General features: G+C 44.8%; 6 protein-coding genes across 17 annotated transcripts; 2 read left to right on the forward strand and 4 right to left on the reverse strand.

The window, feature by feature from the left end:
• Positions 1–1,251: 1,251 nt before the first annotated feature.
• Positions 1,252–6,278, reverse strand: gpib (glucose-6-phosphate isomerase b). The gene is made up of 18 exons (XM_084682093.1): positions 6,101–6,278; positions 5,773–5,863; positions 5,525–5,593; positions 5,257–5,376; positions 5,082–5,165; positions 4,851–4,997; positions 4,534–4,605; positions 4,387–4,431; positions 4,236–4,289; positions 3,609–3,669; positions 3,430–3,473; positions 3,154–3,306; positions 2,863–2,992; positions 2,694–2,770; positions 2,411–2,539; positions 2,117–2,192; positions 1,949–2,015; positions 1,252–1,792 (listed from the first exon to the last, which is right to left on the reverse strand). The coding sequence occupies exons 1-18, from the start codon at positions 6,217–6,219 to the stop codon at positions 1,672–1,674; spliced, it is 1,659 nt and encodes a 552-aa protein (XP_084538219.1). The 5' UTR covers positions 6,220–6,278; the 3' UTR covers positions 1,252–1,671.
• A 711-nt stretch (positions 6,279–6,989) lies between these two features.
• Positions 6,990–30,677, forward strand: garre1 (granule associated Rac and RHOG effector 1). 6 transcript variants are annotated; one of them, XM_084682011.1, is made up of 14 exons: positions 6,990–7,035; positions 14,788–16,313; positions 20,817–21,029; positions 21,868–22,008; positions 22,124–22,219; positions 22,392–22,553; positions 23,041–23,199; positions 24,686–24,783; positions 25,079–25,204; positions 25,460–26,565; positions 27,555–27,720; positions 28,039–28,176; positions 28,433–28,511; positions 28,671–30,677. In XM_084682011.1, exons 2-14 carry the CDS (start codon positions 15,813–15,815, stop codon positions 28,989–28,991), a joined length of 3,306 nt encoding a protein of 1,101 aa, XP_084538137.1. In that variant the 5' UTR covers positions 6,990–7,035; positions 14,788–15,812; the 3' UTR covers positions 28,992–30,677. The 6 variants fall into 6 exon arrangements, with proteins under 6 accessions (XP_084538137.1, XP_084538139.1, XP_084538141.1 ...); XM_084682013.1 differs by lacking the exon at positions 6,990–7,035 and adding an exon at positions 11,762–11,967; XM_084682015.1 differs by lacking the exon at positions 6,990–7,035 and adding an exon at positions 12,772–13,022.
• On the reverse strand, positions 30,559–32,052 carry ss18l2 (ss18, like 2). The gene is made up of 4 exons (XM_084682019.1): positions 31,690–32,052; positions 31,469–31,545; positions 31,259–31,340; positions 30,559–31,171 (listed from the first exon to the last, which is right to left on the reverse strand). The coding sequence occupies exons 1-4, from the start codon at positions 31,756–31,758 to the stop codon at positions 31,085–31,087; spliced, it is 315 nt and encodes a 104-aa protein (XP_084538145.1). The 5' UTR covers positions 31,759–32,052; the 3' UTR covers positions 30,559–31,084.
• Positions 32,053–32,481: 429 nt separating this feature from the next.
• Positions 32,482–38,391, reverse strand: lsm14ab (LSM14A mRNA processing body assembly factor b). 3 transcript variants are annotated; one of them, XM_084682767.1, is made up of 10 exons: positions 38,060–38,391; positions 37,403–37,566; positions 36,966–37,113; positions 36,683–36,874; positions 36,497–36,577; positions 35,949–36,125; positions 35,559–35,730; positions 35,305–35,337; positions 34,967–35,207; positions 32,482–34,861 (listed from the first exon to the last, which is right to left on the reverse strand). In XM_084682767.1, exons 1-10 carry the CDS (start codon positions 38,178–38,180, stop codon positions 34,838–34,840), a joined length of 1,353 nt encoding a protein of 450 aa, XP_084538893.1. In that variant the 5' UTR covers positions 38,181–38,391; the 3' UTR covers positions 32,482–34,837. The 3 variants fall into 3 exon arrangements, with proteins under 3 accessions (XP_084538893.1, XP_084538891.1, XP_084538892.1); XM_084682765.1 differs by having other exon boundaries at positions 36,485–36,577; positions 38,060–38,388; XM_084682766.1 differs by having other exon boundaries at positions 32,482–34,858; positions 36,485–36,577; positions 38,060–38,386.
• A 493-nt stretch (positions 38,392–38,884) lies between these two features.
• LOC146246746 (transcription initiation factor TFIID subunit 4) lies at positions 38,885–89,135 on the forward strand. 3 transcript variants are annotated; one of them, XM_084682392.1, is made up of 14 exons: positions 38,885–40,510; positions 41,588–41,742; positions 44,449–44,598; positions 45,369–45,491; positions 45,858–45,947; positions 46,728–46,922; positions 48,574–48,640; positions 49,451–49,565; positions 54,153–54,322; positions 56,910–57,040; positions 58,110–58,235; positions 60,501–60,557; positions 70,252–70,374; positions 88,556–89,135. In XM_084682392.1, the coding sequence occupies exons 1-14, from the start codon at positions 39,193–39,195 to the stop codon at positions 88,727–88,729; spliced, it is 2,994 nt and encodes a 997-aa protein (XP_084538518.1). In that variant the 5' UTR covers positions 38,885–39,192; the 3' UTR covers positions 88,730–89,135. The 3 variants fall into 3 exon arrangements, with proteins under 3 accessions (XP_084538518.1, XP_084538520.1, XP_084538519.1); XM_084682394.1 differs by lacking the exon at positions 88,556–89,135 and adding an exon at positions 74,624–75,226; XM_084682393.1 differs by lacking the exon at positions 88,556–89,135 and adding an exon at positions 70,862–71,439.
• A 3,108-nt stretch (positions 89,136–92,243) lies between these two features.
• kctd15b (potassium channel tetramerization domain containing 15b) lies at positions 92,244–113,520 on the reverse strand. Of its 3 annotated transcripts, none has more exons than XM_084683103.1 (5): positions 113,183–113,520; positions 110,299–110,474; positions 105,669–105,813; positions 101,261–101,566; positions 92,244–95,899 (listed from the first exon to the last, which is right to left on the reverse strand). In XM_084683103.1, exons 1-5 carry the CDS (start codon positions 113,189–113,191, stop codon positions 95,741–95,743), a joined length of 795 nt encoding a protein of 264 aa, XP_084539229.1. In that variant the 5' UTR covers positions 113,192–113,520; the 3' UTR covers positions 92,244–95,740. The 3 variants fall into 3 exon arrangements, with proteins under 3 accessions (XP_084539229.1, XP_084539228.1, XP_084539227.1); XM_084683102.1 differs by lacking the exon at positions 113,183–113,520 and adding an exon at positions 112,858–113,032; XM_084683101.1 differs by lacking the exon at positions 113,183–113,520 and having other exon boundaries at positions 110,299–110,501.
• Between the last annotated feature and the right edge of the window lie 9,789 nt (positions 113,521–123,309).

Genomic DNA, 123,309 nt, shown 5'->3' on the forward strand with positions numbered 1-123,309 from the left:
AGTCTGGGAAACTGTCCTAAATAGTCCGCAAGGAGAATGACTGACAAGTCCGCCAATAAAGCATAGAGTGGAATGTGAGGGTATGCGGTGGCATTGTTCTAGAAACATTTCAGGAACGTGTCCTCAACCAAACACCTTCTTGATGTTCCAAACATTCTCAAGCTCCAAACTCTTTCTCTTTCTCTATTACATCAAAGGGGTCGTTTGTGTAGAAGAGCAGAAGCTAACACTTTGTTTCTTTTATGTCCTTTAACAATCTTGGACAGTTTATCCTGTAATACAGGAGGGCGCATGAGCTTTCATTAGATCATACAGAAGATCATTCACCTATAATTAATTAAACTGTACTGAACTGGAAGCTAACGTGTTCTGTTTGTTTGTTTTTTAACCTTTGAATAAATACCAATAAAGCTGTCCCATTACCTTAGTGGCAAAACATCAATTACAGGTTGACTCTGTGTTCAGAATGAAACTAAAAACCTCTTGTCACTGAGCCCAAAAATACAACTAAAAGTCCCAAGTTACAGTATGTTTGAAGAAAAGTATTGTTGCCAGGCAACTGGATTGCATAGTTCATCACTAGTGGCTGGGGTCTCTGAGTTTCTTTCAATTTGCGCTTGCAGGAGATGGTAATCAACAGCTATTTGGTGTCAAAACAATACATTATCATGTTCTGGGAGTTCAGTACAAAATTCCAAAATGGGGTGAAATATGACTCTACCCAGGAAAAAGGTGCTACAAGTTAGGTCTTATTGAAACGCTTAGATTTCACCAGCTACACATATTTTGCAATACACTGGTAAGACATATTCGTGATTCTCATGTCACATGATGTAAAAGAGAATTAATATATCAATTAAAGGAAACATTTTGTGTTAACTCGCATATTACCACATATATTTGGATCACATTTTAGCGCTGACAGTGTAATTTCTCTAATGGAGCTTAAACATACAGCAAGAAGTTTTATGAGCAAGAAACTGTTTTGTACTGAGGGATGGTGAATCACATGATGTTTGCCAGATGTTATTTTTTTGCCTGCTGTTTGTTTTTCCTCTGTAAATGAATGCTACTTAACTGCTTGTGATGTCTAGGGATTTGTGGTAGATGGAAAACCCAGAAGATCTTTGGCCCTGTGTTCCAGAAATAAATATAGCATTGGTTGCTGGGAGGCTGGATCATGTCATGGTGAAACTAGGAACTCAGCGCCATCTAGTGATCAGAGGAGGAAAAAAAACTCAAAACAGATCATGAAGAGGCAAGGTAATAGACCCCATGGTGAATCACTTAAGGGCATTAACATTTATTTTGAGTAATGATGTCTCTTTCAAAACCCTCAGCCCTTTCAATGGGGGTACTTTCAAGGATAGTGTAAGGTGTCATACCATCTCATCCATGAAGAAACATCTCTCCCCTTATAATAGTAAACTCTCAACATTTAGGTAGCATACCGTCTGACGACAACACACAAACAGTCAAGACGTAGACTGACAATAACAATACAGACAAAGATAGTGCTTTCAATCCTCTGTGTGGAGGGGACAGTCATTGCTGTGGCTTAACAACGTGTGTTAACAGTGACCTCAGCACAAACATCCCCCATCAGCAGGGTTCAGTTGGAGAGCATAGTGGAGGTGAGGGATGTGGTGGATTGGGGAGTTTAGATTTTCTTTAGAAGTTTTTCTTGAGGAAGTTAATGAGCCCGTTGGTTGAGGAGTCGTGCGACTTGACTTCAGTCTTGTCTTGCAGTTCGGGCTCAATCTGCTTCGCCAGCTGTTTGCCCAGCTCCACTCTGAGGTGAGATCAGAGAGAGAGAGACGGAGAGAGGGAGGGAGAGAGAGAGAGAGAGAGAGAGAGAGAGAGAGAGCTCAGAAGGAGGACTAGAGGGGGGAATGAATTTCAATGCTGAATATCTGATCAATTGGATAGACTATTCTACAACACTTACCCCCACTGGTCAAAACTGTTGATCTCCCACATAGTGCCCTGGACGAAGATCTTGTGTTCGTACATGGCTGAGGTAAATACAAAAGGCATGCAAAATCATTAAAATTGTTTTCACATCAAGAAATATTGAAAATCTCATCCCAACAAACCATCCATATCAAGATCTTACCAATAAGTGCCCCCAGTGTGTATGGATTAAGTTTCTTGAAGATAATTGAATTGGTTGGCCTGTTTCCTTGGAATACCTTAAGATCAAATCCATAATGAAAAATGCTTAAATCCCTGATTTAAAATCAAAGTGTTCACTTGGCCAAACATTATAATGATAAAATATTAAATTAAATTAAATTATAAAAGCAACTGGTCATAAAATATCTGGTCTTATAAATATCAACCAGTTTAATTCCTTAATAAGAACTATTCATTATTCCAGAAGTGCACACGATGCTGGTGTCACACTGACTTTGTGTGGCAGCAGCTTGTCCAGGGCCTCTCCTGTCAGGCCAGCAGCCTCCAGCTCCTTCTTAGCCTCCTCTGTGCTCTTCCCCTTCATCAGAGCCTCAGTCTGAGCCAGGAAGTTAGCCAGCAGAATCTACAAACCCACACCAGACAGGTTCAGTATTGAACGTGTGTCTTGGTGGAAAGCATTGCATTCAGTGACGCTTGCTTTTTAAATACTGGTATAAGCCTAATAGAGAATCAAACCAAATATTCTGATCTGGGATGTCCTGTTCTCCCGGAGGTACCTTGTGGTGAAGATTGTCTCTGATGGGGTGCTGTGATTGGGCAGGGATGAGGAAGTCAGCTGGCACCATGCGAGTACCTGTCAAGGACACAATTACATTGTTCTCAGTTTCAGTGGCTCATTAATAAACTGAAGTTACGTATATTGATTACCCAGTGATTAGACAGCACCTTGGTGGATAAGCTGGTAGAAAGCATGCTGCCCATTGGTTCCTGGCTCTCCCCAGACTATGGGCCCAGTGTGGTAGTCCACTCGTGCACCGTCTTTTGTAATGTACTTTCCATTGGACTCCATGTCACCCTGCAGAACCACAGTTTTATTTAACGCTCCTTGGTTCTTCCTATTTTATGTCCTTGTCAATATGTAAGTTCACAGCAAATCATAGATGTGCAGTTTTAATTGAAATGCACTTGATATAGTCAAAGTTAACCAAGAGATGGGGCGAGCAGACAGGACCGTGCCTGTTGGAAGTAGGCGGTGAAGCGATGCATGTACTGGTCGTAGGGCAGCATGACGTGAGTCTCGGCATGGAAGAAGTTGATATACCAGATGCCCAGCAGAGCAAGGAGAACGGGGGCGTTCTTGTCCAGAGGGGCTGTACGGAAATGGTTGTCCTATGGGAAAGGAGACAGGGGTCAATGCTTATTTAGTGAATCCAGATGGCGAAATATATAAAGGCTAATGGCTAGGTTCGGGGCTCTATCATACAACGTGAGCATGATTTTTCGTTTACATACCATCCAGTGAGCCCCAGAAAGAAGCTTCTCAAAGTTATCAAAGCCTACAGGTGTAAAACAGGAGGGAGGTTGTGAGTAATGTTTCAAAAACCCGGTCAATGTCTGTTAAAATCAAAAGAACGATGCAGAGTGTCATGGAATGGCAAAGTAATGCAATGCCGTTTAAATGTGTCACATACCTATGTGCAAGGCAATGGCCATCCCAATAGCAGACCACAAGGAGAAACGTCCACCGACCCACTAGAACACATAACAACATTAATCCTTTTCTACCATCCCCCCCAAAGAAAAGTAAACTTGCTCATCTATCAACAAATATATATAGGGGAGATTATGTTACTGACTAACTAACATACCTTAACTCAACTATGGGTATTGGGAAATATATTTACGTTTTTCCTTTGTTATTTCATCATCATGTGAATGACCTTATATGCTGCAGCCCATACTGTAAATTGTGTGCAGTCGTGTATCCCCCATCATAAAGGGCATGTTGGAGCTGTCCAGCCTCCAAATACCAACAATGTAACTAAATGTGGCACTCTGACCTTTGATGCCACCCAGCCTTTAGCGTAACCTCTGCAAGAGAAGGTCACCACCAATAATAATCATCCTCTTCAGGGCTGAGCTGCATGAAGGCTGGCTTCTGATTACTCAACAGCTGCCAGTTCAGTGCAGGCACCTACTTCACAGGTCAAAAGTGGAGTCTATTTTTAACCCTTTCCTAAGTCACTATCAAAGGCCCTGGCTGTGGGGAAAAGAAGAGTGGAGCAGGAAGTTTGTATGGTTGAATAGCAAATACTCACGTCCCAGAACTCAAACATGTTCTCTGTGTCAATGCCAAAGTCCTTAACTTTAGGCTAAGAAAGAGCAACAAAGAATAAATATAATGAATAGATCTAACTACAAATGCATTCATACACGTACAACTATTTTATACAATAGGTGGGAACTTACAGCATTTGTGGAGAGAGCCACAAAGTGTTTGGCAACTGCAGATTTCTGTTCAGGAAGGAGAACAAGGAGACAGTGTAGGAGACAGTGTTTTGAATGTCAAATAAACATGTAGACATACACACATTTAAATTTCTTTATGATACCTACATCTTTTGCTGCATTGAGGAACCATTCCTTAGCAGACTCGGCATTGGTGATTGTCTCTTGGGTAGTGAATGTCTGAAGAGGGTTGTACAGTTATAATGCTGCAAATAGATGCTACAATGGCTAAACATAGTTTTGCTTTGTCATCATCCTAAGCTCAACAGTTTACTTCCTTATTGCTTAGAGATAATCTTTTTCTTTTTGTCTGTGGAACATCTTGAAAGAAAATACTGTATTTGTTTCAAGGCTTTCTTCAGAAAAGTGAGAACAGGTAGGTCTCTTAACTACAACTGAGTTGGAAAGACAACCAAAACAGGCACCTTAGAGGCCACAATGAAGAGGGTGGTCTCAGCATTGAGCTGAGCTAGGGTCTTGGCAATGTGTGTGCCGTCGATGTTGGAAACAAACCACACACGGGGTCCATCCTTAGAGTAAGGTTTAAGAGCCTCTGTGACCATCAGAGGACCCTGAACAATGAACAGAAAACACACAATTATGTTTCGTCTGAGACTTCTAACAAAGTAGGCTATCACATTAAATGATGTGCTCACCAGGTCTGATCCACCAATGCCAACATTGACCACATCTGTGATGGCCTTTCCAGTGTAGCCCTTCCACTCACCACTACGAACTCTCTGCAAAATATGTAAAAGAGCAGGGACAGTTAGGTAAACCACTTATATGTCCACCAACATGAGTTCATTCAAAGAGAAACACAAGACTCACATGACAGAAGCCCTTCATCTTCTCAAGAACCTTGTTGACTTCAGGCATCACATCCTTCCCTCCCACATTGATGGGAGTGTTGGAGCGATTCCTTAGAGCCACGTGGAGCACTGCACGGCCCTAAACATGCAGGAGGACAGAGGCCATCGTGGAAGAGGTGAGGAGATCCTCTTGTGGCTTGGCTTTAAAGTATTGCTTTAAATGTTTTTTTTGTGAAGTTGCATCATTTCCCCCTGAACGGTACACTACAAAGCAGGTGAAATTGTACCTCTGTGAAGTTGATCTTCTCTCCAGAGAACATCTTCTCCCTGGCAGAATCCACTCCTCTTGACTTTGCCTAAAAAAGGAGAGACATCAAGCTGTAGAAACACTTAATTCCACAAACTGATAAGGGAAAATGTGTCTGAAGCTGATAAGATAAATATAATCCAACTAAATGGTTTATAGATCAACATTAAAATGCTGTTCAATTGCCTTTTCTCGAGTAAAGCAAGATCACTATTTAAAATAATTTACCAGTTCAACCAGCATCTTTAGGACATCTTCAGTGAGTAGATTCTTGGAGTAATCTAGAAGAATCTCTCCCTCGTCAGTTTTTAGTGTTGTGCTGTTACAAAATAAAAAAAGTAATGCAAGATTCTGTATTTAAAAGTTCAGAAGAAATGTTTATTGGCAATCATGGAGAACAGCAGCAGCTGTGCATTTTCCCACTTTATTACAGATACATATTGAGTGAAAGAATAGCTGAATGTTCATAATGTTTTGGATCTCGTATACCAAATCGTGATCATATAATTAAAACAATTATACTACTAATATTTTGAGTGAGGTAAAGAGTTTCTACCTGAGTTTGTTGAATCTTTCCTTGTCAGCTTCAAACATTTGCCTCATGTTGAGGCTCAAGGCATGGGCTTTGTACCATTCCTTCAGTTTCTGGAAGTTGGGGTCACTTGTGAGTCCCATAGTGTTGAGTGGGGCTTAATGTGGTCCTTGCTGCTCACCTACCCTGGCTGAGTGGGACTGACTGGGTAGAGGGGAAGGCTTTTGAAGGGCAACAGATTGCCCCTCCTCCAGTGAAACTATTCAGGGATCATGTGTACCCAACATACTGCAGGCTAGCAGCAACTTTACAGGACATTTTGATATAGTGACATTACACTGTCTTATTAGTTGAACGTAAGCATGCTTAGTTCAATTGTGTTAATATGCAAAATGACTACATTGCAAAAGCACTGTTTAGTTTTATTTGATAAAGAAACTGTATACAAATAAGAACAAACAGAAGACAAACTGCTGCATGATGCTGCAGGGCTGTCTACTGTAGCAGAGTATAATTGGTTACGGAATTCGTCATTGTATTTTAATGTAAATCATATCATAGAATGCATAAAACATATGTACCAGTGACTCTGTCTCTAACCAGTGTTTGAAGTACATTTGATAACAATTCGGTTTCAAGAGACCACTAGAGGGCGAATTACTCCACAAATTGATTGGCAAGCGTTTTTTGGGGGATGAAGCAAAAGGATCTAAATGTCTTTACAAAACACTCCCAGCAACTGCAGGAACATTTCATAAATCATGCACAGTAACAATTGTATTTTCAGGGTTGTGTGTGTTCCTTTGTAGCTTGGAATATAGTTTAGCTAAACTTGGCACTTTTAACATGAAATGTATCTCACGCGCGCTCAGAGGGCCCCCTTGATTACATGGAAAACGTCATATCCGATGTACACAGACAGGGATTCGCTGTCAAAGAGGGTGGATGCCTAGTAGCTGGTAAGCGATGCGGCGAACCACTGAGACTATCAAAATTATTATCTGTTTTTAGTTTAGATAACGTTACAAAAACGGTATATAAAGACAGAGTTTATTTATACTAATCTATAGAATTCACCCATGGCTGTTATATGTACAAAATGTATCTCTGTCAGGGTTGAACATCGTGTCGCAGAGCTTTGCTAGTAGTGACTGCTATCAAGTGCTTGCTAGCTAATGCTAATTGTAGTCGATTAGTACGCTAGTAGTTGGCTAGCTATCAGTAGCTTGGCTCAATTTTGTATGATTAGTCGAACTAGCTAGAAATGTTAACCCAACTGCTTGATTGGGTGCGTGTTAGTGTCAACCAGTGTGTGTAGGCTATGCACACGTCTGTGTTGTAACAACCATGGTTAAATATGAACCCATTTAATTTACTCTATTTATAGGGTAATACTGTAAGGTACCCAGCTAGCAAAATTATCCGGGAACATTTGTTACCGGCGTTAAAAGACCATATTCAAAGCTATCAGTTGTATGCGAAATAGTGTGCCAGTGCCATCCCGGGAGTTTTGGATTGCGGAGATGGTCGTATGTTTCGGCATGGTAGCTATCAAACGTTATTCTGTTGTCCTTTGGAAGTGTGAAACATAACATTCATTCCGTGTGTCCCGTTTCTTTGCTAGTCTTTGCTAGTGTAAAGTGTGCGGTATATGATTATCAAGAGAGTTTAACTGTTATTTGTGGGTCTGTATAACCTACATGTCAAGTGCTGTAACATAGGCTCATGGGTGTGGGCACTCTGGAACTTCCAGTGGAGTGCCCCTGAACCTTAATTTCCATAATCGTCGAGCATTGATTATTAGACGTATGTGCAGAAACGCTAAAATGTTCAGAATTAGGTTAGTTACCAAACGTATCCAAACTAAACATCAAAACAACCTCGGTAGATCAACTCAAACGATCTTTTCAGCTGCATGGAGTTTCGATGAAACTGGCAGACTGCGCTTGCGGGGATTCCTTTGCACCTTCCTGCTAAATAGTGATCGGATTCATAACTAAAGAGCCGCTAGCTCGCAAGCTGATAACCAAATGTTTCTTGTTCATCTGTGCATTCAGAATTCCCAATATACTGGCTATAGAGTCCAGGTAGGTTGTTCACCGGCTGCCTTTGATTTTATGGATTCATTGCACTTATGCAGTTGGTGTCTTGCATGTTGCCTAACGTAAATTCAACCTGGGGGATTCTGTACGCCCAGTTTCTGCTTGCAAAAATAATGAATGCCTCCGGGTCATTAGCTAGTAATCTATCCAGCTCGCTAATTTTACCCGTTGCATCGTTACTTGACTATGTTCTTGCCAGTAAATAGCAATTGGGACTGCATTAAATTGTATTTTTGAGCAGTAGGCTTGTATAAGGATTCATTTTGCCATCGGTATGTTTGCAAATCACTGCAACCTGTATGCTTCTTTCAAACCACAACGCACATCTTCAAGTAGCTGCTGCAGTACAAAAACAAAAAAGAGAGAAGAAAAAACACTTTATTGGAATGTATATCCTGTTTAGGCCTCTGCAGTCTGAAATTAAAGGGATACTTGGCCAAATGTTTTCGGATTTCTGTTTTGTAAGAGACAAGAGGGAAGGTGCCCACTTGACTAATTTCATCTTAATCTTGATCAGGACGTTTACAATGTTCCTTATATTTTGTGCTACAAGTGAGAAAAGCGAATGGTTGACGATACAACAGATTTCTTTCTGGTAGATTGATCCCTGTGTAGACTACTTTTGGTAAATGCACGCATGCATCTTTGGAAAATGTACTTGTATTGCTAAAGTTGCAGCTTATTTTTTAATGGCAGTTTCTTACTGGCATGGTGAGAATTAAATAAGCAGTTACAGTGTTAAAGTTTGATCACATTCTGAGTCTTTTTGGGGGTTCACAAAGCATATTTTCAGCCAAAGGATTATGTACAGCTGTTATAGAAGCTGGTATATCAACTTTTTGCCACAATGATTTGGGGTCTTTTTGGTTGTACGTTGCTCCAAGGAGCTAGTTTTGAAATACTTTATCTGTTGATTACAGTCACATATGCATTGCTATGGCTATTCATTCATCACTCCACCACCACCCTTCTTCAATGACCAGTTTTTATGGTGTCAGGCATTTTTACTGAGTCACCCTTTAATCAGCAGATGTAAAGTAACATAGGCTGTCTTTGTTTAGACTTACGATTAAGCTTGTTTTTTTTCTAGACTTTGTTTAGCTGCACTGCTTTGAAAAGGCTATTCCTTCTTCAGTTAAAATATAACAATGGAAACCTAGATGGAAGTGTAACAAAAACCAGATTAACACATTGAGTCTAGCATTTCAAAGGTTTGTTTTCAACCATCTCTAAGCAAATGCCACATGGAAAAGCGGTGCTCTTTGATTTCCTACACCTTATTGAGGAATGTTGCAGACGCTTTGTTTTTCTTTGTTGTTTTTTTCTAGAGTGATTGTCTGGTGTCCCTGGAGGGTTAGTGCCCCTCACTTCAGGTCCTGAGAAAGTAGGAGCAATCATCTCTTCCAATGATGTCATAGGAAAACAGGTGTAGCAGGAGGAAGGAAGCCTAATGTTACCTGTTGAGAGCCACCTGGAATCTAGTTTGCAGGATTGGCCTCTGTAAAATCAGATTAATCTCTGCTCCTCTATCTAAACCACTTTTTTTTTCTCACAAATTCTCCAGATGTAATAGGATAACCGTTGAGCACTGATGAACCATAAATCTTGCGTTGGGTACTGACGGTTCCCTTGTGAAGCTGAGGTGGACTTTTTAAGACTGTTAACTACCCTGTTGCTATTTGTCTTTAAAGATGGAATCTGAAATGACTGGTTCACCTCTAAGAGTAGTGGCTTTGCTCATGCATCCAAATTGGTTTGTGTGTGTGTGTGTGTTGTGTGATAGGATTTTCAGATGGATGCACAAGTTTGCCAAGTGTGTGTTTGTGTTGTTAGGTGTTGGTTAAGCGAATGCTGTCTGCTGGCTTTGATATTTTAAATTGCGTCTACGATTTAAAGTAGACAACGTGTGCAGAGAGACTTGTAGGTTGTTGGGTCATAGTCCCCTACGATTGCAACCTATGACGAATATATTCACCTTTTGCCTCCTTGGAAACCACTTAGGGTAGCTGAGCTATTGTCAAATAGAAACTCTGGGAGGCATGCAAGCAATAGGCAGTCAATGGGTTTTAGTTGCTATTTGCAGACTGATTTTGTTCTCTCAAGCTGCCATTGTGCTTAATGCCGATCAGATTTGCCACTGAAATTAACTATGGCTTAGGCCTATCTCTAGACTTTGGACTCTTTCTATTAGAACCCCATATCCTTTCCAAGCCTGTGGCTGAAAACAAAATTCAGACCTTTGTCCTAGCTAAAAATAAAGAAGCCCATTGGCAAGCAACTCTCAAAATCTGTGACCTCAGCACTTCGACTAGCCCAGCATTTTAATTGTCACTTTTAGCCACAAAGGTTCGCAAACAGTCCCGAACACAACTGATGTAAGATTAACTTTCATGCCCGGAAGTCCCATTTGGGGATTAAAGGTGGTAAAAGAAGAACATTTAGAGACTCTTATAGTATAAGTTAATTTTAGATGCTGTACATTGTCTAAAAGGCCTGTGCCTTGTCTGTGACTTTCACTTAATAAAACTGCAGCAATCACCCACCTAAGCTAGCAACCAGCCTTACCAGCAGTGCTTTCTGCGATTCTGGTGTGGAAATGTGAGCTGTGCTCGTTTTTAGTGTGTATTTGAATGGTGCTGTAGTCAAGAGACGCCAGGCTCTGAATAGGAGGTGGCCTGAGTCAGGAGGTCACTCAAGTCTTCCGGGCCATGCGGTGGGTTACAGACACTGAGAGAGTCCATGTGCTCCACTCATGACTAGCGGTGAGAATCCGATCTGCCACAGCCTGACTTTCTTCAGTTCTTTCTCAAGGTTTTGGTCTTGAAACTTGTATGCTCAGGGGGGAAGGGAGTCAGGTGGCTGAGCGGGTAGAGCATCGGGCTAGTATTCTGAAGGTTACCAGTTCGATTCCCCGCCGGTGCACATGACGTTGTGTCCTTGGGCAAGGCACTTCACGCTACTTGCCTCGGGGGAAAATGTCCCTGTAGTTACTTTAAGTCGCTTTGGATAAGAGCATCTGCTAAATGACTACATGTAAATGTAATGTAAATGAAAGGGATTCTACCTGTTGAACATGCATTGCATGTGTCCTTATTCTTTGTGTGTACGGTTAATAGATTCACGAGGACTTCATCAGCACGTCAACATTTTGTAAACCCATATATAATTGGCTATATTTTCTTTTCTTTCTCTCGGTTAGCCTTAGTGTCTGTCAAACAATAAGGGGCCAGGGTGACCTGAGGTGTGACAAATGAACCCCTAGGTTTCTGAGCAAGTGCATTGTTGGTGTTGGAATTTAGGCTTACCAAGGCGCCACTGACCTGTTTGCTCCCAGCATACTCTTTGTTTCAGCAGTCTGCTATTTATATGTGTCTGCTGCATAAGCTCCTTATGTCGTCTCCTGTGATACTACAGGTTAGGCCTTACATAGCAGTTTTATTTGTCGACGGTGTTTCAGACTCAGAAAAGACTCTGGCGATGATGAGGTTGTACAATAAATAAAAGCTCATATTCTGCCATTTCTGTCTGAGAATCATGCAGCTGCATGAGGGTATTTTTTTTTTTCTTTCTTTCAGTGTGTTGGTATGGAGGGGTTGGAGCCAGCCACAATGCCCTCCTTGTGTTCTGTGGGCAGGCAGAGCCTGGCTCGGCTCCTGTCAAACAGTTGCTGGCGGCACTTGTCCTGCCACTTGGCCTGACCCTCGACCCGTCTGCTGACTCCAGATCTCTCCATAACTTATCTTCTGATGGATTCGGAACTGAACCCGGATTTCTCTGTGACCGCAGACTGTAAATGAGAATTTGAATTAATCATTTGGTTGTTCTGAGGAGTTTCATGAGGATTTAGGCAGTTTATTTATGTGAAACTGCATCTGAAAGTTTATTGACCCCATACTTAGGTTCGGACTAGGCATACAAATAGGCCTAGTCTACAAAAGAGCAACAGATTGACATTTCCAAGGGTATGTTATTTTTATTTTTTATTTTTTTTAAAGGTTGGGCTTAGTTTACCTTCTCGGCTTGTTTTTGAAGTGTGCTCATTTTGAATCCACAGAAGTGCGATCTGGGGGAATGCATTCCTTTGCTTCATTGGCAACAGATGTAGAGAGGACATTTTTTTACTGAACCTTTGAGTGCTAAAAACAGTGCTGCGGAGCTCAGGGCAGCTGTTTGGCTGTGGAGGCTGAAATAGACTTCATGAGAAGGGTAATGCAGGGCCTGTGGTCGGGCCGGTCTTTGCTTCACAGTGGCAGACGGATAAGGAGCTGTCAGCATAACCAGCAGCTGTCCCATCCGGGGTAGCTTTACTTCGCTTGACGTTCAAGAGCAGCACACTCGCTCTGCTTAGGCTTGATAAGCAGGGAACCTTCCCCTGAATCACCTGTATTTTTGACAATACAGTTGTCCTTTTAAGTGCTGTCATGTTAACGCCTGGAGCTTTACGCAGGTAAATCATACTCGGTTCAGTCGTTTTGTCACTGGCGACAGAGAGCTCGCTCCAGGAAACCTAAACCTCTTTCCTGTCCAAGTGCAGCAGCTGAGATGCACAGTGAGTGGGGAGGCTGAGCTAACATTAGCCCTGAGTGCACTCTGGTCTGCACTGCTGAAGGAAGGACATTAAAACCAGGCTGGCGCTTGGCCAGACTAACTGGACTGGGGTACCATCCTATCACATGTGTTTGTTTGGGTGCAAGCTCTAATACGCTGTGCACTGGAACAAGAAGCTGGCAGGCCATCCAGGGGGTAGTGAGAAGCGGGTCACGTCAATATTGATACTGGACACGGTTGGCCACAGGCGGCAGTGGTTTTGGAGCATTGACGTTGTCACAAACTCCAGCTGTAAGGTATGTATGGAAAGCTTTCTTGGATGGTTGGACTGGATGAGAGTCAAGTCACCATGGGGTAGAACAGTGTGGACCAGTCTCCTTTTAATGCAGTTCTTGGCTACAGTGCACGGTTAAAATGATAAAGTACCACCGAGGCAGTTCTGCCTTTTAGTTAGTCATTCATCCAGAGTTTGGCTCCCCGTAATGTGATATGGAACCAGATCAGATACATATACTTTTTTGGGATTACTACTTGTTTTTTAGTTTGTTTTGTGACTCAGGACTGCTGGGTCAGACTGGGTTGTCAGACCCAGGTTTCCTGTTTACCACTCCATCTCTAATATCCCTATTTACTGGGTTAAGCAGCAGCCATTGTGGAGCATCTGGCAGCTCCCGCAGTCTCTGTAATCCAGGGGATTTACAGACCGGAGCACTGCTCAACCAGCGTCACTCACTATAGCCTCCACTGTCCCAAGTACCAGGTTTGAGGTGGACTGCATTGACATCCTCTCACAGAGGAACAATAAAGTTTACCCCCACCCCTTAGACAAAGGGTCAGGAAGTACGCAGACAGTTTAACAGTAAGTTGGAACCTTGTGTCTTAGAACTGCTTATTCTCTTTGGATAAGGGTTGACGGCAGGCTCCCTCCTCGAGGAGGCAGACCGCTGGGCTTGCTCGCATGTGAGAACCCCCTTCACGAGGGGGAGGCTGGTGTTCTGAGAGGCGGCGCACCCCTCTGTTTTTGAAAGGAAGTGGAGTTTGAAGGTCAGTGGAACATTGCCGATAAACAGGGTTGCAGTGTTGGAATGTTTGTGTGGTTGATAAAGCGCTGGCGTACAATGGCTGTCCTGTTGAAGCGCCCAGTGACAATGACAGGGGTGTATCCAGTGTTATCCTGAGGAAAAGATGAGCCTTGTTTTTATTTCCTGTGGCCATGGGATGGTCCTCATCAAAACACTGGCATTTAACATGGATCTGGTCAATAACAGTGTTTCACACAGTGGAGGGGGGAAACGTGATTGTGTCTACTTTGATAACTTTTTGGGGTTGACTTTGTGCATCTTATTCATTGTGTGGTATTGTCAGGGGGCTGCTTTGGAATATAGCCTTCACGCTGGTATTACCCAGGATGCCACGTGGCTCCATTTGTTTTCTAAGCTACCATTAGGCTAGGCATACGCACCATATTTTCTATTCAGTAAATGTAAAATCCCGGGATTTCTTTCCATTTATTTTTGTTGTCGTCATTGCTTACATGCAAAGTGGCGCTTGCTTAAACCATGCAAATAGGATTAAACTCATTTGCGTTAGTGACACAGAGCTACCAAAGCAGGGTAACAACATGGTATGGGCATCTCATACTTAAGTCTTGAATGGGAATAGTGTTACTCCTACTGCTTGTATTCCATCAGGACAGATAGCCATTGTTTACCAACTATGACTACTAGCTTGCAGAAAGATTTTTTTGCGGTCGGGTTCTCCTTAGCTCAGGAATCTGTGCGTGTTAGTGTGTATTCTTTTTCAGATATGGCTTTCCTACAGTGTACATTTTACCAGATCATTACTTTACTACAATTGTGTCTGTGACCTTCTTGTTGGATTTGGATTGATAAGAAATGAAAAGATTGATTTGTCCTGTTTAGTGCAATTGTTAAAGTGTAATTATTTGCAAGCTTAGAATTTTTGTATGATTTCAAAAGAGGGACAACTTTTCATGAAACAAAGCCCATCCTTCTGATGTCATGGTAACGTATCCTTCTGTCTCTCCTCTTCCTCTCTTAGGAAATGACCTAGAGGCCTTACAGATACATTTGTGCTTTGTCGCTCTCATCTGCGTCTGTGGAGAAAGCGAGACCTGGAAGCACATTTGTTTCCGCGGTGACTAATAACTACCTCAGCCAGCCGAAGGAAACGAGGAGGAGGCCCTCACCGTTTCCCAGCCCGAAACTATCAGCTGGCCTCCACAACGTGCCCCCCCCTCCCCCGCCCCTCCCCACACAAACACACACAGTCTCACTGAAGAGGACCTTTGACGGACCGGTTCTGTCGGCCCTCGACCTCACACACACTCTCACGCGGAGGGAAGCGCAAAGCCCCCGCAGTCCCTGGAGCCCATTAGTAGTTCATTTTATTTTACCTGCTGTTGAACAGTGTTGCATTTTTCCAAAACTTCATTTTGTTTTGCTTACAGCTTTTAAAAAAAGATTTTCTATTTTTATTAGTAGTGTGTGTGTGTGTGTGTGCTAGTAAACTTATTTATATATATATGTGTGAAGAAGAACTATATGTATATACTTGATCTCTTATACAAAGGAGGGTAAAATTGTTTTGCTTCCATTTGAAGGATAAGTAATGCACTTTGAAACTTCTGGGCTGCGGCTCTACTTTGAATGAGAGTCAGCTGAAGTGTCTATTTTTTCCCCTCTTGGTAGCTCATCGACCCTTGACTCCTTTGTGAAGCTGAAAAACCGGAACTTAAAGTTGCATCATATTTGCCGGTTTCGTTTGCTAGGACTGTTCCATCGTAAGCTGCAGCAGGGCTGCACGTCAACGAGCAGGTCTTGAAGCCGCCACCCTCCTTCCCTCCCTCCCTCCCTCCCTCCCAGTTGTCTCTCAGCCGCTCCTGTACAAGGCACAATGAGATGATCCTCTGGCAGATGGAAACCTTAAGCTGTCTTTTTACATAACTTGAAAAAGTTCCAGGACTGTAGGGTTGTATTGGTTTTTTTTTGTGGTGTGTTTTCTTTTTGAGAGTGCGAGCTTAGTGGCTGGCAAAAACAGGAGTTTCCTGAGGCAGCCCGCCACTTATGTATTGTTGCAGCGCACAGGAAAGTAAAATGGACTACAAGCGGCGCTTTTTGCTCGGCGGGTCCAAGCAGAAAGTGCAGCAGCACCAGCAGTACCAGATGCCTGAGCTGAGCCGGACCCTCAGCGCCCCCCTGGCCTCCACCTGCTCGGCCCCCTCTCCCATGCCCCCTGGGGTGGCCATGCCTGGCAGCTGCCACCCCGCTCCCAGTGCCACCACGGCTGTGGCCGACATCCAGCAGGGCATCTCCAAGTATCTGGATGCGCTCAATGTGTTCTGTCGGGCCAGCGCCTTCCTCACGGACCTGTTTAGCAGCGTGTTCAGAAACTCTCACTATTCCAAAGCAGCTATGCAACTGAAGGACGTGCAGGAACACGTCATGGAGGCGGCCAGCCGGCTGACTGCAGCAATAAAGCCCGAGATAGCCAAGATGCTGATGGAGCTGAGCGCCGGGGCCGCTAACTTCAAAGACCAGAACGACTTCAGCCTGCAGGATGTGGAGGTAAGGCTGGCCCCTGGATTGGCCGCAAGCACACACGCATCATGCATATACTCAGACACCTACAAATCTTGAAACAAGGTCACACTATTGCCTTGCCTGAAGAATACCACATTCTGTCTCTTTATATTTCTTCTTGACACTTGATGCTTATACACACTAGATGTATAATAATAATAATAATAATAATACATTTTATTTGGAGGCGCCTTTCAAGTTACCCAAGGTCACCTTACAATAAAAGAATACAGGAAAAAAGATAAAAGCATGAAAGATAGAAACAACATTAAAACAAAACATCAACATAAAAACAAGTGAAGTGCACAGGGTCCAGTTATAATGATATAATGATATGTATATGTATAATATAATAATAAGCCTAAGGTATATAGTTGGGCCTGAGAAGCAGTGTCTTGGTCACTAAACACTCTAATTCAAGATCTACCTTTTATCCTCGAAATCTCTTAGACTTTGTGTTGTGGGTTTCTGATGCATGAAAATGCCCATATTCTTTCAGGGTGCATGTCTTCTTAAAAAAAGGATCTCTTGGCTCAGACAAAGCCCTCACGCCCAATGTGGGGCTGGTGCTGAGATCTGAGGGAAAGGTGTGAGAAGGGGTGAGGAGAGGTGAGAAGCCGAGAGGAACTCTGGAGCCATCGTGAATCACCCCCGTGCTCCTCTATCGTTTCAGGACAGCATAGTTGCTGATCTGTTAAATATGGAGGGATGTTCTCCGAGCCAAATCTTTCTGCTCATACCATGTGGTGTTCAACTTTACCTGAATATTAACTGGCTAGCATCCCCTGGCACTGTTGCCCAGCTTTGTACATCTGCCACATCTGTGCCAAACCAAGTCAGGCAGATGAACAGAGATTTTCAGAGAAGTGCCACTCCCAAATTGTGCTCCAAAGAAATGCCTTCCTTCCCTATGATTAGGATAGCTGTTAAGCCATGGGGCAGTAATATCCTTTTGCATGGTGCGTTTTGTGGTTTCTTCTCCCTCTTCCCAGAGATGAAGAGTGGTTCCAAGCTGCTCTTCTAAGCTGTGAATGGGCTGGGTATTTAGTGATGGCGGTACCTCTGAATGTGGCTGTGCCCAAAACAGGAAAGACTTTTGCACCACAGTTCGTAATACTGACCGTCTGTGGTCTCGGGCGCACACACATGAATATTAAAGGAAGCCCAACTCTGTGAAAGTTCAGATTTCAGGGCTGGCCTGGCACTTGCTGTTCTCTCTCTCTCTTCCTCCCTCTCCCTGACTTCAACTGCTGTCTGGGTCGGGCATGAATAGTGGGTTTGTGGAAGGGGGGAAAGGTAGACTGTTGCTTTACCTGGCAGTCCATGCCAAGGTGTATGAAAAGATGAAACTGGATACAAAAGACACTCAGACACTTAGGATGGAATTGTCTTGGTTGAATGAAAGCACCCTTTGTTATCAAAGGGCTTGACTTGTTTGAAACTTTTAAAGCATCATCATTTGCTTGTTGTAAATATACATTGGCGAATTTGAATATATATACTAAATTGCCACATGCATACTTAAAGAGACAGTAGACCTACAATAATAATTTGATTAAATCAGGGACCTGGACATGAAGCTACCTTCTTCAGTGACTGAAAATGTCAGACAGATTGTAATATCCTTTAAGTCTCGAATACAAAAGTAGCCTGAGCCAAGTGTATTTATTGGCCTATGCCATTGTCATCTTAGTATTTCTCAATAAACCAGCATGGAGTTGCGACTGAACTGATGATGTCACCAGCATGATTTGTGTACGTGACCGATTACGTTTTTTCAATGTCAGTCTAAGAATGTGCTCTGGCAACTGTTCCCAAAAATACATAAATACATAGAAAAAAGTTGGTCTGTTTGACCAAAAAAAATAAAACTTTGGGAGTTTAGGGAAATCTGGAATGTAAGGCTGGATCATTTTTTTCTTCTTTTCCCTTTTCCCCCTCCACCAAGAAATCCAAAAAGTCCAGTCAGTGTGGAAAACAAAGTGTTTTTTTTTTTCTTATTTTATCTGAGCCGTGCTCCGGCTGCTTGAAGAGTTTCAGCTGCCAAATATGCATGAAAATGTCATGGTTTAGAGGACATCTACCAAGCTCATGAGCGAAACCACAGAGGAAGAAAACGTGGCCAGACAAGAGTCCTGAAACAGGAGGCCATCGTCACTGATCATGCAGATGACTGTACAAGCACCGGAAAACCTTGGAAAAAGAACCCAGTCCTGGTTTAGCAGCTGGCTTCTGCGGTCCTCTCTGTTGGATCAACTGATGGTTACTTGATCAGATGCGGTCCTATCATGTGTCTTATCAGGCCTACCTGGCCTGTTATGCACTTGGGTTACTGCCACTGTCTCATATCATTCCTGGTGCCTGTAGTCAGATTAGCTTAAACTCTCAGCAAGGCAGTGTCTTTCTTGTGACAAATTGCGGTCAGTATGATAGATGAGAAACATTAAGCTGTCTGAGGTGAATGTAGGCCGGGTCACCAGCATTACCTCTTGTGGTGTCTTCTTTGGAAATGGCCTCATTATGCTATAATAGATAGGATATACAGATTATTGAAGAGATTGAGCAATTTACAGACAGGCATTAGAAGACTGGGCATTGTGGCATGGGATTTTTTTTTCTTTTCTAAAGCTTCTCCAGGAACATTTCTTAACAGTTGAAAAGTTGCTTAAAACTTTGGCTACATTTGTTTCAGTATATCCATCAACTTTTCAGATCTGTATTATTCTCTGTAGTCTGTGTTTTGGGTTTAAATGAGACCAAAGGTCTTGGCTGTTCTGCAATCGTACTACTCATATTTTCCATGAGAATGTTGGACAGTGGAGCCTACCCCATGTGTGATTAATTATCTGTTGTTGTAGCCTCGTCTTCATTTCAGTCTCTTTTATCCTAGAAGCTCTGCAGCACAAGCTGATGCCTGCCTTGTGGTGACATGGGGGTGAAAGGGGGACTTTTATATTGTTGACAGTCCTGATCATTGAGTCAGTATCTGCTATGTGTCAGTCCTTTTTGAGAGTGACGTGTTACCACAGTTCCTACTGAGATTAGCGACGCAGCAATAGCTTCCCACATATCACACATCCTGCTAAGTCCTAGACGCCAACCAGTACTGCATGTTTGACCCATTCCCGTACATTCTGTTTTGGTCTGATGTCAATGAGGCACTGTTCCCTAACAGGCTTCAGCCCTGCATACTGTCAGCCACTTGTTTTCCATGATGTGTCGTTGAAGAATGAGGATGCCCTGGCCTTGATGTTCCTGGCTACTTTGAACCGGAGCGACATATTTCTGTCTTTACAACTCAGCCCAGAGATATTTTCAGCATGTACCTGAAAAAGACGGCCGTGTGACGACAGAGCTTTTTGCTTAGGTGTCCTGTTGCCCTCATTTATGCTAACTGGACCGCAACAAACGCTCCTCTCCTCAGTCCGGACGGTTCTCGCACCCTCTGGGCACTTTACGGGGGAGGCCCGATCCCTACAAGTCTGGCCTGCCGCCCTGTGGAAAAATGAGCTCAACAATGGACCAGTAATGTCTAGGATTGAAGGCGCACAGCCAGCTGTTTTGATTCTCATTTTATCACAAGCATTGATTTGAGCTCTTTAAACTGAGGGCTTGGCTCTGATTTATAGCAGGAGTGACATTCCCTAATAAGGAAGTAGCTGTTGTTTAAGCGTGTGGATGCTGAAGTTTATATTGTGGGTTGTTGTAGTATGTGGTGCTATTGAGAACAGCATAAAATGGCCTTAATACAGACCAGGTTACACAGCATCTAGTTGTCACTTATGTCCTAGAGAAGTAGCCATGTTGAAATGTCTGGAAAAGGTTTGCTTAAGAAAATGTGTGCTTGTTTATTTTCCTGGACTCATTGAAGGTTGTTTCTCATTTTCTATCTCACAATGTATTGACGTCTTTTTCTATTTTCATGGCTAATTTGTCAAATGTTGTACTGTCCCTTGTTTTTTCTATAAAGGGGAACTTCCCTAAGGCAGTGGATTTACGTGAAGCATGTGATCCTGGGTTAAACATCTTATTATGATGAATAGAAGAAATTGTAGGTGCAGAGTTGGGCTATTTTGGGACAAACGGCAAAGTCGCCAAAGCAGACCTTAATGGCGACAGCACCTCACTTATAAAAATTTGAAATTTCTGGGCTAAGTTGTCATCTCTTGGCTCACAGCCATGTGTTGTTGAGAAGTCAGAGCTCGCCATATTGAGACACATTGTGTCTACATACTTTCCAGTTTGTTGCAGAAAAAAATAATTCAAATTTCTTGAACGTTCAGTATGTGCCGTTGTTGGACATATTAATTACTACTTATATATTAATATCAATATATAAACTTAAATGTGAAAAGTATTTTCCTATCCTTTTCACAAGTCCCTTTGGAAATAGAATTTGAGAGTGTAATTGGACATTGATGCTACTTTTTTCCCCCTCTGATGATCATGATGAAGTTGTACTGATGGGTGGTGTTGAATGTTTTCCAGGTGCTGGGCCGCTGCTTCCTGACTGTGATGCAGGTTCATTTCCAGTTCCTGTCCCAGGCCCTGCAGAAGGTCCAGCCCGTGGCCCAGTCCTGCCTGGCAGAGGCTCTGGCCCAGGCCCAAGAGCGCCGCACCAACGCCCGCTCCCAGAGCACGGGCCCTGGGCCCCTCACTGAACTGGAGGAGGCCTCTCGCTCATGGAAGGGTGCAGCAGAGGTATGCAGAGGGGCAACTTACCCCCCTGGAGCCCCCATAGTTTCCTGGTCTGGCTGCTGGGGAAATGGGGTTTGGTGTCTTGGAGGTGAAAAGCCCTGTCTGTTCTACATTCCAGAGAAATGCCGTTGGCTGCAAATCTCACCCAGCCACAATTTCCTATTTCCTCTTAATAAAGCTTGTGTATATGGACTTGTAGTGCCATGCTACACGACCATCCTAAAATCCCAGCTCCTGGAATGGAGGCCATTTTGTGAAGGGAGCTAGCTAATCCCAGAGCTAGTCAGTCCCTCTGGCCCATTTTGAGCTTTGTTATGTACAGTGAGCCAGAATGGAGAATAGTGACCTGATTGATCTGCTAAGCTCTGGCATGTCGAGTGGTTGGGCCCTGGAGGGACAAGGGCTGGAGATCCTGATGGAATGTGCTGTGGTGTGGTGTGGTGTGGTATGGGCCTTGGCCTCTGCTGTGAGTTTCAGACAGGGAGGCAAGCTCTCTGCATACTCGGTTACAGTCAATGTTCTCTGGCCTCTTATTATATTAATCCCTGTGTGTCTCTTCATGTGGCTAAATGGACACAGAAATGACTTGTATAAAATACTTAACTATATCTGTAAATCTGTACCTGTGACTAAGTTCAAGTCTTTGTCAGACGCACAGAACAACACAGGGTCAGACTGGGCACTGAAGTTCTTAGGACAAGACAATGCAAAGCAAACTGGCATAACATAACGTATAAATACACAGAATATACATTACATCTATGATAAGCTAACCTGAAGGAACTGTGTTTCTTCACACTGTGTGTGTGTGTGTGTGTGTGTGCTCTCGTGGCTGCTCCAGGCGACAGGGCGGCTGAGGGAGAGGGGTCGGGACGGCTGCCTGGCAGGCCTGCAGGTGCAGCAGCTCTTCTGCTCCAACAACATCACCATCCCCGAACACCAACTGAAGGAGCTCAACATGAAGACAGACAGCGCCTTACAGGTGAGAGGCTGCTGCTTCAGCACTGCTTCAAGTCAATGTGTTTGGAGGTGTGACTCTGCGACCTAGTTACATTGCCCTGATGTGTTCCCTCCTGTCCCTACTGCTGCTCCTCCAGGCTTATAAAGCAGCGCTAGAAAGCCTTGGCCACAGTGAGTACGCACTGAAGGCTGGCTTTCACCTCAGTCCCAAATCTGTGGAGTCAGCTTTGCAGGTAGGTTGATTCTCCCAGCTTGACTTGACCCAACATGTAGAGCGGAGGTACATGACATGATCTGACTGACCATGATGGGGGTCTGCTTCAAATTGGTGTGTGCCTGTTTGTATTTTTGTGTGTCCATTGTCCATGCATTGGGTGTGTGTGTTACATTTGTGTGTGTGTGTAGGGCTGCTGCAGCGAGGCTGAGGCCCAGCAGGCCGGCAGGATGCAGACCACCTCCCAGCCCATTCAGTGTGAACTGCCCACCATCCCAGTTCAGATCGGTACCCACTTCCTGAAAGGAGTGTCCTTCAACGAGTCAGCAGCAGAGAACCTCAAACTGAAGATGGTACATCCTCCCCCCCAACACACACACACACACACACACACTTCAAAGCATCCTGACACAGACCAACCACAATGACGGGTGGTTTCCTCACATGTTGTTTTGTGTGACCTTCGCTCGTGCCAGAGTACTTTATTTTGCCCTGTCAGTTGCAAGGGGGCCGGTTGGGAGGTCATGTCTGTTTGGACCCTTGGTGAGTTATGTGCGTCTTGGCCTTGGCAAGGCCGCTGTTTATGAAAAAGGCTTCCTAGTATGCCCGAACAACTAATTGTGTAAACCGAACGTTGTGTATCCTGGATTTCACACATCCGGTCGTTCCTAGCAATCTTTCCAGCGTGTAGATTACACCGAAGCCAAGTGTTCATCCCAACAGGGCCTTGGGTCTCTGGAGCAAACAGGACAATGCGTCACTGTGTTACTGCGTGTGTTGCCGCGGCGGCGGCGGCGGCCTGCTAGCCCGTCTCACTGGCAGCCTCCTCTGTCTCCCCAGCACACCATGTTGCAGCTCATTAAGGAGGCGGTGGGCCAGAACGGCGTGACTCCCAGAGACGACTCCCCCGTCACCGAGGTCCTCAACCAGGTGTGCCCTTCCAGCTGGAGAGGGGCCTGCAAGACCGCCGTGCAGCTGCTGTTCGCCCAGGCGGGGCTGGTGAGTACAGGGCCGGGCCACACGGTACATTCACTGCACCACCATCACTGTTGATGTTACTGTTATTGGTGGGGGTGTTTATGGTCCAACCTACCAAGAAGAGAGAGGGGAGGGGGGGAAAATAATCTTTTCATAGGCTGGATAATATACAGGCAACAGACTTCACCTGTTAATCCGGTTAGACAATATTCATCATGTGATTGGTCCTCTACTTGGGATATGTGAGGCATACTGACTTGACACAAAACTCACAGGTCATGAGAATGTTATAGTTCAGTCAACAGTCAGCGTGCTGAACTGAGGGCAGGTTCTTCATTAACGTTAGTGTTATTTAACCCACACAGCATTGTAAAACAACCTTGTTTACGGCACATCCTCTCGTCTGTGGATGTACTAGTCTCTTTTGTAACATGTAGCCCTATTGTCTGTGAGGTGGGAAGCTATGTAGGACTCCTTTTGACTGGCTGAGGGGCGCAAACAAACCCTGGTGTTGACACACAAAGGAGGCTCACATTCCTGCTTCGTCTGGGTGAGGCACAGGGTCGCCCGGGTGGATCTCGCAAGCGGTCCTCTCGCTCTTCCCAGCGGCGGTAGTTCTTCCAGAGCTGCAGCTCCGGTGTTTATTCCCCCCGTGTGGTCTGCTTGGCTGGGGCTGTCTGTCAGCCCAGGCCAGGGTGTGTTCTCCTTCATCCATGCGGGCCAGCGCAGTCGAATGTAAAACAAAAACCTGGGTGATGGATGGTCCGGCTTTACATGAACTCCTTATCAGAGCATAGAAGCACGGGGAGTCACCATAACAACTCAGCTGCACAACAGTCCTGCTTCAAAACCATTACTCCCAGTTGACGCTTTCCAGGAAAAACACGTTATTTATTTATGTGTTTTGGTCATTGTCTATCGCCTTCCTTGTTGGACTCTTTTTTTTTTTTGTGTATGTGTGCGTGACGGGCCTTAGCTGAGCGATAGCCCCAGGTCTTGAGGATACACCTGCTCTATAAATAACAATAGGCTGGCCGACTTCCTGTAATACAGGAAAAGAGTCCTCCCTTATGGTGACCCAGTTGTGTGTGCGAGGGCCTGTAGGTAAAGCCTCTTTCAAAGAATTGGTAAATGTCAGGCTAGCTTGAGATACACGGGAGTTGGTTTTCAGTCTGCCTATTTTCTCACACAAGATCTTTTTCAATCTCTCAAATCTGCTTCCACTGATAGTCCCCACATGCTCTGCCTGGTCAAAAAGCATTGCACTTTTACTTCTTAAGTCATGTTGTGTTACTGTTATAGATAAGGAGACACTGTGTTTCACTGGGGGAAGATATCAGTGCTCTAGTTGCTTTGACTTACCGTCTTAAGATAAAAAAGACCAATGTACCCTCAAAGACTGCTTGCACAAGCGCAACACACGGTGTGGAAAATGCATTCTATTAGTAGCTATGCTGATACAGCTCTCCCTCTGTGTGTGTGTGTGTGTGTGTGCGCGTGTGCACAGGTGGTTGTTGACACAGCACAGATTGAGAACAAGGAAGCCTACGCTCCCCAGATCACTCTAGAGGGAACCAGGGTGGTGGTCCAAGTGCCCTCCACTTGGTAAGTGATTTACTTAAGTGGCTCACCTCCAAACCCGATACAAACACATAATACAGGCCCGCTTTCATAGACCTTGCCTAGACTTGCAGTCTACCCTCACCACCCAGTAACCGCTCACTGTGGTTGAATCATAAAACATTACACCCAAAACGTAGCTTAATGACACCGCACGAGGCAAGGCAACCTCTGGCCTAATTACTTTCTAAGAACAGTTCAAAGAGATTATCATCGTTCCCTGAACGCGGCGGCGTGTCTTAATTCCAAATAATCTATTAATTCCGGTCCGGCAATGCAGGTGCCTGAAGGAGGATCCGGCCACCATGTCCCTGCTGCAGCGAAGTCTGGACCCAGAGAAGACCCTGGGGCTGGTGGACGTCCTCTACACTGCTGTCTTCGACATCAACAGGTGGAAGGAGAGAAAGTGAGTGTGTGCTGCCCATCACACAACTACGCTTTCCATAACAAACGGGGACTCTGCTGAAGCAGATGTTTGCATATCCAGACAGAGATGTCAAGAAGTCGGGGTCGGACCAATTATGGGACTATAAAATTGTTGCTATCATTCTTATTACTCAAGGAAGGTTAGGCTCCGAGGATGATCCCTTTAGTTTCTTCCCGTCTCTTCATCTTTCCTGTGTTATTGAAGGGTGGTGTTGATCTTCCTCCCCTCCTGCAGGGAGCAGGCCCTGCCCACCATCCAGATGCAGCTCCAGCGGGAGATCCCAGACTACGGCGCGCAGGCTGACCTGCCTTCCGGCAACGGCTCGAAAGCCTCCAGCGGCCTGCCCAAGACCATCTCCAAACTCACTTCCAAGTTCACCAAAAAAGCCTCTTCCAGCTCGGCAGGGGGCGGGGGCAGCTACTCCATCCCCAGCACCCCGTCTCGCAGCTCGCTGGCGGCCGGCAGCGCCGAGGACAAGCATAAGAGTCTGGGCCAGGCTGACGGGAGGCTGCAGAGCATCCTGCAGATGGGCAGCCTGTCCGGGCCCCCCGACCCGGGCCAGCCCCAGCTGGCCAACGGCTCAGTGTCGGACGACCAGGGCATGAACCTGCCCACGGACCAGGAGATGCAGGACGTCATTGACTTTCTCTCAGGATTCAACATGGGCAAGTCCCAGCAGGCCTCCCCGCTGGTAAAGAGGAGGAACTCGGTGGCGTCGGCCAACGCCGCCGAGCTGAAGCCCCCCTGCGGAGCCGCTCCCACCGCCCAGGCCGTCTCCCACGGCGCCCTGCAGCCCCCCTCCCAGAGCCAGCCCCCGCCCCAGCAGCCTGTACAGAAGCAGCAGCAGCCCCAGCAGCAACAACAACAACAACAACAACAACAACAGCAGCAGCAGCAGCAGCAGCAGCAACAACAGCAGCCCCCTCCTCAGCAGCAGCCCTCCCAGCAGACCCTGCAGTACTATCAGCATCTCCTACAGCCCATGGTTCAGCAGCAGCAGCAGCAGCCTCCACCACAGCTGCCCAATCAGCAGCCCCAGCAGAGAGTGCCAAGCAAGTGGCTGGGCGGCTCCAGCCAGCAGCCCCCTCCTCCTGCTCCTCAGGGCCCCCCAGGAGGGCTGTCCCCTCTGGGGCCCATCGGCCAGTGGGGCTCCCCTGGCCTGCCAGACCTGAGCTCTGACCTCTACAGCCTGGGCTTGGTCAGCACCTACATGGACAGTGTCATGTCTGAGATGCTGGGCCAGAAGCCCCAGGGGCCCCGCAATAACACCTGGCCTAACAGGGACCAGAACGAGGGGGTGTTTGGAGTGTTGGGAGACACCCTGCCCTTTGACCCTGCAGGTGAGTCACTATTCAGTTTGATGCGACTGAGAGACACTTCACGTGACTCAGTGATTCCCTATAACATGGATGTGAACAGTTAACCAGAGTGTGTGCACAACCTGTTTGTGAGTGAGAGTTTGAGTGTGTTTATGAGTGAATATAACTCATCCTGTGTGAGAGTGAGACGATGTGTGTGAGATGGCAGAAAGCTTTTGGGAGCTCTTGGGATTCAGTGTAACAGAACTGTCAGCAGTGAAGACCTAGAGCCTTGCTGACTCTGCGGTTTTGTCCCAAAGACAGAGAAGAAGAGGGGAGAGACACTCCCGTTTCCTGTTTTAACACTGCAGTCATTAGTCAGGTAGTCATTAGCCTGGGGGAACAGTCTGCCTTTTTCTTTTTTCTATCCCTTTTTTCTAACACTGTCTCGCGGGTGAGGAGAGGTACCCAATAAGTGCTTCCTTATTCCCAGCAGCCACTGAGGCGTTTGGAATGGTGAGGCTGAGCTGACAGAAACTGGATGCTGCAGTTGAGTTGGGATCTATCCTGGGCTCAAGTAGTTATTGGGTGTTTTTTTTAAATAGCATCTCCTAAATGATATCTCGCATTGTTAGTGTTCCCTCAGGAGGTAATTGTAGTTCAGTAGTATCTGCTCATTTCTACTCGTTGATCTAGACGGATGACAGTAACTCTGAACTTTGGTCATCTGGTGTCCTCTCTAGAGGAAAAATGTAGGTCGGTGTAGCAGCTGTTTTCCCCTCCCAGCGGTTGTGATGAATTTGACAATTTGTGCTGAATTTAGAATGTGTCGCTGGCTATTTTTACAGTAGCAGCAGACTCTATTGACTCGGGCCGGTCTATTGTGTCGAGTTGACTTATGGCTATTGTGCCGTTTCTGCTATGGTAGACAGTCTGGATAAACGAATTGAGCTTTGGGGCACAAAACCAAAGAGAGGAAAAAGCTGATGGCGTCAGAATCCTCATGGTGGGTTTTCTCCTTTCACATGCAGTCGGGTCCGACCCAGAGTTTGCGCGCTACGTCGCCGGGGTCAACCAGGCCATGCAGCAGAAACGACAGGTGCAGCACATCCGTCGGCCAAGCAACGCCCGCGGAAACTGGCCCCTCCCCGACGAGCAGCACAGGACTTGGTCACACCCAGAGTACTACAGTGAAGGGTATGTCTGTCTGTCTGTCCTATCCTATTCCAATTGCCTGCTTGTCTTGCTGCCTCTCAGTCTGCCTCTGTCTGTATATGTCTTCCTGCTCATCTGTCCACAGACTATAGTGTTCTGTCCTTGCACTGTTTATGTCTAATATCATCTCATTCACACCACCAAATCCCTAGTTTGGGTGCTATGGTTGGTGCCCATATGCCTCTGAATCACACATGCCTTTTAGCAATCCCTCACTTGTGAAAGGGTGAGAACAAGATGGCAGAGAGTTGACTATGGCGCCTGTGAATATGTTCTGACAAACGCCATCTATGTGAATAGGGAGGCGGTCAACAGCAGCTGGTCAGCCAATCAGGGGGATTCCGCCAGCTCCAGTGATGAGACCTCCTCGGCCAATGGGGACAGCCTGTTCTCCATGTTTTCTGGGCCCGACCTTGTAGCAGCCGTTAAACAAAGAAGGTACAGTTCAGCCTCGCACACATCCTGTATTTTACATCAAGGCTTGTTAAAAAACGTAAAAGATCATAAGTACAAAAATTTACCACACGTGTAAATAGTTTTCAGTGTTTTAGATGCTTCAATATACTTAATTGACAGTGTTATGACAGGTCATCATGTTCCTTAAACAGTCACAAATTTGAATGTTATGGTTAATCAAATCAAAGCTCAGATACTGTGATGTTGGTTGAACTCATTGCGTGTGCTCCACCTGCAGAAAGCACAGCTGTGGGGAGCAGGAAGTGTGCACCCTCCCCTCGCCTCCCCTCCATCCCTTGGGAGATGAAAACAACCAGGTAACCAGTCTTTGTGTAGCAGTTAGACTTAGGATGTTAACAACCTGTGGCTTCTAGATTAATTTTAGAATTATTAAGTCTACCTTTACAAATACATGTACATACAATACATGGGTGTTGGAAAGTTGTTCCTCTAACCGGCCCTCTGCGACTCTACAGGACAGCAAGACAAAGACCTGGCCACCAAAGGCGCCCTGGCAACACTCGGCCCACACCAACACCATGCCCAATCCAAGCTCTTCCTTGTACCAGATGAACATCCCCTCCTCCCAGTGGGGCGACTCCATGCAGATGTTACAGTCTCCAGTGTGGTCCACTGCCGGCGACTGCTCCCCCTCCACAGGCATCTCCTCCGGCTTCCCCTACACCCAGCAGCAGCAGCAACAGCAACCGCAGCAACAGCACAAACCCATCAGCAAGGGCTTCAAATCCTTCCCCCTCAAACATGAGCACAGGCCCTCCTACCTGCACCAGTACTGATGTGACCCAACAACCCCCAAGGTGATGGTGCGGCGGGCTGGTAAAAATACCCGTGACTGCATTTGCTAAGCTAACATCAAAGCTGCGACCGTTGGTAACAAAAGCGCCTGTAAATCGGAGATGGTAATATTTGTTCTACTAAGGCTAAATTTAATTGTAATACTCAATGGCTTGACATTTTATAAGTATTTTTCAAGTTCAGAAGTTTCCATTTGAAAACGGACATGTTGTAAACTGCCATGTAAGCTGTGAGCAATGCATGTTTCATGCTGACAGTGTTTAGTCCAGCAGTCGTGTCTATTGCTGATCAGTTCCCTGCAGTGTTCTCCTCCGATGAGAGCTTGAGAGACACAGTCATCACCCACTTTGCTTCTGCAGCTGAAAAAATGTAAGGGGGAGGGTCATTGAGGTCAAGAGGGGGTGCTTCAGTTTAGCCCATAATTATATACTGTGTCTACTTAGTTGTAACTGCCAAATCTCATGTAAGATGACACGGACTACAGCTACTATACTGTTCCATAGCTTGTAAATTACTGAAGTTGAATTATAAATAATTTTCTTCTTTTTATTAAGAGGCTTTGAGCAGGCTCAGCATAAATATAATAATCATTGCAGAGGTGTGTAATTTGAGAGTACTACACTACTTTTTCAACAACTGACAGAGAAAAAGTTATAACTAACCATGTGCCATGTTGGTATTAATAGCACTTGCAGAATTATTTTTCAACCAAAGCGTTGTTCAGAAGATGAATGGTGCTTGAGAGATAACAAATGATCTAAGATTATTGATCACAAGGAAAGTGACGTGCCCTAGTGTAAAGTCTTTATGATCAGAAGCGCATTCATTTCCTTTTTTTCATTGATTGGCAGTTTGCTTCAGAATGACACTAACTCCAAAACCTTGCTAACTCTTGTTTCTTTGAAATACAATATTTTTCTTGTACAAATATTGACAGTATTAATCTTATTTTTGTATTTTCTTACACGTTATTACATACCATTACTGTATCTTAGTATAATATAGGCATATTACATAAAACATTATTTTTTTTCCCAAGATGTGAAAAGCACATTTTTCTTTACTACAGAGTTAATCTACACCATATATCTATAAAGGTTACCAAATATGCCATTATAAACACTAAAACATTGTGTGATTAGGGTATTTTGAGCCCATGTTTATTCAGTTTCTATGGCTATGGGCTGTATTTAAATGCCCAGAATGTTAACTTTTTGTGATGTTTGCGGATGCCAATGTTGCCTGTATTTATGAAATGACACCATGTTTTCTGAAAACTAACATACTTACCATGTTTACAGAGAATCGTTTGCTGTATATACATATAAATATATATCTTTTTATAGTTCTGTGCTTTGCACAATCAAAATATAGGGTTTGTTGCTTTTTGTCTGTGTTATCTCCCGAACTGTTGCAGGCTTTTTTTAAAGACATCTTTAAAGACCTTGGACTGTAACTGTTAGCATTTCTCAGCTGTGTCAAATGGTTTACTAGTGGCTTCTACAAAAAAAAAAAAAAAAAAAGTACCCTGATAGAAGATATGAAGGGGGATTGCTTGGCTTATGTTGCTTATTGTTCTCTTGAGCTGGCAACTGAATCTTTCCAAGTGTACCAGCAATGCAAAAACAAACAAACAAAAAAAGAATAAAAATGACTAGCAATTTAAATAGTGTTGTGTTTTCTTTACAATTGTGAATTTCACATGTAACTATTCCTTATAGATGATGGTGACCTAACGGTTGTTTTAAAAGGCGATGTTCTGCTAGATAATTTAGCTTGTTTTAGTTTGGTGTGGGGAAAACTACAACTGACAGGCATTTGATAATATAGCCAGTCTTACAATAGTATCAGAATCACACTTTTTCTCTCAATGTAGGATATTTTGCGGTTAAATATGTTTGAATACAAGTAACGTTTATTATACCAGCTCCCAAAAAAGGGATTCACAATGGTGAAAAACATTTTGCATGGTGACCTCAATAATTGTACATGAACATGGAATGGCACAGGTAGAAAATGACCACGTGAAAATAGTAGGATGTGGGAGATTGTTGACGGTGTCAATCATGCATCATCAAGGGATTAAGTCTTTGATGTCAACTGTCGCGTGCTGTCCATTCAAGGAGTTAGATTCTGATGGTTCTACGTTTGTGCCGGATGTCTGGAAATAAAATGTGGAATACATTCGGAATAAGTGAGTTGTTCAATGCAATAGTATTCAGTAGTAAGGATAGTTAAGGCAACATACGTTTGAGTTTGAAACCAAATCCGGACTGGCATCTGCAATTGTTCCCAAATAAACGATGTTACGATGCAATATTTGTTGATACCTGGATGAACAGAAATCATAGAATATATAAAGATAGATCATGCCGTGCCGGATTATGTTATAACTAGTGCTACACGAACAGGTTCCACAGAGTGGGTGTTTTTAGCAACCAGCCAAGTTGTGACTTACTGTACACATTCCATTGCTCTTCCTTTTTGCATGTATTCTGTTATACACCGCACCAGCTGGTCATTTTCGTCCAATAACTGTACGTTGTAAAAAAATAAAATAAAAAACAATAACAAGGGTCAGTAAATTGCATTTTATTCTTGATACTCCCACTGCAGGCAGGAAAGGTTTAGCTAACGTTAGCTAGTACTTATCAAGTTCAGCTTCCGAGTTTTACTTACTCTTTGTATTGTTTCCTGGTTGATTTTTGCTTTCCCTCTTAGTCTTTTTGGTACGAAGACTACAGACATTTTGACTAATAAATACTTGTGCTTAAAGACAACGCATACCGTAATTAATCTTCGCTAATGTTTGCTATTAGGCTACTAGCTAGCTCATGCTCCGAGACATACGCCACAGTGCAGTACCGTCTGAAAGCGCATGGCAAAACAAATTGCGCGCATGTAGACGGCAAAATAACTGGTATTTTATGTAGTTCTTATGACAAGCGTTCTCATCCGAAAGAGCAAAACACTGAAAATCAATAGACCTACTGTATGCAAATCCTCCGACTTTACAGCTTACTTACTTATATTTTTCAGAAGCAACGCCACCTAGAGCATGTAGAATAAATACAGGCCGAAACATGCCGAGTTCATGTTGTCCAAAATGTTTTAGGCACAGTCGCTCACTGTATTAAAATCCAACACTTTATTAATAGGTAAACTAAAAATGATTCCTGGCAAATGCGCTGGGTGTCTCTAGTGTATTTTTGTATTATGTATATGATGTGAGGTCCAACAGGTAGCAGTAATGGCTACTTTTTACTTGAGTATATGTCAGAGCTCACACTTCTTTACTTTAACTTGAGTGAAACAGTGTCAGAGTATGTCAAACCCATACAGTCAGCACTCTCTTGACTAATGCGTTATGGTGCTCCAAAGCCCTCATGTTTAGAAGTCTTGGTTCTGAATCTTAATTTATACATATATAAATCCTGACCAAATAAGATCACACAAAAAACACAGGAGCCATTTTTATTGAACAACTGTTTATTTTAATAGTCTGTAAAAACCCAGTTTGCTGAGGATAGCCCACTGAAAGTACACCATGCTTAGTTGTTAAGAAACAATATTTTGTTTACAAGTTCAAAGGTTGAGAGGGGTAACAAACATATGAAAACTTTTCAGCACTGCGTTATTGCAACAGCCCAAACTTAATACCTACTTTTCATGGATAAGACATGGTAATGATTAAGTGGCTGTCATGCAGTGTTCTGAGCTCTGAGAGTCTGTACAATTTCCAGTCAAACAGCAAATTTCTAACAGCATGTTACGTTTCATACCCCCCCATCAAGATCAAAGATATTAATCTTGTAGTGCTATCAAATAGTACATCTTACATGTGTCAACTGAAAAAGTTATTATAGGAGGAGACATAACTCCATCATTCTAGTAAGCCCCAAACATACAATTTTTCTTGGGGGGGGGGGGGGGGAGACAGAAAAACCTGATCAAATACATTGTACGCAATTTTGATCTCTTAATTCACTAAACTACTGCTCAGTCTAATTAACACCAGATGAGCAATTAAATAGACAATATGTCAAAATGTTGATGCTGAACAATTGACTGCAATAGAACCACAAGGACAAGGCAGGGAACATCTTCCGCGTGACACAAACACCAACACTATCAATTAGAAATGCTGGCATTTATAACGGGTAGAAAGAGTTCTGAGGTTTCCCAAATTATTAATAAGCTTAACTCTTGTCATGTTATGTATTCATTTAGCGGACACTTATCCAAAGCGACATTCAGATAGGGAATTGAACCCCTGACCTCTAGATCTGCAGTCAGATACTATTGAGCTACACCCACCCCTGGCACACTTTGTGCTTTCCTACATGAAAAAGGCACTGGCCTGATTCCCCCAAGTCTTATAAACCAAAACCATTATTCCATAGAAGTCTAGGCCAAAGCCAGACAAAAGGTATTTTTCAAATACAAGTTCCCAAAACTCTTAGTCTGCACTGGTATAACAAATAAAAATAATCAAACCACTGATCCGATTTTACCATCACTGGGGGGGGGGGGGTGGGAATTAAGTCAACAATTCTTAAGAGGGTCTTCCTTTTTAATGTATTGGTATGTCAAACGGACTGTTAAATTATACTTTCATGTCAAATACATAACTGTGGAAAAGATGAGACGGACAGGAAATCATGGTGACGCAGGGTACTCCAAAAGCAAGCCATAATTGGTGTAGAGTAGTCACCACTGCCTAAAAGTTCTATGACACCTACATGACATAATACAGACCCTGCAGGCACTACGTCTACGTTTAACAAAAAAACGAGTGAATTGTCAGCCCCATCACTGGATAAAAATAACTGCAGACATTGCTTAACCACCATTAGCAATGGTAGAAATGTAATCAATGCTATCGGCAATAGAAGAAACACACGTCTTCTCGATAACTAGATTACCAAATGCCCCGTCTAAAAACCAGAAATGTGTTAAAACCACTGTATTTGTGGTACAAATAAAAATGTAGCTAGAAATACATTCGATAATCAGTCCATTTACGAAATGATGGCATCCAACCAGCCATATTAGTGAAAACCCATCTTATTCTTAAGTTTTATTCAGGATGTTCTTCCGTTTCTTTCCATGTATATAATGTCACATTACAAGTATATCTGAATGATTTACTTCTTTTTGAGGCAGAATCTCTAAAACAAAAACCAAAGCCAAGTAAGCCCATGCAAGCCACAATCAACTTGATATACCCCAAGAACACTGAAACAAGAATTTTCCTCCGACTAAAAAAACTTGGCAAAAGTACAGCTGGATGTTTGAAATACTGGATAACTGGCTACCAAGATGTGTAGTAAGACTATATTTAAAAACTGTAACCAAACAGGAAATGCAAAGGATTTTAGTGCTCCTAAGATACCTTACAGGATAAATCCCAAAAATAAAGCTATTTTTAAGTGATCAAAGTACTCATCACAGTATCAGCGGGCTTCTGCATACATCTTTACACATAACAGAACAATTTCAAATACAATTTCAGTAAGAAAGGAACTCGAATAGATGCAAAAATACTGACTAATTCCACGGAAGTAAGGTATTTACATGTGTACTTGTCCCTCTGATTACTGTATGTCAAACAAAGCTTAACATTTTCTCCAAAAAAAACATTGATTTAAAAAAGGAACTGGGTAAAGAAGCTGCATTCACACCCGTTGAAGTCGGTCAACCCCAGTGCTGGTGACAAATTTACAGAGTACATCTTCATTCTTGTTGTCAGAAGTTGAGACAAAAACAAATAGCTGGACCTTGAAGGGCTACAATTCTTTTTGGATCCGATCTTGCCTGTGAAGTACTACGCAGCCACTTTGTTATCCTTCTGGAAGAAACCAAAACAAGTTTAGACAAAGCACCCCAATTGTAACATTCATATCACACAGTGCACTGGGTGATGGTGTAAAAAAGACGAACCCGAATGATTTACCCTGTATTCAAAGTCAGAGAACTGCTGGCCACCTCTGCCCCCTCTAAAGCCCCCTCTGAAGCCAGGAGGGGCTCCACGGGGCGGGGCAAAGGACCCCCGGCTTGCCGAACGTCCACGCCCACCACGGAAGCCCATACCCCCTCGGCCACGGAACCCTCCCCGGCCTCTGTTGTGCCTCAGTGGGATCCCAAATGTCTCAGAGTTCATCCTCCTCTCTTCTGCCCAAGTCTGCCGTCGCTCCCTATTACAAACAAGGACATTAAACACAGAATCCCACAGAGCCAATAGAGATTTTAAAGACACAAACAATGACATCCAGAGTCCATGTTCAGACTTACCTATTGAAGCCAGCGGCTCTTTCAGCTGCTTTCCTATGAAAGCAAATTTAAAAAAAAGTTACAACAAAACAGCCACTAACAAAAATATCCTTTCCATCAAGTTAACAGGCTGCTGTGTTTGCAAAATCAAGTTTAGGGCATTGAGAAGAATTATATTCAAAAACATCCAGCAACATGAGCTAGACCACCTCTGCCACTTGTGTAACACAGGTGGTACCTCAATGACCACTAACTACAACAGGATGAAATCAAACCTTGTATCGTCACAAGAGATGTTGTCAAAGAAGGACTTGGACTTGTCATAGTAACAGCTGGATGCTGGTGCCTCCTCTTCCTCAACATTGCCTTCACTGTTCTGGGTTTCCACTCCAGAGTCCACCTTCTCCTCCCCGTTGAGAGCCTTATCTACCTTTTCTGGTTTGTCATCTGTGTTTGCCAACATAACATCTAGCTTTAGAATAGTCTCTTACAAACTATGTTCATACAAGTGCTGTCAAAAATATAATGGCAATGTTCTGGCAATGGTTAAAATCATGTTGTTCTGGTAATCTTTCTCAGAAAGGCACGACAGCCCTGTCAAATGAGGACTTGGACGTTTAATAGTAACAGTTGGATGCAGTCAGATGAAATACCAGCCCTCATACCTTTCAGTTTGAGTTTGCTCTGGAACTCCTTGTCAATCTCCTCCTTGTTAAACTGAGCATTGGCACTCTCAAAGTCAAAGTCTTCCTCAAACTTCATGGGTCCGTCCCTGCGTACGGTGAAGCGTCCCCTGCCACGGTGACCTCCTCCGCGCCCACGCCGGGGAGGCTGGGGGCCAGCTGGGGGTGGGCACAGGCAGAGGATACTTAACGCCATAGTAACGCAATGTTTACGGAACATGCTGGCAAAATAATTCAAATGTGGACAAAAGACACTGATGCAAGACACCTATATGGTATATGACAGGTCTTCAACCCCTGTCCTGCTCGTTTTAGATGATTTCCCTGCTCCAACACACCTGATTCAAATGAATGGGTCATTATCTAGTTATGCAGAAGCCTGTTAACGACCATTCATTTGAATCAGGTGTGTTGGAGCAGGGAAACATCTAAAACATGTAGGGCAGGGGGTCCCTGAGGACCAGGGTTGAAGACCTCTGGTATATGACAATGAACAGGTCAACAAACAAGCCATTTACCCTGAAACCCACCGCCTTGACGTCTATTGACTTCACGGTTATCACCACCCCCTTGCTCAACATCTGGTCTGGACAGTTTTTGGACCTCAGGGCCTATAGATCAGAAAAAAACATCACTTTCTACATATCAACCATAGTTTATGAAGTAAAGTAAAATGTACAATGTGTAGGACCAGGCTGGCCATCCTCATTCCTCACCCCGCCTCTGCTCCAACAAGTCAGGGGGTCTTTGGCTTCCTGCAGTAGTAGGGGGCCTGGGTCCTGATGCTGCTGCTGGGATCCTTTGTCCCACTGGAACAGGTGGTGCTGAGACAACTGAAGGGGCAGTCTGCACAGCCTGCTCCAGGGTAGGGCTCTTCCTCAGAGGTTCACGCTGAGGGCTAGATCGCCCTGAGGGACCACAAAAAAAAACGCTTGAGTGATGGTGAAAGCACCAACAGCATGCAAAGGGAAGGTCTTTAAAAAGGAATGGTTCATCTACCTCCAACAACTGCTCCAAAAGGCTGGGGCACCAAAGGGGTGCAGCTGAACTGCTGGCTGTAGGGGGGAAGAGGTGCCCTGCTAAACGGAGCATATGACCCCGCTGGCTGGAATGATGCAGGTGGAGGATTGGTAGATCCGAGAGAGGACTGAGGAGGAAAATCACGCAGTGATAATTTAACTGACCACTACATTACATTTTCATTGTCATTTAGCAGACGCTCTTATCCAAAGCGACTTACAGTAAGTACAGGGACATTCCCCCGAGGCAAGAAAGGGTGAAGTGCCTTGCCCAAGGACACAACGTCATATAGCACAGGTAGGAATCAAACCAGCAACCTTCTGATTAATAGCAATGTAATTTGATTACAAACCTGATGTTTACATTCAAGTTCAATCATTCACAGCAGGAATAGTATTGTTTAAAGCATGTCTTACTTGAACAATGGCAGGGTCCTGTGGCAAAGAATTTGTGGCTTTGGGGGGCTCACAAACAGTAAGGTCCTTGATATCACTCCCTCTGAAGATGATGTACTCGAAGACTTCATCTCTTGGAGGAATGGGCCTGTCAGTGGGGCGGTCTTCAGTGCCAAAAGAACGGACTGAACAGGGAAATTGCAGAGTAATAATTACAATGAGTTTTAGACGTGGCAGTAACGTCATGTACTAAAATGAAAAGCCGCTACAATGCAGGACGTAAACAAAGCACAATACTACGAAGTGCGTGCGCATCACGCTAAATCGTTACTTAGCTGGCTAGCCAGTTCCGAGTGTGGCCAATGCCACGTAATTAAAAGTGATTAAGTCAGTTATGTTACAGGTAGTCTCGTACATCCAGTTACTTCCAAAATGATTAAACCAACATGTTTATGCTAGCAAGCTAGTCGGTAAGCTAATGCTTGAAGTGCACGCGCATCCAATTGTCGTGACAGCTAGGCTAGTTAGCAAGCTAGCTGACGTTAGCAAGTCGAGCTACAACATTGATACCAAGACAAAATGCGAACTGTGAATGTATTCGTAAATCGAGTTAAACTAAAATCGCAAGTTATAGCTAAATACTGACTTTGACTATATCCTTGTTGGCAATGCACCTACCTTTAGCAAGCGCTACAGTCGAATTTTCTGTATCAATAGTATACAAAATTCCTTCATAGCGAATCTCGGCCTTCGAGACGAGGCTAATTTTACTGCCTATGTAGGGAGTCCCTCCACTCATATTGCCCGCTGCTTAGTTTGTATGTTGACTATACGGGATAAAGTTTCTTGGCGTAAAATATCAGAAAGATGTTTTCTTTGTCTCCGTCAATCTATTTTTGCCAGTTCTTTCTTTCCACCAAGCTGCGCTACCACGACATGGCCGTTTTCATGTTTCTTGCACACGCACGCTGCAAAGAATGGTGGGTAATAGGTCTGTGTATGTTTAAGAGACCTTCGTTTCCCTCACCCGGGCGCCCGTGTTGCACCCGTGACAAGCTGTTATTCCATGACAAAAGCTACGCCCCGTTCAGACATGTGATATGTATTATTTCTTTCTTTCTAAAACGAGTAACACTATAAGGTATCGCGATCTTGCATGGGATGTTGTTTCAGCGGAATCGCCACTGACCACAGTTCTGTTTCCCATCCAAATACCACTCGGCCAAGGAATTACATTGTTGTACCGTTATTGCTTTTTTTCGTAACTGGTACACATACAAATCTCAATCTATCGTAGCATTCAACAACGATAAAACACAATATTTAGAATAGAGTAAATATATTCAAAATATATACAAAAATAGGGTTATTCGTTTTTTTTTCTCTCTCCCCCCCCCCCCTCTTCTATGAATTATACGACGATTATAGATTTGATTTTTATTCCCACAATGCCTAGTAACACGCATGCGTTTTGACCCACACCCAAAAAAATCGATGGCGATTGTGATAGAACTTTGAATCTACAAACGAAATTGAATCTTTCAGTTCAAATCTTCTAATCAGATTTGCTATGGATTTTTTGAGATACAGACAACTACTTAATGCTGTTGCTAAATGTCTGCTAATGTAATTGTGCGACAAGTTTTAAATGTAGACAGTAATTCCGCCATGCATATTGTATCTCCGTATTTTATCAGACAATGGTGATTCAAACACTTGGATCTTTAAGAAAAATAATTCAGTAGTCGGTTCATTGAGAAGATTCGAATCGTTCAAACTGTACATCACTAGACAGAGCTCTGTGATGAAACATGGCGGGCGCCTCCGACCCCCTGGAAGATATGCTGTTTTCAGAGGTGGACGAAAAAGCTGTGAGCGACCTGGTGGGTTCTCTGGAGTCGCAGCTTGTTGGCCAAAGCAACCCAGCAGGTTCCCATTCGGAGAAAAGAGGCGTTGGGTCTACAGGCAATGCAAACCACCACTTAGGAAAAACGCCACCTGCCCAAGTGGGCAGTACACTAGAACAGCAACAACAACAAGGACAACATAAATCTGAGATGCACCAGGAGACCAACTCTAAAGAAATCGGCGAGGAAACAACAATTACATCCTCATCATTAAGTTCCGTTCCGTCCTTTGGTGAGGCTTCCAGCACCTCAGGCACCGGTGAAGACGCTAGCTCGAGCGGTTTGCAATCACATGGAACATCCATCACAACACAGCCTGCATCTGGTGTGGCAACTTTGCCATCACCGCAAGTCAGCATCAGCACCGCCAGTTCTAGGGGATCTACTTTGGACTGCGATGAGACGTCAACAGACACCGATTCACCAAGAAAACGCATAACTGCCACACTAAGGAGTGCTTCTGCTCGAATACAGACTTTGAACGGTAACGCAGTAACGTCAAAGAGGAATAGCAATACAGCTAGAACGGAAAGTGTTAGCGCAGTGGCTAGCGGGGCAACTGGCGTTAACTCAAGTCGGACCGTTACAGCTTGTGTAAATACAACGACTTTCACTGTATCTCACTCCAGCATCACAGCAGGTCAAACAGCGATTGCTTTAGATAGAGGGACTCCTACTATTGCATTGCATAGACTCCCTAGTCACATTGTAGCTAGCATAGCACAGAATGGAAATGGCACGACCGTATCGGCCTTGGTCGAGCAAGGCGCACGGATAGGACCTATCGGCTCTGCAGCAACTTTCCAAGCGAATTACAATAAAGAGGGAACCGACACAGGTGCTTCGAAACAAGATTATCTTGCGCAGTCCAAAACTGTTGTGTCCAGTCAGTCTGGTGCTGTTAATTCTGTAATAAATGCTGTATCCACTCCGTCTCCTGTCTTCAACCCACCCACAAGCCAGACTACTGTTGCTACTCCTGTAACACTTACGGGGATGTCAAAAACTTCTACAAGTGTGGCAGGGCAAACTATCACGACATCCGCAGGAATGGTTAGGCCCACAACCCCCTCAGCGGCACCTGCAGTGGCTACCCCGACACAGCCCCAGCTTCGACCTGGACTCTCTGCGCCTCAAAGGATTGTAGCTCCCCAGCTGATTGTCAGGCCTCCTCAGCAGCAAACGACCATTCAGCTGCCCCCTGGGTTTACCATCCCACAGGGTAAGGCTTTAGGGGACTTTACGACTCACTCCTCGAATGGGTGACAAAAAATTGGTTCACACTAGTTTACTGTATTTATTTTATGTAAAAAAAAAAAATGTTTCAGAAGGAGACTAATGACAGTGTGATTGAAGTTATAGAACACACACCATTTTATATGAGCATACACCATTTTTGTTTTAAGAAAGTCTGGGGGAAAGTCAACTGCTCCCACTTGTCAACTGTCTACTTGTCTTCTTATCAAACAAAACTTTATACCCTTATCACAAACAGTAAATTACTTATTCAAGCACAAGAGAAGGTTATGAGAGCAATAACACACAAATACGCTCTTCAAGAGGGCCTCTTGACAACACAATTTTCTCTCTTTCTGTATTCTTGTCTCGAACCTGTTGCCAAGAGCTGCAGAAGGCACATGAAAGAGCCACCACAGTTCCTTACACAACGCTGCTGGCTTTGGGCAAAGAGAATACCCCTGCTACATTACCTTTGTACATACATTTGTCATGCTGCCTCATGAACTATCACTGTGTTGGAGCTCCTTTGCAATAACAAAACATCAGTTGACCAGAGTCTATGGTTTGACTTGAGCTTACACAAAGATAACAGTAATGGTCATAACAGTCAAACAATGTTTTGCATCACTTTGCACGCTAATCTTTTGAATATGATATAACATTTACCCCAGTGTTGTAAAATGGTTGGGGAGCTATATCCCGATGCATGGATATTATTGATGTTGCCTGGTCAGTCTCACAAATTATCTAGGCTGTTCATCAAGATGGCATATAGATAACTTGTGCTTTATTTCAGTTGGCTGACTTGCTGACTGATTCTAAAGAAAATGAGTTAATGAGCTTATTATTCAGTTACTCCAGTGGTGTAGTTGTCTTATGTTGATACAGTGTATTAGTACCAATATGACTTTCTAAATATTTCTCATATGTTTTGACACACAGGCCTACTCTTACAACGGGCAGTATTTTCTAATGAGTAATGAATAAAGTTTTTCTGTGGTGTTCACCAAATACAGTAATGTTGTGGTTCTGTGTGTTCTGTGTCTCCTCCATTGTGCAGGAATGGTGTTGGTGCGCACTGAGATGGGCCAGCTGGTCATGGTTCCCCAGCAAGCCCTAGCCCAGGCCCAGGCACAGGCCCAGGCCCAAAACAACATCTCCCCACGACCTGCCACCCCCACGGCGGGAACTACCTTCAGAGTGACCACCCCACAGGTAAGATCCACCTCCACCATTAATACCAGCACTACCACCTGTAGCATCCCTCACTCCACAGGAAGAGGAAGATGGAAATACACAGAAGATTAAGCCATTTAATTTGTTAAGGAGATTAATTGATGATAAATATTTTTGGGTCATTTATTGATCATTTTCTTTCAGTAATTCGAGCACTCAATAGTCAAACATGACAAAATAGCAAGGTGGAAGGATTGTGGTATGTGATGATAAGAGCTATGTGGTGGTTGGGATTTATTTAATAAGTTACTTTTCACTTTTTTAGTAGGTGAATAGGAATATAATGCTGTTAGTGTTAATAGGACTGGTATTTGAATAGCAACTTGAGCTAAAATTGGTGCTGTCTGCCCCCTAGCTGTCTTTTCTCATAACTAACATATCCTGGGAAGAGAAAGAAGAGCAGATACTAAGGTCTATTCTGCAGATGTCAGTGTAGTTTGGTGTGTTAAACTATATCAGGTTTTTAAAGACTTCGACTGGACTGTGGGTACAGTGTGGACTGATCTGGTCGACTGGACTGGTCTTGCTGAGTAATCTTATGATGCTTGTGTTATACATACAGAAGTTTGTATTATATACCAATGTATAAACAAATTAAATAAAGAGGGCTAATCATATAATAATTTATCTATGCTGTAAATATTTTTTTGAATTGAATACATCTTTCTAAATATTTAATCTATATATCCAAAAGTATTTGATATCCTGCTCCTCTAAATTACTCTACTGGGTCTTTGTTTAAAATGTAATGAGGTGTTGAATATTTAATAGTTTTTTTGCGGATAATCTCCTGAAAAAGTCAATCATTAGTAATTGTTACTGATAAACAAAGGAAAACTAGAATTGCTCTGTTTCTTATCATGATGTGGCTAGGCAGCTCCATTGGATGAATCATCTATCATGTTTCTTACAGGTTAGGATCCTCCAAAACCAATTAAATGAAATTAAATACAGTCGACTCTATTGTTTAATTAACTCTTTAATGCTTTCCCAGGACATTGGCTAAATTACTATGTAGCTTATTGTTTTATTTTAGCTTACTGTTTGTCATTTGAAGGGCAATTACCATTTTTTAAGGGTTAGTCAGTCAAGTACTTGTATGGACTTAACCAATACATCAGATTAAGTTCCGACGCTTTGACAAATCAGATCCAATTACTTTCAAATATGTTCATGTAATGTATCTCTGTGAGTCTGTACCACTATCTTTAACAACTACTAGTCACTAGCATGGAAAATGGGAATTTGATATATGGCTGTTAGTACCTGTGTAGTCAGTTACAAGGAAATAGCAGTAGGTGGCACCATTTCCTTCACAATGTTCAGAATACGCCCCACAATTGATTTGCTCAAGGTTATCCATTAAAACAGGGCAATTTGCAATAAAGTATTTGCCACCTATATGCTGTTATTTCAAATTCCCATGGTATCCATGAACAGAGTCATGGTTGAGTCTCCATCTAATATCTAGCTGACCTAAGATACATTTTTTTAGTTTTTTTGCTATAATTAGAATCTAATCAAACTCTGTGATCACTGTGTCTTTGTGCTACCCCTTAGCCAGAGAGGAACAGTGGTACAGTGCAAGTTGTGATTCGTGTTTAGAGAGAATCCGACACTGACACTCTTATCAGATCACTTAGACGCTCCATTGCCATCAACACAGGAAAAGCGGAGCCGAGATCTGAAAGCAAACTGGGGTGTATTCCCAGTGCTGCTCGATGCCGGGCTGTCACTCTCCTGTGACCGCGAGGGAGAACGGAAGGCTTCCCAAGCTTCCTTCCATGAGCGTTAAATCATTCATCATCCAACTGCCTGATTGTTTTAAAAAGCTAACAGTGCTTTAGCTTTCCTGCTTGAGCGACAGGGAAGGCTGGTGAGGGTGTTGCTCGCGGTGCAAAGCACCCTCAGGCTCTCCCCCCCCCCCCCCCCTCGTCGTCTCTTCCCTCCCCTACCTACCCTCCTGGGCCCCTCAGTGCACATTCTTTGAGCCCACAAAACTTTTGGCAAAGGAGAGACATCAAGAAGGGGCCCTCTTTATCCCTCCTCCTCTCCTGGTTGGGGCTCTGTGTGTCTGTAGCTGTGTGAATGTGAGGCTGAGAGCCAGCACCCTGGACCAATGTCCAGGCTGGCAGAATGGGCAATGTGCCCTCTGAGCCGAGGGGCACCAGTATGGTGCCAAGGTAGTTACCATACCCAACCCTCTCCCGCACACCAAACCCCTTCCTTCACCATGAATAATGCTGTAAGGAGAGACTTTAGATGGTAGCACATGATGATGTTAGGTTAACACTCACTGATCACCTTCCACCTTGTGAGCAAACACACGTAGGTGTAGTCTTTGTAGTCTTTTAGTGTCCTAGTGGGTGGCCTGTTCAACAGAGAGTTTGGGGGAAGGTCAGGGGTCAGTCCAAGGTGGGAATCCTAGCATGTGTATGTACTGGATATCATTTCAAAACTTTTCTCAGTCAGGTGAGGCTATTATTGGGAAGAGCTGTTCTGCCCCCACCCACCCCGCCCGCACCCCCCCCCCCCCCACTTCATCTCTGTTAAGCGATGTCCACTGAAGTCAGGACACCCGATGTGACAGGAACACCATGCCGCCTCCCTCTTGTTCTCTGTGGCCTTGCTGGAAGGGAGACGTCACGTCCTGTTTATCTCTCTGTCTGCTCCTTGCTTTTCCAGAAGGGCCCCGTGGCGCCTGCCGTGGCGGTGACGGCTCCTCAGCAGGCCCCTGCAGTCCTGCCCCCCCAGGCCCAGGCCGCCTCGCAGCCAGCCCTGCCCCCGCAGACCACCAACGCTCCAACGGGCCCCGGAGCCGCTGCCGTCTCCCAGGTCTGTGCTCCGTGGTTGGGGTGGGGCTTGGGCTACGCCATGTCCCCCCCTCCCTGTGGCTTCCCCCGGCCCCAGCGCTGTCACAGCTGCCAGCAGGCTGGCTGTGTCACCACCACCCTCCCCGGCCTCACACAGCTGGGCACGGGGCAAAGACTCAGACACACACATGAGCAGACACAAAACACCACCATCCACAGCGTCACACAGCTGGGTGCAACGCGAACCTCTCGCACACAGTAACATGCTAGCAGGCGAACGAACGCAGGCATATGCACACACAAATGTGTGCATGCTCACACACACAATTCCTATCTCTCTTTTTCCCTTTCACCTTTTCCTTCTTTCACTTTCTGTCCCTCTCTCTCTCTTCCACTCTATCAATCTCTCCTTCATAAGAACTACTGCTCATCTCCAGGCTAGAGTACACTGACTGATACCATTGGCTCGCACTGAGGACAGGTGCCATATCTTATTTGGCAGCCAAGATGATCTCACAGCGCATAAAGTATGCAAGTGCAGGCCTCAGAGTTGTATTTCATGCCATTTTCACCAGTGGTTTGAGGATTTTATATCTGATTTAAAGTAATTAGGATGTAAAAAAAAATTTGGGGGAGGATTTAACAACTGAGATATGAGGAATGAAATTTGAAAACTATAAGCTTAAACTGAAAATACACAGAAGATATACAGTAAATAAAAAGGGATTGGATACAGTGGATTTATAGTTATATGTTTTGAATGTGAGGTAAAAGGTTTGTCTACTTTTCTAGGAGATGCAGGAAAACGTGAAGAAATGTAAGAACTTCCTGGCTACGCTCATCAAACTGGCGTCTCACAACTCTCCTTCTCCTGACACTTCACGCAATGTCAAGGCCCTCGTGCAGGACCTACTGGTGAGCCTCAGTCTCCCATAATATCACATTCTCACCAACGGTAATACAGGGAAAAGTCAATTGTGTGTCTTTAGAGAGTATTAAAGTAGTATGAGAGTCATTGTACATCATTTTTTTATGTCATGTATTCATCTCCCCTCTAGATGTCAGCACAAAACTCTAAGCAGGTCCTCTTGATATGGTACAGCATCTTAATAATTAATAGAATCCAGTGGGATATTTTGTATTTTTTTTAATATCAGTGTCAAAAATGCCTGTGAGGAGGTGATTTCCTCTCCCTGTTCCCACAGCCTGCTCCAGTTAACCTCGGTGACCTTGACTGGACTGTGTTTATTCATCCTCTCTCATCCCCTCATCCATCATCAGGATGCTAAGATCGAACCAGAGGAGTTCACCAACCGGCTACAGCTGGAGCTCAAGTCATCCCCCCAGCCTTACCTGGTGCCCTTCCTGAAGGTGGGTACAGCACGGAAACTGACACCAACATACCGACAGACAGACATACAGGAAGACAGATAGAGAGACAGACAGATATACAGACAGACAGACAGACAGACATACAGGAAGACAGACAGACAATCATACATACATACAGGAAGACAGATAGAGAGACATACAGACATACAGGAAGACAGATAGATATACAGACAGACAGACAGACAGAGGCAGGCCCGTGTGACGTACAGGATGGCTGACTCCAGCCTGAGTGTTACAGGGCTGGAGTCAGCCCCCCCCCCCCCCCCCCCAGCACCTCGTGCACGTAGCCGGCAGGCCCCCCCCACACCAGTTTGGTGAGCGTCACATCATGCCACCCAGCTTGCCAGTCAGCCACAAACACAGTGATGTTGTCATGCAATGTTAGGTCACTCTTGTCATAGCAAACCCCTGCCTGGAATAGTTTGGACGCAGACAGACCTGCATCAATATTGCATGCCTGACTGCCACTAAGCTTAGAGTACACGTTACTAAGAATATCAGATTATTAAATTATTCATTATGTCATTTATATATGTCAGTTACAACTCATAGTTTAAGCTTTCGTCATTCTTTTTAGCTTTTGGCATTATCTGAGTGAACATCCATATTTTGGTAGTTGGCATACAAACACAACAGTTTGAAAATAAAATGTTTATAATCCTCATGAATGCCGTATTGTATATCTAGGAGAAAACATGTTGCCTGTGCATAAAAAAAAAAAAAAAACCTTTGTGTGTTCCTCTGCTGTGTGGTCAACAGAAGAGCCTCCCAGCCTTGCGGTTGTCCTTGCTCAGCAGTCAGCACTCCCTGACCCAGCCTCCCCAGCAGCAGAAACCCCCGCCCACCGCCTCCATGCCTGCCATCGTGGCTGGGCCAGCTGTCCGTGTGCGCCAGCCCAACAGCATAGCCGCTACCGGGGCCGGGGCGCTACCCGTTGGACACACAGCTGGCCTGGTGGGTAGCTGTAGCCGGGCACAGCCGGCATCACGTCAGCAGTGTTAGATTCCGTGTTTGTGTGGCCAGGATTGATGCATTAGGGTTAGCCTCTGTGTTAGCATGGCCAGGAGTCATGTTAGCTGTGAGCCAGGCTCCTGGAGCAAGCATGACACCCCCTCACATGAGTCACGGGACAAGTGGGTTGAGCTGAGGGAAAATGCTGTTGTTTTTAAACTGCACAGGCTGTCTTCATCCTTTTTTCACTCAGCTACAGTGAACAGGATATCAAGGTTTTACTGACAGCTTGTTTAATTTTCATAGCATCGATACAGTTGAGAAATACAATGATCATTTAGTTATACAAAATATAATATTGTTTATTTATTATTATACGTGTATTAACACATTGATTATTCAGTTTTAGGACATCCTTTGAAATAATTTGTCTAGTCAGTAGTTTGCCCCATAGCCGTTGAGGTAAGGGTAGATAGATGTGTGGGGTTTTCTCTTGTCCCACTGTAATGGTGTCCATGTGTAAGATCCCTGTGTGTTGTGCTCTCTCTTTGTCTCCCTGATTATCTGTTTTTCTGTCTGTACCTCTCCCTCCAGTCGCTGGGGACACACTGGCAGGTGTAGTCAGGGTGCAGCTCTGTGTGATGTAGTGGGTGAAGAGAGGGAACTAGGTCAACTCTGGGTCAATGAGGCTGCACTGAGGCAATCAAAGCTCAGCACAGAACCCACTCGCCCTTCCTTTACTCTTTCTCTGTCTCTCTCGCTCGGTCTCTTTCTCCCACCCACACTCTCTGCGTTCCTAAGACTTACCACCCTCCACCCCTCTCTGACCTATCCACCCTCTCTGATACAGCACTGGCTGGATCGATGCTGTGTCATCTCTGCCATAGGTCACACATGAAAACATTTGTAAACTCTAGCCTCTGGTACAGCAACAGTCCGAGGCTGAACCCGGATGCCACACTGTAGTACAGGAAGCTCTGTCTTCTTTACGGCAGACTCCCAAACAAGCCAAACTGTCTCAGTTTTCACAACTTTACCTGTGCTTTTCTCAAACTGTGTCGCAGCTTGGCCAGAGGTGCAACTCTTGCTGAATATATTTTTTTCTCTTCTCCAAAGGCCCTGGAGTGTCTCTGTGTGGGAAATGGCCGTGTATCTCTTTCAGGGCCTTGAACAGTAATATAGCATGTGTCAGGGAATGGGAAACAAGGCTAAAAAATATGCAGTGGAAAGCAAACTGGTGGGAATGGATGGCTGGGCCTGAGGCCCTGCTATAGGCTGCATGCTAGGAAGGAAGTGTCTCTATTAGTGCACAGCCCCCCACCCCATGCACACACACACACATACACACACACATACACACACACACACACACATTTTCTCTCTGGTGCTACTTTTTTGTTGTTCTCTTCCCACTCTCTTTGTCTTATGGCCAGATGCACATGTGTAGGATAACCTACTCACGCACATAGCCTACAACACTAAAGTCATTAAAGGCACTGTTCTGTGTATACTTGTATGCCAGGCCACGTCAGAGTACACTCGCATTAACTTGTACTTAAAAACCAATCAGATGCTGTCCATATCATAGATGACTATATTTCATCTTTTACCTTGGCTCATTTATTATTATTTCTCTCTCTCTCCTTTTCTTCAGGGTGTCAAGCGAGCGGGCACTCCTGGCAGCCAAGTCCGGATGCCCTTGGTGATCCCACAGACACGAGGTGGGCTATGATGGCGTTCAGATGAGCTCAGAAGGCGGCGGTGTCTATCTATTCAGTCATCCATCATGTACACCTCAGACGTGCACATCAGGGAATGCCCCCGTCATCCAACGTGTGTGTGTGTGTGTGTGTGTGTGAAAGGTGTGAGCATATAGGAGATAACAAGTGGTTTCTGTCCTGCTCCGGTCACTTGGCACACTCTCTCAAACACTACCTCCTCACACTGACCCATTCCACCTGGACACCACACTTCTGTTTGGGTCTTTGTAGAATCGGTTTACAGTCATGTGGGTGTTTGTTTGCTTTTGTGTGTTTGTGTGTGTGCGCGCGCGTGCTTGTGTGATCAGAGGTGCATACAAATTCGATCTGCCCCTCTCCCAGATTGCCCACAGTCAAAGATCTGTAGGTTGTTTTATGCCCATAAATTGGAACGCGGGGAAAAGTTCTAAAAATACTTTTTGCCTCTTGGCTAGGAACATGCCTGTTAAAATCAAGTTTAAATTCACTCTGGCAGTCCTTGTGCCTCTCCGGAAACGTGTCTCGGAGCAGGATACGGCGTGGCCATGTAAGGAAGCGCGAGTCGGTGAGGCGCAGTGATATTGACAGAATGATGTTTCCCTATCCAAACCTGAGGAGAGTCTTAGCATTAGCTTTGCCTCCATCTCCCTCTCCCTTGTGAGATGAGAGGCTTGGTTAAAGGTAGTCCCACAGACAAGAGGGTAGTTGATGTTGATCCAAAGGGACAGATGATGATAATATTATCTCTTGTTGTTGTCTTTTTATCCCCCCCCCCTCCTCCTTCTTTCCCAGGCTTGATGGGGAAGGGAGCCACAATACAGGCGGGCAGGAGTCCCGGGGGCTTTGCCGTTCAGGTGTCGGGGAATCAGAAAAACAAGCTCAACGATCCTGGAGGCGGTACTTTCAGGTACAGGACCGACCACGCACTGGGAGAGAGAGAGAGAGCGAGAGAGAGAGAGAGAGAGAGAGAGAGAGAGAGAGAGAGAGAGAGAGAGAGAGAACAAGGAGTTAGACTGTTCTGGACAGCCAGCACATGAGGGCAGCATTTCACTAATATGATCTAGATGACTACAGGCTACACTCTCAGCTAAGGCCAGGAGTTTCTCCTTCGCGGGTTGGTTGGCTGGTTGGCACACTGCGTGGCTGTTTTGCTGTCTGGCTGGCTGGGTGGCAGGCTGATTGACTGGCTCGCTCAATGGCTGTCTGGCTAGCAGGTGCTTTCCCCCCCACCTAATCTTCCCCTTAGCAGCATACACACACAAACACACACACACAAACACTCTCTCAGTCAGTAGACCATTCAGGGTCATTAACTGACACACTATTCTACAATGAGATGTCAACACAATAAACCCGAATGTTGAACGGGCCTTTTGTTGTATCAATAGCTGTTCATGTATTAAAGGCTCAGATGGACAGTTAATGAACCAGTAAAGGTTTAGACCACACCACGGCTCCCTCTACTGCCCCAGGTAGCTTGCTGCATCTTGGCCAGTGCTGTTGTTTGGAGACAACGGCATTAGCAGTGCAGCTGCAGTATGTGTATGTCTGGCTGCGTGACAAGCATTCATGTGTGTCCTTGTTGTTGTGTGTGGATTACTGTCTGTCCATATGGTATGTAAATGTATACAGGCCTGTGCGTGTATTTGTGTGTTCTTCTGCGAGTTTAGGTCGGTTTTCCTGTGGGCTAGTGTGCAGTCCTATGGCTGTGTGCTTGTCTGCGTGTGCGTGTGTCAGGGAGGGGGGTTGGGGAAGATGGCCCTTGTGTGACCAGGCCAGCGGGCTGAGTGGAGTCTAGGTCACATGGGCCAATGGGCTATGGGCCGGACTCCTGGGGGGAAAGTAGAGGCCTCGGGCCCTGATTGATAAACCAATAAATCTTTAGTGGCCTTGATAATTAAGCTGTCAGGCCTGCTTGTTACTGACGACCTTTTCCCTCTGGTGCTTTTGTGTGTGTGTGTTTGTATGTGTGTGTGTGTGTGTCTGCCCCAATTGACCAAAAACACACCTTTATTACACGTTTTCTAGTCAAATCCAATAGGGTTGAACCAGCCTGTATTAAACCTTCTGGTGAACACGGTGGGGGCGGAACACTCAGGCCCTCCTCTCCCTAGTTGGAGAGTGGAGTGCTGTTTTGTGTTTACTCCCCTGGTTCTCACCCGAGGGCTCCTGTACATGTTGGAACGTAGCCCTGTGGTGCAGAGAAGGGTGGAGATGTGGTGATGGTAGTCACCCCTCCCACTCGCCCCCCGCCCCCTCCCCCAAAGCACCTCAGAGCCCCTCCAGCAGCTCTCAGTGTGGGAGCACAATGGACCAGCTATTGGCTGACAGGCCCCCCTCCCTACTCTGAAAATACTGATGCTACTGACTCTTTTTATTTGATCATGTGTGCCTTTGTTACAAGACGATTGCAATTGTAATTGAATAGTTACTCCCTTGAATTGAATTGCAATTCAGTCAGGAAAAAAACAAGAATACAATGGTGTGTTTAATTAAAATATTCACAACGTGCTTCATTGTCAGTAGCATGGTTATTATTGTGTCATGTTATTGGTCACAAGCACAATCAGCCAACCGTTTGGCTGCATCTTCCAGCTTAGCCTTACAGTATGTGGTTATTCTGCTGGTCAGCACTGAGTCTCCAGGGTGGCAGTGTGTGTGTGTGTGTGTGTGATCTGGGTGGTAACATCTCAGCCAGCCTGCCAGCCCACTGGTCCAGCTGCACACAGCACAGTACACACACTGGAGGGCTTGTAGGGTTCCCAGATTGGCCACAGCCATGTGTGTGTGTTGTGTGTGTATGTGTGTGTGTGTAGTTTACAGTGCTGAGTGAAAGCAGCTGTCTCTGCACCCCCCCCCCCTCTCTGTAAACACTCCACATCCGCTTTAATCACTGCCGCGTCCCACAGTTCTCTGCCAGCCCTGAGCTCACCCTCATCCCCTCAAATCCTTCCCCTCAATGCCACGTCTGGGTCATACCCACCCACCCCCTAAATCCAGACTAGACTGGACACACACACACACACACACACACCAAGACTGTGCCTGGACTCCACGCTGGCCTGAAACACAACTTTGTCAGCAGCCCTCTGAATCCACCTCTGCCTATTGGGAGGAGAGTCTCAGGAGGTCCTCTCTCTCTCTCTCTCTCTCTCTCTCTCTCTCTCTCTCTCTCTCTCTCTCTCACTCACTCTCTGTGTGCAGAAGGACTGCATGGAGGGTGGTAGCTCCACGCACAGGGCTTACTCAGACACCCCTCCCTGGGCACAGGGGGACTCTCTGGGGGGAGGAATGAGAGCCAGGTCCATGCCTGGATGATACCCACCATCCATCCATTCATATACACACACACACACACACACACTCACACACACACACACACTGTGGCCAAGCAATCCACTCACCACCTATGGCGTTCCCTTGCTGGAATCCCAGTTTTATATGGAAAGTACATGCATATGTATTCACATGGCCTGGGGTAGAATGTCCCTGAGCAAAATCAAACCAATCATTGAGAAGCTTCTATTCCTCCACGGCGCCAGCTAATTACATCTCTCCTTTATTAACGGGGACGGAGGTATAGTCTACACACATCTAGTTATTCTGCGTTTCATATCTTGTTCCACTCTTTAAATGTCAGTCCTGTCGGTAGTGTGTCCGTTTGATTTTAGCACTGGCACACCCCAGACCATATCATGTCTTTCAAGAACAGAACAGCCTTTCAGTTCAAATCACTTTAGCTTGTCCATGTACATTCTCCATGTTGATTATAATTACACTGTTATACCATAAATAGCATATCTTTTTTTTTGGGAGGTATATCTATATCAAACCTTCACTAAACGGTCACATTGGATTAGGATTTATTTATTTAGAAATGAAGATTTACATCCATCTACATAATACTTAGGTTAGGCTACTGGGAAACTGTCGAGAGGACACTGACTGAGGCATGCATGATTTCCAATGTGCTTGTATGTGTACTTGCTGCAAACGGCAAACAAACTTCAAACTATAGTGAAGGTGATAGTTATGAAACCTTCCATAGGCTAGAACAGGGGGAGATATCCTACAGAATGGGATGATAGGGATGGTGGGGGGGTGCAGGAGGAGGGGGTATTCATGGTTGTGTGTTGTTGGGGAGATTCTGCAGGGCGATGTAATTAGACTCTGGGTTGGTGAGGAGGTGGTTGGTGTAGGGTGCAGCTCTAATCCCCTTTGTCAACCTCCCGCCGTGGTGTCAGGACTCATATAGGGCCTCGCTGGCCTTACCCAAGAACAGGAAGACCACAGCGGGGGGGGGGAGGCGCCAACGGTGTGTGTGAGTGTGTGTGTGTGTGTGTGTGTGTGGGTGCCCGGGGTGCCTCAAGAGCTGGCCTCAAACATGTAACCCCTGTTGGAGCCAGCGGCGGCGGAGCGAACGCAAACGACTGTGGAGGCGTGCGGGCGGCGGAGCGGGCGCCCTGTGTGTGTCCTGTGGTTCTCTGTGCCCTCTGTCAGCGCCACTCAGAGGCTGAGCGTTCCCACTCTGCCCGCTCAGGGCTCTGCCAGCCGAGGAGGGGCTGCCCGCACGGCGGGGGGGCCACCCCTGTTAGCTTAGCACGTTAGCACTCATCGAGTTTGAATGAAAGAGAACGATTTCAGGGACTTTGTTTGTTGTCCGTCCCTGTTAACTTAACATTTGGGTTAGGGCTAGTCATGTGAAGAAATCACATGTAAACACACACCCACTGGAATAAATGGAAGGAAGGTGGATATATGCAGAGATGCAGCCAACACAGGATTTCTGCAGACCCAGACCTCTTTACAGAGAGTGCAACATCAAGACTTCTTTACTGATTCTATGTAACAAACTCTCTCCGCTTCACAAAACCCCCTCAGGCTGTATCCATATGAAAGAAAATGGGAGATATATAAGCACTGTAGCTGGTGAGAAGTCAGACGTGGTTGTGAGGAATGGCTGAGATCTCTACTGGCCTATAATACATTGCAGCTTCTGTAAACAATGATTGTTGATATTAGTATATTGCCAGATTCATCATTGCAGCTACAATCCTCTTGAGCGTCCTTAGCCAGCTAGCCTGCATACAAACACAGTAAATCTCCCTACTGTGGCAACCACACGCTGACTCAAATGGGCTCCGGAATGAGCCCTATTCAAACAGACTGTCTTTACCAATGTATGCCCTTCATTGAATCACCATGAACAAACAGCGCTAGTGCATGTATACCGAAATGAAAATGTGTTTTCTTCCATGGCACTTCAGGGACATTGTATTTTAACATCCAAAAGACTTGTGTTGTCAGAAGCACAGTTGAAGGAGAAATGAAACTGGCTACTTCTAAGTTGCGTTGTTTTCATGCTAACATGGACAGTTATGATAAACCTATGACCCATACTAAAAGCTATTGGATTAGGTCCACTTGGCCTTGATGTGTGATTTAGTGCTGAAGTCAAAACATGGTAGCGTGAGCTCCTGGTTGTGTGTCTCAGGGACGATGATGACATCAACGACGTGGCGTCCATGGCCGGGGTGAACCTGAACGAGGAGAGCGCTCGCATTCTGGCAACCAACTCCGAGCTGGTGGGCACTCAGATCCGCTCCTGTAAGGACGAGGCCTTCCTCCACCCAGGTCTGCTGCACAAACGCATCCTGGAGACAGGTAACTGCACCAAGTGCACCCATACACATCCATGTTGAATACAGTTAGTTATCGGAATAGTTTTGTAGTTCACCTCAGAACTTCAGATTCAATCATTATTGTTGTATTATGACTATTATGAACTCTCAATATGCCTACTTCAAACTTTTGCTGTGGCTTCCGAATATAGGCCAGACACTGTCAGTGAATGATGAAATCCATCTGTTTCTTTCTGTGTTTTTATCTAGTTGTTATTCCATTTTGTAGTGTCATCACTAAAGACAGTTTGATTTGCCTTCCCTGATGTTCCTGGGCCATGCCTGTTTCTCCTTTGGCCCCTCAGTTTAAATTTGGTACATTTAACAGTTCTTTCACCTCCTTTAATGAATTCTTCAGTGGCTGTCTGAACTTACTAGACCCCAGGCTCAGACATAAATACTTTATAGGTCTGTCTTTTGAAGGCTTCTTGTCAGATTGTCCTGTAGACTGAGAGGAGAGTTCAGAGCTGCTAGTTTCAAGACCACAGTATGTTCTCTCATAGGATTTTATTGTGTGCGTGCGTTAACTTGACAAAAGCAGAATCGCTCTCTGTTCCTTCGCCTGTCCATGTGAGAGTCAACCGTGTGATATTATCTCCTCTGGCTGGGACGAAAGTCAACGGTATTACATGCCACTTAGGTTAGCACACTCCAGGTTTTTGTTATATCTGTGTCAAGCGTGAGGGTGCAAATGAGTGTTATTTCTCCAAACAACTGTCCTCAGTAAGTCACATGGCAGGCGTCTGAAAAAAAGACACGGTATAATTCGATTCAACAGCGAGTTCCGTAGTACTCTTCTTGTTTTACCTCAATTAAGTATCTTTGGATTAGCAGCCAGGCCCAGGGGTCACAAGCATCTCCCTGGTACCTCGGTGTGGTTGTTATCCCGTCACCCGGGGCACAGAAGGCCGTCAAAAATGTAAATCGTCCTCTGGGGGCACTGTGTGGCGTGGGCAGGAGGCCACAGCGCCCCCTGCTGGGGAGTGGCACTTGGGTGGCTTTGTTGTGTCAGTGATTGGCCGCCGTGCAGTCTCTGCTGACAGCAGACCAAGGGAGGCTCCCCGGCCTGCCAACTCGGCTCAATCAGAGATGCGCTACCCTTCTTCCTCCGTCTCTAACACAACACAACACAATGCAGCCCGGAATTACCTCTCTGCTCACTGCCTCCATGCCCTGCTTTGCTGCCTTCCTCTCCTGCCTCCCTGCCCTGTCTTGCTGCTTACGTACCCTGCCTCCCTACCCTGCCTGCCTGCCTGCCTCTTTGCCCTGCCTCCCCATGTCTGCTCTTCCTGTCCTCTGCCCTCCCTCTCTCTCTGCTGCTCTTGCTGGACAGGCAGGTGGAGGTTGGTTTGATTTTGTCCTTCAGGTTTAAATGTAGATTAGGAAGAGGTTCCCCCCCTCGCTTCTTTCTCTGTCTGTTTCTCTCTATCCGTCTCTCTCTTATTTTGTCACCCTCTATCTAGCTTCTTTCATCATGCTCTCTATCTCACTCTGCCCCCCTCCTACCTCTTACACCCTCTCCCTCATTCGCTCCCTCTCTCTCCCATAGTTCTTCAGGCTTGTCCTTGAGCCGGAGGCCAGCTTCATTTGTGAAAAACCGCAAACAGCAACTCCCTCCTGACTCTCAGGGACTCGAACACAAGCACAGCTGGAGCTCTGCAGAAACAGCCTCTCAAAGTAAATGATGGTGCATGGGTACCTCAGAGATCCAACTCTGCAGAGACACGCTCAAGAACACGCAAATCCAAAGAGACGAAAGCAGAGTGCAGCTAGTTCCCTGGCCCGGTTAAGGTCAGCTGTGGCGTACCCGAAAGTTGAAACAAATCCAGGAAAAGATGGATGAAAACAAATAGAAATGAACGGATATCATTTTAATTCAGTGTAAACTCTTCTAAGCTAGGTACTAGCATGGCTTACATTACAGCTAAAGAAGCAATGTGTATCTTTCTTCCAGAATCAGCTTTCTTTGGCCCGGTCCCTCAATGTTTTTCTAAAATATTGATGATCCTCGAAGCCCCCTTCATTTCAGGGGATGGAAGCATTTTTGTGTTTTTACCCTTTGACATTGCTTGAGACCCAAAGAAAAATATTTTTGTATTGTTACACTAATTATCAGGCTCATAGCAATCTAAATGATTTCAAAATATTTGACCGAAAAAAATAACTGTATTGTACAGTTGATTAATATAATTGGTGTGGTTTACTTAAAAGCTTGCCAGAGAGAAACATATGCTAATGTTGTTAGACTATTAAAAAAGGGAGAGAAAACAACAACTTTGTGTTGCCACTTCAGAAACTAGTTTTGCTGCTACTAAAATAATCGTTTAAAGTTAGGTGGACTTCCACCTAACTTCTAAACTACTTCCGTTAAACTATATAGATGGCTATATGCTGTAGGTATAATATTCACACAGCGCAGGTGCTGTGATTCAAAAGGTGAATCTTTTATTAAAGAGGCCACAAGTTTGGGGAGTTGTGTATATTTATGTTGGACTTCTGGGGGTGTGTGTTGTATGTGTGTGTTGTGTGTGTTGTGTTTGTGTGTTGTGTGTGTGTGTGGGTTCTCACAGCTAAGAAGTATGGAGTCAGTGAAGTTCCTCTGGAGGCTGCCACCTTCATCTCTCACGCCACTCAGTCTCGTCTGCGCACCGTTCTGGAGAAGGTGTCCGCTATCGCACAGCACAGACTGGATGCTTGCAAAGTAAGTTTCATACACACACGCACACATACCCACACACAGCCAAATTCGTAAGCAACAAGATATTGCCAGTACCTTTTACACTTAAGTGATAAATAGTTTAGTGCAGCGTTCACAGTCTGTCAGAACACAAACAAACACAAACACACGCACAGAGGTGGGTCGCTATTGTCTTTAGTGACATAAACATCTAGCATTGAATGTAGCGATGTTACCACATCTAATTGGTGCATATTAAAGCACAAATCCAAACAGCGCTCGCCCATAAAGCAGAGAGCAGAGAAACACGGAAACTTTGAAACGCTGTTTTTCTGCGTCGGGAGGAAGGCAGGCTGGAACAGGGAGCGTGGCGCTGCAGCTGCCCTTGTATTGTTTTGCCTTTTTTGCGGTTTGTAAATGAGGCGTGTTAGAAGCACAGAGCCCCCGTTCTCTCTCTGAAGCCACTCTGTTGACATCAGCGAAAAAGCCGCAGCGGCCTTTATGGAGCACGGCGGCGGCGGGAGCAGCAGAATCGTTCGGCGGAGGAGTGCAGGCTCAGCTCGGAACAAAGGATGGAGGGGGGATGAGAGAGGCGCGGCGACAGACCTTCTGATGTTTGTCTCCCTGTGCTCCGTGCCACGGAGATCCTCACATCGCCACACACAGAGAGAACGAGGGATAGAGGAGGAGGAGACGGAGGAGAGGAGCGGATACAGGGGTGGAGGTGGAGAGAGGGGGGGTGGAGGAGGGTGCGGGGGGGGCTGCTTAGGAGACGAGCACACACGCTCACAAGCGAAGTAAACAATTATCGTATTAACTTTTTGATGACCCACAAACTTTGTTTTCCCCTCCAACTTGTCTCCCGTGATCTTCCGAGTGCGAGGCGGCACGTTCCACACAAGGTGATCCGTGTAAACAAAGAACACTGGTGGTTGAGTTGAGGCGGTGTCTAAAGTTGTATGCAGTATGTTTATCCAAACTTGTGGTTGATTATCTCATTTCTCTCACTTACCCTCCATTCTAATTCATTCTCTTGCAATCTCTCCCTCCCTCTCGCCTTCCCACCCTTCCTATTTCTCTCTCTCTCTCTTAGGATGAGGACTGGTACGAGCAGTCAGGAGAAGTACGGTCGCAGCTTAAGTTCTTTGAACATCTGGAGAGGATGGAGAAGCAGAGGAAGGATGAGCAGGAGAGAGAGATTCTGCTCAAGGCAGCCAAAGTAGGTTCTCAGTAGTCAAGCACGCCCGTGTCCAAATATTTCCATCACTGTGTGTTTGGTCAACTCTTTAGATCCAGGTGCTTGTAATGAGTGAATTAAAAGGTAATAAGGCCTTAGTAAGTTAGTAGGTCTTTTTAACACATATTCATGTTAATAAGCATCTTATAAGGCCCTTTACCTATGTGTGTGTGCTATGGTGTGTGTCTTGTAGTCCTGTGCTAGACTCCTAACAGATTAAATAGACTGTGACCTCGGTGGAATAACATGACTGCCCCCTCCTTCCCCACCTGATCTCCCAGGGGCTATTCCACCCTTTCCTTCCATCCCCCAACACATCATGGAGCGGGATGGTTCCCCCAACTCCACACACTCCTCTGTATCTTCATCACACACACACACACACACACACACAAACTTTTGGACCTCACAAGAGGAGCACATGCTACCAGCCAGTTTACACCGCGAGTGACAGAGAGCTTGTAGTTGAAAAGGTGTCCGGGAGTTCAAAAGATCGACACTGTCCGTTGTGAACAGGAACACCCCCCCAAGGTGAATCAAATTATTTTAATCATTTTGAATGGACCTAATGTCCCTGCCTAAAGACCCTCAATGTCTTAATAGGGTTATTAAGGTATTAGAAACCTGCTAGTGGATGAACAGCTACTCAAGCACTAGCCTGGTCGATGACAGTATTACCAAGCAAAGAGACCCATTAGAGTGAACCAGAAGTTATATAAAGGTGATGAATGGTCTTCACACTAATTATTTCCATCAAAAAAATACAAAAAATACAAAAAGATTGCAATTCAGCATTTATGTACTCTACAAGCACTATCACTAGTAAAACGGACTGATTTGTTGTGCTAGGCTAGCAGGCTCCTCAGGATGATAGCCATTCACATCATATTGGAGTTTATACCTACTCCGCTGTGTTCACTGCATGTTTATGAACGCACGTAGCACTTCAGGTAGGCACATGGACCCTCGCACTGTACGCATCTTGTCCTTTCCTGGTGAGCGGGAAACGAGGACAGCTGACAGAGGAGATGTAAAGCATGCCAGTGGCACCGTGGCCCTTTGTAAACAGTCCATCTGTGTCCCCTCCCTCCTCCATCCCTCCGCCTCCCTCCCTCCCTCTTGCCAGCCCCCTCCGTTAAATTCGACCTCTTAAATAAGAGCCGGGCTAAAATAATCCCTCCTCCACCAGTGTCCATTTGAAATATGACTCAAGTCTTGGGGGATGCTCCGTCCAACCGGAGGGCAAATGCATTAGTCTTAGTTGAGACACCGACCAGTACGTGAACCGCCTGATATATTTAAAGCCAATTAGCAAGGAGGAGGGCAGGACCGCTGCCTCTGTGCGTGAGCTGGCGAGCGAGAGAGAGATGGAGGGAGGGAGGCTGGCCAGGAGTGTGGAATGTCTGGCAGTGGAGTGCCACAAGGCTTGCTAACTAACTAGCTGGTGTTTGATTACCTTTACTAGAAAGAACAGTGAATATTATTGATGGTAATAAAAGATCTTATTGGGAAGCCCATGTTTATTTATATGAGCGAGACTCTCTAGTGCAGTGGGGTTACTTCACCTGCTAAAAACTCATGCCCTACAAGATGATATCCCTAACCTTGACTAAGAATGAATACATAATTTTGTTGTCGAATCATTCTATTGCCTTGCTTTATACAGAACAATGACAGGTTGTACTACCTAATAGACTTCATTAGTACTGTACACAGACATTCTGCTAGGCAAGAGGGTTATGATTTGGCACTGGGCCATCTTGCTTCAGAACAAGGTGTGTTTGAAGCCAATCTGCGCAAGAGTGAAAGTGAAGTCCCCAGACCGCACGCTCACTCTGGAGGACTGTGCTGCTGTGGGCCCTGCTGGGACAGGCACAGAACCAAAGACAAGACGCACACCTTCCCTGAAACTCCTCACACCCCTTGCCCCCAGTCTGCGGGCTTGTACGGAATTTTTAATAACCCCCCCCCCCCTTTTGATTAAAACCTGCCGCGAGCATCTTATTTACGGCAGGATTTGGAGCGGGTTTAAAGGCCATAGGACCCCCGGGCACTCTCTTGCACTTCTATGAATTCAAATACAATGTCCTTGACATCCAGTATCCTGTTCCCATTTTGTACTATTTTTGTGCCGGTTGCAACAGATGAGGGGGTCCTTAAACCAGCTGTTAACCTGTGTTTTTTTCCTCCCTCTCTTTCTCTCTCTCCATCCCCCCCCCCCTCCACCCCCGCCCCTTAATTCGCCAGAGTCGCTCCAGGCAAGAGGACCCAGAGCAGGCTCGCTTGAAACAGAAAGCTAAGGAGGTAAGCGCTGTGGAGATCATTACCCTTGACATTTGAAGACTTTGCTGTATTAATTTTTCATGCCTCGCTACATATGTAATGCCATTTAAAAGTCTGACTTACAAAGTTGGAGGAATTATTTGTGCTGATTGATGTCCGCGTTTGGAAAAGTGATTTTCCTTTCTAGCGAGCACAGCACACACACCAAAGACATCTTCCCACTCTGTCTGTCTCCGTCTCTCTCTCTCACCCCCCCCCCCATTCCCCCATGCCCCCCCATGAACCCCCCCCATTCACTTTCTCTTGCTCCAGATAACATTTGGGTAACTGCCACTCATTGTGCACCGGTGTTTTTAAGGAGATAGATTGAGGGACCTATTGAAGGTGTAGTAAGCGTGTTTCAGATTCACAATACCACTTTCAGTATTAACAATTTGCATTCGAAAGGACCAATAGAAGCTGTTTTACTTCCTTAGTTATAGATACACTTGACTCCAAAGGATGGTTGAAGCTAGGTACAAAGGACCCCAATTGGAGACGTCTCAAATGAAGTAGAAAGCCATGGCTTCTGTTTGTAGAATAGGGTTGTTTTTGTCCTCCCAGTTTAAGACGGAAGCATGTGAATTCCCAGTGGATCCAAAAGTAGACCACTCTTCCTCATCTTGTGGTTGGTTAACTTGGCATGCGTAAGTGGAATAGTTCTGATACGCTGAAAGTTAGTGCCTGTTGATGTTTACTCCCGAAGAAGTACGCACATACACAATGAGTGTCATTTGGACAAAGACCCTGTGCACATTGCTAGAATGGCGCGATGCTGAGAGATGGAGATAGCGTCACCATAATGTTCCTTCAACACCTGATAAAATGCTGAATAGTTTGAATTCCGCCAGCATAAGGTTCAAACGGATTTAAGGTAAGTGTCTTCCCTGTTTGAGAGATCTCCTGCCACCAGCAAGCGTGGCATGCCATGGTTTCCAAGCCCTCAGACTAGATCTCAACCTACCCATAAGCCTGCGTGTATGCAAATGAGGTAGTGTAATAGGCTGTGCGATAGGTTTGCCCGGGGCCGTGTGATCAAAGTGGATCTCCTCCCTGTTAAGTGGCAGGCTGCTCGTCATCTGGATACAGCCAGATTAGCTACTGTGAAGCGCCAGCGCATGCACAGTCTCATTTTCATTTGGAATTTTAAGAAGGTGTGTGTGTGTGTGTGTAGGGGGGTAGCGGTGAAATTGTTACTTTATGTAATGTTCTGCGCGACAGGGATGGCACATTTCTCCCCCTCTCTCGCTCTCTCTTTTTACCCCTCCTTTTTTTTTTTTTTTTGCTTAATGGCCGTCGTTTCTCAGGCCCGTGCCTCTGCGGTTTTCATCACCTGACTGGCTCAAGGGGACAGAGCTGGCTGTTTGTGTCACCACAGACTCCGCCAGGACGGCAGCTCACACATCTGCGCAAATTTCATCTGGATAATGAGCCCGGGCTTCTCTTCCAGGCAAGGGGTTGAGGAGCCAGCTCCCTCCATCCCTCCCTCCCCAGCCCCCTTTTCTTCATGTCCCTAACCGAAAATGTGTTCCGAAAGATGGAACGACACCGTGTTACACACCTCGACAAGGAGCTGTGCTCAAATTGAGTTGCAGCATGATATGTTTGTAGAAGGGAGAGGAGAGTGGTATATTAAGAGGATGGAGCAGGAGCTGGTTTGCGTTCTTTTTTAATGGGGTGGTAGTGAAGCGTTACACCTGTTCTGATACGGAAGAATGTACGTTACAGAAGCTTAAATAATCTGTTGTCATGTTGGCCAGGGCCCTTGATCTTAGGCTTCTACCTACCCCCCCCCCCCCCCCCCCACGCCCCATCGCTTCACCTCACCACAGTACTGCCTCAATCAGACAGCAGAAGACAGAGAGGCAAACTGAGGTGGTGCCTCGATTTCCACCATTCACTAACATTTGCCCAAAAGGTCATATGGGCTATTTTAGAAATGCCCCCAGTGAAAATCAATGGGCAAAACGAGTATTCCTTTTTTTGTCGTGTTGGGTCTGTGTGTGCTCTCTCTGATACTCCGCTGAAGCAGGAGGGGAGGCTCTGCCTAAACATCAGGTCCTCTCTGCTGATGAAAGAGAGAGAGAGCGGGCGGGGGGGGGGAGGGTGAGGGGAGTGAGAGAGGAGAGGGGCAGTATAGATACATCACCATGTCAGACACACAGACACTCTGCGGCCACAGATTCATCATCCCAACCCCGTCTGCAGGCGGCTCTGGACAGAGGAGCTGAGAGGAGACGAGAGTAGAGAAGAGGAGATGGGCGGGGAGAGGAGGAGGAGGAGGATGAGAGCCGGTGTCTGTCCCCGACTTCCTATCTGCCCTGCCTATGCCCTCTCAGCTCGATCTCACACTATGACATCACCCTCTCAGGAGACTCCGTTTACCCTGATCAGCTGGAAGGTGTCAGACAGAAGCACAGGAGACGTTTAGAGAAAAAAACATGAGGAAATCTTTCCCCTTTTTAAGGGTGTGATTTCATACCGATGATCGCCGCCTCCTAATTTTCTTCTTTTCTATTAAACGAGTAAGGGAATGCAGGTCACTGATGTTTCAGGCTATGGCTTTAAGAATCTAATTTGTGGAAGGCGATAAATAATTTATAGTAAATGTGTTATTGGAAAAGCTCAATTATATGTAATCCACCGCATGCTTGAGCGCTTGAGCCTCGTTTGAGCTTTGTAATTCCCCCCCCCCAAAAGAATAACATTATTTACATAATTGAAATAGTTGGAAAATAGGTTAAAAACTTATAACACCATTTGTGACAGTCAAGGGGGAGTCTGAACAGGAAGTGCAACTGGTGAGTACAGAAAATGACTGAGGATGCAGGATCGGCCTAAAATCACAACCTTAAAAACGTTGCTGCTCGAGCTTTGTCCGTGGCATTCCTTCACTACAAACCTTTGTAATGTGGATCTATCGATGAATGTCCTGGTACCTACAGTAGTAGAATATCGTAACCAGGGTTGGGAGAATACACTCGTGGTTGTTCCAGCATTTACAAATGACAGTGGGCCACCACAAGCAGGGCCGAATTCACGCGGGGCATGTGGATGGTGGTGGGGATGGGTGTGTGATGTCTTCTCCCCCTTCCTCTCTCATCATCCATCCATCCAACCACTCATCCAGATCTGTGTCCTTGCAGCCATGCTCCACTTTTCGCTCAGAGTGATTCCAGACTCAGAGCTGTCCAATGGGAATCTCTCGGCTTTTTGTTAGAATAATTTTCCTCAAATATTTTTTTCTCCTCGGGCGTTCCGAGTGTTATTTATTTATTTTTGCCTCGTTTGCACACCAGGATTGCATGAAATGTCTTGAACCGCACTGCAATAAAATCTTGACCCCATTCAACTCTCAACCTTGCCAGCCTCCAATTAAAGACAGAGGCGTTGGATGTCCTGGATGGATGCATAAACATCAACTCATTCCTGGGATCTGGATTGACTTCTTGAGTCCAATCAGCATCAACGTGTACAAACAGTGGTCATAGTTTTACATATTTCTCTGAACGCTATCCATCATGAGAAAGCGCTAACTCGCATTAGGCTAGCGCACATATAATCAGTGGTGGCTTGAAGGTCTAGCTAATGCGCTCCGGGACACAGGTTCATGACTGCCCTCTCATCCTCCACATGTGACCCTGTAACACATAGCCTGTTTAAAACGCCCGCCCACCAGCCCCCCCCACCCCCCAAACAACAACCGCGGTTACACAGCGCTGGAACCTTATGCCAGGACAGAGGCTTACCAAATAGAATGCATTAGTGCTGGTGCATCTGCGGTTCAGAGGTCTTTAATGCTGTGACCTCTCAGAAATGGTATACTTGTTTGAGGCACTCTTCCTTTATTAAACATGCCCTCCGGGGACCCCTTCCTAGCGGGCTACCCTGCCTGAATTCTCCATCAACTCTTCCAGAGTTTTCAACGTTGATTCTTACATTATCTGCTGATTGATACTCGTCAGTTCATGTTGTGTTGGAGTTGAGGCTAACTGTATGCATAAACTGGTCCTATCTCGTACATGCATATATCTGATATCCACACGTCTTTTCAATGATTCTTTTTTACATTCAATGTTGAAGCGTTTCAACAAAGCTGTTTGAGGGAGATCAAAGTGGATTTATTTAATTATTAATTTAATTATAACATAATAAAGATCTGTTTTGAAGTCTCTGTATGCAGGTTACTAAATAGTCCACTCTGGCACTGTTCTTTATTTGTTGCTTTGTTGTCGGTAGTTTCAACTTTTCATAGTCCCCTCCCCCCTCTTCATCTCCCCGAGACATAACGAGGAGGATAGAAAAAGAAAGCAGGCTTTTAAAAATACCTTTGGTGTTCCTGTGTGTTTTCGAATATTACAAAGTGCTGTAATGAGAAAGAAAACAACAAAAAAAGGAGATATGGCTCCGAGGGAGATAGCAGCGCGTCTTCTCTGTGAACGAGCCTGTAGGACCACTTTCTCTTTGTGCTGTGCTACCACTCCTTGGGACTCCTGCGACAGGGGAATTGAGTATACTGAGCTACGCTCGTGGCGAGGTGCCAGCCAGGCAGCCAGCCTCCCTGCCTGGGATGAGAGGGAGAGGAGAGGAGGCAGGAGGCAGGACACGTTTCAATTAGGAAACAAACACAGCGCAGGGGAGGAGAGGAACAGGCTGGGACAGGGCGGTCCCGCCAAAACTCCCTCACTCCCTCACCCTTATGACCTCTCCACCTGCCCCGCCCCACCCCCCCACAAACACACACACACTCAAACACCTGCACACAATTGTCCACTCTTTGATTCTAGGACTATCGTTTTGTATAGAGCGGCGTGGGGTGGGGGGAGGAAGGGGGGGGGGGGGTAGCCGGGGTCTTTGTGAGGTGATGCTAAGTGTGCCAGCTCTGCCCGCATGTTTCCATTAGATTGTCATGTTGGCTAATTAGCGAGCGGCAGCATGATTCACCTTGTTAATTAGAAGGACTTGCACACCATGGCCCTGCGGGCTGAGGGAAAGTGAAGCCCGGCCTCAGAGCCTGCAGTCGCCCGCTGCCTGTGAAGATTCTCCTCTCATCTACCTTCCCCACTTTTCTTCCCTTTTTTTTGATTTGGAAATGAATAAATCATCGGGACCGTCCTCTTAGAGAGTGTGAATATCTGAGTTCATCTTTTACCCAGATGCAAATTAGACCTGATCAATGGAAAGGTGACGAGCAGCCGAGCAAACTGTTAAAGAAAGGAGAGAGGGGAAGAGAGAAACGGGGGAGAGAGAGACAGAGAAAAGACTGCTAGCCCAAGCACGGTAGCATGTAGGGAGACAAAGCAAAAGAACATTTAAAGTCGGAATTTTCCCTTAGATAAGCATTATTTTTAATGATCTCCCCTGTTTCGGCACACTCTGTGTAATGCCTTTAATATGCTCATCTGTTATTCTACCTTGTATGTTCTAGTCAACACTATACTATTAAAGACTATTTCTACAAATGTTTTTCTGCCACATAATAGCTTTGTGGGTAGGTTTTGACTGTTTTAATACAACCTCGACACAGATTTTATACAATCTTTTATAAACAGTCTTTTAATTTCTGCAAATAGGTTTCAAATGAATAGGAACCTCAGGGTCATGATAGTGGCACTCACATAATGACCTTAGCCCCAGGGAGAGCTGAAAGCTCAGAATAATTGGTGGTTGGCACTGGAATCTGAGCTGACGTAGCCTTTGGAGGGAACAGAGTGCACACAGCCAAGACCTGGAGGAGGGATGCATGGCCACAAGTAACACATAGGACTGCGAAAAGATTTAGGATTCACTACTTCTAGATGTTGGTTTTTAATGGTGCCTCCTTTTTTCACAATCTCGGATTATTCTAATTTAATTTTTTATTCATTTACCTTAGAACCTTCAAATAATGCTAATGTTGTGGTAATTATGCATAATTTGCGTTAAACATTATTTGCTATTCAGTCTAGAGACTTGTATTTGTTTTCAGTCCAGCTTTTTTTGTACAATATTCTGTGTAAATATAATTTACATTAGCAACATGGTTTTTACTTCCTGCTATGTAAGATCTGCACTATGGAAGCCTGAACGTCTGAAATCAACCTGTGGGTTCTACTACTGCCATAGCAACCTCTTTCCACATCAGCAGGGTTAAACATGGGTTAGACACGGCAGATAGGTCGACACATTCGGGGTGTACTGAGAGGATATGGGAGTGGGGGGGTTTACAATATGGGCTGCCCAGCCTAATTTCCCCCAGCTAACTAACTACCAGGCATGGTAGATGAGGAAAAAGCCTCCCAGCAGTGAGCTCCCAGATGTTCATGGAGCCGGGACAGACTGGCTCATGCACAAACAGAGTGTGCTCTGCTGCTTCTAGTGTCAAGGGGATAAAACACATGGATGTAGCTGTAGAAGGAGTATCACACACACGCACATACACAACCATTCTCTCTCTTTCTTTAATAGACATACTGGCTATCTATCCCTCTCTTACACATACACAGACACACATATACACACACATGCATTCTCTCTATCTAGTATACGCATTTTGCGTGTCTCTCTCTGTCATGCACACACACGCTCACGGCAGCCTGGTCTATATGGCTAGTTTCCCTAAAGGGTTTTCCTGAAGGGTTTTCCTGCTGTGCCCCCTTGGACCAGGTGGGGTGGATGGGGGGTGGGGTTTGGAAGGGTGGTAGAGATGGACCCCCTGCCCTGCGTTTTTGTTATTCCCTTTGAGCGCCCGCCCCCCCCCCCCCCCCCCAGTTGTCTGTGACGTCAGGACTCCGTGTTCCGCTCCACCAAGGACATCTGTCTGTAAGCGTCTGGGGGGCCGTGAGCACAGCCCCGGGCCAGTCGGGAGAGAGAGAGAGAGAGAGGGAGAGAGAGAGAGAGAGAGAGAGATAGAGAGAGAGAGAGAGAGAGAGAGAGAGAGAGAGAGAGAGAGAGAGAGAGAAGCCTTTGTTACAAGCCTGCATAGATAGAAAGCGTCAGGGCGTCCATCATGGAATCCTCTGCTCCCCTCTCTATGGGCTTAGTGCTCTGGGTCTCTCTGTCACCGTTCCACACATTTTTGCGTCATACGAGAATGCAGGGTCGTACATGGTTGTGAAGTGGACAAAAGGAGGGATTCTTATTTTGATGGGATTTGACACTTGAAGGGCATTTTCAGCAAAGCATTTCTGTCAGGAAATTATTCAGAAAAAGCAAAAGAGTGACTGATTTAACAATTGGAAAACTGCAGTCACTCGGAAGTGTCTTAAAAAGACAAACATTTACCTCCACTGAATACACATTAATTTACTAAATCCTTGCTCCTATATTTTTTGCCAGCTACTGTATGTTGGAATTTTTTTCAACTTCAGCTTTAGAGTGTTAGTCTGACTGTCACACGTGTTCATTGTAAATCTGTAACACCAGAAGTTCACACCTCCAATCTAGAAGACCAGTCATTGATTCAAGTTTCTATTCAGGAGTTTGCATTACATCTCAGATATGTTCTGCTTCTCCTGACCTTTGTAAATAATTTGAGTTTACAAGTCTCATTCCCTGCTTCCAAAGGGCATAGGCTGACTACTTTGAGGACTGGTATTTAAGAGACTTGGGAATACTTACCCGCAGACATTGATCCAACATGGCAAATGTATGTTTGTTCTAAATTGTTTTTATTTTTAAATACTCTGTATTTTTTCTCATCTGCTGAAGCTCTAGCTTTAAGAATCCCTGTCAATGTTGGTTGGGATACTAGTCATGTAGCTTAGCCCAGTCTAACCCTGGGGTCTAGTCTGGTCCAGCCCAGGTCTGGTCCAGCCCAGGTTTGGTCCAGCCCAGGTTTGGTCCAGCCCAGGTCCGGTCTTGTTCAGCCCAGGTCAGTATTCATCTGAGGTGGCCTAACCCATCTCTGTGGCACCAGGACCCCAGATTGAGATCAGTCTGTGAGCATCAGTAGCCTCACCAGTAACGGGAAACGCAGACTGTAGGGTTACAGATGGTGAAATGAGGTCTGCATTCATCATGCAGCCATAAATCTGAAATGCAGGCAGTTGCTGCGGGCGCAGTGAGCCCATGCCTGGTGCCAACTGCCAGCCAGCGATGCCGGCATCCTGGTGCCATCAGTGAGATAGCAGACCCCCACTCTCTCTTTCCTCTCTCTTTCTCTCCCTCTCTGTTTACTATGCTGCCGGATCCTTTCAGGTCAAGCCTGGGGAGTTTTTTTTTTTGTTTGTGGCCAAGCCTAACAGGGTTGACCGTGATAACAGTGAGCCATGCAGCTGATAGCTGGACCGGGGCTATGAACATTTCCACATGCAGCAGCATCTCGCTACAGTCGCTGTTCTAGCATCTGTCATTAGCGTAGCGCTGCTTGACTTAACACCTTAACACTCCTCGAAATCACTCCCCAAACTTGTAGTCAGGAGGGGTGTTGAGACTGGCTCTTGCCTTGACACCAGGTTTGGAACCGTTTGTGTAAAGTGGTAGGAGGACTTTAACTGTGATGGAAAATTAAGGGAACCAGCAAAAAAGTTTGGCTGTGTTTCTGGTGTGCCAGTAGACTGTCCTCCACCCCTCCTCTCTACTCTATGTTGTCAGCGTGTTTGAATTTTGCTGAATTTCTGCCATGCTATATGTGAAGTGGCAACACCCTAAAGGGCGCACCATGCCGGGGGCATCCAGAAAAAGACAGAGACAACTGCTCGCACATTTTGGATCAGGGGTTTGTAAACCAAAGCAACCTTTTACAGAATAACCATCTAAGAGCAACATGAATTTCCCCTGATCAGACAACAACACATGCATACATGAAAAAAAGCCCGCACACACACACACACACACACACACACACACACACGCAGAGAGGGGTAACATAAAAGAACATGAAAGACATGAAAGAGCACATTGATTGTCCCTGTACGCTTCGACCCAGGCCTCCCCCCTATTGGGCAGACAGGCGGGTGGGCAGGCATGTGGGCTGCGGCCAGGGTTGATAGGCACGTGTGTGTGTGTGTGTTTGAGGGAACGGGCTGACGCCCTCTGTGCCATCCCCCGGGGGTCTCACACGTCCGCCCAGCAGAAAGGCCAGCTCCCAGCGACGCTGACTCCCTTCAGCCCCGCGGCTAGACATGACATTACCTCAGGCTACACACACACCCACACACACACCCACACACACACACGTGTACACACATACACAGACTTGACATTACCTCAGGCGGTGCCTCGCCATCACTCCCCCCCTTTTGCCCATCACAAACTGAAAAATCACCACAGACCATGTGACCAGGCAGTGCCGGTGACATGAGCTCTGCTAATGGGTGACAACAAGCTGCCATTTTGTTGCTGGGGGTTTTGGGGAGGGAGGCAGAGACATGAACGGAAAGGAGGATGTTAGCACAGTGTGTTTGTAACACTGAAGAGGTGTGTATGGAGGTGGAGCGGAGGTGGACAAAGACCTGTAGGTTCCGAGTGGTCATCGATTAAGAATGTGTTAAACATGAGTCTGCAATGACAGGCGAGATAGAACTGAATATTTCTGACGATGTCTTGGTAATCACATGCAGTGCTATCAATACTACCTAGCTGCCTGAGGACTTCTTTGTTTTCCCCTTGTGTTACAATGAAACGTTTTTGACCCATGAAACTGGGAGGTTTGGAGACCAGCCTGACATGTGTCCGGTTGTGTTTTCCTCCTCAGATGCAGCAACAGGAGCTGGCTCAGATGAGGCAGAGAGATGCCAACCTGACAGCCCTAGCCGCCATCGGACCACGCAAGAAACGCAAGATGGACTCTCCGGGCTCCACGCCGTCAGGGGCAGAGGTAAGAACACCCCCATTTAAAAAACTGATATTAAGGGTGGCATTCAAGTTTTATGGATACTGAGAGGAAACGCAGTTTGAGCTGCAACAAAATGATGAGAGAAAATAAAAGAAAACAACATGGCCGCCTGTCTTCCCAGATGAGGATGTAGAGCTCTGATAATATCATATTTATGTATACAATCAAAATTGAGCTGTAAAGTTGTGAATATGAGCAACTAAAATCCCCCTTTTAGGAGTGGAGTTTGTCTGACTGACCGCATGTTGTTATTTGGCCCCTGTGAGCCGGCATGGCGGTGCAGGGACATTGTGTGCCACCCTCTGAACCATTGTTCTCAAGTTTATTCATTTTCAAAGTGAATAAAGATGAGCTCATCTGAAATCTACAATTAGAGTCATGAGCCAAAACCTTCCTGATAGGACTTACTAGGATGAGGAGAGGTGGGGGTAGACTGTTTTGTGAAGGGCACTTTTCTTGGTTTGTTTAGTGTTTCTGGGATTTGGAACATCACTGTGTTCTCCCTACCAGACGGTCGTAACTGGAGGAACCTGTTGTAGATGAGCCCAGGTTCATCTAATAAACCACTCTCCAAACCTCTGTTTGCTAACAGAAGGAAGATGGTAGGAAACAGGTCTGTCATACATGAAGCAATATCCACACTGACAGGGCCTGAGCAAGCCGACTCATTCCCATATGACTTGGCCCGTCTGCTGGTAATTAAGATGAGTTATGCTATTATAAAGGGAATGGTCTGGGTTTTTTTTTATTTATAACAGCTTGAGTATCACATTTCTTCAACACAGGGTCAGGCATTAATTCATTCACGGTGGCTGTAAACACAGATTTGTTTTTTACAAAATGTCTCGACGATTCTCGACAAGAATTCTGAGTAATGCTGTGGGTGAATGTGATGAATGTAAAGTAGAGTTTTATATTCTGAATGTAAATTGGTCATTTTAATAACCTGCTTATTGGGTTGTGTCTTCACATCATTCGCTTAGTTGCAGTCTGCTTCGGAGGGAGCATAGCAATGCGCCCGGTATAAAAAGCATAAATAACAAAATAAAAGCATTACTTCTGGTCCTTGAGTGCTGAGCCAACCTCTTTCACTATGTTTTACCCTGATCGCTTTGTGAGACCACCCTCCCTACCCCCACCCTCTTCCCCAAGCATCTGAGAAAAGAAACACAGTATACTCACCAAATACACAGTCACTCAGAAACTAAACATCCATCCATCCTGATCCCTTTTTTGCATGCTGTACACGTATAATTAGAGAGGAATCGGGGGTTGAGAAGGTAAGGAAAGTTACCCCCCCATCCCAACCCCTTGTGAACGATTGCAAGCGGAAGGAGGAAGGAGGGGGAGGAATCTTAACTTATTTTCACTTCATTTTCACCTCCTCACATTTCTTCATTTCACATGGACTGGAAAGTGCCTGCGGCGTTCTCTTTCCCTTCTCCAGAGCAAAGTGAATGTGACTTTTCTAAGGGGGTCACAGGATGCCTGCAGGCCTGTGGGTGTTACTGGACTGTTGCCGGCTCTCAGCTTCACTGAGGGGCTTGTCATAGATTTCATCTCCACAGAAATGAGCCGGGGGGGCCTGGCCAGGAGCGCAGGCAGCAGCCAGAATTATGAAGGGCCCACGCTGATTATTTCCCTCTGACATCGCATCCTGAGCTCTCCGCATTAATCCTAGACAAAGGCAGCCCTTCAGTGCTACGCCAGAGCTCAAATTAGGGAGAGGAGGAGGGGGGGGGGATAGATAATGACCTTCTTGAGATCCTGCTATGTTAGCAAAGCTCCTGTTGAAACCACCCCTCTTTTCCTCTCCTCCATCTCTTGAACCCACCTCCTCTTCTCGTCCTTTTTTGCGTTCTTCGACCACCCTTCCGCTGTGTTCTGACCGTGACAGAATTCAGGTGACACCATTTCGGTACATGTTTTTTTCTTCTTTCCCTCTATTTGATGGTGGCTTGGCCAGGGCCTGTTCCTGGACCAGGACTGCCCAGGGCTGTGAAACTGATAGCCAGTCCAGACTAGGGAGCCTGTCTCCTGCCAGATCTGGTCTGCAGGAGGGAACAAAGGGGGCCTTACAGGGCTCCGCAGGGCGGATTAAGCTGAGGGAGCCAATGAGAGGGGTCGCTCGTGGGGGCAGAGGAGGGCTTCGGCGTGGCCCCGCCGGTGGGTCACACAGCACAGGCGGGGGCCGCAATACACACACCTTCATCACGCATACACACACACACACACACACACATCAACCCCCTTCAGCTCAGCACGCGTTGACTTTTGAAGTGCAGTACAAAGCCATTGGGCTTAGATGGAGAAGGACTGAGGGGGAATGAAGTGGTTGGATGAGAGGGAAAAGGAGGGCAGGTGGAGGTGAAGATGATGTTGTCCATTTGACTTTTCATTATTAGAGACCAAGAGGGCTCCGGCTCTCATATTACATGCCATTTCATGACATATTGTTGTCAATATCAAATTTTTGTATTTTGTATTGACTTTGTGAAGATAACTGTGTTGTGATGGTGTCCACTTCAAAGTGATTTAAGGGCTCAGTGTTTCAAGCTTGAGAGTGTCTTTGTGAGGGGAAATCCTCACGAGTGCAGTTTAACACAAGGTACAGGCGAGTCTCATCTTTCAGAAGCAGAGTGCCTCTCCTCACACGAGAAGGGTAGGCCCTGTGGTGTAGGCTCAGCTCAGAGCCCTGAAACCTCTTTGACACATTTACCAGCCTTGAGATACCATCCAGCCACTCCGGCCATTTATCACGTCATAGGAAAAGCCTTCTCTGTCGGCGTAAAACAAACAATGGCCCGGTCACATCCAACTGCACTGCCGTTCTATGTTCTCCAGCAAGGCGCAATGTCTGAAAAAAAAGAAGTATGCTGGAGATTTAATAGCAAGTAGTAATTTTTCCATTTGAATTCATTTCACCTTCTTACTTTGAGAGTGTAGATCAGAAAGAGGGAGTGAGGCAACAGAATGAGAGGCACGGGGAGAGTGAGGGGGGAAAAGCACAAGGAAAACTGATGCCCTTTCCTCCAGCGAAATTAACAGGAATCACGTGGAAAACAATCTGAGCTTCCAATGAAAGGGGGAACCATTAAAATTTGCCCGGAGCTATGGACTGCACCCAATATCACTAAAGCTGCACTCACTACAGATGTGGAGGCTGGCTCGCAGGCAAACTATGCTCTGTTCTATAGCTACAATTAAAATCAACCTCTCTGCCAAAAAATAAGAGGGGGGTGGGGGGGTGGGAGGGGAGTAAGGGAGGAGAGAGAAAGGCAGACATAGAACATCAAAGACAGATTGAAATGTGTAGACAGTAATAAGAGTGGTCTCCAAGCCCCGCGGTTCTCCACGGTCCCCTTGTTAATGAGAAATTTTGACCTCTGGTTTGTAAGTTAAACTTGTAATCTCAGTTAATGAAGTAAATCAATCCCAACTTAGAGTGTGCAGTTTTCGACCATCTCTGTTCCCTCCCTCACCCGCAATCTTCTCTTCCTCTCTCTTTCTCCCTCTCTCTTCTCCCTCCTCTCCTCCTCTTTTTCATCTCTACTCCTCCTTCTTCCTTCCTTCTCGATGTGCCGGCAACCCTGCGAGGAAACGGACAGACAAACAGGAAACCCGGGCAGCATCGTGGTCTTACAGCGGGGCGGGGCGTAAAGCAGGAGACTAGGCCGTCTGTTTGGTTAAGATGTAAGACAGGCCAGCTGTGTGGTTACAGAGAAGAAGAAGGGTTTGTGGGAGGGGGGGGGTGTGCTCGTCATGATATCCACCGCCATCCCACCTCCTTCTTCTCCCCTTCCCTCAAGCCCCTCCGTCCAGTGAGATTTCCACTCAGAGCTCTGTGGAGGAGGGAGCGCAGCCTCTCTGCTCTCTTACTCTCTCCTTAACACGGCCTCGTCCTCTGGGCGGGTGGGGGGGCTCATTTGGGCGTTCTGCCTCTTCTATCTTGGAGGGAGGGGCTTCTATTTGATCTGCTGGGTACAGGCATTGACCTCGCATTGGCTGTCATTTGAATCTCCCAAGTCATATGTGTTGAGGGCACTTGGAGTAGAGCCCGCATCTCCATATGTAACGCTATGGTATAATGAGCCTGTGTGGGTTCTCTGCACATGCTACATAAACATGATTGAAGAGGGCATAGAGAAGCTGTTATCGGTTACGTAACATCGGGGAGATTATAATGTTAGTTTGACTTTCTTTGTCTCCGGGCTGTTCTCTTTTTTCGAAGGCGAGGACAAAGAGGAGTTGAGCCTTAAGAGCAGTTACAGGAGCGCGCTGGAGCGCTGCCATGTTCTCTGAGCTCTCCCAGAGTTCACTCTGCCAGCTTCCCCCCTGTACCGTGCAGAGTGTGATGCTGATGCACCACATCGGTCATATGGTCAACAGGCTAAAACATTTAAATGGGAATAGCTACTCCAGTTCTCAAAATGTGTTTGATTCTACAGCAGATTCGAATCAAAGGTACTGAACTGTGAAGGACTGCGGAACAACTGTTGTGTATTTGTGTCATGTTTCTTGAATATGTATGAGTAAATACACAAGATATGAATTGACGAGATTGCCGTTGTGCATGGTTTGTTTACTTTGGTATAAAACTGTCAGAGCACATCAACGTTTGGATTTTAATTCACTTAAAAGTGGGAAATATGGCAAGGGTTAAATAGTTATGAATCATGGTGTGGAAGATGTAACACTGCATGCCTATCATAGACACATAGACCCCTATTGCAGGAACAAACATTAGGAATGACTAATTATAGAATGGGTCACTGAATGTCAGCGCCGGAGGAGTTATTTAAGGTTTCCTTATTTTCACAAAGTCAAAAAAATTTACTGGAAAATGTTGAAGTTATGTGTATACATGACAACAATAAAATACAAATGTGCCCAGTTCATCTTTAAAACAAACTCTTGATACCAATCTACAAAACAAAAACTATTATTGTTATTAAATAACACTGTAAAGCTAGCCAATATGTAAGTGAATTTGCTTGTTCTTGGAAGCTGATATCATGAGTTACAGTGTGCAGTCTTCCCCTCAGCTGGTACGCCTGGAGAGAGGAAGGTGGTTGCTGCGGTAAGAGACTCCCTGAGGTCTGGTTCCTGTCCTGCTTCGCTATAGAACCTCTCCAGGAGGCGTACTACTCACAGGACCCTCCTCTGACCCCTTGCACTAACCTGCTCCAACATGCTTGTGCACACACACACACACACACACACACTCACTCTCACTCACACCAGCTTCACCAAGTCAGGTTAGAGCTCATAATGACCAACTCTAAGTAAATGTTTCCAAGAAAAGATATGTCAATAAGAAATAGCAGTTAGAGTCAGTAACCTTATGCCCCAGAGCCCTAAGAGATCCTATCGGTTAGGGAGCAGGGAGAAAAAAGACAGTGCTGTCAGGCTTTAATAACATCCGGCACGTCAAATGCACCAGTTGGACCTGTCTCATACTGTAGACCTATGAACTAGTTTTTCTCACAGCCTGTAAATTGCCACAGTTTAGTGTTTGTTAGAGTTAAAAGGGATCTAAAGCCATAGGTCTGTATGTGCTTTCTTACCTTGATGGCAGTCTGCAGACAAGTGGAAACTATGTAAACTGTAGGAGTGAGTTGTCAAAATATTCACCAAAACACGACCATGGCAGTTGGTGTGGTTGCACAATGTTTGAGTTATCCACTTAAGGCAGCGGGATCTGTTTCCATCTTTGTTAAAAACAACATCTCTGTTCGCCTTCTAGAAGGTTGCCTCAACCATAATTATGAATGTGTGTGTGTGTATGTGAATGTGTGAGTGTGTGTGTGTGTGTGTATGTGTGAGTGTGTGTGTGGGTGTAGGAGACTTGGCTCTGTCTAGCGGGCGTTTGTGGAACAGTGGTGCAAAGTCTTGGCCTGTTTAGTTGTCAGGACAATAGGGCACTGTTTAGGGCTTGGAGTCTGGCCATTGGTCCTAGGTGTGGCGTCCACTCCTGAGTTGGTCAGCCAGTTCTCTTGGCCCTTCTGGCCAAGCCATGGGAATGGGGAAGTTCAGTCCAAGCTGTTGAACGATACACCAACTTAACATGCCTCTTTATTTTCATTAGAGCTAGACCAGTTTTTGTGGATTCATGAAATGATCTGATATCTTTGTGATATTCATAAATAGATTTTACATTCATATATGTACATACATGTGTGTATTTGTGCTAATGCTGTAAAATAATCATTTAGATAAGAAACTCTTATATTTCCATATTCATGGTAAAACAGTGATCCTCCTCGTCTTTGCCTTTAAAACTTTGCCCTAAAATAATGGTTAAATATACAGTTTTGACAACAAAGTTGAGCCTCGGGCACTTAAAAGATACCCATCTTAAAGAAATTAATTACCTCCCTTGTTAATCTTGATATAATTAAATTTCTGAAGAATGAAATTTGCTGCAGTTTTCTGCTCTGCGTTGGTGCCATGGAGACGGGGCGATAATGGCTGCTTCTCCTGCCTCCTGTCCAGGGAGGCAGGGACATGGGGACAGCCTGGCATCCTGGGTCTTGTTCTGGGCTACGCCGTGCTGCGCTCCCCCTAAACCCCCGCTCTCCATCCCACGCCTCTACCACTCATAGGGCTAGAGAGAACCAGGAAGAACATCTCTATTACTGTACTGCCTTACCAGGAGTGTGTGTTCATGTGCGTGTGTGTGTGTGCTTGCATGTGTCTGTTCCACAGTCCTGGAGGAGCTGGGAGGGTCTCTAAATTGCATCATGGTCAGTGATAAGATGGCTACATGGATGGAGCTTGTGAGCACCCTCTGCTAATGAAGTTGTGTCCTCAAAGCCAGTGTGAATCTGCAGCGATCGGGCCCTGGAGAGCATGGAGTTCACCCCTCTCTGGCTCCCCTCAGGAGCTGCTGCATGTGTCTTTGTCTCACTTCCTACCGTTATTTATAGTGCACCCCCTCTCACGCTGTTAGAAGACGTGGTGATTGGTTTGTGCAGTGTAGCAGTGACATTAGCAAGGAAGCAGTGTTGTTCTTGTTACTATTTATTCAAGTTTGTTTTTCTTTGACTGTATTATTCCTGTCAGCTCTATTGTCAGCTGAAAAGGTTTGAGCCTGGGGAGAGGAACATGGGGAAACGCTGGAAATGATCTTTCATTAAAAGCTGGCAGGGGGCAGGAAGAAATACATAAAAACGTTGATGTAGGCAAAAGAAGTACATGGCACAAATGCCAACATAAACATAGTTTTACATATCGAGATCTGCAATAGTGTTTTTGTCTTGCTATCCATAGTGGCCTCTACAGTACTGGAAAAAGACACAGTTTACAAAAAACCCTGTTAGTTTATCATTGTAGTCTTTAGTTAAAGTACTTTGTTAGTTTTTTTTCAGTGCCGTGCTGTAATGTAGGACCACTTAACTATACGCAGGATCACTTTTGAGGTGTATTCCTCAAAACAACAACAACATATTACGTTAGAACATAGTTTGGTTAGTTTAGTTATAAAGTTGCTTTTCCAGTTTTATTGGATCTCAGCAGCAAGACTATAAGTTAGGAGGAGCATTCCTGAAGATGACTTTTAATTTGAAGGGCCTTTGGTCCCTTGCTGGGAAAAGCTTGATTAAAAAGAAGGGCACCATATTGTTTGCAGATGGAGGTGCTTCAGGAAGAGTCTAATTGAATTTATGCATTGGGATGCCAGGCCAGCCAGAGCACCTGTCTGGCACATAGAGCTGCATGTGACTCTGGAAGAATGACAGGAAAATCTGTAGTTCTCCTCTGAAAGTCATTATATAGTTCTCACAGCAGGTACCAGTAAGCAACTAGGTTAACAATTAGGCTGTGGCTATAGTGATGAAGAAAGTGTTTTGTCTGTCTCTTCATAATCGGAGTGACTAAGTTCAGTTGAGTTCTGGATTCGAATAAGTATTTATCATTCTGCAGATTGGGAGAGATAACCAGACGTCTGACAGTAAATGACAACACAACACCAGGCTTGGTCTCAATCATGTCTCTCCGCTCTGAAAGCCGGAGAACCATCTTTTATAGGGCACAAGAATGTAAACATAGATGGTGACAGATAGGCAGTTATGACGTTACAACAGTCTGACACATAGACACAATCTACTCTTATTAATAGCAAGCTTACATGATAACATACTAACTAGTATCCAATGACTAGTTCTATTGATTAGTGAATAATGTAAGCACACAGGAAATCCCAATTTCTTCCACACTACTTCCATAAACTATTTTACAGTTTGTTGTGAAAGTGAACTGTCATTTGTTTTCCCACTCATCCCCTGGCTAGGTTATACCCATTCTGCATACATTGTATCTCATGTATACTGTAGTTTTACAGTGGTCTGCTTTGACCCAGATATTTCCTATACACAGCTATATTCCATGATGTATTTTATTCTCTAAACTATGATTATCTTTTCAAACCTTCTAGGCCCTTCCCTGTTCTCAATGAACTCCCTGCTGTGAGACCAGCCCTGCTCTGTATGCTTTATCCCTCCCTTTTAACCTCGACCAACTATCAGTCCTCACTTCAGTCCACCAGAGCGACATACAAGCCGTTAGTACGCCCCGATTAGCCTACCTCAAAGAACAATCCTCCTCTTTTTACAACCCGTTTGCATTGTTTGGTTGGAGCACATTCTGTACAATTGTTGCTAAATCTTCAATATGTTCTTTGTTGTTGTGTTATTTATTTTTTATCATGAAGAAACACAGCATGGCTAAAATTAGCTTCAGAAAATGGTGCGAGAGAATAAACAAGCAGCTCCATTAGGGAGGGGGGGGGGTATTGGCTGGGTTGCCTCTCCTCATGGAGGCCCATTAAAAGTGGTAATGTCTGCCTGCAGCCCAGCCTGGGGGAGCAGGGAGAGGCCAGGGAAGGCATATTTCACATGCATCAGACACTGGAATTAAATAGACCAATGTTCCCTAAAAAGACTGAAGTACATCTCTTTCTGATGTGCGTCCCGGGCAAAAATTCATTGATCTCGGAATGTCCCTTGGCAATTATAAAATATTAAATCCAAGTCGCACTTTTCGGTTCACTTAAAAAAAAACTCGTTTTTTTTTTTTGCTCCTTTCCATTTGATTGAATTTAAGAAAGAAAAAAAAATGTGGCAATGGCTGGTCATAGGAAATGCTGCACTAATAATAACACTAAGATCATAACACCAATGCCTTGTTATGTCCCATTATATTTTTTTCCTCCTAAACTTCTGATCATTAAAAAGGGGATAGGGTTTATTCACAGAAAAACAGACTAGCTCTTTAAAGATATATCTCACTGCTGAAGCATCAGAGTGGTTTTATCAAGCTGAGCAAATGACTGGAATTGTTGCACGGCGGGGATTGAGCCCTGTGTGATATCTTCATTTCTGGAACACAAAGGCCCACTCACCCTCTAAAGCTTCTTCCAGAACTCTGGGGACGACAAATATTTGTCAGCTGCTTTCCATTAAGGGTCTGTGGGCCCCGCGCCTGCCTCCATGTCCCCTCGTTGTCCTCCTACATTACAGAGGGGCTCTGCAGTTAATTGCCCAAATCGTTAAATTTACCGTTGATCTCAATAAATATATTCAGGCAGCTGTTTGACAAGGCACACAGTTCATTAGGCCCCTGTGCTTGTTTGTCGTTTCCCTAATTAAGATTTTGAATCGATCATTGGGTGCGTAATGTACGGTGTTGCCTGCCTTTTAAAGGGAGACTTGTTTCTGGGCTTAAAGCAGTGACATCCGCTCACTAAAGCTCTACCACTTAGCCCACTGACTGCAAAGGGAATTGCACATCCTGTGCTAATTAGGAAGCCCAATTAACTGTGAAATTCAGGCAGTTTTGACAAATAATCTCTGCAGAATTCAGACATCACCATGTACGGTATTATCATATTCATCCTGAATGAAAGAAGAAGGAATGAAAGAAAAAAAGACTAGTGATTCAGAAAGACTCTTGACAACGGTTTGTTTTGCTTAAAGGTAATCATTTGTTGGGAGTGTCCCACAAGTTTGAGTTTCTTTCACATCTATTTCCATTATGCCCTCCAGGATTCAGCATTCATTTACAGTAAATGTTGGAATGAAACAAAACAGGGCCACAGATATATCACAGAGGACTTCAGTGATATTGGCCTCTGAGAAATGACCATTTTGGTCTTGGAATAAAGAATTAAAATAAACACACTGATTGCTCCTAAAGTATGTTAGAGGGAGTTATTACCAACCATGGCTGAGGTACGGCTGTTTGTGCTCTGACCACTTCAAAACATTGTGGTTGGAGAGACTGGGGTTAATTCAGCAGGGTAGAGCTAGCCACCCATCCGAAACAAAGGATTGCCAGAACCAGAGAATGTCTATGGTTTTGTGTCTCATTCCACATTTGATTCATTATCACATGTATATTTTAGATTGCATCAATTATGTATTTGTTGGACTAATGAACGATCTTGTCTGATAGAACTTGGGAGAGTTGTGAGTATCCGGATTTGGTCTTGTGTGCGTGCGTCAGTGTGCTGATTACAAGTCGTGTCAGTTCAAAAAATGTTCCAAGCTTTGCTGAATAGGCTGTGTGGGCCTTTGTGAGTGTTTATATACACAGAGAGCGGGAGAGGGAGCCTAGGGATGGAAACACACGTCCTGGGTCAACCTTTATGAGTACAGTGTACTCTGCTGTACAATGTGTGTGTGTTTGTGTGATACAACCCATTGACAAGCATCAACCAGGCCCCTACTATATATCTATTACCTGTCCGCACCATCCGGCCTGCTTTATAATTGGGCACACAGGAAGGTGCTTGGCGCTAAGCTTGCAGTGTGTTGATTATACAGCTTTACAGCAAGACTCCATTGAGTAGAGAATGCAATGGCTGTGGCTGTGAGTGTGTGTATGCCGGTGCTGTTTGCACACCAGGCAGCGCTGGAGGTGTGTTTGTCGGGCGCCAACGGGCGCACCAGCAGCTGCCCGCCCCAGGTGCAGGAAAGAATCAAGCACTTCCTTTTACAAGAAATGTAATTATTATGGCAGACAAGGGTGTGGGTTTTAATGCAAGTCAATATGTAGATAAGCTTTATACATACACACAGCCTGGGAAGCAGCACTGCCGTGGAGCAGTTTGCCAAAACGCTGTGCAGGTAAGGAGGAAAAGCCTTTGGGGCTTGTTGAGAAACGACCTGTTGGGAGGAATATGGCCCAGAGGAAAAAGTGAGCAAGGCGTGGTTGGGAGAGGACCGGTGAGCCGCAATAACCGAAGAGAAATGGCAGTTACTGGGAGATTTCACATCCTGCTCCTCCTCCGGACCCTTGATTAGAGTCAGACATCTGTGACTTCTCTGCTCAAGTGGAAGCCTGTGTGCTACTGTTTGAGCCTCTGTTCATTTCATATGAACCTCAGACTTGTAGCAGTCGTAGTTAAAGGCAGACGCTCTTTTGTCGCTAAATATGCTACTAAAGTTTGGGTTTCCTTTTTCTGGGGCATCTCTATAAAACATAAGGCACCGCTCTGCCCCCAGAAGATGAGACGTGGGATGTTAATCAGACCTGCTCTGCAGACGTCCCCCTGCCACTCACACTTAGCTCACGCCTCTTCAGCAGGGGGGTTGGTGGCGGCAGCACCGGGACCATGTGCGCCGCCGTTTAAAGACGACGTCAAAAGGGCCCCCGTTTATGTCAGTTTGAGATCAAGGGGTTCCGATTCTGGTATGAACGCAGTGAATCCGATCGCTAATCTGCCTCACATCTGCATACTCCCTCTGGTTCGATGCATGGTCCTGGAAGTGGGACGTGTCACTCCTCGTGTTAAGGGCTCGTTGACAGGTCTGGGTGTGCGTGCTGTGCTCTAGGATCCGAGTGGGGCCATGGAGGGGTCCTGTCAGACGCCAAGGAACATTTAGAATGATCAAGGCTACCATGCTAAATGGTTTTGCTCATGGATACTACTGCTGGCACACTTGGACATCTCCATATAGGTCATTAGCGGGTTGTCTTCACTTAGCCTGCTCATTTTTGATACTTGAAATATACTTCACTACCACACTGATTAGGGGTTTTGTTCACTGGTTGTTGCTTGTGAAGACCGATTCACAAAGACATCAAAGGGTGGACCCCATCCCTCATTTGGCGTCTTCTAAGAACTTAACCATCGCGGCGCAAAACACCCGCTTCCTTGATTATTCACACAGTCCCCACCCTCTCATTCAACTAGAATTAAACATTTAAAACCACCAGAAATGACACCACCACACCATTGAAAGTAAAACGTGCAAAACCAACAAGGGCTCATTAGCAGGGTTGGAGCGGGAAGACAAGCATTCTGACTTGAGACTCATTACACTTTAGCCCATTTTAACTTTAATTGGGTTCACTTTATATATGAAACGCTTTTAATATTTAATGTTGAAAAGTTCCCACAACTGATACTTTATGAAGTCATAGATAGTTGCTCTAATAATTGCCCAGGTTAACTCGAATCTAAGAATGGTGGTCTTGAACATTCCCTACAAAACTTCAGAGAGAACCTTTTATTAGGCTTTTTGTTTGATCAAATAGTTTCATGTCCTACATTCCACTATGTATTTGATAAAAAAGGTTAATATTTAAAACGTGATGCTAGATACAAAAACGTTTTATTTTATTTTAATTCTAACTATTCGGATTCACGTATTGTGTTTCATATTACAGACAATACAGCTTTTGAGACCATCTATCAGGATACTACTATGTTATTATATGTTAGTACAGGGCCAGAAATATATGTCTCATATTAGCTTCATATCTAGCTGGTAGTTAGTCATCCAGACCAGCTAAAAGCCATGTAATTAAAGATTTGAAAGAAATGTTATGGTAACCCCCCCCCAACACACATACACACACACATTTCCGAAAATCTTTTGTTTCTCTGAGGTTGAAAAGAAAAGGGGGGAAAAAAAATTGCCAAGATACAGTTTCCAGACAGGAAAGTTTGAAGTTCTTTGTTTGGAAGGAAGGTTCCGGGTGTTGCACACTGTTTAGCTTGGTGACCCTGTGACTGTCTTCTCAGGAATTGTGTGAGCAGCCCTCCAGAATAGTGCTCCAGGGTCAGCTTTCATCTTAGCTCTAACCTGTGGACTTTGAAACTCAAGGCAATGGAATTGCAGCTTTGTCAGTACACTACTAATTAGAAAATTCCTGACCTCAAGCAAGATGTTTTAATTATGTGTTGTGTCAACGAGTTTGCAGATTTAATCCACCGTTGATATACACACAAGTGTGCAAACTGTCGTCGCACTACACCACAAAGCAGCAGGAATTGTGTTGCGGAGGGACTTGTGTTATGGCTATTTTTTTCCCTCTCTCTGCCCCTGTAACCTGGTGCCTCTCCTGCACCATGTTTGTTTAAAACCATCACATGCTTAAGTAGCCAAATTAGATGGCGAGTTAATTCGCCAGCTCGTGAAGAAGCTGGTCTGATTCGTGTTGGGCTCATGTGAGGCTGAATAATGTGACAGGACCGTGCTGGGCGTGAGCAGTGTGGCTGTGAGTCAGTGTGGGAAGAGGCAGGAAGGGGTTAAACAGAAATTGAGCGGGGATGCTTGGGGCAGCAGTGCTGCAGAACATAGCAGTGTTCGTGCGAAGGCAAGTCATTTCCCGAAACACTGCAGACACATGGCCTGCGGCGCTCTAAAACCTTTGGAGACCAAAATGGCTTGCAGGAGTTAGAAGTAATAAGGTGTTTTTTTGCCTTCTTTCTCCTTGACTGAAATTCTGCACGGTTGCTATGCATTGCCATGGAGCTCTAGAGCTGTTTTTGTGTTTTATGTGGGTATTAAGATGGTCTGCGACTGGCCGTTTTGGAGATTTGTTGTTCTTTGGTTGTGGACCAAATTGAAGTTGTTTGTTTTGAAAGTAATTCCTTCATTTTTTATCATGATCAGAATGCCAGAGCTCGCTTTTCCCCCTTTTTGTTTACAATTTCAGTTTTCCCTCACTGAAATTCATACAAGGACAAAGGAACTTGGTGAAATGGGCGGGTTTGCTTTGATTTACCTTAACATGGGTTCAACTCGCTGCTTTTTTCTCAATGTAGCCTACAAGCATTATCCTAATAGTATCCCAAAGGCTTTTCCATCAGAATAGGACCCCTCAGTGAGACCCTGTGACATGGACAAAGGGCGTCTATGTCATGGCCTGAACAAAAACCTGCAGTATTAGTCCATCCTGGTCCTCCTGATTACTAGTGGACTATTCCAAAGCTTTTTCATCCTCCCGTCTGGTCCTGTTAATCTTAGCTGCCTCCTCAGCTTCAAAGAGAAGCTCCGGCATATAATCTGTGTACATACATCTGTGAATTATTATTCTAATTCTTTATACGTTTATTAGAGCTGAATAAACTCCACATCAAATACATCACTTGGGCGATGTCAAAAGGCCTAGGGCGAATCGGCCGACATCTGTTAACTCTTTTAAAATGGCCTCATGCAGCATGTCTGTGGGCGTAAGGGAGCGAGTGAAAGAGAAGGGGAAGGAGAGAGAGAAAGGGAGGGAGGGAGGAGAGAGGGAGGGAGGCTCTCTGTTGGTGATTAATGGCGGCGGTAGAACAGGCAATGCAGGCCGGGCGTGGAGGGGAGTGGGACTGCACTCCCACGGCTGGGCTCCTCACTGTAAACAGAGAAGTCGAGAGGACTTGGAAAACGTTCCCCGTCTGAAATGCAGCGTGGAGGTGAACATGTGGGAAAGCTTTGTGCCCTGGCACACACTCAACCAGCCAGCCAGTCAGTCAGTCAGTCTGTGAGCTAGTAGTTTGTCAGTCCGCCAGCACGTCAGTCAAGGAGACTAGAAGACATCTCTTCGTTAGTTGAGCAGTCAGCAGTCTGTGCTGAAGTGTACGTATGTATACGTAGGTGTGTGTGCACGAGTGTGCGCGTGCATGCCCGTGTGCACGCTTTGTGTGCATGTACAGTGGGTGTGCTCTCCCCAGCCCCTTGTGCACAGCAGCAGCCTCTGCTCTGCTGTACGGAACTCCAAGGAGGAGAAGTAGGAGGAGGAGTGCTGAGACAGCAGTCTAGGCTCTGCTGGGCCAACCAGCTCTGTATGCCTGGCAAAGTGGACCATTAACCCGCAGCCCTAAGGTGTGACCTGAGCCAAATTCAATATTGGCTCGGGCATCAAGGCCCAACTGCCACTCACGTTCAAACGTGCTGATCAGCAAGAAAAGACCCCAAATAATAAAGGCACTGAATGCAAATTTCTCAAGACACCTTGAAGCTTTGCTGCCACGAGACAATTAGAGGCAGGGAGTCAAAGTAGGTAGAGAAAGGGGGAGTGTGGTGGTGGGGGAGAACAAGCATGCATTATTAATCAAAAGTACATTTAGCAAAGTGGGACCTAATTTTGGCCTAGTCTTCACCCAAGGTTAAGAGAACAGTATACTAGTGAAATGAAGAAGACAATAACAGACGCTTGAAAAATAAACACACTTAATGTTGGTGAAGATATGCTACATTATTTATGCCTTATACACTATATTGCCTACAGTCGGTATTCAAGATGTTGGTAAACATCCCTATGATGTCATTCCGATGGGTTGATGGATCATGTTCAGTGTTGTGTCTGGAGACTCTAGCCTGATGTAAATTGTGTGTTGTACGTCTGAGTGTGTGTGTGCGTTCCTTAGGGAGAGTGTGACAGTGTAGACTAGCATCTGGCCCATTGGCACTCATGGGGGTTTGGAGGTGAGCAGTCGGGCCTTGTTCAGACACAATGTCCTCTGTTGCCTCCTTTCCACCTTCCCTCTCCCTCTCTCTCTCTCTCTCTCTCTCTCTCTCTCTCTCTCTCTCTCTCTCTCTCTCTCTCTCTCTCTCTCTCTCTCTCTCTCTCTCTCTCTCTCTCTCTCTCTCTCTCTCTCTCTCTCTCTCTCTCTCTCCTCCTCAGGTTCTCTCTCCTCTCTTGTCCCCAGCTCCAAACAAGTCAAATGTCTGAAGAGATGTATCGAGGTATCCCCGCGCATTCTGTACGATGGATATGTCGTATGACATAATGCCTCGGAGCAGCCGTCACAGATAAAATGACAGATGCTGTTTTTTGCCTCATGGATCTTTCTCGGCGAGGTGGAGTTTTGTGAGACTTTCATTTGTGCGCCCTGTCTCTCTCTCTCTCCACCCTCCCTTGCTCTCTCCCCCTCTCTCTCTCTCTATCCACAGTGACCTTACAAAGACTGCCATTTTGTCATTCATTTAATTTGAGACACAATTACAGTGTAATTGCGAGCGACGGGAAAAATCGTGGCTGTTGACGTCTCGCCGTCCCTCCTAACTGACACTCAGCCATCTGCGGTCCTGTCTACAGTTGTCTTTTTCTTTTATTCCTCCTCCTCCAACATGAGCCTCGACATGAATTTGCGAGAGGGATCGGTCACCATAGATACAGACAACAACAGGCTGTGTGTTTGGCTCGCTGGCATACGTGGAGGGCTTAATAAGAGGGAGTAGAGGAAGAGAGTAGGCAGGGGTAAGTGAAGTCAGCATGGCTTCCCTGGCAGAAGCCTGACCTTTCTCCCTGTATTTGGATCACTTACCCGGGCTGGGCCATGTCACTAAAGGAGATGAGGCATTCTGGGATGCTGCCGCAGCAGAGCTGGGGGGCAGCGATGTCCAGGGCTCACGCCCGCATGTCCACTCCCCCCCCCCCCCCCTCCATTGCCTCCCTCCTCTCAAAGCCCCACGCCAGCGGCCACCCGCCCCGTCTGTCCAGGTGGATGGATGGATTTGATTGGTGGAGTCCGCAGCTCCGGCGCAGGGTGGTGTGTGAGTGGCAGTAATTGGCATGGCAGCGGGCAGGCCCATCTTTCACATGTGGTCAGTCGTGATTGGCCTGATGAGCCAGGGTCGCCCCTTGGTGAGGACCTTGGCCCCCTGGGGCCAAGCGGCCCCCGTCCCATGTGCACCTCAACCCCGGCCCTCCCAACCTGTCAACATCAGTGACTGGAGCAGCTGTGGAGGGGGGAGATTGAACAAAAAAGGGTCTGACTGACTTGTTGGAGCACCGGCCACCCTCAGTCTTAACAGTTTGCAGAACACTGGCCTCCACTGGATATGGAGATTGCCATATATATTGGCATTGGCAATGCCATATATACAGAACACCATACCATACATGGGGTAGTTTGTGTGACTGTAGGGTCCTGTACAAATCATACCCTCCATATGTTTCCAATTAGGCTCTGCCTGAACTGTGTGTTTATATAACAGGGCAATCAATGTAATTGTGAGAGGGTGTTTAGGGGAGCTCTGTACTAAAATGCCTGTCATTTCTTTTTGTCTGGTTTCAAGTGAGCATTGGAGGGATTTGCTACCTGGTGTTTCTCATTTGGAAATGTAAATCGTTCTCTGATTAATACCATGTTTCTGTATACATTCGTTTCCATCTTTTTCATTTTTTTCCCACTTTCTGTGCCTGATCGAATACAAACAACTGTACCATTTCGGAATGGAAAGTCTGTTTGGATCCATGTCATCTGCTTTGTTTACATAGGGGAAACATGTTTATTTTTAGGCCAATATAAAGAGCTATGAAATACACTTAAAAATCTACTCTGGTTTCCCTTGCAGTGGAGGAACTGTTTTCCTAAGCTTTACATCCTGTTTAAGGTTTAGGTGTGATAAAAGCTATATACATAGCTATATAGAAATATTAATTTGTTCAGTCAAATGCATCTGATGTACTGGACTTCATTAGCAGGTCATTGGTTTTTATTTACTCAAAGAGAAGGAATATACTTTGTACAAGTATATAGGTGCGTACTGTAAGTACATCGATAGTTTTATTCCTATAGAGGCAGTTGTTTGTTGTGCATCATCGATGATGACAAACATTGAAACCGTTTTTACAATGGCAGTTTCTTGTCTATCAGAGGTCCTTTTCTTTGATTGGTTGGTAGAAACAAGACATTACAGTTACCTCATCACTCATTGGCTTAGCACCATGGGGGTTAAATCTGTCTCGATTGGTTAATTTTGTACGATAATGTCATTCCTCACCCCACCAATTTTGACTTCTTGTTTTTAATGGGACAATTTTTAGGTTTTAGGATTTTTTTAATGAAGTAATCTATTATAAATACACGTCTCATCTCTGACAGGTGATCTGCTGTCGTGTCCCTGACCCCATGTGACTTCTCTGTCCTCTCTGTCCCTAGGTGTCCAGCAGCTCCGCAGGGTCACCGGCCGGTGCCTCCACCCCCTCCACCTCGTCACGCCAGTACGCCCGCCAGCGCATCACCCGCGTCAACCTCAGGGATTTGATCTTCTACATGGAGCAGGAGCGGGACACTGCCCACTCACTACTGCTCTACCGTGCTCTGCTGAAGTAGCCTCCTCGTCCCGGTCCCCCCCACCTGTAAGCACTCCTCACCCCCCTCCCCTCCCCCAACGTAACCCAAACTTCCTCCTTAAGGTGCCTTCAATTGGTTCTCATTTTTCAGCTCAGTGTCTGTAGTGATGTTTGACATAGCTTTTGATAAGAAGAGAAAAAAAACTCAACAAAAATATGAATATGGTTGTATGGTTGTCCTATTTGTTTTTAGCTTCAAGGTGTGGTGTTAATGTATAGATAGTCAAGACCATGCAAATTCTGAAGAGTGTCAGTTGATCTGGGTTTTCAAAAGAAGGATCTGTGAGGTTTTTTTGTGTGTCAAACGACTTGAGCCAGTCCTGTCCATGTCCACTGGTTACCTGTCTGTTTGATGTTCCTGGCAGCTGAATGAACCATCTCATTTATTTTTACGGAATCATATTTTCAACCTAATACAGCCTACAGCACATATGTCTCTACAACATATTTATTGAACAGAGTTTGATAAATATATTGAGAAGTCTGAAGTACAGTCAGAATTTCATACCAGTGCATCACATTTTTGAAAAAACTATATAGTTTACAGACTATAATAAGCAGCATAACATTACAGTGCATTAAGCTTCCATTCTTGTAAATAGTTATTTTTAATTATTTAAACATGTATGATGCATGTATAATGTTTTTACCACACATAATGTTTTAGCAAAAGAAGAAAAAAAGAACGACAACCATGTGTCTATACTAATACTATGTCAAATCACAGGAATTGAATTTTGTCAAAGGAGGCACGACATCTTGTTTCTTCACTTGTAAAGTTTGTCTCCATACAGTCCTCTCCCCTTCAGACCCTCCCCCATCCCCTCGGTCAGTAAAGAAACCACGGTCACAAACACCAGTCCTCCCAACAGAGAGACTGCAGGGGTGATCCCCCCCTTGTTGAACAAGGCACCAAGGTTTCTTATTACCCATACACTTCTGCTTATGGTTGTTGCTTCAATACTTTGTTGTTATCTGTCAGTTTTGGGTGTCGACGTCCCTTTCTGTTGACTTGGAGGCCTACTCTTTGAGGCCGTCCCCACCACAGATGCCCACAGTGGGGTCACTGAACCAGCAGTCAATCCGGGACCATCTTCCGGTCAGTAACTAATTCTAACATATCAGGTACCTGCAAAGGTGCATAGCAGAGATGTTGAAATAGAAAGGCAGTTCTCTCATTTGAACCTCACTTACATTTGTCTTTTTTATGCTTTGTTTTGTATCGTTCCTGTCTCTATGTGTGTGTAATGTTGGGACCCAGTGCTTCCCAGCAACTTTTTGGATGATCCCTGTCCTAAGGGTCACCTCTCAGAGGTAGCTAAGCAAAACCTCCCTTTTGACCAATCCTTACTTTAAAGGCCTTTGTATTTTTGGCTTGGTTTTAAACCACTCACCGTCTATGCAGCTACAGTCAATTTGTTAAATTGCTAACTTAAACGTTTATTGTAGTTTCTCTAACAGGACTCTTTTGTTTTGTATAACTTCACCCAGTAAAAACAACAGAATAAGAAACTTACTTATAAACTAATTTGAGTGATTCAATAATGACTTTTTTGAAGTTTGATACATGCTAAGTGTATGTTAAATCAAATCAAATGTATTTATATAGCCCATTTTACAAACAATGTCACATAGGGCTGTTAATAAATCTGTTGTTTTTCCAAGAACTGTCAAATAGAAATTTGAGCACTTCCCTGGAGTTTTTAGGGTGGAATCAACAGATGTTGAGGTGGCCTCATCTCTACTGTCAGGTAGACAAAACTCCTTCTGTTATATTTAGCAACAACTTTACAACATTCAAGGATCACACAACATTACAGAAACATTGAAGGGCAAGCAGAATTATTTTAAAGAGCCCTGAATGTTATCTTATTCGGTTTATTATCTTGTTTGGAAGACTTTTTATCCCATTCAGACAACTTCATATCTCATTGAACGACTTAGTTAATTAGTTGAACGAGATACAATTTAATACAAGAAATTCACCAATGCAAACAAGCTTTCAAATTGGCATGTTCAAATTCATGACTTGTGCCACTGGCCGTGGAGACAGGGAGTGTGGCCTTGTTTCAGCTAACCCTAACCAGCCCAGATGGAGAGGGACTGGTGGTTTAGTCGAGTGCCCCATGCCACTGTGTGAGAGGGTCAGGCTGCCACCGTATGCATGTCTTTGGTTATTTTCAACCAATTAAGTCATTAGAACGACTTTAAATGAAAAAAAGTAGTTGAAATTAGATCCAAATGAGATAATATTGTGCAAATGAGATGATAGAGTTGAGAGGTAAAGTCCAAAAGTTGTCCGAAGATGATAAGTCGTCCAAATGTGATTACTAGCACGTTTGAATGACTTACAGGTCGCTATGTTTTTTTGCTCTCCTGCCCTTCAGGACAACCGTGAAATATGGCCAATTGCTAAAAACGCTTACATTATTTTCTAGCTATATATATTATTTGTACATTGGCAGTAATGCCTGCCACATTTCAGGCAAATAAATTTGATCTCAAACTATGATATTGGAAAGAAATGTAAAAAAAAAGCACAATCTTAAATATTTGTTTTGTGGTTACAACAATTTTAGTAATTATTTGTGTGATTTCTGATAAAATACAAGAGGACATTTCTACTTCTTCAGCTTTTTAGCCAAAACACTAGTTCAATATTACTGATGTACACAGTTGGAAAATGTATGTTTTAATGTATGGATAATATGTAAATATTGTTTACAAAACCATGTGTTTATTAGAACTACGTTATTTTTGGTAAGCTCTGTACATATATTGAAAACTTCCTGTTTGTGTGAAAAGCATACATCTGTATTTGTACCAATTTTGTAAAGGAATAAATAAGCTGTTTACTAAACTGATCAGAAACTGTGTTTTAATACTTTTGTATTTGTAATATATAACATTGTTGTATGTTGTCTAATGTATGTGGTAATATTCACTTCTCTCACTTTAACATTCAGACATCACCTCAATTTTTAGGGCAGTATTATCAAAATTAAATTGACTAATGAAACCTACTTCATTTCCATTTACTAGCATTACACATGCTCTGTACAAATTGAGTTAAGTACCACTGCTAGACTAAGAAAAGTCCCCCCAGGATTCTGCTGCTAATTAAGCGGCAGCATTTTGAAAAGACCAAAACGTTTAACTCAGTGCAAAACACTGGGGTTGGGGAGCGTGTTCGTTTTTTTTTAAAATTCTTTTCTTGATGCCATCCCATTTGTAAGTCCCTTTGGAGCTTAAAGCTGCTGCTCTGTGTTTAACCCCAAAAACTGCCTTCGCTGAGAGTGAGCAACACCTCAGACATGCTAGGACTCAGGAACAGAACACGCTTCACCACAGGTACTAAGTCTCAATGTACTCACCTCCTAAGGAAAACACACAAGTAACACATTACAAACAGCACTAGGTACAAGACAGAGGCATGAAATGTACAGTACATCCTTTTATTATCGCAAATATGCAAGAAAATCAAATGGAGACACTGTAAATAAACACATGCCCTTTAATACCACAGTCTAATTGTTTAAAACATTTTAAATAATACATCTGCACCTTTATTATACCCTTGTGAAATGTTTTTCTGTATGTACACAATGTAATGCTTGCAAATTTGAACTTGAAGTACTGAGTTTGAAGATTATTCATCAGCGTTTGAGTTTGCAATGTAAGGACTTACAAGTCCATCACAAGAGGGCTCAGTACAACCCAGTCCTGATAACAATTGAATCTACAAATAACTGTACAACTGAGGGGCCTCTGGATATCCCACTACACAGACCAGTGAGTGGACTCCCTTAAAGACCCCGTCTGGCCATTGACATAGCGGAGGTATATGTTAACAATATAGTATTGAAAATGACCGCAGTCTCACTGGGAGATATAAGAACTGCAATTAGCCCGTCCGTACAAGGTTTCCTTATGCTTCCTCTGTATGTTAAAGCCTTGTGTCATGATGGACTGAACCACATGAAAAGGCTAGAGAGTGCCTAAGATAGTTTGTATTTGAGCTGGTTACAGTACTGATGAGATCAGACCTAGAGCGCACTCCAGGGACCCTGGGCGATCACATGGACAGTTTCAGTAGAGTTTTGACTCATCACTTTGTTTGGCCTGGTGTGGTCCAGAGAGGGGCCCACAGGATGACGCAGTGGGGGGGAGAGGGGAGGGGGCGATGACAGGAGGGGCACAACCTAGGCCTCTACTGGCACTGCTATGCTGGGAGCCTGAGGGGTGATGTGAGGGGGGGGCAGCTCCTCTGAAGCCTAACATCCCTCAGCACATGAAAGGCCTGGTTGGTCATTCCCTTTGAGGAGACTGGATGTAAAGGACCAGGCCAGAAGCAGATCAGAACAAAGAGGGTCCTGATTGGGGGTGCCCCCCCCAGGAGGTCTATGCTGGACTCCCAGCTACACCCAACTCCTTGGGGTTGTTTAATCAGGGAACGCAGAGAGATGGAAAGAGGACACATTACATCTATCTGAGAGCTGTTGAAAGTGCTCCCCATTTTAATGAACATTTTTGGACTGTCGAAATGAAAATGCCCAAGGGAGATTTCCAACCAAACTCAAATTAACTGCCTCTGCCCACCCAGATCTGAACGGGCTTCTTTTTGATCAGTATTTTGGAATGGAAGAAACAGCATCTGTAAGTTACACACATATACAAAGTACGAAAAGTTGGTCTTTCTTGTTCCAATCTTTGATCCAGCAATGTTGAGAATATACTATGAGGCTTGAGAAGCGCAGCGTGTCTAAGACTAAGAGCCTCCCACTCGATGTTCTCCATGAACAATGGTCTGATGCGTAGCATAGAGTTCACTGTGGGTTCTGCTGTACGCAGAACGACTGAAATAATCCTGTCTTGGAAGTGACGATATTGAAACCTAAAAAACAACCAGTGTTTATGAAGGTTATGTCTGAGACTCTACTGAAATGTTCAACATTAAAGCTTCCAAGATGTCATCATACATGTTTTTTTAATTCTTCAATTGCATTGTGACTATGCATATTTTGTAGCCTTTCAGGGCTGAAGTCAACTGAAATAATTTACTTCTGAATAAGACAAACAGCAATTGTGAAAACAATATCTTTTTTGTACTTTGTACAATCAACGAATAGGCACCTGATTTGCTTTGACAACAAAGTTAGCTATCTCTTTTGGCCACTTTTCTCTTTATAAGATACCATGTGCTCACAAAAACTTTCAAGACAAATGATTGGTTTGGCAACCATCGCTACGTCAACAGTTTTTCCAGAGGGGTACCGTGAACAGTTCTGTGGACAACGTGTTTTAAGTGCAAACAAAAGATCTCAAGCATTTAGAGTACACCTCCTCACAATCATGGAGACATACTGGAAAACTCTGATTTCCAAGTTGGTTCTCAAGTCATGAACATTCTGGCAGTAACAAACCTAAAACACATTCAGAGCCTTCATAGACAACTTCCCCTTGATATACGTTTTCCAAATTTTCTTATTTCGAATTCCTATTTATTTTTGCTGCAAACATCCTAGTCTTTACTCTTAAATTTCATGGAGGTTTCTAAAATATGTTTTACAGCTAATTAGGCCAATGCCAAAGCACATTTTTTGTGTGATACATTATATTTGTTTCTAGGTTCCCTTGTAGTCCTGTTTAAACAACGAGACCTTCTCCAGCTCTGAATGTATTCGCAGCCAAACTGCTTTAGCCATGTATTGCGGCATGGAGACATTGTCCCAAGAAAACCCTTCCTCTCAAACGCTCCAACATCAAGACTTCTGAACACGTTTATACATCCTTCATATAGGAGAGAAAAAGACACACACAGAATAACCCTATTAATAATTTGTTTACATCATGTTGTGATAGAAACAGCAAAAAGGAGCAAAAGTCAGTTGTCATAAACAACAGTGAGTAAAATCATAATAATGACCAATCATTTTTGGAAAACAATACTTGTTTTGGCTAGGTTCTTGCGACCAAGGTCTGCTGGTTGGCTGGTTTGAGGGAAACGGAAATCAGTGTGTCGAAGAGGGCTGTGTGATGGTCTGACATCCTCAGGTCCTCTTTCCTGGCTGCCAGCCCTTAGAGATGACCTCTGTTAGGTCATGCTCTTTAGATAAGACCTGCCACATTGGCAGACACAACATGTGTGGCAGACACAACATGTGATGTGTGGCAGACACAACATGTGATGTGTGGCAGACACAACATGTGTGGCAGACACAACATGTGTGGCAGACACAACATGTGATGTGTGGCAGACACAACATGTGATGTGTGGCAGACACAACATGTGTGGCAGACACAACATGTGTGGCAGACACAACATGTGACGTGTGGCAGACACAACATGTGATGTGTGGCAGACACAACATGTGTGGCAGACACAACATGTGATGTGTGGCAGACACAACATGTGATGTGTGGCAGACACAACATGTGTGGCAGACACAACATGTGTGCCTCACACTGATGCAGGACAGGATGACACCTTTGCCGGGCTCTGCGCTGAGGGGGTGGATGGGCCGGGAGAGGGTGGGGGGAACACACCATTTTACTGGAGGTCAGAAAGCCACAAGAGAGGACAAAAAAGTGACTGGTCACGGTGCTATAACGGTCAGAGGGAAGGAAAGCTAGGGAGAGAGAGAGAGAGATGCTTTCTGTCAGTCCTTTGTTCGTCATTGTCCCATATTCTTTGGGTGTTATTAAACAGAATCAAACATTTTTGTTTTTGTTCGTTCTTTTCTTTTTTCTTCTTCTTCTTTGTTTGATACTACATTCCCCTTAGAGCGCTGAGTTCCGCAGAGTTGGAAAATGTACCAAGCCTCTGCTAATACTTAGGTGTTTCTGGCTGGACTGATGTCTTGAGGGGTGGGGGGTAATAGTGGGTGGGGGTGAGTGGAAGAGGGCTTGGGGGGGCTGGGAAAGGGTTAGGATCTGTCCTGATGGTGAGGTGGAAGAGCCCCTCGTAGCTAGTCCCTCCGCCCAGAGTGCTCTAGTCCAGAGGCTCTTGTTTTATCCTGATGGGGGTGTTGATGGACATACTCCGCCGGTCCTCGCGGCACAGGACGTACTCGCTGAACTGGGAGGAGTCCACGCCGCCTCCACAGGACGCCGCCACGCTGAAGCCCTTCTGGAACAGACGCTCAAGCACCTGGAGGGGAGAGGGGGGGACGAACGACAAAAAGGGTTAATGGGACCCATCAATTATAAAGACCCTCCTCCTCTTCATCAATCACTTGGCGCGGCATCAATCAAAGCTGTGCAGCGTGTGTCGTTAGCCCTCCAATCACACTGAGGGATATAGAGCTGTCCAGAGGGCAGTCAGACATCACACTGACTCTGTGTAATATTCATGACAGCTATGCTGGATATGGACTGAGCTGATCTGAGGCCACACACTCAAAGGGAGGACCAGTCTGTTAGAGGGAGAGGGACGTGTATTATGGAGAGGGAGAGGTGTTGGGGGGAGGGAGGTGTGTTAGGTAGATGTGTGTTAGGTAGAGGGAAGTGTGTTAGATAGAGGACTGTTAGGTAGAGGGAGGTGTGTTAGATAGAGGGGGGTTATGTAGAGGGGTGTTAGGTAGATGTGTGTTAGGTAGAGGGAGGTGTGTTAGATAGAGGGGTGTTAGGTAGATGTGTGTTATGTAGAGGGAAGTGTGTTAGATAGAGGTGTGTTAGATAGAGGGGTGTTAGGTAGATGTGTGTTATGTAGAGGGAGGTGTGTTAGATAGAGGGGTGTTAGGTAGATGTGTGTTATGTAGAGGGAGGTGTGTTAGATAGAGGGGTGTTAGGTAGATGTGTGTTATGTAGAGGGAGGTGTGTTAGATAGAGGGGTGTTAGGTAGAGGGGTGTTGGGGAGATAAGTGTTAGGGAGGGGGGCGGGGTTGGGTAAAGAGCTGACTGCAGTACAGTGTGGACTAGAAATAAGGGCTAATTTAAGTAATGAGACAGAGTTGGGAACAGAGAGAGAGAGAGACTGAGATACAGAGAGGTGGTGGTGGTGGTGGGATCTGCTCCCTGATGGAGTCATGAAGCTCTAGAGAGAACACAAGTTGTAAAGGAGTGATGCAGCCTCCTCCCATCTCTTACAGTCCTTATGGGGGTTTAGCAGTGTGTGTGTGTGTGTGTGGGGGGGGGGGTATTGCTAAATCCCAACACGAGGAATGTTGTGTATTTACTTATTCCCCAGTCCTTTCACTAGTGTCTGCAGCAGAGGAGGTCTGGCTCAAGGCTAGCTCGACGACTGATGCCCGAGAAGTTCACGCAAAATACACGAGTTCTCCTGTTGCCCTTAGACGCACACAGCCACACACACACACTGTCTAGTGGTCTCCCTAATTATGAGCATTGTGGCTCCATCGAACAGCTAAAGAGGGCCAATTAGGCCCCCTGGTTGAGGCATAGCAGACCCACACTGGGTAGTGTGTCTGTATGCATTTAAAAGTAAAGTCATATGGGTGTTTGTGTGTATGAATTCCTTGACCCCCCCTCCTCCCCCACCCCACACACACAAACACCCATATGCCTTTACTTATAAATGACCCCCCCAGAACATACTACTGTGAGGCTAAACATTTTTGTTTTGGCACCAGAAGCGCTGGGATAACCACCATACACATTCCCACTCTACTGCCTGTGTTGTGTGACGATGACAAAGTCTTTAATTTGCGTGAGGGGAGAGGCAGCAGACGGCTGATGTGGAAGCTAAAGACGAGGGCTAATTAAGAGACCTGCCGAAGCATCAAACGCTATCCCAATCCAACCACAGACGATGAAGGGAAGGCTAACGATTATGGAAATTATATTACACTCCCTGCTTTGATCATTGCATCACGTTGCATTTTTCACATCATTTTTTTAACGTGTGGGGGCTCTGTTCCATTCGGGCGATGTGGTTTTGGTCACAGAGGAGACTGGAGTGATCAATAAGGCTTCTACTTCATCAAAACAATTTGATAATGAATGAACTGTGCAATTAAGTATTTATAATATCCAACCACAATTCCATTGACAAGTTAGATTACTTGATTTCAGGACATTCACAATAACAATTTGTAATCCTAAATAGATTATAGCATCAACATAGAGTAAGACAAAGGTGACTAAAACACGACTGGGGTCCCAGACCGCGGCTTTCAGTACGCGTGCATCGTCCAGCATCTTGATGTTGGGTCCCTGCTTATCCCGTCTTAGTGCCCCTTTTCCTGTCTGTGTGTCTGAACCTGAGTGCGGTACAGAGTGCATCAGCTCTCTGCCTCTCCCTCCCCCGTAGCTTCACACACTCCCCCATGCTCAAGTATTCTCACTGTTGCAGGCTCCACTTGGTCACAGAGCGAACTGACACCGTCACATTCACCCCCTCCTGTACGCCTTATGCACAGATCTCCCCGAGCTGCCACTCAACCCGGGGTCGCCATGGGGATGAGCAGGGAGTGGTAGGAGGAGGGGTATCAAGCGCGCTCTGCTACCCAGCCTGCGTTGGATCAGAATGCGGGAAGACGGCGTAGAAATCAAAGTGCATGAGCCTCATGACTGGAAACAGAGCGTGATGTAATATTGATGGCCACCGGAGTGCACATACACACACACACTCGCATTCAGACACACACACACACACGCATACACACCTCTCTGGAGAGGGTTGGAAGCGGCGCTCTCCTGTCTGTGTCTCCGGTTCTTGAGGCGGGGGGCTGAGCGTGAATGACAGGTATCAGAGGCTCACAACAGCCATCGCGCTGCGTGCGGGGGGGGGGGGGGGGGCGCTTTGTTCAACTATACATGACCTTTAAAATGTGACGAGGTGCCTCTGAAGTTACAGTAGGCCATTCCCTCCACTCATCACAAGCAACTCAACTAAACAACCACCAAACAAATGTCTTCTCTCATCGCTAAATATGAGAGTATCCGTTTGATTCAAGAGCTAAGTTCACCCCCAAAACTTTTGCCACTTGACTCTTAACATGGGCTCTTAAGAAGGCTCGTTCTTGACTTCATGTTTTCAAATATCAAAGACACAACAAAGTGGGAAGAGAGCTGAGTTTGTCTTCTTAATACATTCTGGGGAGAGGAGTCAATAGTGAACTAGATTTTCTAACCACCAGCTCCCCTGTACCAGGTTAGATTGATAGACTTGGGGTGAGTGGGATATGGCTGACAGTGGGTACTGGGGGGTACAGTGGAGCCAGTGCAGAAGTGGACTGAGGTCCCCTCTCGCAGAGTGCCGTCGCTGTTGCTGCTGTCACTGTGATGAAGGACAGATTGCGTGTGGTCTGATCCGCGTGCTCCATCACCTTGATGCATGGAGCAGTCCGGCCGGAACAGGCAAGCTTTGTGCTCTGGGACTGTGTGTAGGTGGGTGGGTGTGTGTGTGTGTGTGTGTGTGAGTCTAAGTGTACACCTCTGTGGTTCTTTGGCTAAATGTTTTCCCTCTCTTTAACCGCCCCCTCCTCCCCAACTCTTTCTCCTGGCTCTACATCACAAAGCAGGTGGTTTACATTAACCCCTAGCACCCCCCCACCCCCACCCCACAACTACATTTTTTCTCATGACTGGTGAAGGGCTCACCAAGATGGGGTTTGTTTATTGGTTAGTGCCCACATTTAGAAATGGCAAGATTAATTTCCAGGATATGCCACAAGCATGAGAGAATGCTGCTTTAAATCCAAGAGGACATCCCCAGTTGATTATTTACCAAATTTGAATGATCAGGAATTTCTTGCTTCCTCTCTAATTCTCTCTTTCTCTTTCCCACTCTTTCTTTCCACAGCTTTTCTTTCTCCCTGGGCAGGGCGTGTCTGTGTTCCTCTGGGTCAGGGTCCAGGACTGTAATCAGATCACAGCCACATTGTCTGGCGGGGGAAGATGAGGATTATTCTCATAACCTTCTCATACCTTCACGCAACAATGAGAAAGGACAGGATGAGTAAGTTGTTTAGAAAAATCTCCCCTTACAGAAAAAAACACACCTCCATCTGCCTGCTTTCCCCCTTCACCTACATAAGCTCCAACGAGTTTGGCCTTGCAGTGTGTATTTTGTATTTTTAAGCAAAGAAGCCAGAGTAACAGCCAGACCCTACCACCACCACCACACCTGGGTAAAGGCCATACTTCTAGACAAAAGCCCTTCAGAGTTCCTCTGTGTTGCTCATTCATTAGGGCGGCATTTCTGACAGGATACCCTGAAGAGCTGGTTCCCCTTTGTGAGAGTGCCAGGTCATTCACACATTGAATAAAGCTGCTTATTTCACCTCAGTTTTGTTGGCCCAGAGTACTGTGGGACAGGCCTTTCTGAAAACCTGCAAACGTTCTTCCCAGGTCTATCTGGGACCTACTCATGTACACCACGAGACCAGACTCGCTGGTAAACAGAGTGGGAAAATGTTGTGTTAGTTGATGCGGCCAATTAATTATATTGCAAGCCATTTAAAAATCTATAAAAGAAGTATAAACCGGTTTAGGCTGTTTGAGAAATTGTAAGTATGGTATTAAAAAATGCAATACGTGTATTTCAACCCCCTCAGGCGGTGTTATATTGGAGTCTTTTTTAAAAGAGGAGCAGTGTCTTAAAAAAGGAATAACGCGTAAATTATGCATATCATTTTCCCCCCTCTTCTTTACAAGTCCTCTTTTTATTTCTTTTATTTTTTAAGGGGAGAAAGAAAGCATGGCCACTACAGACAGGACTCACTCCACCCCCCCCCCCACCCACCCTCTCCACACACACACAAACACTCCCCCGCTCTCCTCCCCTGGAGGTGGTCTCTCACATTGGCAGAAGGGAGGTGGAGGTGTCGGAGCGAGCCTGTTTGACGGAGACATGGCCAGTGTGGGTGTCAGGAGAAGAGGAAAGACACAGAGAGAGAGAGACAGAGAGAGATGGAGAGAGACAGAGACAGACAGAGATGGAGAGAGAGTGACTAGGAAAGAGACTGAGTTTGGAGACAAAAAAGAGACAAAGAGAGAGACCAAGAATCAGACAGAGAGAAAGAGGGAGAGGTGTGGCAAGTATTGGCCTGCTGCATGGTTCAAGGCTGGGAGGTGTTGCCACACAGCTGCAGTGTGAGGCTGTGATGTTCTCCTCATTTCGGGGGGAAAAAGTGAAAGAGGGTTTTAAGAGGGAGACATCACTTGGGTTCTGACAGACTAGGAGCTGCTATCTGGAGAGAATCTCAGACGGATTCCCATCCACCGGATCAGAGACCCTATTATCAGTCGATTTATGAGGTGTTGTAGTCACCGCATTGTGTCTGGGAACACACTGCATACAGGGCCGCAGATTATCGCGCCTGCCCTTATGTGAACGTTCTCGTGTGCTCTACGTGTTTCCTTGAGCTCCCCTTTCACGAGCGATTGCAGAAATAAAAACAGCTCACTTCCTGGTGTCTTTGTGAAAACAAACCCACCACTGTAGAGTGCAGGGGAGCTCTGTATGAGTCATCTCATGGAATACAGCGTCAACGCACAACGTACACCCCCCCCCCCCCAACATCTACACACACAGCGGCACGCGTACCTGGACGGAGTTGAGCCGGCAGTATCCGTTGAGGGGGAAGCGGATGACGTGCGTGGGGTCCTGGTTCCAGCCGGCATTGACCGAGTTGCACATGACGTCTCCAGTCTCTGGGAAGATCTCCTCGATGAGGACCTTTTCTCCGCTGAGGGCGATCCTTTCGCCCAGGTCGGGGGTCACCCGGACCACCAGGCAGTCGCAGGGCTGGGCCATCCTTCGTTGCTCCCGGTCCTGTTTCCAGCGCTCCAGCTCCTTGATCATGGGCGTCAGCTGGTAGTACCGGGCCTCCTCGTACAGCAGGTGGAAGTCCTGGATGGGAACACACAAACACATTAACATCAATGCACTTTGTCTTTGATCACAGGCAGACTTCCCTGAATGGTTGCAAACCTCAGTTCAACATGCAATATTAAACACACCAACATCCAATAGGGATAGTATCTGTATTAGGTAGGTCTGTATGAAATCAATAAATCATTCCCAACAAAGATTTTTTCTCTCTGAATATGCTACTGTAGATGGGGGAGAAGAGCCCTAGGCTGAGTGCTAAGAGCAGTGCTCTCCTACTTCTCCTAGATCTACTTGTGCAGGGCTACGGTGCTAAGCTAACGGCCCTACTCTGTAATGCAGTGTTCTTCTAGCTCCGCTAGCGATTGGCAGGGCTCTGTTAGCCTTTAGCATGTTTCAGTGAGCGGAGTTCTGTGGAGGCCTTCATAGAGGCTCCGGTGAGGTTGGGACTGCATTCCTGTGTGCTGACAGTCTGCAGCAGATTGCCTGCCTCTGCCCCCTGGGCTGGGGCCTTGCTGAGGGCCATTTGCCCCCGTGCTCTTGCCTCTAATTTCCCACAAGACCAGATGGCACAATCGTTCAACGCCACCACAGAGAATACCACAGAAGAAGAGGATGAAGGGGAGGAGAAGAAGGGGAGGTGAGGAATGTGTGTATGTGAACATGACTGTGACCATCTTATATGCAAAAATATATGTACTTCTTTACATTGAAGTGGGTTTTCTGGTAATGTGGCTAGTTTCCTGATGTAAGCTCATTATAACCAACTTTGAATTGTGTTGAATGTTGCCTGAATGGTTTATATATGTTTGTAAATCTATGATTTATCCAAATGTATCCTGATTGGTTATATGCAGAGAGGATTGTGAGATGGATGGTTGGCAGGTCCATTCAAACGGCAGGCCATTTCATTGTCAAAATGCCATTCATGTTCATCCTTCAGTTAAAAATCAAATTTGATTCTGTTACAACAAGATGGAATTTGGTTATCTAGTGATGTGCGCCATTTTCCTTTGAGCATTTCCTGCTCAGAAGCACTTCCCCATGCCATGACTTTGATAAGTCGCCACATCCTCCACCTAAATGGACCAATATCATGTATACGGATCTTTTAAAACACTGACGGATCACTGGGAAAGACTGGGATGGAAAGAGAAGTTTATGAATATAATGAGGTATGAAGTCTTAATGCACTTGTAAAGTGAGTTAGGTTTGTTCCAGAGGAGAGAGACCCTATTTCAGACTGACTGCATCATCGCTGGTTAGGGGTGTTGGGCAGCGGGGGGTGCTGAGGGAACTGAATCTAAAAAGAGCTTTCCCGGATTTAACCAGAGCACTGCTGGGTACAAAGTGGCAGGGCCTGGTGGAATACGCACATTCATTAACCCAGCCCGGGTAAGCGGAACACAAGACACAGCCTGAGACGGACACACCACATCCATGAGAACCTAGCTGCTTCCACCCCTCGCTCGCCCCTTCTCATCTGAGGGAGAGCGGAGGACACCAACCTACAGCGATGACGCAACACATCTTAAGCAGACGTTCTAATATTTAAGATTACAGAATGGGAGGGGGTGGGGTAAGTTCCATTTTTCCCCACTTTGCTCTCTTTCCCTCCCTCCCTCTCTCTCTTTCTCTCTCTCTCTGTCTTATGGCATCTGACAGAATGCATACAGACACCCAGGCCCCCAACCCCCCCTCCCTCCCTGAGGGGGTGCTCCAGCCATCAAAGTGTAGCTCCTCATCCTTCACAGGTTTGAAGCCAAGGATGGATATGTTTTTAACAGGGGTCTGTCTGCCAGGCACTAGTCATTGCGATCCCAGGCACAAAACAACAGAGTAAGCCTAAGTGCTGGAGTATGAGGATGAGAGGAAGACAGGCCCAACAGCTCATAGTTGGCTGACGCTGCCAGCTCTGCGAACCCTCAGCCCCCAATCCTGGGTCCAGACAGCCCCGGTTGAGATCCGAAATAATGATCCGACCTGATCGCCCACTGGCAAGGCAACATCATGGGGATGGAGGGAGAGAGAAGCAGAGGGAGAGGGAGAGAGAGAAAGAGAAGGAGTGCAGCAGAGAAGCCAGATACATTCCTACAAACAAACATGGCTTTCTAAAGCAACAGATCATGTTCAGTACCGCCTCTACACCCAATATACATTGATGAGGGCCTACATCTGACCACACACAACATTTGGCAGTCGGCACCCACAACACGACTACAGCATTCTAATGTTTTGTTTTCTCATTTATGGTCCTTAGTGTTTCTCTACTCACATCAGGAGAATAAGTCCTGATAGAAAAGGCTAAACAACCTCAAATGTTTAAGAACCATGGCCTAATTCGGTCGGAGCCTTGCTCACACACAGGATGAATTGTAGTCTGAATAATGATATATATGTAAAAGGGATCATAATAAGGATGCATTTTGTGCTCCACTTCGGATGCTATGCTGAATATTGCCTTCCTATTTTGCTCAGAGTTTTCACATTGATTTAGCAAAACACACAACACCATTGCTGGCAGCAGAAGAGCCCTGTAGCCCGGGGCGACGGCAAGGCTGATTGTGTTCAGATAAGGACATGCTCGATTCCGCCTCGCACTATTTGCATTTTTCCTTTTTCCCCCTGACTTCACGCAAACTCAAAGGTATGCAGATCGACGAGAGGCTTTATGTGAAGAAAGTAATGAGCTGCAACAGAGAGTGGCTCTGGTGAGTCCCCTGGCCCGGACACACTACTGTAGATATATCAACGAGCAAGATCGGCTTTTTGCACACTAGGCTACAAGGTCTAGAAGGGACTCAGAGCATCGTTGTGAGTCTTAAAATGGGAGGATTTCTTGTCACTGAGGTTGAGGTTAGAATTCTATTCACTCTGCCTGCTGAGCCCTGAGAGAATGCCAGCGGGCTCAGCTTCAACTGATTCCCTTAGAGAGAGAGAGCGAGAGAGAGACAGAGAGAGAGAGAGAGAGAGAGAGAGAGAGAGAGAGAGAGAGAGAGATAGAGAGAGAGAGAGAGAGAGAGAGAGAGAGAGAGAGAGAGAGAGAGAGAGAGAGAGAGAGAGAGAGAGAGAGAGAGAGAAAGTAAAAGGGGGAGAGAAGGAGGGGCACAGGGAGGGAAGGAGAGAGAGGGCCCCTCAGGAAAAAGGCATGCAAGTTTAGGTACAATAGCATGAACTAAATGGAATTCTGTTGGACCAGAAGAAATCCGTATCAAAGCCATCCCTACATAACAATTTCATGTCAATTGTCTTTTTCTTATTTTCCACATGAATTGTATAGTATGTAGTATGAACCCATCAGTGTCCTTGACAATGTTTATATTGACTGTGTTTTAAAGACTACAACACTGTGATGGTGTTTGTGTGTGTGTGTGTATGTGTGTATGTGAGTAGGAGTTGTTGCTAACCTGAGTGCAGTAGTCTCCTCATGCGCACACTGAAACCGGAGCCAGGTGTGTGCAGCCACAATGGTCTAATATGAACCAAGGAAACTCCAATGCCCCAGATGATTGACTAAAATGTGTGTGTGTGTTTGTCTGTGTGTGTGTCGGTATGTGTAAGTCTATACAGATGTGTGTATGTTTGCGTGCAAGTGTACGTGTGTGTGCGCATGTCAATCTGTGTGCATCTGTGTTTGAGTGTGTGTTAAAGGATGCACTGTAGACTTTGCCAGCTCTCCTCTCTATGAAACATGAGACCAGTGGTATCCATCTTTAGTCTTAAAACGTTATTCCCTATCCAGCCATTGAACTCTTGGTGGGCCTGCCTGTCACTGTGGAAACTCAGGGAGCAGGGGAGAACCCAAGCTCCATCCACCATTTCACCTGAGCTCACCCCTATAGAACTCACACTCGGTTAACAGCTCTGGCCACGAAACCTGTGCTCAGTTCAGCCTGTGTTTCCACCTTTTCCCCCTGCAGGAAGTGGCCACATTGTATTTAGGTTCTCTCTCATGGTTTTCACGAATTGACACAGCTGATGTCAGCACTGATGTTGCTATTGAGAGGCTGTTGGATGATGGGAAACAGAGTTTCAAGTTGCTACTGTACACCACCCATTCTCCTTTCACGTGAGACAGTTACATGACTTCAGTGCACAGTAGGGGTGGGGAATTCAAATCTACCTTGAAGTCGTCCGGGAGGAGCAGTTTGCTGGTCCTGAGAAAGCTGAGAATATACCGGAATATCTCCCCATCCCGGTCGATGAAGTAGTGCTGCTTCAAGCTGTCCAAGACGATGGGCTCGGTGCCATTAAACAGACGGCTGATTCTGGAAATTGAAACACACGCACACACATAATGGAATGAGGCATGCTGCCTTCAAATGCATGAAACAATTACCCTCCATTTATTTTTCAATTTTATTAGCGCTAAGCCTGAAATGTATTAGCATCCCAGGTTGAAACAAGAAGCTTAAGGCACATTTCCCCCTGTTCTGCAGACCTGTTTGAAGTGTCCCTTCTGCTGGGAGATTAGAGCGACACACATACTCTCTCCCACAGTCCGTGGAGGCACTTACAGAAATGAATGACATGAGTTCACTTTTACACTCCTACAGTATGACTGTCTGTACCCAGTCAATAACAGAAATCCAACAGTGGTAAGGGATGATGAATGACGACTGTCACTCGGCAGTTACATAGGATTAACAAAATTATCTGAAGCTTATTAAGGCAAGAATTTCTATGTTTCAGATAATTATTTCTCAGGTCTGTTAAAAAACCAATCACCCTCCCCCATTAGAATGCAGAGCATCAGATGAAGATTTCATGAATTATAAACTGAATCTGTGGGAGTAATAGGACACCTGTTGCTGGGTATCCATAGTTGACCTCACCAAAGAGTGTGCTGAGTGAATAAGAGCTAGCTGGGAAGCTAGCTAGAGGGGCTCATCAGGGCTAAGACTGGAAATTGCTATAATCTGTTAGCCTTCATCCTAGCATGTCTGTACAATGCCTGGAGACAAGGTTGGACAGATATTCATTTCTCTCATCTGTGGTAAGGTTGTCCAACTTAGTGCCTTTCTCAACCATTAGTCATGTACTCTTATCTCACCTTAAACCTGTGTAACCAGTGTAAACCACTCAGGAGAAATTAAGGGTAATATCTAGACAGCTAATTAATATTTGACTGACCATAACCATTTAGACAATGAGAACCTAAGGATTTGCATTATTTTTTCAAGAGTATCTCCAAAAAAAATTTCCACCAGTATTTCCATTCTGCTTTCAGGAACAGACCATATCATTTTGATGTAATCAGCTCTTCAATCATGTCAACAGCTTTGAGATCAGCTGACTACACACATCCCACTAGGAATACCACCCCAAAAAGGTTTCACTCAAACAGCTTTAGCTTACCGATTGTCAACTCTTGTTACAAGACCCAATATTCAGATGAGGGTTGTAATGCATATATGAATCTTAATGCACACACAGGTGTACGAACTTTACAGTCTAAATCTTTGAGACAAATTGCATTGAATTTCAATTACAATCCCAATATCAAAGAGCTTAATCAGGTAGAGTCAATCCTATCAAGTAGAATGTGTCCTGTTCTCACCTGACACTAAACTTTATGAAGAGACTGTGCAAAGAGTCTCTCTCTCCTTCTCTTCCTCCCTCTCTTTTTTTGCCCCTCTTTCTTTCCATCTTTCCCCCTCTCCCTTACTCCCTTTCTCTCTGGAAATCGATGCAAAATGCTTTATAAAAAACCAATACTCATCTCCCTGTTGTGCCTGAGGTGTTCCTTTCTCATATGGTCTTGCAATTCTTCCAGCTAGAATTTCACCATACCCCTTCAGGCTAACTCTGTTTTTCATCTCCACTTTTTTTAAAAGCAATTAAAATGCTGCCTGTTTTTCTTTTCTTTCTTTTCTCCCTCTCTCCTCTATTTCTGTATGTCCCTTGGTCTCAGTCTTTCCTTTTGGTAAGTCACCGATTGGCGGCCCTCTCACCCCTGCTCTGCTTCTGTCATGGCAGACAGGTACAGACGCTTCACACCACTACACTGTTGCATGGCTCGAAGAGAAAGAGAGAGATGGGAGGGCGTAGAAATAGGGGAATGAGGGAACAGAGGGAGAGAGAAGGGGAATAAGGGAGAGAGGGAGATAGAGAGATAAATAAGAGCAAGAGACAGAGAAAGAGAGAGAGAGAGAGAGAGAGAGAGAGAGAGAGAGAGAGAGAGAGAGAGAGAGAGAGAGAGAGAGAGAGAGAGAGAGAGCGAGAGAGAGAGAGAGAGAGAGAGAGAGAGAGAGAGAGAGAGAGAGAGACAGAGGCGATGTAGGGGTTTAGGACAAGAGCTGCTCTCTGATCTCTCCATCCCAGCCGCAGAGAGGAGAGGAGGCAGTGGCGGGCGGTAGGTAGGCATCTCAGAGAGCCTCACGTCAGCCTGAGCAGCACTCTGGCTGCCAACACTTTCCATCTGATCCTCTGTCCCAGAGTTGTGGGCCAGTTCAGGTAATGCTCTGGCTCTCTCTCCTGCCATACGGGAGAGAAGACACGTGTACAACCAAAGAATGCCGGTTTTCAGCAACAGGACATCTAAATCTGTCTGTGAAAACAAATACCAGCGCAGGGTGCTCAGGGGATGTAATCAAAGCCAAGTTCAAGACCAACACTGTATACGCAAGCTCTGGGAAAAGATTGAAGTCTAACTTGAGAGCCAAGTATTAAATCCACAAGCTGAATTATTTATTTATGTATGTATTTTCCTAAAAGATAAGGTAGATCATGTTCAAACTTAAAAGTGAACAGTTGATTTGTAAAAGAGTAACTGTGGTCAATGGAATACTGCCAACATTCATTGCCACTAGTAATTCCAGAATAACTTCCTACTCTGAAAGGACCATTTCCAAAATGTTCTCATCAGCCTCTGGTGAACTGAGTACAGACGTTGTCCTCTTTAACTGTGAACTACACAGGGCTGGTACACATCAATGTTTCATGGCCCGTCCCTTAGAGAAGAAGATGAATACGGAGACATTAGTTATTAGACTAAGTTTCCTTTCTCGCACTACATTATTAAGTGAGCGATCTATTAAAAGTAATCATCAACTTAAAATTATTTAACCCTTGTTCTTAATTGTCAAGTCTCACAGCAACATGGACCGCTAGTCCAACAGATAGATAACCTTGGAACACTGCCTTTATTCTGACTATTGCAGAGTAATTGTTTTGCTTTCTGTCAGCCATTATACTAATTCACACAAAAGGGCTCCTCCTCCACTGGCTCCACTGGAAAGTGCACCCCTGAGGCATACTGTACATGGAGGAGGAAGAGAGAGAGAGAGAGAGAGAGAGAGAGAGAGAGAGAGAGAGAGAGAGAGAGAGAGAGAGAGAGAGAGAGAGAGAGAGAGAGAGAGAGAGAGAGAGAGAGAGAGAGAGAGAGAGAGAGAGAGAGAGAGAGAGAGAGAGAGAGAGAGAGAGAGAGAGAGAGAGAGAGAGTAGACAGAAGGAGGGAGTAGGAGAAAGAGTGAAAGAGAAAAAGAGAGACCGAGAGAATGAGAGAGAGCTCAGACATCCACATTGGTATCCTGTCATTACTCTGACTGAAAATATACTGTTTCTCGACATAGCATGCTCCATTTGCATGGCTTCCAGGCTGTACTTTGTATATGCGTCCAGTGTTTATACTGTACAGTGCTGTCCTTGTACAGTTTAAATGCATTACCTAAGGTAGCTTGAAGAGGTAGTGTAAAACTTCATAATAGTGATTAATGGTATGAATATAAAGCAGAGAATTATAACAACTACAAAGTTGAATTGCCTCGTTGAGGGACATGTTTTCTAAAATATGAAATGGATGAGCAAATCTTATTTACATATATAATTGTACAATATAATTTGTATGTATATGAGACATAGAATGAGTCCATTGGATCTAAAAAGATCAAAAAGTATTCTCTTGTACTAATTGTTTTGTTGTAAACAAAACACTCCAAATAATAGCAACCTATAAACAAGTCAAGAAATTAAAAACATCAGTCTATAGTTTCTTATGAATTAGAAAACAAAGGCAGCTGACAGTGAGCTGTGTGAATATTGAGGGCTTATGTTACTGTAGATGCTTTGTTGTAGCAAAAAAAAAAAAAGTTTGTCCTATAAACCAAAATGTTTACCTTGGCATAGCTCTCAGGTCTGTAGTGACACACTGACCAGAGCATGTACAGTAGCTTTAGCAGTACTAGCTAATGTGATCATACTGTGTGGTCAACATGAAAACTTATGGAGTAATAATGGTTAACTTATTATGAATTGATTATTCAGCAATGCACCACCATAAATGCTGAAGATGAAAACAGAACTGTGCCATACGACTGTGATCTTTTTATAAACCATCACAAGTTTAGGAAATCAACCTGTAGCATCTATTCAGTGAATAAGGCTGTTAGCTCATTTTTGCTACCTAAGTGTAACTTAGTTCAAACTGAATTAAAGGGTACCTAACATTAAATCATCTAAGATACTTTATAATATCCTGAAATCAAACAATAATGTTATACTTGTCACTTGTCATTGGAAAACTAACTTGTGAATCGTCTACACTTGACAGAGTTGAGGATGATTCATCAATATCATTTACTATTCTAATCTTGAACTAAAACATAAACTGTGTTAAACATTATCACTGATTACCCCCTTCCCCCATCCAAAAAAAGCCAATTGTGGAAAACAAAACCAAACATTGACATGCTTGCCATTTAGTTAACCGACAGGCAAAACTGCAAATGGAGAAGGAATAAGCACAACCTTACCTGGAATCTGGATACTTGGTCAGAGTAGCCAGGCTACTGGTGTACATGTGTCCGCCGACGTCAATGTGTACCGGAGCATTTGCCTTCGTCAGTTGAGCCGGTAGAGGAATTCCTTGTGCGGCCAAAGGAGAAACCGGGGACCGGGTCAAAGACAGGCGTGACATGCTTCTTCCTTCCTGAAAACAAGTAAATGGAAAAGCCATGGGGGAAAAAATATTAAATCTACCCTCAAGAGTCTATCTTCCACCACTGCTCTCCTGCACCCTTATCAGATCACTTCCATGTCTGTCTGGCCGCATATTTAGCTTACAAATTATTGCCACCACTCTAATTAAGTATGTTTGCATTTTTTCCTTCAGCACCGGAGGGGAGGATAGAAGGATGCTTATTAGGGACCCAGAGAGAGGAATACTAGGTACCAGCCTCTAGGGGGGTAAAACAAACTGAAATATTCTAATTAAAGGTCGTGTTATGAGTTAGACATGATATGCCCAGACACACCAACCACCAGTCTGAGAGCACAGAATCAAGTGCATTCTGTAACTTTGTTCTTGAACTTTAAGAATGAAAATACACCCCTTGCATTACTCTCATGCTGCATTTCATATGCATTTCCAATGTAAACGTGTACGTTTTTACAGAACTAAAAGCCCATGCTAGCCTATGATTTGCAAAATATCAGCAATTATAAAAAATCAAAAAAACAGAATAACTCACTAGCCTAACCTAAAGCAACAAACGTGCATATGGAAATTGCCATAAATAACATCATACAAGATTATGGCATACAGTATAATATTGAGGTAAAAAATGTAAAAATGGTCAGTTGCGAGGTTTGGATATACTCTTGTGTATCGCGACCCGCTTAAAACAGTTCCAGAGACCCTCGCTCCAGAGGTCATTCTGAAAGCGCGACTAGGGCCAAAGCAGTGTGTTACAAAATATAGCAGAAGCCCTGGTGGAGATTTATACAAGATAATCAACTTTAATAATGTCTGTGTCAGTGAAATCAGTTAACTTTACTTTACTGTGAGATATAATAACATTTTCATGTACAGTAGGTTATGTCAAAAGCTTATCATATGCGCAAGACGTTCCACATGCGCAAAGTGTCGCATCGTCTTACATGCACTTAGGCTACCTGTGAACTAACAAGATAACTCACCAACTTACCGGACTCATTGGGAGAAAATTGGCGGTGTGAAAATATTTAAGCATCGAAGACGTTAGCTCGAAACAAAAATAGGCCTCTATTTTCTGTCGGTGAAAAAAAACGAAATTATTGTAACTTGAAAGGTATTTCAGGAACCTGTTCTTCCATGCAGACGTAGCCTACATTAGAAACGCAGTTATTTTACTCAATCGGTAAACACGCGGCAGTTGTTCGGGCTCTGTTCAGAACAACCACTTCGCTCGAAGCAATGTGCTTATAATGCCTGCTGCCCAGGGCACCAAGTGTTGGAGACTACAGAATTTTCCAGGGTGTTGCCCGCCTCGCGAAGCCTTCAGTAATAGTGTTCACTTAATACGCATATTGGATGATACATTACAGATCCTAGTGAAAGAAAGACTTCAAAAGACTCAAGAAGTTTTGAGTGTTGGAGGCTATCACACCTCTTCATATGGCCACGGGCCACAGTATCCAACTGATAATGTGGAGGGAATATAATCAGATATCCCCCCTCCCTCTCTCTCTCTCTCTCTCTCTCTCTCTCTCTCTCTCTCTCTCTCTCTCTCTTGCTCTTGCTCTCTCTCTCTCTCTCTCTCTCTCTCGCTCGCTCGCTCGCTCGCTCGCTCGCTCGCTCGCTCTCTCTCTCTCTCTGTCGCACACACACATTGTACACACACAGGGTAAATATGGTAGGAATATGAAAGTTTCAAATCAAATGGGGGTCAATTAAATCGATTTGATTATGGGGATACAGCCAATAACTAAGCGGATCTCAAATTTCACTCAAGGGGTTTTCTCATTTTACCCAAGTGTCAAGACCCAAGACAAACTCCATCACATCTGTTCCCTAGTGCCCCATTGACCACATTCGTCCTGTATAATTTCAGTAAGCTCAGTATTCACTCAAAGTTTATTATTTTACCTTTACACTAATGACGAAAAGTATGAAACTGTTTTGTCTTCACTAATGACTGTCACAGTGACTGTCAAATTGACGATTCGGAGAACTCAGTGAAACAACATAGTTATCACTTTTGATATATTTTGCCGAAAAGCCTATAACGTTGATGCCCACGGATAGTCTAATTCAACCAACTGCACAATATGGCGTCTCACATAAGCTATCTACCACTGTGAAATAATGATAGATAGACGATGGAATCCGAAAAAAAGACGAAAAGCTCAAAAATACAACTTAAAAGCCAACATTCAAGAATTCGCAAGTAGCTACACGACCAGACTGGACAGAACGCCGCTTCTCATAAAGTTATTGGGCCAATACATTTTCTGGTGTTGAAATGCGTTTTGCTGAGTATGCAGACTAAACTAGATCATGCGAAGGCTATTTCGAAGTAGGCAACTATATCTCAATATTAATTTTGTCATACCGTTTCAAACATTGTAGGAGCTCCGAGCGAATCCGTGCAGTTTCAATCAGTCCCAGCTGATGTGTGCGTCCCCCCTCTCAAATACCCCGAGTTTCGTAGAACTATAGTGCCATCCAGCAACCAAGCATTCCTCAGGTCAAACCAGATCTTTTAAAAACTAAACACGAAACACTGTATAGCCCACACAAATAGCATTAAAATATAATAATCTATCTGTGTACGTAGACTGAAAACGGTCGCTGTGGCCTTTAGCAAGTGCTGACTTGACTTGGTCACACCAAGCTCTCTTTCTACTAAGCGCGCAGGAAGCAAGCGGCGTTCTTACCTTGTACATATGAGAAATCTCCTTCCCCCTCTCTGCTCTTATTTGTATACACTTCAAATTCCTGTTGTTAAAATCCTCCTTTGTATTTCAGCTTCTTGACTGTCTTTTTGCTTTACTGAAACTGCCGGTCTGTTATGAGAAGAAGAAAGCCAATAATCCGTCTCTAAATAACAGCAGAGCTAAAAAAGAATTCTTGCTCCGGGCTGCCCAAACGCCTCTGGGGCAAGGATTAGGCTACAATTAGCTCAACTCCACTCGCGCCCAGGCAATTTTTCAAACAAAAACGCTGTAGTCTCTGTTCTTAAGATTACGACTACATACAAATACGAATCGTTATATTTTCAATGAATTTTGTCAAAGTAAAAAAAATAATAATGATACCAGTACCCTTAACGGTTAAAAGTTATGGTTTGCAGGGGTAATAGGCTAGTTAAATGCTGTTCAGTATCAGGCAAGTGTCACGTCGCTCAATAGATTTAGAGCAGGAAAAAAAGCAGATTTTAATCATTGTCATTTCGTCTGATGTAATATTTCCCCAGGCATTTAGAGCAAGGCATACATTTCCATTATCTAGCCTAGCTGAATAAGTAAAGCAAGACTCGCTCCCTATGTCCCAGACTATAATAAAAGCGCAGTAGCCTATAACTTGTTGATAAACTGTCAATAAAAAATATGTTGAAACGCAGTTCTCCTTGAATACTTTTCATACGGGTTTCAAACGTTTTTTTTCCCGGTCCTCTCTCTTCTAATGTCTCGGGTGGTAATGCCAAATTTCCTGTAGGCCATTAAAACCAAATGACGTCTATCGACATGCATTCTGCTATTTGCAAAAAGCGCCCTTACAACCTGCCTCTAGCTAAACGCGCCATTTCAATTATAGCACACGGCTAGATGGAGATGTCTGCCGAGAAGATCTTCTAAGCAAACAGGAAGGCAGACCGCAAGCACTGCCTTTAGATTTTTAGCCCAAAGATGCATTATGTGAAAAAGAAATTACATTCTGACAAATAGTGTGTTTCGTTAGCCTAGGCTATAGCATATAATACGATAGTGCGCCCATGTAAACCAATGTTATGCTACATCAGTCTAAATTAGGTGCAAAGTGTAATTCAAAGTGTTCGTCTTTCCTCCCTCTTCCTGTGCAGGTGTTCACACAGGCTCGGTGATTATTCATTTATTTGCATGTTTGTTTATTTGCGTGTACATAACTGTGAATAATGGATGTTGCATTGAGCCCTGTAATTACGTCCCGTCCGGATCCAGACTATAGCTTACCCAAAGTCAAGCTACTCTGTTTCTTGACATCTGGCGCCAACCAGTGTGAGAAATTGTTATTGGTGAAATTCAGGCGTTGTAAAATTCAAATACACATAAGGAATCTTTGAACTCTCTTCCTTTCACAATACGACAGTCTGCTGAAATTAAAGTTCCCGTGAAGTTTGCGTCTTGGTGTTAAAATATCAGTTTCTACAGAAAAAAGAGTGAATTTAAAGAACATAGTTCCTTGGCCACTGTTAAAGCTGTTCTCATCTGAATACACATGAGATCCTCTTGAAGGAAAACCCTTGAAGCGGTTCCCTTGCAGTGCAAGACGCTCTCCCTGTGGCATACATTTGTTGTCTTCAGGAGTAGACAAACTGGAGGGACGACGGGATATTTTTTCTCATTAATGTAACAACCCCGGAGTGAGTTCAATTACATGAAGTATGCAGGGATGTTGTAAATTTAAAGATTTAAATAGCTTACAAAGTTGCCCTTGGCCCCATCAGTTAATTTCCTTAATTTATGGATTTTAGCGGAGTGTCTGATGTGTGAGCAATAAGTAGGTCAGGTTGAAGATCTTCTTACTGTTAGACTTAATGGACCTCCAATCAGACCATCTTGACCTTTGGGTTAGCCACCGAATACTCTCCAAATATGTATCTCTATAAACATTGACAAATGTGACATTATTGTCAGACAATGGTCCAACATGATGAGGAGGTTAGCTTATAAACAACAGAGTCTTTGGATGACATGCAGGCATACTGACATTCTGCTATGGTCAGATTTATTATATTTTGCTAATATGAACTACTCGTTTTTAAATTCATACATTATATTATTACCTGATAAATCCATTTTGATTTTGAATGGCAAGTAGGCTATACAAGACTAGAGAGACAAGAATAACGCAGAAAAGGAGAATGACTCAGAACATGCGTCTGTGTTGCAGATCATATGTTAATGAGCTATATGCATTAATGCATGACCCTATGAGCATAATAACTTAGCCTGGAGCAATGAAAGCAGGTGTCATTAGTAGTAATGCTCAAGGCAGCATGCAGAAGGGGACATTATTGTGCTTTTCCTGTATTGTGTTCCCCAAGAATATTCAGCATTTCCCATTTTATTAAAAAAAATACATTGGCTTTGACATATGTATTTTATTGAAATGTTTAATGGCAACAAAGCAATCAATAGGCTTAATACACAGTTCATGTGAATCCGGTACTGTGTGCATAAGACAAGAGCTCGACCCTATCTTTAACCATAAGCCCATCTTGCTTCCAGATTTGTTTTTCATCGCTGCAGCTTTTATAGACTTGTGACACCTGAAGAAAAAAAACAACAAAAAAGATCATCAAACACAAATCATAAAAGTGGTCACTAATTTGTCTATTAATATCCATAGGATAAGACATGAGATGACATTAAACACATGCCTACATTAAGGAGAACAGTGACATTCACTCTCTCAATTGCTTATTCCATCTCGATTTTAACCTTGAACATATTCATCTTTCTCCTCTGGCAGGTGGAAAAAGTTTTAAAAGAAGACCGACAAGTTGTTTTTGGTGATATGCATGCTTTATGGTTGAGCGTCGCTCATGTCAATCGCTAGCTAGAGTTCTTAGTCATTCGACATTCCGCTTGATGTCGGCTCGCTTGTGAGGTGCGGCAGTGAGTGACATTTATTGTTCGTTATTTCAGAGACAGCAAGCAGTTATATTAATAGAATATGTGGGGTTGCACTGCCTACAGACAGCTTTATAACAAGCACAGCAGTTCCCTCAAGTGCTTAATGCAAGCAATTAAGTTCGAAAAAGTAATTGCCAAGAGGTCATGCAATGGTGTGAGTTTGGTATTGCTGTTCAAGGTAGCCTAGTTTTGCAGGTGAAGAAGCAATGACCCTGACATCAAGAAACATTGTGTTTGTATTTTGGAACCAGTTTAGTTTAAACTTCAATGTATTTTTTGCTTAGTAGGTATCTTGGTGTGTTTATTATGCTGTTGGTGCTAAAATCTTCCTGTTAATGTTGTATGGCCTTGAGTTTGTCTGTGTTCCTAACAGTAATGACAGCTAATTTGTGTTTATAGCTCCTCAGTGGAGTCCACAAATTTACGAAATGTCTTTGGGTTCAGAATTATGTCTGCTGCCACCATGTGGTGTGATCTCTCATCACAGACAGTGAAGGTAACTGTAATTGTAACTGTAATTGATGAATCCTGTGTAGAGGACATTAATATTCTAAGACTAAAGTCTAGTCAAATAAATGTATAGAGCACATTTGAAAATAACCAGTGTTATCTAAAGTGCTGTACAATCAAATAAGGCAAAATAAAGCGCAAATTAACAACTCTTCTTCTCATGACTCTAAGTTTGTTGCAAAACTGCAATATGACATTTGTAGAATGAAATACATACTAAATAAATCCCAAAAATTGAATCAAAGCAAGTTGATTCCCCCAAATGTAGCACTTGTTAATACATTTTATTTAATAGAGAACAAAAATTGGAACAGTGTGCTGCTTCCAGTCATATCTCATGTTCATCACATGTGAGTAGCCTGGTTGCTGTGCCTGGAGGGGGGAGGGGTAGCGTTAGGAAAAACCCAGAGCCCTCGTTAGGGTGCATGTGTCATAAATACACAAACCCCCCCCCCGATCTTGACTTATGCTTTACATTTACGATCATCCATCACGCCACTGTCTTCACAATATTCACCACTGTTTACACACATTCACACACATACACACGCGCACACACACACACACACACACACGCACACACACACACACACACACACACACACACACACACACACACACACACACACACACACACACACACACATACAAACAGGCCTTGTCTTGGACCACTGGTGAATGGTGAACTGATATGGCTCATGTTTGTAACAGTGAGTGTGTGTACCCTGGAGGGCCTTTCTGTCTGTAGTTCTGTTATTGGGACTAGTAATGGCCTGAGACTGAAACTGGAGTCCTGTCCTTTTGTTGAGCGCTGAGCCCAGGCTAACAGCGACCGGGGCCTGGGTTTGATGTGTCTTCTGAAGGCCGGCTGCTTTGTCAACACAGGCCTTCCTGACACTGTGGGAGCCGAGGGCCTGGGGGTGCTATGGGGATGCTGAGGCCTGGTGAGGCAGGGGGAAAGAGTGGGAGGGAAAGAGAGAGAGAGGGAGACAGGAGAGGGGGAAGGGTGCTAGTGTGGCCTGCCCCCTAGGCTAGAGGAGAGTGCTCCATGCATACTGGCTGATGGGGACTGGAACGACTAGCTGATGACATTTCGTGGTCACAAAATGCAATCCCACCAACTTTTCTTGGTAAAAGTGGTTTTACATGTTAAATGTTGTTTTTGTTTCATCCTCTCAAAGGAGGGTGTCATCATGTCCTACAAAGTTTGGCCAAGGTCTTGAGAGAGACACAAGGTTTTAGAGGAAACATTGTCAAAAGAGTTATCTACAACACCTTCCTCATCCCATGCTAATCGTTGTCCTATTTTTTAAATGCAACATTGTGGCTGTACTTTGAAATCCTTCTAGCTTAGTTTGATTAGTGCTTCAGATGAATGCTGTTAGTAAACTGAGCATGATGCTCGCCCTTTGAGAAGATCAATGTTGACCAATACTAATTCAGACAAAGCTTGTTCCCCCAACAAACAAATAACCTCCTGTATGATATCATTGGCATCTGCAACACTATAACTATAGCACGACGCAGCACATCCGAGATCCGGTTGAATATGGTGTGTATTTTCACGGGCCTGTGAGTCTGCAATATATCTACATGCGCAGTGAATCACAGAGTGAATGTGTTTGCAGTGACCCAGAGGGTGGGATCCTCTCTGGCTGGGGGCTGTATCCTCTCCCTGGGCAGCTTGGATGCAGCGCCAGCCTGACATCGGGGCCTCTCAGACCCTGCGGACACAGCTTTCTTTCAGTAACATTTTGCGTTAAGTGGCCATTAGTTACGCCAGGGTTTCCATTGTGTGTGCATCCATACAGTGTGTTCACTTGCACATCCCAGTGATTCACTCATGTAGGGTCTCATTGCTTCTATCCACTAAGCCTTAGCGCTGACCTCATCACGTCAGGTCCCGCCTCTGAAATAGAGCAGTTTTCGAATAATGTGGGTCCAGTTCAGACAAGCAAAGCAGGGAAAGGGAAGCTCTGGCTGCAGATGCATTGGATGTGTGGTGAAGTCCAGATGTTGTGCGCTTCACAGTCAGCTGAACAAGACATTGCACCATTGTATTGTGGGGTCATCACATGACAGATCCGGTTCATGGTGGTTGTTTGTAAAGTCAGGAGTGCAGCTAGCATCCATCCAAATCACCAGTGGAAGGCTTATCAACTTCCCATACCACTTTCCCTCGCTAAAGGCTCTATTGGGACCGTCTTAGAAGGAGCATCTCTCCATCTCTGTGTCCTGGCCCCCAATGAGCTGCTGTGTGTGTCCGTGTGGTGCACCTGGCCTCTGTCAGGCGGTCGGAGCCGCCGACCCCAGACAGCCAGCCTACAGGCACTCTCAGATAACTCCTGTCTGATTAGCTCCTTAGGAGGAGGCTGTTCCAAAAGCAATTCACTACACTCCCAGTATTAATTTAGTCCCCCAATAGAAGCCCATCCATCGTTGGTGGGACGGGCCCTGCTCTGGGCCTACCCTGCAGTCTGCTAATAGCACCGCACCTTCTGGCCTGTCACTATAAGTGATAGTCTCAGTCCGTTTGTTGCCTCCTCGTGCAATGCTCCCATCAGGCAACGCGGCGCCCCCACTCTTTCTCTCCCCCCCCCCCCTTGCCTCAGCAGTGGTTCAGGGCCAGGTGTCGTTTCTGTCACTCCCATCGCTCTCTCTGGTTGATGGGGTAGATAGACAGCTCTCGACACGGTGGGAACAGAGGTGATTCATCCAGTGCTCGTGTCTTTTCTTGAAAAGATTCAGGGAGGTTGTTGGGGGGGTGGGGGGGTGAGGGAGTAGGTGGGTTGGTTCTATTTAAGGAAGGCTAGGAGGCAGTGTGCAACAGGACAAAGGGAACTCGAGTGAAACATCTATCTCAAATGGAGTGCTGTAAGTGCTTTTCAGCCCCTTTTCCCTGAGAGATTGAAGCTAACTCTGATCTGCAATGCAGCATGATTAGAATGCCACAAATCAAGGGTTTGCGTGGAGAGGAAAAGGGATTCTGCTGGGTTCATAGTACCATAGAATGTGATCCCGACCTGTTTTGTAGTTGAGCTTGTGACACGTTAAAAAGTGAAAGACAATTGGTAACGTGTGGCAGTAAGTATCATTGTCATCTCCTTTACCTTGCCAGAATATTAATCTTTCTGTCTGTGTAAGTTATCCCCACAAAAGCTGTAGTGCATACCTTGGCAAGGGAAAGGGGACCTTGGCAAAGATAAGGCTCTGAATGTCACCAGCACCAACTGTTACATTTCCTCTTGTATCTGGCAATAAATTGCCTTTGTCCTCTCTTCGTCTCTTCGTCTCTAAACAGTCTCATCTGAAAACACTTCCCATTAGTCTTTGGCCATCCCAATCACAGCACAGATGTTCCACTTAGACCAAATTTGCTTTTACATTAAAAATACATCTGTAAAATGTCTTCATTAGGGGAAAACCTACCGATCCCTTGATATTAAAAGGCAGGCAGGAGTATCATTTTATCACCCAAATGGCGCAAAGATCCAAAAACAAGCTGTATCAGGCCTGTGGAGAGACACAGATAGCCTGAAGGTTAGACCACTCTTTGCCCACCAGCTTGCGTGACTAGCTTAATTATAGATCCTGTGTATATTGATTCAAGTTCATTAAAGCCGTTGCATAATTTATGTCAATGACAGCATATAGCTTAATTAAAAAAATTGCGAACAAATTTTAACTTTGGCAATACATTTGACAGTGTTTTCTAAGTGAACGAGGTGTACGCCAAATGTGACTAAACTGTTTGAGGGAGAGCACGTGTGCAATGTTCTGCACTGTCAAATGTTTGGGCATTAACAAAAATATATTGTATTAAACCATATATTGGTACTATTATTAACCTGTATTTACAAAAAGTTTATGTTTGCAATAAGGATTTTTCACCTATTATTTTCAAATAACTGAGTGTAGCTTCAGGCATCATTATAGTCTATGAAAATCGTTGTATCTTATTTGATCATGTGCTGCCTCCCTGTGGTTGCTTTGAAAACATCCCTTTGGAAGAAAGCCTTGGAGAGCTGATGGTTGATATTGGTTGCAGGGAACATGGACTCAGATTAGGGAGGAATGCAGCACCACGGACATCAACAGAAGCGGAACAGAGTTCGAGATTAAATATCATCTTTTAATTAAAACAGTTCCGCGTCTAGTATCAGCCAGATCCATGTTCTTTTCCTGCCAAATGCTAGACCAGGCTGGTGTCCAGACCAAACAGAACCATCTGTAGAAATTGGGGGTTGTCTTCTATCTCCTAAATAAGCTGCAAAGATCTCTCCTGCTCATTTTTTCTCAGAACCGTTTTCTCTGAACCATTAAAACAACTCGGGCAAATCATTTTAATGAGCTTTCTGCCCATATATTTCAAGGCAGGGCACATGTTGCGAGTGCGTTCCAGCACGTTGTCAAAACAAACAAGGAATTCATGTGAAACTGAGAAAATGACCTTGGCGTGTATATGAATCTGACGAGCTCACCCACATCATCAACCTCTGATGAAATATTATTTAGATAGATGTCTTCTGAATGCAGCTCATTGACTTGAAAAGTGAGAGGCAATCATTTGTTGTGTTCATAAATGGGACCCAAGGAGCCGTGAATCAGGATGTCACGCCTCTACTATGTCAATCACTTTGCCAGTGATGTGTGTGTGTGTGTGTGTGAGAGAGAGTGAGACCTACATAAGAAGAGAAACATCTGTTTTGAGAGAGAAAAAAGGACATAAAGAGAAAGAGTGTACATGCGTGTGCGTGTGCATTTGTGAGCATGTGCTACTGCGAGTCATCAGCAGATATGGTTACTTTATAACAGAAATACTTAAGTCAATCTTCAGCCATGTTAATGTTACCCTTACAGAAAAACCAGACAACATTTAGCTGTGGGGCTACCTAATATTAGTTGGAAATAAACTTTATTTTGTGCATGAAAATTTCCTTTTACAGTTGTCTCTGACACAGAAGAGAGTGTTTATCAGATGCATTCACTTGCAGCCTCCCACTTTGTGCCCTCCAGCAAAGAGAGCAAAGAAGTTCCCTTCGCTGGGTGTCAGGAGTTTCCTTTCACTAATGAGGTAGATGGATGGCTTTTGTTTTCGGAGGGGATTTAAACAGAATTTGTACTTCCTAGTCTTCTCATGACTAATACACAGGCTGTTGTGGAAATGAGCCCAAAGCACTTGTGTAAAGCACAAATGTTCAACTCTACATATTGATCAAGTTAAGATGAGACAATCCCCTGACAACACACACACACAAGTACACACACACTTAGAGACAGAAATACAGTTCCAAGCTCCATACAATGTCTGTTCACCAACGGCATGCTCTCACCAACCCCATGAGCCGTATCATCTATGAACAGGCCCATCATATATTCTCTTCCTTACCTTCCCGAGGTACATTTTAGACTAGGAGAACCCAATCAACCATAAGCTGTTGTGAAGTGCGATTCATGAAAACGAGACTTGGTCAATTTGCTAAAGACAATTTATTAGCAGATACTCAGCATAGAGAGCTGAACAGCTGAAGAGTCTTCCTGAAAAACACCGTCTGATTGACAGTGTAAATACACACTTTCGCACCAATGATAAAACAGTAATACATTCACTTGTTACCGTAAGTAGTTTTGCTATATCTCCATATATAAAAGTATCCATACTCCCATATCATAGTCTCCATAAACCACAATAAACCTAGAACACCAATGTTATGCTATAAGCTTTGGACCAAAGTTTGTCTACCTACAAAGAATCAGACCACCATTAGAACAATACATAGATTATTGTACTCTACATTGATATAATTGTATATATTTGCCATCATATACATGTTTACTCTTTAATATGTAAAAAATATAGGAAAATCTGAACATACTGTGTATATAGATTTTTCGGATAATGTGCAGTTTTTTGTTATCGGTCACATAGTTGAAGGTTTATACCTTTTCCTTCCTCGCCTTTGTTTCATAAAAACTGAACACCAGAACTGCTACCGGTACTCTTTTGTTAAATAAAAGAGTAACATGATTAGTAAGTCTGTAATCATGATTCCAATATTGTTCCATCATTATTTTTTATTTTTTTGGAATCTTGATTACACATGAAACCTAGGGTTCTACTGCCCGGGGTAGAGTTCACCTGTCTTCCTTATTGCTGATGAAAGAAGACATTGACTATATCAAATTCACTGCCCCCCCCCCCCCTCCCCCTTTAACAGTAGATTTTCCTACTATATATGAACGGCTCTCTACTATCCTACAGTAGTTGTCTGTAAAACGGGCTTGACTCTGGATGGTGTGACCCTGTGGAGATGATATATCTCAGCTGTCCACACAGACTATCTGCACTGCTCTTCTTCTGCTATATCTGTGTGTGTGCGTGTGTTCTGTATTTTACAGAGCTGCTTCACAAAGCTGTGCATACAACAATGAAAGAAAATCATAGCAGACGTCCTGGTCCTCTCTGTATTCTCTCTTTATCTTTCACACTCTCTCCATCTCAGACACACACGCACAGCTAAAGAGGAGAGGCTGCTCTCGGTTAGTGACAGAATCAGGAGAAAAGCTTGTGTCAGAACTGGTGTCAGCACACTGCTGTCTCCAGCACAGCAGTCTTACCACAGGAGGGATAATGGGCAATTGTTTTTTCTGTGTCG

This window comes from Hypomesus nipponensis, chromosome 19, assembly GCF_054491055.1.
Source record: "Hypomesus nipponensis isolate SF chromosome 19, ASM5449105v1, whole genome shotgun sequence".
NCBI classification, from domain to species: Eukaryota; Metazoa; Chordata; class Actinopteri; order Osmeriformes; family Osmeridae; genus Hypomesus; species Hypomesus nipponensis.

What these genes read in the sequence shown, in the direction of transcription:
- gpib (XM_084682093.1), bottom strand. Translation starts at nt 6,219, where the DNA reads ATGGGACTCACAAGTGACCCCAACTTCCAGAAACTGAAGGAATGGTAC. An exon ending in TGGCTCTCTCCACAAATGCT is followed by an intron (nt 4,290 to 4,386) that starts GTAAGTTCCCAC and finishes GCTCTTTCTTAG; the next exon opens with CCTAAAGTTAAGGACTTTGG. An exon ending in GAGACAATCTTCACCACAAG is followed by an intron (nt 2,540 to 2,693) that starts GTACCTCCGGGA and finishes GTGGGTTTGTAG; the next exon opens with ATTCTGCTGGCTAACTTCCT.
- garre1 (XM_084682011.1), top strand. Translation starts at nt 15,813, where the DNA reads ATGTATTGTTGCAGCGCACAGGAAAGTAAAATGGACTACAAGCGGCGC. An exon ending in AGAACCTCAAACTGAAGATG is followed by an intron (nt 22,554 to 23,040) that starts GTACATCCTCCC and finishes CTGTCTCCCCAG; the next exon opens with CACACCATGTTGCAGCTCAT. An exon ending in GCAGCCGTTAAACAAAGAAG is followed by an intron (nt 28,177 to 28,432) that starts GTACAGTTCAGC and finishes CTCCACCTGCAG; the next exon opens with AAAGCACAGCTGTGGGGAGC.
- ss18l2 (XM_084682019.1), bottom strand. Translation starts at nt 31,758, where the DNA reads ATGTCTGTAGTCTTCGTACCAAAAAGACTAAGAGGGAAAGCAAAAATC. An exon ending in AGAGCAATGGAATGTGTACA is followed by an intron (nt 31,341 to 31,468) that starts GTAAGTCACAAC and finishes CTGTTCATCCAG; the next exon opens with GTATCAACAAATATTGCATC. An exon ending in ATTTGGTTTCAAACTCAAAC is followed by an intron (nt 31,172 to 31,258) that starts GTATGTTGCCTT and finishes TTTTATTTCCAG; the next exon opens with ACATCCGGCACAAACGTAGA.
- lsm14ab (XM_084682765.1), bottom strand. Translation starts at nt 38,180, where the DNA reads ATGAGTGGAGGGACTCCCTACATAGGCAGTAAAATTAGCCTCGTCTCG. An exon ending in TTTTGGAGCAGTTGTTGGAG is followed by an intron (nt 36,875 to 36,965) that starts GTAGATGAACCA and finishes GTGGTCCCTCAG; the next exon opens with GGCGATCTAGCCCTCAGCGT. An exon ending in GAGCAAACTCAAACTGAAAG is followed by an intron (nt 35,731 to 35,948) that starts GTATGAGGGCTG and finishes TGGCAAACACAG; the next exon opens with ATGACAAACCAGAAAAGGTA.
- LOC146246746 (XM_084682392.1), top strand. Translation starts at nt 39,193, where the DNA reads ATGGCGGGCGCCTCCGACCCCCTGGAAGATATGCTGTTTTCAGAGGTG. An exon ending in TCAGAGTGACCACCCCACAG is followed by an intron (nt 41,743 to 44,448) that starts GTAAGATCCACC and finishes TTGCTTTTCCAG; the next exon opens with AAGGGCCCCGTGGCGCCTGC. An exon ending in GGTGATCCCACAGACACGAG is followed by an intron (nt 48,641 to 49,450) that starts GTGGGCTATGAT and finishes CTTCTTTCCCAG; the next exon opens with GCTTGATGGGGAAGGGAGCC.
- kctd15b (XM_084683101.1), bottom strand. Translation starts at nt 110,501, where the DNA reads ATGGCTTTTCCATTTACTTGTTTTCAGGAAGGAAGAAGCATGTCACGC. An exon ending in TCCTCCCGGACGACTTCAAG is followed by an intron (nt 101,567 to 105,668) that starts GTAGATTTGAAT and finishes GTTCCCATCCAG; the next exon opens with GACTTCCACCTGCTGTACGA. An exon ending in GCCGGCTCAACTCCGTCCAG is followed by an intron (nt 95,900 to 101,260) that starts GTACGCGTGCCG and finishes TCTCCCCTCCAG; the next exon opens with GTGCTTGAGCGTCTGTTCCA.